We start from the raw sequence: 144,179 nt of genomic DNA, 5'->3' as shown, positions 1-144,179 counted from the left end.
CTGCCACCTTAAAATAAGTTGCTGTATTACTATAACTGTAATGATTTAGAATGTTTCTGATGCAATTACCGTAATATACAGTGGGGCAAAAAAGTATTTAGTCAGCCACCAATTGTGCAAGTTCTCCCACTTAAAAAGATGAGAGAGGCCTGTAATTTTCATCATAGGTACACTTCAACTATGAGAGACAGAATGGGGGAAAGAATCCAGGAAATCACATTGTAGGATTTTTAATGAATTAACTGGTAAATTCCTCGGTAAAATAAATATTTGGTCACCTACAAACAAGCAAGATTTCTGGCTCTCACAGACCTGTAACAACTTCTTTAAGAGGCTCCCCTGTCCTCCACTCGTTACCTGTATTAATGGCACCTGTTTGAACTCGTTATCAGTATAAAAGACACCTGTCCACAACCTCAAACAGTCACACTCCAAACTCCACTATGGCCAAGACCAAAGAGCTGTCAAAGGGCACCAGAAACAAAATTGTAGACCTTCACCAGGCTGGGAAGACTGAATCTGCAATAGGTAAGCAGCTTGGTGTGAAGAAATCAACTGTGGGAGCAATTATTAGAAAATGGAAGACATACAATGCCACTGATAATCTCCCTCGATCTGGGGCTCCACGCAAGATCTCACCCCATGGGGTCAAAATGATCACAAGAACGGTGAGCAAAAATCCCAGAACCACACGGGGGGACCTCGTGAATGACCTGCAGAGAGCTGGGACCAAAGTAACAAAGGCTACCATCAGTAACACACTACACCGCCAGGGACTCAAATCCTGCAGTGCTAGACGTGTCCCCCTGCTTAAGCCAGTACATGTCCAGGCCCGTCTGAAGTTTGCTAGAGAGCATCTGGATGATCCAGAAGAGGATTGGGAGAATGTCATATGGTCAGATGAAACCAAAATAGAACTTTTTGGTAAAAACTCAACTTGTCGTGGTTGGAGGAGAAAGAATGCTGAGTTGCATCCAAAGAAAAGAACACCATACCTACTGTGAAGCATGGGGGTAGAAACATCATGTTTTGGGGCTGTTTTTCTGCAAAGGGACCAGGACAACTGATCCGTGTAAAGGAAAGAATGAATGGGGCCATGTATCGTGAGATTTTGAGTGAAAACCTCCTTCCATCAGCAAGGGCATTGAAGATGAAACGTGGCTGGGTCTTTCAGCATGACAATGATCCCAAACACACCGCCCGGGCAACGAAGGAGTGGCTTCGTAAGAAGCATTTCAAGGTCCTGGAGTGGCCTAGCCAGTCTCCAGATCTCAACCCCATAGAAAATCTTTGGAGGGATTTGAAAGTCCGTGTTGCCCAGTGACAGCCCCAAAACATCACTGCTCTAGAGGAGATCTGCATGGAGGAATGGGCCAAAATACCAGCAACAGTGTGTGAAAACCTTGTGAAGACTTACAGAAAACATTTGACCTCTGTCATTGCCAACAAAGGGTATATAGCAAAGTATTGAGATGAACTTTTGTTATTGACCAAATACTTATTTTCCACCATAATTTGCAAATAAATTCTTTAAAAATCAGACAATGTGATTTTCTGGATTTTTTTTCTCATTTTGTCTCTCATAGTTGAGGTGTACCTATGATGAAAATTACAGGCCTCTCTCATCTTTTTGAGTGGGAGAACTTGCACAATTGGTGACTGACTAAATACTTTTTTGCCCCACTGTATGTATAACTAAGATACACTGAAAAGAAAAGTGAGGCAACTGCATATTATAAAGTTTAAATTTTGGCACTTTATTAAATGGACTAGATTAAGATTAAAACATATTTAAAGGAAAAGAAAACTTAATTCATACATTTAAGTTTGCAGAAAGATTATGTATCTATAAACACATTCATGAAGAGAATTTGTTAATAAGTGTCAAATGTAGCATAATTTCGAATAATAATGATAAGCGTATTTGGCAGTGTGATGTCACTGTGAGCCTTTAACAAAAGAATAATCCGGAGCCTTCTTTCGTTAAATGGATCCCAGTGACATCACACTGCCAAAAATGCTTCTGATTATTATTTGAAATTATGCTATATTTGACACATTTGGACAACTTCACTTCGTGAGAGTGTTTATAAAGTACATAATCTTTCTGCAAACCCCAAACTAATGAATTAAGTTTTCTCCTCCTTTAAAGCAGATTAATTCTCCTTAGCTTTTGCTTGGCCCAATGTTGGGCAACCCTCTCATGATCCATTTCGCTGTCATCCATGCTGATGTGGATCAAATTGTCCAGCGAGTGCTTTTTGAGCCAGTCGCTGTGATCAAAATTGACGACGTTTTCGTTGTCGTGACAGTTGTCTGGTTTTGTGCGCCATCACTCACGTGGGTTTGTTGCCGTTTAGTCAACCAATCTTTGATCGAACCCATAATGATAATAGACTAGGTCAAACTTTTGTGATTAAAATCAATCGGCTTTGTCCGTCTGGTGGGGGTCAACATTGGCAGCCAAGGAGATCGCTTATAATGAATCGGAAAATTCCAGGATGTCTGACGTTTTCTTTCGATATTTTTATTGAACGGTTTGAACACATGATCTTGACATAGCCAACAGATTAGTTTGTTTCCATCATACCACGCGGACATATTACTTTGACAGAATCAACACAAACATTGGAAAAAAAGGCCGCTTGTTTAACACAAATATCAATCAATATGTAAATGGATCTGTTATTTGCTCTCCTATGTATCTAGTTACTTGTGGGTAGGAAATTTAACGTATCGGTATAAATCTAAGTGTTTCGGATTTTAACTAAAGCGACTAAGCGTATCGGCAGGCAGAGCAAGCGTATCGGGCACAATACGCTAAAACGCTTTGGGGAAAACAATAATAATAATAATGGCTTTTTTCGTGGTATATCAGATATATTCCATTCAGCTAGCATGATAGTGAACTCGTCTTCGATATACCATTATTATATAGACACAGTCACAAACAAAGACTATGCAAGTTAATCAAAATAATTCATCGATTTCCTCACAAGTGAAGATATTGGAAAATATGTTACTCAATGTCCCCGATGTAGTAGTTCATATGAAATATACAAGTGGTGTATTTTCCAGTAAAACGCTCGTTTCTCTCTCTCTCTCTCTCTCTCTCTCTCTCTTTTACTTACTATTGCCATCCTATCTCCCTGCATGCTGTCAAAATAATGAAAGGAGCACATTCATAATAGTTTTTAGACACTTTACCAGAACATGCCTGTGAGAAGCTATAATTCTCAGTCTCTCGTTGTCTAGGGTTTGAAGCCTATGGATTTCAACGGCTTGGCAGATCCATATGTTAAGATTCATCTCCTGCCTGGAGCAAGTAAGGTGGGCCAATTTAAAGCACAGTACTGGCACTGAATCTTCACATTCATTATTCATGTCTTATGTATATTTTCTCCACACATACCAAACAATTAAGTAGAAGCTTTGTATGCCCTTGACACAAAACTAAGATGGGAGAAATTCACAGGTATTCTTTGCAAAAGTCAATGTAATTATTATTAATATTGTGATTGGTTTTAGGCGTTTATTTTCCTCATGATTTAAATGGCTACCATTCGTCTGAATGTTTGGAGTTTTTTTTTTTTTTTATGTTGGAATTTTTGGATTGTTAACCAGAATAGAGCCACATTTAATTTTGGACATTTTGGAACTCTATTTTTCTATGTCGAAAATGTAAAATTAAGATTAATTTTGTTTTTATCCATGAGAATGCCTTTTGTGCTCGATTATATTTTTAGTCATCGTATTGGCTTTACTAAATTAGCCCCTTCACTGTCTCTCATCAGGCTAATAAGTTGAAAACCAAAACGATACGGAATTCTCTAAATCCAGTCTGGAATGAGACTCTAACATATATTGGAATCACGGAAGAAGACATGCACAGAAAGACCCTGAGGTAATGTGTGTGTGTGTGTGTGTGTGTGTGTGTGTGTGTGTGTGTGTGTGTGTGTGTGTGTGTACTTGTACTTGCCATATACAGTATTGAGGACCGGTATATGGTTTTGTTTTGTTTTTACCAACAGGGTTAGGACATTTTTGAGAAGTGAGGACATTTTGACTTTGGTCCTCTGTTCTTCAAAGGGCTGTTTGAGGGTTAAGACTAATTTTTAGGGTTCAGGTTAGAATTAGGTTTTGGTTAGGGTTAGAGTAAGGGTTGAGATTAGCAGAGATGTCCGCAAGTGCTGGCAACAGGCGGTTTTCTCTGCCTACAAAGACGGTTTGTGCCGGCTACTTGATACCAGAAAAAAAAAACAAAAAAAACTTGCCTTTCAATATTCAAGCAATTTATATCGGCTCACCTGTCCATAATTTGCTGCAAATCCAATTATTCCACCACAAAATTGTCTTCGATTCTGGAAGCGACACCATATTTGTTGATTGATTCTCGTGCTCTGATTGGCTGAGACCGCATGACCACACCGTAGCGTATATAGTTATGTTACACCAAGTAGTTATGTTACAGAACCAGGCAGCGTACTACAGAGGGTAACTGAGAAAGCCAAGCACACATCTGGAGGGAAATTTCATACATATTTTGCAAGTATTTTACAGGGAAATGGTTAGTAATTTATTAGACAAGAATGCATAAGAAGCCACCAGAAGGCATGCCAATTTCAACATTTTCTGGGTGGTGCATGCCCCTGGACCCCCTTAGCATTAGTATTAGCATTAGCCACTTACTACTTTTTTTTAGCCGGCTACTTCAGATTTTCTGGAGAACCATGGATTGGGCGTTAAGGTTAGGGTAAGAGGCTAGGGAATGCATTACATCAATGAGTGTCCCCACAAAGATAGAAGTACAAGAATGCATGTGTGTGTGTGTGTGTGTGTGTGTGTGTGTGTGTGTGTGTGTGTGTGTGTGTGTGTGTGTGTGTTTGTGTGAGGTAGATGTAGGTGTGTGTGGGTTTGTGAATTAAGCAGCCTACATAAGTCAATTCTAAAAATCCTTCAGGGAGTGTCTTTTCTGCCATGAATACATGTATGCCAGACGCCCACACAACCTTCCCTGGGTACATCTCTGTGACAGCAATATTTCAGCCTTTTCTCAGAGAATGCTGTGCACTTCTCAGTGTTTAGGGTAGGTGTCTGTGTTTGTGCATGTGTCTGCCGCTTAAATCTCAGAAGACACCGTATTTTTTTGTCATAAGTTATTTATGACGGTGCATACGTAACTCACTATATTTAATATTAATATTTCCTGTGCTTTTAAAGCATCAGGAAATAAGACAATTCTCATTCGTAATGCACGAGTTTCAACTTATATTAAGAAGGCACTGTAAAAACAGTATAACTTCTAGCTCAAATAAATACAACTTTATTGACTGTAAAAAAAACCATGGACAACGTAACGTGTCGAAAATGTGAAGCCACCAGAGGTCTCGTGCCCCTGCTGGCTGACTGCAAAATTTAGTACCGCCCATGTTTCAAAGCAATTTTTACACAGATTCTGTAATATTGGCATAATGAAGGCACTTCAATATTCTGGTTTTAGTCATTTACAATGAAAGAAATAAAGCTGGCAGGAAGCCACTTCAGTGTGTGTTTTTACATTGCAAACCAGCGTTCTGTAACCAGAGGCGTGACGGGTCACAATGGCGTGTTGGCGTCTAGGGTGACATATCTAAGCATCAGAAATACAAAAACAACAACAGATAAACTGAGTGCTGAGGTACTTTTGCTAGCCGTGCACATTTATACCACTCTCCAAACACAAGCTAAGTTACTGAGCATCATATGCAACATGTGATCACTTCCATTTTCCATCACAACCCATGTTTAAGGGACGTAATAGCCACAATATAGATAACATTTTTGTGTCCTTTAGAGCACAAACCGAGCTGGGTTTTTTGGGAAAAAAGTCTATCGCAGAAATTGTGTTCCCAAATGGAGAAGAGAGAGAGAGAGAGATTAGGAGGAAGAGAGGAGTGAAAAGACTCATGCAAGCAACATGTTTGTGGATCAGAAATATGTTGGAGGAGAAAGTGAAGAGAAATAGGAAGTGATTTAAAACAGAAAGGCATGGAAACCTTTGAAGCCATAGACTGAGATGTTTGAATTCACGCTGGTCTTGGGAAGAAGAATGTCAGTGTCAAAAACGTCACACCCCTGTCCCATTGTTCCAGCTGTGCCTTTTACGCGGACGTTGATTTCGGCTCTGTTGCTACCAATCATTCTGGGTCAGAGGCGGAACAACACAGACCCCCTGTTCCACAATCAGACGTTTTATTCAGAATACGAGGCGGAATAGAGGCATAAGATTCCTGCATGGAACAGGCTGTGTAAAAGAGGCTATAAACAAAACAACCTATATTCCATGTCACTTTTCTCATTTAAACTGTCTGTTCATGTACAGTGTCTAATTTGAACAGCCACTTTTCTCTGTGCTGATGTCTTCTTCTTTTTTTTTATTTTCACCCAGAAATTAGTTTTTAAAACATTATTCTACTATATCATAAGTGATTGACAGCCTTGGCTGGAAGAGACCAGCTGCAGCATTCACATCACACCCTGTCTGTTCATTACATACACTCACTGGCCAGTTTATTAGGAACACCCATCCAGCTGCTATTTTATGCAGTTCTCTAATCAGCCAATCACCTTGACAGCAGCACAATGCATAAAATCATGCAGATGCAAATCAAGAGCTTCAGATACAGTAATGTTCACTTCAAACATCGGAATGGGAAAAATTGTGATCTCAAAGTGTGACTTTCTTTCACTGTGGCATGGGTGTTGGTTTGAGCCAGATGGACTGCTTTGAGTATTTCAGAAACTGCAGATCTCCTCTGGGGTTTTCACACACAACAGTCTCTCAAGTTTACAGAGAATGGTGCGAAAAACAAAAAACATAGAGTGAGCGACTGTTCTGTGGGTGGAAACAAACACCTTGTAGATAAGAGAGGTCAGAGCAGGGGCGTGTTTAGCCTATTTTTGGGGGTGCTCAGCACCCCCAAAAACGAGCTCAGCACCCTCAAAAACGTAATTGGATGTAATTTTCAGAAATAAGTGCCCTTGCACACTGAGCAATGAATGTGTGCGCGGGCGTGTGTGTGTTCTTGAATTCACCTGTTACGTGATAGTTCTATGACCAGTAAAATACCTCTCCTCCTTGCGTCCCCTCTGATTGGGTTGCCTGTCCGCGCGAGTGCTTGCTACGATATGGTGTTTTTTTTAACTGGATTCCACGCCGATGAGGAACTCGAAGTAGCACCTGAGTATTACTGGCATAGCGAGATGTGAAGGTACGGACTGGAGTTACAATTGTTAAACACAACACAATAATATGCATAATGCAATATTGATGTTCCCTGGTCTATGAACAGAATGATAAAAACGACATTTATCATCCATATCGAGATACTTTTGTGCACAGCTGTACAAATGCTACGGTGCTAGACCACCGTGTGTTAGTCAGTTTTATTTAATGTAACATAGCGTTTACGTTTGCTTATCATTCTTATCATGCTTATCATGCTTATCAACAAAAAATATAAACTAATGTAAACTAATGTAAAATCATAATAATACACACTATTATTACACAATACACAATAACACATTAATTAACAATTACCACTGTTCAAAATGAATAGCTCCAACATTACAAATGCAGTAGTAGGTCTTGTTTAGTTAAAAATATAATGTAAATATTTGTGTCAGTGGTTGTAAATGTGTAGATATCATAGTTTATTGGGTCAGCTTCTGTTAAAACATTGCATAAGTCTAGTCTTGTCTAGTCTAGTCTTCTTGTCTAGTTAAGTCTAGTCTAAATGCAGAATAAACGTGGAAACACTGTCATTCAAGCCAGGTGCCTCTGTCAGCTCTGGGGGCTAAGCACCCCCAAAGATCAGATGCTAGAATCGCCCCTGGGTCAGAGGAAAACGGCCAGATTGGTTCGAGCTTCCAGGAAGGTTATAGCAACTCACAGGAACACTTTAAAGCAGAAAAGCATCTCAGCATGCAACAGCAGAAGACCACATTGGGTTCCAGTCCTGCCAGCCAAGAACAGGAATCTTACAATCAAGAACAAGTTTATTATAAGGTTAGCTTAATTGATGGCTCTAAATTGACCATAGGTGTGAATGTGAGTGTGAATGGTTGTTTGTCTCTGTGTCAGTCCTGCGATGATCTGGCGACTTGTCCAGGGTGTACCCCGCCTCTCACCCATAGTCAGCTGGGATAGGCTCCAGCTTGCCCGTGACCCTGCACAGGATATGGATATTGGATGGATGGATGGATTTTTAACAGTCACTGGTCTTCACAACAAAAACACAAGGAACAGCTGGCTTGTGGGTGGGATTATCCAGTGACTGAATTGGGGAGATAATGGGGGGGGGGGGGAATGTAAAAAGTTGACAAATATGCAGGTCTGAGCATGTAAAGGAATAGATGTGTACATGACTAGGATTGAATACCCTAAACAGAACAAATGTATGTTTAATCCCGTAAAAGGATATTACAGTTAGAATAGCAAATAAATAAAAAATACTTCATATAGAGCAAAGCAGCAGGTAATTATTTATATGTTGTTGCTTTCTAACAAAGAGTCATCCTCTATTACCAATAGCACAATTTCTCACATACACTCAAGCTTTTCTTTCCAGCTGCCACTTTGTGCTGCTGGCAAAAATATTCCTTTTTTCATTTAAGGAATGAGTATGTATCATACAATGATGCATACGCCTCCCTCGCCACTCATCATAGGCTCTCCTCGGCTGAAGAGAAAGCGCAGACTTATCATTGGTTTATATGCCGTCTGGCAAAGTGCACTCTGAGTAACATTAGTGCTGCATTTACAATAACAATAAAACAGAAACGATCCAAAAAATAGTTTCTGAACCCTCTTGTTCTTTTGTTTTTTTGTTTTGGCCTGACTGTGGAGTTTCATATGCATCTCACAAATCTACTGCTATAATTTTAGCTGATGCATGGTTAGTAGCCCGCCATTTTCGCCCACCCTTTTAGACAGCCCTGCCTCTCACAGATATAGCACATAACCCAGGAGGATAAGCTACTTAATGGAATTAATTTACGAGTTAATAAACAAGATTTCTCAGGGTTATGAATCTTTCTTGCACTAATATACAGAACTGGTACTATTCTTATACTAACTGGGTGTGTGTGTGTGTTTGGTTTCTAGTTATAGATCCATCCATCTATCCATTATCTGTAGCCGCTTATCCTGTTCCACAGGGTCGCAGGCAAGCTGGAGCCTTAGTTATAGATCCATTATAATTAAATTATTGTATTGTCATGGATGTTTTGGGGCATTCTGAAATGCTTTTCTGTCCACCATGGTTGTAAAGAGTTGTTATTTGAATTCCTGTAGATTTCCCGTCTGTGTTAACCAGTCTGGCCAGTCTCCTCTGACGCAAAATTGCTGCTCAGTGGATGTTTTTTGTTTTTCACACCATTAGGGATAAACTGTGCATATTTTTATGCTTCCTTGAAGGACAAACCAAAGAGAATTACAACCCCGATTCCAAAAAAGTTGGGACAAAGTACAAATTGTAAATAAAAACGGAATGTAATAATTTACAAATCTCAAAAACTGATATTGTATTCACAATAGAACATAGACAACATATCAAATGTTGAACGTGAGACATTTTGAAATTTCATGCCAAATATTGTCTCATTTGAAATCTCATGACAGCAACACATCTCAAAAAAGTTGGGAAGGGGCAATAAGAGACTGGAAAAGTTAAAGGTACAAAAAAGGAACAGCTGGAGGACCAAATTGCAACTCATTAGGTCAATTGGCAATAGGTCATTAACATGACTGGGTATAAAAAGAGCATCTTGGAGTGGCAGCGGCTCTCAGAAGTAAAGATGGGAAGAGGATCACCAATCCCCCTAATTCTGCGCCGACAAATAGTGGAGCAATATCAGAAAGGAGTTCGACAGTGTAAAATTGCAAAGAGTTTGAACATATCATCATCTACAGTGCATAATATCATCAAAAGATTCAGAGAATCTGGAAGAATCTCTGTGCGTAAGGGTCAAGGCCGGAAAACCATACTGGGTGCCCGTGATCTTCGGGCCCTTAGACGGCACTGCATCACATACAGGCATGCTTCTGTATTGGAAATCACAAAATGGGCTCAGGAATATTTCCAGAGAACATTATCTGTGAACACAATTCACCGTGCCATCCACTGTTGCCAGCTAAAACTCTATAGTTCAAAGAAGAAGCCGTATCTAAACATGATCCAGAAGCGCAGACGTCTTCTCTGGGCCAAGGCTCACTTAAAATGGACTGTTGCAATGTGGAACACTGTTCTGTGGTCAGATGAATCAAAATTTGAAGTTCTTTATGGAAATCAGGGATGCCGTGTCATTCGGACTAAAGAGGAGAAGGACGACCCAAGTTGTTATCAGCGCTCAGTTCAGAAGCCTGCATCTCTGATGGTATGGGGTTGCATTAGTGCACGTGGCATGGGCAGCTTACACATCTTGAAAGACACCATCAATGCTGAAAGGTATATCCAGGTTCTAGAGCAACATATGCTCCCATCCAGACGACGTCTCTTTCAGGGAAGACCTTGCATTTTCCAACATGACAATGCCAAACCACATACTGCATCAATTACAGCATCATGGCTGCGTAGAAGAAGGGTCCGGGTACTGAACTGGCCAGCCTGCAGTCCAGATCTTTCACCCATAGAAAACATTTGGTGCATCATAAAATGGAAGATACAACAAAAAAGACCTAAGACAGTTGAGCAACTAGAATCCTACATTAGACAAGAATGGGTTAACATTCCTATCCCTAAACTTGAGCAACTTGTCTCCTCAGTCCCCAGACGTTTACAGACTGCTGTAAAGAGAAAAGGGGATGTCTCACAGTGGTAAACATGGCCTTGTCCCAACTTTTTTGAGATGTGTTGTTGTCATGAAATTTAAAATCACCTAATTTTTCTCTTTAAATGATACATTTTCTCAGTTTAAACATTTGATATGTCATCTATGTTCTATTCTGAATAAAATATGGAATTTTGAAACTTCCACATCATTGCATTCCGTTTTTATTTACAATTTGTACTTTGTCCCAACTATTTTGGAATCGGGGTTGTATCTTTCCAGATGCAAATATTACAAAAGAAGTTAAAAACAAACAAACAAACAAAATCCCATCATATCACCATTAGAAACTACCAGACTCCTGTAAGATCCCATGAAACAAAGACATTTAGAACCAATCACAGGTTGCCTGTTAAATCATTAGGGTCCATTAAATTACATTGCACTGCACTGCGAGTTGGCCTAGTGGTTAGCGTGTCTGCCTCTTGACCAGGAGATTGTGAATTCTACTCGCGGTTGAGTCATACCAAAGACCATCATAAAATTAGTACCTTCTGGCAAGGCATGCTGCAATAGAGATGTGAGAGAGTAGTCAATCTCTCACGGTTACCAGAGGACTAGCTCCCAGCTGTATAGGTGAGAGGCTGAGGGCTATGGAAATGGAAATTGGTGTTGCTCAATGGCCTGGTTAGTACTGGGAGAGGAGACTGCCTGGGAAGACCACGGCACGGGAAGGACTTTAGACATTACATTGCAAGATCAATTAAAAGAACAACAGAAAATAATTTTTTCAGGGTGAAGGCCAGAAGTTTTGCTCATGCTGCACGTCACTGAATGTGAAAGACTCAGCAGGATGGTATATAACCTATAACCTCTCCCAGAAGTAACCTGATAACTGAAAACCTGTTATTTAAAATCACAATATACTTTACTTTCCAATAAGACCTGGACGTGCTCTGTGCAAATTACCCATATACCCAAATCTTATGTCTGTGAATGTGTTTTATCTTTTCCTTTTCTCTGGTTTCTTTTCTAAAAAAAAAAAGTGGCACAAAAGCACACAAAAAAAGCACAAAGGAGTCGTTTAGCTGTTTATCTTTGAGACTAAAGAGCTGTGCCTGAGTCTAAGCTCCACTCATGCGCACAGTCCTTTGAACGTGAGGTGCGAGTGCAGGAGTGTAGGATTTGAAAAGAAAAAAAAAAGAAAAAGCTATCAACACTGTGAATAGCATTTTAATCCCAGTCGTATATATAAATTTCTGTCAGAAGCAATTCCATCAGACCTTACTTTCAGCTCTCACTGTTCTGCTAATCTCAAACTTCTCTAAAATTTGGTAATGTCTTTTTACGTAAAAATAAGCTCTGCCCACCTCTTTTAGACTCATACAAACACTTTCTCTCTTCTGCCTCACTTTATCTCTCCCGTAATCTTGTTCAGGTTATCAGTGTGTGATGAGGACAAGCTGACTCATAATGAATTTATTGGTGAGTCGCGGGTGGCTTTAAGGCGTGTGAAACCAGACCAGACAAAACGCTTCTACACCTGCCTAGAGCATCCACCCCCTGTAAGCACGCGCGCACACACACACACACACACACACACACAGAGGGAGGTACTTTGAAACTACTCCTGGAAAATTTGTGATAAACATTTCAAGGAGTGTTTCTAACCTCCTGTTCTAACTCTTTCTATCTTTCTTTCAGCTTCCCTCCCCAACGGCAATGGGAGCGGCACTGAGAGGGATCTCCTGTTATCTCAGAGAGGTACTCAACCTCTACCTTCTCTCTTCCTTTTTTCTATTTCCCTATATTCTCTCTCTCTCTCTCTCTCTCTCTCTCTCTCACACACACACACACACACACACCCTCTTATGTGAACATTACATCCATCTGTTTCCAGCACTGACATTTCAGAGCGTGAATACATATCAGGCTTAAATAAACCAATTATTGCCTGCATATTTAATGCATTCATCATCGCTCTTCAGTGTTTTCACATTGGGATCAAAGCGAATTAGCACTTTGAATAAGAACGTTGTGTACACTGTAATATGTGGGAAGAAGAATAAAATCCATTTCTCATCATCTTATTTCCTAAAGTGCTTTGGAAGTCAAATGTGTCACTAAAAGAAATCGCAATTTCTAGACAACTCAATGAACTGGGTGATTAAAAACCTTAATACACATAATACTGTTGAGAGAAATATTAGGAGTGAGAATCTCCCTGTTTCAGGCGAAACAATACACATCTCAGTATGTACACTACCTAAGGTATTAGGCAGAGACCCGTCCACCCGTAAATTTGACGGGCAATTGCCGATTTCAACGGGCAAGTATACACACAGACGGATACTGAAACGGACGATAATGCCGAAAATTTTCGCACATGAATACTCCCACATGTCATCCGATAAATCCAGTTATGTTCCGCCCACACACGGACTGGCCATCGGGAGTAGCGGGAGTTTTCCCGGTGGGTGGGCCGGCGGAGAAAAAAAAAAAAAAACAGTTGCGCGCTGGCCTTTAATATGATAAGCAATGTTAACAGTTTCTTTAACAAACTGTTAACATTGCTTATTACAGTTGCGCGCTGGCCTTTAATATGATAAGCAATGTTAACAGTTTGTTAAAGAAACTGTTAACATTGCTTATCATATTAAAGGCCAGCGCGCAACTGTTTATTTTTTTTTCTCCGCCGGCCCACACTGAACCACCGGCCCACTGGGAAAACTCCCGCTACTCCCGATGGCCAGTCCGTGTGTGGTTCCGCCATCATTTACAAATCGTAAGAAACACAGTTTAATACGAAAAATACTGAAAACTTGAAATGAAAAATCAGAATATTTCATCGTTTCCGCCATTTTGGCCCGCACTGAATCTTGTAACATGCGGACTGAATAAATCGCGAATTCTGATTGGTCGAAAATTGCCAAACACCCTGCGTTGTAGTTTCCTCTTTCTTGGCGGGAGAACCGCATTTTTTTTGCTGACTCACTCTTCTGGATCAAGATGAATCCCAACAAACGCCCCAAATTGAATGTGACAAAAACTGATTCGTTTTTCCACAAAAAGACAGAAAAGGTATGTGTGATACATTGATTAACAAGGGGGTTTCATTGGGGTATGGTAAAATAGAATACTGTTGGGTTTTTTTTTTTTATTAAATACTGTAACTAGATCAAAAGATTATATACAATTCATTGTTGTTTATTTTCTTTTCACTTTTGTTACCAAATCAAACACCATACATACATCTGATACATTCAGGAGTGAAACTGAAAAAAATACAAAGTAAAAATATGCAATATTTCTGATCAAAAATTACACGCCATTTCACCCTGAAAATGTCCTAGAATGCAGGAAATGAAGTCTAAATTTCAAAAATTTTCTGGGGGGGCATGCCCCCAGACCCCCCTAGAGGGACTTCGCGCCTGCGGCGCTCGTCTTCGCACCTGCGGCGCTTATCAGGATTATATAAAATATTATTTTTGACTGGTAAATTTCTTTTTCTGCCTAATACCCTAACACTACCGTTCAAAAGTTTGGGGTCACCCAGACAATTTTGTGTTTTCCATGAAAAGTCACACTTTTATTTACCACCATAAGTTGTAAAATGAATAGAAAATATAGTCAAGACATTTTTCTGGCCATTTTGAGCATTTACCGTAATCGACTCCACAAATGTGATGCTCCAGAAACTCAATCTGCTCAAAGGAAGGTCAGTTTTATAGCTTCTCTAAAGAGCTAAACTGTTTTCAGCTGGGCGGCACGGTGGTGTAGTGGTTAGCGCTGTCGCCTCACAGCAAGAAGGTCCTGGGTTCGAGCCCCGGGGCCGGCGAGGGCCTTTCTGTGTGGAGTTTGCATGTTCTCCCCGTGTCCGCGTGGGTTTCCTCCGGGTGCTCCGGTTTCCCCCACAGTCCAAAGACATGCAGGTTAGGTTAACTGGTGACTCTAAATTGACCGTAGGTGTGAATGTGAGTGTGAATGGTTGTCTGTGTCTATGTGTCAGCCCTGTGATGACCTGGCGACTTGTCCAGGGTGTACCCCGCCTTTCGCCCGTAGTCAGCTGGGATAGGCTCCAGCTTGCCTGCGACCCTGTAGAAGGATAAAGCGGCTAGAGATAATGTGATGTGATGTGATGTGTTTTCAGCTGTGCTAACATGATTGTACAAGGGTTTTCTAATCATCCATTAGCCTTCTGAGGCAATGAGCAAACACATTGTACCATTAGAACACTGGAGTGAGAGTTGCTGGAAATGGGCCTCTATACACCTATGTAGATATTGCACCAAAAACCAGACATTTTGTAGAATTTAGCTAGAATAGTCATTTACCACATTAGCAATGTATAGAGTGTATTTCTGATTAGTTTAAAGTGATCTTCATTGAAAAGAACAGTGCTTTTCTTTCAAAAATAAGAAAATTTCAAAGTGACCCCAAACTCTTGAACAGTAGTGTAGTACATGATCCGATACACACACCATACTGTAAAACTAGTAAAGCTCCAATATACTTTAATTTACTACTGATCCAATTTCGAACCAATAAGATTCAATCCAATGGTGGGTTTTCCAAAAGCCTCTGAATGCTAAGAGCATCTTAACTAGAAGAGAGAGTGTTCATTGTGCTGCTTGCTCTACCATTTAACAATGATCTTTGTGCTACGATGCTTTTGGGAAACTCGGCACAGCTCAGTTAACTGACATGGAAGAGTCTTCAGGACAGAGGACTTTGCTCTTTCCAGTTTCTCAGTTACATGACGAATGTGTTTTTGGTTTTATTAACGGGGAAGCCATGGCTTAATGGTTAGAGAAGCAGCTTTGGCACCAAAAGGTTGCTGGCTTGATTGCCTGAACCAGCAGGAATGGCTGAAGTGTCCTTGAGCAAGGACAACCCCAGGCTGCTCTGGGTAGAGTGCCTTGAAAAAGTATTCATACCCCGTGAACTTTTTCACATTTTTCCACCTTTCAACCACGAACTTAAAAGTTTTTATTTAGATTTTATGTGATAGACCAACACAGAGTAGCACATAATTGTGAAGTGAAACAAAAATGATAAATGGTCTTCAAAATTTTAAACAAATAAAAATCTGAAAAATGTCGTGTGCATTAGTATTCAGCCCCCCTGCGTCAATACTTTGTAGAGCCACCTTTTGCTGCAATTACAGCTGCAAGTCTTTCTGTGGTATGTCTCTACCAGCTTTGCACATCTACACACTGAAATTTTTGCCCATTCTTCTTTGCAAAATAACTCAAGCTCAGCCAGATTGGATGGAGATCGTCTGTGAACAGCAATTTTCAAGTCTTGCCACAGATGCTCAATGGGATTTAGGTCTGGACTTTGACCGGGCCATTCTAACACATGAATATTCTTTGATCTAAACCATTCCATTGTAGCTCTGGCTGTATGTTTAGGGTCATTGTCTTGCTGGAAGGTGAATCTTCTTCCCAATCTCAAGTCTTTTGCAGCCTCCAACAGGTTTTCTTTCCGGATTGCCCTGTATTTAGCTCCATCCATCTTCCCATCAACTCTGACCAGCTTCCCTGTCCCTGCTGAAGAAAAGCATCCCCATAGCATGATGCTGCCACCACCATGTTTCACAGTGGGGATGGTGTGTGCAGGGTGATGAGCAGTGTTAGTTTTCCGCCACACATAGCGCTTTACATTTAGGCCAAAAAGTTCAACTTTGGTCTCATCTGACCAAAGCACCTTCTTCCACATGTTTGCTGTGTCCCCTACATGGCTTCTGGCAAACTGCAAACAGGACTTCTTATGCCTGTCTTTCAACAATGGCTTTCTTCTTGCCACTCTTCCAAAAAGGCCAGATTTGTGGAGTGTACGACTTATAGTTGTCCTGTGCACAGATTCTCCCACCTGAGCTGTGGATTTCTGCAGCTCCTCCAGAGTGATCATGGGCCTCTTGGCTGCTTCTCTGACCAGTGCTCTCCTTGCTCACTCTGTCAGTTTAGGTGGACGGCCATGTCTTGGTAGGTTTGCAGTTGTGCCATACTTTTTCCATTTTTGAATGATGGATTGAACAGTGCTTCTTGAGATGTTCAGAGTTTGGGATATTTTTTTATAACCTAACCCTGCTTTAAACTTCTCCAGAACTTTATCCCTGATCTGTCTGGTGAGTTCTTTGGTCTTCATGATGCTGCTTGTTCTTCAGTGTTCTCTAACAAACCACTGAGGTCTTCACAGAACAAGTGTTTTTATGCTGAGAGTAAATTACACACAGTACGACTCTATTAACTAATATAGGAATGAGAGCGGGTGGGTGGAGCACAGAAGTACGGCAGGCCAGAACTGAGTTCCAGAAACTCTTTATTTGCACTTTTCAGTGACTACTTTTCACTCTCCCAGCCACACACGCACGCATGCACACAAGTCGTCTGGTTGGGGAGAGAGCTCCCTTCCTCTGCTCTCTCTCTCTCCTTTTATAGGGCGCGGTCACTGGGGAAGACACACAAACACAGGCTAACTAACATCAGGTGTAGTGATTCTGCCACTTACCTTCCCTGACTCTGCCCTCCGTTCACAGACCGACGCTTGACCACGCCCCCGCTGCCACATACCCCCACCGCCCGAATCAGGCCGGGGGTCCGGCCTGCAGCCGACTCCCTCCCCCCCATGACGGGAGAGGAAATCCGCCATGACCATCTGCACCCCCGGCCTTTGGATCACCTTGAACTTAAATGGCCGGAGTGCCAGATACCAACAAGTGATCTGCGTGTTGACATCCTTCATGCGGTGGAGCCACTGGAGGGGCGCGTGGTCCGAGCAGAGGGTGAAAGGGCGTCCCAGTAGGTAGTAGCGGAGGCCGAGGACCGCCCACTTGATGGCAAGGCACTCCTCTATAGTGCTGTAGCAACCCTCACGCACCGACAGCTTCCTGCTGATGTACAGCACTGGGCGATCCTCCCCCTCCACCTCCTGGGACAGAACAGCCCCCTGTCCGATGCGTCCGTTTGCAAAACAAAGGGGAGAGTGAAGTCAGGGGAGTGTAACAGTGGCCCCCCACACAGTGCAGCCTTTACCTCAGAGAAAGCCCGCTGGCATTGCTCCATCCACTGGACCGGATCTGGTGCCCCCTTTTTAGTGAGATCAGTCAGCAGGCTGGTGACGTCTGAATAATTATGTATAAACCTACGATAGTAGCCAGCCCCAGGAACTGTCTCAGCCCCTTGTTGGTCTTGGGCCTTGGGCAGGCCGCAATCGCTGCTGTCTTATTAATTTGGGGACGCACCTGCCCATTGCCCAAGTGGAAGCCCAGATACCATACTTCCACCCGCCCAATCGCACATTTCTTTAGGTTGGCTGTGAGACCCGCTTGCCTCAGCGACCTAGTGATGGCCCTCAGGTGTTGTAAATGCCGCGGCCAGTCATTACTATAGATTATAATATCGTCCAGGTATGCAGCTGCATAGGTGGTGTGGGGACGGAGGACCCTATCCATAAGCCACTGGAACATAGTGGGCGCCCCAAACAGCCCAAAAGGAAGTGTGACAAATTAGTGTAAGCCAAATGGTGTGGAAAAGGCCATTTTCTCTCAGGATAATGGAGTCAAGGGGATCTGCCAATATCCCTTTGTCAAATCCAGTGTCGAATAAAAACGAGCCGTGCCTAGTCGATCAAGCAACTCGTCAATATGAGGCATTGGGTACGCATTGAATTTAGACACCGCGTTGACTTTTCTATAGTCCACACAGAACCGGCCCGACCCGCCGGCCTTGGGAACCAAGACCATCGGGCTGCTCCAGTCACTGTGGGACTCCTCGACGATGCCCATGTCGAGCATGGCCTCAAGTTCTTCCCGAACCACCTTTTTCTTGTGTTCGGGCAGCCTGTAAGGGCAGCTGTGCACTACCACTTCCCTGGGGGCGTCTCACTGTGGTGTTCTATGAGGCGGGTGCGGCCGGGCAGGGGAGAGAACATGTCTGAAATTTCGGCTTGCAATTGGGCAACCTCCGTGAGTTGGGTCGAGGAGAGGTGGTCTCCACAGGAGACTGGAGTGGTAAGCGATGCCAATGTTCCCCTTTGAACCTCCGGCCCCAGCTCCGCCTTCTCTGGAACCAACGACACCAACGCCACGGGGACCTCCTCGTTCCAAAGTTTTAACAGATTGAGGTGGTAAATCTGTAACGCCCCGCCCCTGTTCGTTCGGCTCACCTCATAGTCAACGTCCCCAACTCGCCGTGTGACCTCAAAGGGTCCTTGCCACTTGGCGATCAATTTGGAGCTCGACATGGGCAACAGCACGAGCACTTTATCTCCCGGTGCGAACTCCCTAAGGCGTGTGCCCCTGTTGTACAGGCGGATTTGCCGTTCTTGGGCCTGCCGCAAATTCTCCTGGGTTAGGTGTGTGTGTGGAGTTTTGCACGCAGGTCGATAACATATTGAATTTCATTTTTACTTGTTGAAGGTCCTTCCTCCCAATTTTCCTGCAGCACATCTAGGATGCCACACGGCTTACGCCCATATAATAATTCGAATGGGGAGAACCCCGTGGAGGCTTGTGGGACCTCTCACACTGCGAATAGCAGGGGCTCAAGCCATTTATCCCAGTTACGTGCATCCTCGCTTACACATTTTTTAATTATGGTTTTGAGGGTGCGATTAAACCATTCGACTAAGCCGTCCGTTTGTGGGTGATAAACGCTGGTGCGGATCGGCTTAATTCCCAGTAACCCATACAGTTCGCGCAGTGTGCGTGACATAAACGTAGTACCTTGATCAGTCAGAATCTCTTTGGGGATTCCAACTCAGGAGATGACGTGGAAGGGTGCTGCTGCAATACTACATGCTGAGATATTGCGAAGCGGCACTGCTTCCGGATATCGTGTTGCATAGTCCACCAGAACTAAAATAAAGCAATATCCTCATGTTGACTGCTCTAATGGCCCAACGAGATCCATCCTAATTCTTTCGAATGGGGTCTTGATTAATGGCAGAGGGCACAAAGGGGCTTTTGGAATGGCTGCTGGATTTACTAACTGGCATTCACGGCACGCCGTACACCACCTACAGACATCACCACAAATCCCTGGCCAAAAGAACCGGGCCATTATTCGGACTAGTGTCTTATCCTGCCCCAAGTATCCAGCCATGGGATTAAAGTGAGCCACCTGGAATACCAATTCCCGGCGGCTCTTTGGGATCAAAAGCTGTGTTATCAGCTCCTTAGTCTGAGTGTCCTGCGTCACTCGGTATAATCTATCCTTCATAATGGAAAAATAGGGGAAGGATGGGGTGGCATTTGGCTGGAGCGCTTGATCATTGATTACTCTCACTTGGTCAAACGCATGCTGCAGAGTCTCGTCTCGCGACTGCTCTAACGGGAAATCCACAAGGGATTCCCCGAGAGAGGGAGGAGGAGCCTGCTGCTCCTCACTCTGACATGGTGATGATGTAGACAGCTCTGTGACAGCTGCTCCCGCCAATGCCACACCGGGACCTCCCCCTGCTGAACTATGGCAGGCCCCACTCTTCACTAAATGAGTCATTAATTCCCGAAATCCCAGCCAATCAGTCCGCAAAATTATCGAGTGGGTAAGGAGAGGATTAACCGCCGCCTTTACACTAAATTTCTCCCCTCGGAATAGAATGTGGACCGACACTTAAGGGTAATTGTGAACATCCCCGTGCACACACAACACCTTCACCAATAGTAATCTCCCCAATGCCTCATCTTGCACCAGGCTTTGGTGGATTGAGGTCTGATTATAGCTGGAGTCCACCAAAGCCTGATACGTATCCCCTTGGATACTCACCGGTATGCGATACGCTCCGGCCCAATCGAGGGCAGTCCCTGGTGCGTCGGGGCTCCGGACCACCGCGCCCACCTCCATTGCCAAGCACTGACGCTGGAGGTGCCCCGGCTCCCCGCAGCGCCAGCAAACCAGCCTGGGCTCTCTCTCTGCACCGGCGTTCTGGAGCTCACTCACCTGAGGGGGGGAGAGACAGACACAGAAGTGGGAAACGGGAGGGCACCGCGAGTGCGGCGAGCCGGTTGGGGTGGAGCCCGCCCCCGCCTCCATGGTGGGGGAATGGGGCAAGGATGAGGAACAGAAGGGGAGGGGGAGAGAGAGAGGAGAGGGAATAAGAGGAGACATGCTGTCCTGCCATCAGAACAGCCACCAAATGGTCCTCCGCCAGCTCAATGGCCTGATCCAGCAACGCTGGGCGATGGCACTGAACCCACTCCGCGGTTCCTTCAGGAAGTTGGGTGATGAACTGTTCCAGTACCACCAGATCAATGATTCCCTCGGCATCGCGGTTGTCAGCCCTCAGCCACTGCCGGCAGGCATCCCGGAGTTGCTGACCAAACGCGAACGGCCGGCCGACCTCCTCTAGGCGCAGAGCGCGGAAGCGCTGTCGTTGTTGTTCCGGGGTGCGCCCCACACGCTAGAGGATGGCCCGGCAGAGGTCTGCGTAGTCCAGCTGGCTGTTGGCGGGGAGCTGTAGCGCGGCCAGCTGCGCCTTGCCCGTTAGCAGGGGGAGGAGGAGCGCCGCACGCTGTTCCACCGGCCAGCCCCAGGCCTCTGCTGCCTGCTCAAAGAGTGCGAGGGCCTCGAGGTCGTCGTGCGGGCCCATCTTCATTAGGGTGAGGTGGGGAAGCCCCGCGGCAGTGGAGGTGGTGGACCCCACCGACGCGAGGAGGTGCCAGAACACCTGACGATCTTCCTGCTGTGCCAGCACCAGGGCTTCGAACCTTTGCTCCTGTTCCTTCTGGAGGGTGACCAGCGCCTGGTGCTGGCTCTGTTGGGCTGTGGTGAGGGCATGGATCAGGTCTTTGAAGGGGGAGGACTCCATGGGGCTGTTCTCCTCTGTGCTCCGGTCCTGGGTTTTGCCACCACTGTAGGAATGAGAGTGGGTGGAGCACAGAAGTACGGCAGGCCAGAACTGAGTTCCAAAAACTCTTTATTTGCACTTTTCAGTGACTACTTTTCACTCTCCCAGTCACACACGCATGCACGCACACAAGTCGTCTGGTTGGGGAGACAGCTCCCTTCCTCTGCTCTCTCTCTCCTTTTATAGGGCGCGGTCACTGGGGAAGACACACAAACACAGGTTAACTAACATCAGGTGTAGTGATTCTGCCACTTACCTTCCCTGACTCCACCCTCCGTTCACAGACCGACGCTTGACCATGCCCCCGCTGCCACAACTAATTAGATGACTTCTGAAGGCAATTGATTGCACTGGATTGTATTTAGAGGTATCAGAGTACAGGGGGCTGAATACTAATGCACACCACATTTTTCAGATTTTTATTTGTTTAAAATTTTGAAGACCATTTATCATTTTCATTTCACTTCACAATTATGTGCTACTCTGTGTTGGTCTATCACATAAAATCTCAATAAAAAACTTTTAAGTTCGTGGTTGTAAGGTGGAAAAATGTGAAAAAGTTCAAGGGGTATGAATACCTTTTCAAGGCACTGTATGTTGTATGTCGCTCTGGATAAGAGCGTCTGCTAAATGCTTGTAATGTATTAACTTCACTAGAGAGAAAAAATAGAGGTTGATAAGGGAATGACTATTTATAGCTGCTATAATGTAAGTGATTACTTGTTCACGGATGTTACACAATACTAAATATAACATTAACTAAGATAAAAGAACAATGTGTCATTCTTTCATCCCACCATGCCGTTCCCATAGGAAACATGAATAGTCCTGAAACAATTCTCAGGGTTGTCTATTAGCTTCCAGCTCTGAAAGAAATTTGAGCTCTCTTTCTCTCTCTCTCTCTCTCTCTTTCATGAGCATGCATTGATTTTCAATACCAGCATTAGTTTTTAGCTGCTTTTCTTTTTGATTCTATCCCCTTGGCTTGTAAATCACTGAAGATGTATTGTAGACTGCTTGATGAAAAAGATCCAGTTGCAGACTAGGATGATGATGATGGTGCAAGAAAAAAAATAAAGGACAAGTTTTGGGATTGTTCCTTGAAAGACACTGAATGAAGAACAGAAACAGCAATATCAAAGGAGGAAAAAGGGTGAAATGATATATACTATAATTACCTCGCCCATGACGGAGTAAGCGGGACGAGGTATTATAATCAGTATGGTTTGTTTTTTATTGTTTGTTTGTTTGTGTGTGTGTCTGTCTGTCAACAATCTAGCATCTAGACAGTCGCACCGATTGACTTCAATTTTTCAGGGTAGGTTGGCAATGGTCCGTAGATTACCTGATTAAATTTTGGGGGTAATCAGGTCAAGATGAAGGTGAAGGTCACTGGAAAGGTCAACTTTTTGGTCAAAATAACGTTTTCCATTGTAACTCAAAAACGGTTGCCGATAGACAAATGTTTACTATTATGAGTATATAGGAACTCCCATATGGCCTTTCATTTGGCACCATGATCTTTGACCTTGAGTGTCCTTGAAAGGTCAAACTCAAGAGCACGGATTTTCAGTAACTTGAAAACAATAGATAGATATTTACCATTATCAACTTACAGGAAGTGCCATATGGGCTTTCATTTGGCACCATGATCTTTGACCTCGAGTGTCCTTGAAAGGTCAAACTCAAGGTCATGGATTTTCATAGGACTATAACCTGACAGCTGATGATTGAGAAATATGACCATTATCGACATATAGGTATAAAATAAGTGCTGCCGGGCGAGGTTTGTTTTGCCTGGCAACACTTGTGTCCTCTTTTCTGTACCTCGAATATAATGATAAACACTGCTGATAAGAGGAAAACCTTATGACCTTGCTCAAAGATTTGAAATTACACTGCAGATGGACAGAAAAATAACATCAAAGACCACAGAGGGATCAGAGGGCAAAATGAGGGGGAAGGGGGAAATGGAGGATTGGCTATTCTCTCAGACAGAGAGTCAGAAAGAGGACTTAAAAAAATTCAAATATTTGCCATCTTTAAATGAATTTCTTAAAAGCAGGCAAAAGAACATACTACAAATTTCTCATCAATTTATGAATAGTCTGAAATGGAGTTCACAGAAAGATGTAATGAGATTATAGTTATAGTTAGCTTGCAATGAATTTGCAATGAAAGATGAATGCTAATTTGATCAAAATTTGGTGGCGCAGTGGTTAATGCTGTTGCCTCATAGCAAGAAGGTTCTGGGTTTGAACCTCGTGGTTGACAGGGGCCTTTCTGTGTGGAGTTTGCATGTTCTCCCCATGTCTGTGTGGGTTTCCTCTGGGTGCTCTGGTTTTCTCTACAGTCCAAAGACATGCAGATTCATTCAAAAGGGGTTGAAAATTAATTGGGGCTTTGCCCTGTATTCCTCCCCTGTTGCGAACAATGTGATGAATAAAAAAAATGTTTGTCCCTACCTGGTATTTCCCTCTTAGACCCCCAAGAGTACTCAGCAGACTTTATTATTTTGCACTTGAAATTGTAACATTTTTGCTTGGGTCATCTTATCTGTTCCCATCTCTTGATTCTGAGAGAGAGAGAGAGAGAGAGAGAGAGAGCGAGAGAGAGAGAGGCAGACAGAGAGAGATACAGTCAGAGAGACAGACAGAGAGATAAGCAGAGTCATATGGACAGTCAGAGAAAAGATGGACGGATAAAGATAGGTGAGTAAGAGACAGACAGAGAGAGACAGAACGACAGAGAAAGAGATGTAGACAGACAGGCAGACACTACAGAGGTGAACAGAGAGAGAGAGAGAATGGCAGACAGAGAGAGATACAGTCAGACAGACAGACAGAAAGGTAAGCAGTCATATAGACAGATAGAGACAGATGGACTGATAAAGACAGGTGAGTAAGAGAGAGAGACAGAACAACAGAGAAAGAGATGTAGACAGACAGGCAGACACGACAGAGGTAAACAGAGAGAAAGGTGTTGGATGGTAGGCAGGAACAAATGAAGAAGATGTGAATGTAGAAAGATCACCATCGGACAACTCATTCTCGGGAAGATGAAAAAATGGATGTGCGAAGAACAAAGTTACACCACTCCGAGGAAGAAGAAAACAAGTGAGAGTGACACTGAGGGAGAGTGAGGGTGGGATGAATATCTAAAGCAGAGACAGAGAATGGCAGAGAAATTTGGCAGCATTAAGTAATTAGAGAGAGCAAACTTGTCAGTAAATACGGAAAAGAAAACTAAGAGGAGAACAGACTTGGAGGCGAGGAGGTAGTAGGAGGATGTTTCACATGGCTACAGGAGAAGATTATAGCTGAGCAGCGTTGGTATTTATTTAAAAATCTTGATTTGGCTCCTGGTACACACTCAGACTCTAATAGGGACTGATGACTGATCCTGTGCCATCTGTGTGCTAATCACATACATCTGAATATGCAAGATACGTCTCTCTCTCTCCGTGTGTGTGTCCTCACACCTGTTTACCAGCTCGATACACCTCCTCATTATCATTAGCGATCTGAAGGTCATTAGTCCTTTGCAAAAAGTCAAAATTTATCTTGACAGTATAACGAGACATTTAATGAAATATTTAGAGTCCGACAGCGAGAAGCTGTAGTAGTAGTGTAGCTGTAGTAATGCAGTAAAGCTGTCGTAGTGAAGTAAAATAGCTTATTTTGTTTGCTAATTTCAGATTCAGAAGGAATTTGACGATACAGTAAAAATTTAAGGCTATGCTACATGGCCAAAAGTTTGTGTACACTTGACCATCACGCCCATATGTGGCTCTTCCCCAAAGTGCTGCCACAAAGTTGGAAGCACACAATTGTAAAAAGATGTCTTTGTATGCTTCACTTGAACTAAAGCACTCATGGCTGAAAGGGAAAATTGTTACAGCCAAGCTCCAAAATCTTGTGCAAAGCCTTCACAGAAGACTAGAGATTATTATAAGAGCAAAAGGGGAAGAAATCTGGACTGGGATGTTCACATATGGGTGAAATGATCACTCATACATCAGAAGACTTGCTGGAAAATAAGGAGAAATATTGGTGTTCTTATTTGAGATAAAAGATTTTTTGATGAGGTTGGTGCAGTGGTTAGCACTGTCGCTTCACAGCAAGAAGATTCTGGGTTTGAACCTCATAGATGACTGGAGCTTTTCTGTGTGGAGTTTGCATGTTCTACCTGTGTGGCTTTCCTCCCAAAGACATGTGGATTAGGTCAACTTGCTACTCTAAATTGCCTATTGAGGTATTTCACCTGACGTCACAGGGTCACGTGACGCCCCGGTGTCCGCCATTTTGAACGTCAAGCTAGCTAATGTCAACAACAGTAGCTAGTATGTTACTGTAGCAATGTTTACGTTCAGTCATTTGGATGACTGTTAAAACCTTTCAGCCTCAAGTTTTTCCTTTACTGGATTTACTAGTTTACTGAGCTAGCGCGCATGCTGGCCGGCCGGCTGGCAGGCTAGCGCACTCGCCGGCCGGCTGGCAGGCTAGCGCGCGCGCTAGCTCCCAGCTTGCCCGAGTGCGCTAGCTCAGTAAACTAGTAAATCCAGTAAAGGAAAAACTTGAGACTGAAAGGTTTTAACAGTCATCCAAATGACTGAACGTAAACATTGCTACAGTAACATACTAGCTATGATGTTGTTGACATTAGCTAGTGCTAACAGCTAGTTGCTAATACACTGCTACAACTACACCGACCCTAATAATACAGTTCTTCATCATTGCCTGGTAACAGCAAATTTATAACGGGCCATGTCTCAACAGACTAAGAAGTTATTTCAATGACATTAATAACATTTTGTTTATCCTGAGGACCGAAAGTAAATGAAAATGTGAACAAACCTTAGCTGTAATAAGATGGCGACCACCGGCTCCAGGGACGACCTGCTGATGTAGGCATGTTACCCAGCCTGACACAAAATATTTGTAGGCATCCAAACTCTTATACGCTTTCAGATCAATACCTGTGTATGGCGATGGGTTTTTAACGACATAGGTATACAGATCATGTGGGCCGAAGTCAGGTAAAGACGAGGGCTTCGTGTACTTCCGTACATCAGTGAACAATCCTGGTGGAAGCAGGTAAACGTCGTTCTCTAAGCCTGCTAACCTCAATTTTTGCAAATGCCTCTCCCTCTGCTCGCCCTGTAAATGCCCTACATCGCTGGATAGTGAAGGTGTTTTCTGCATCTCGCTCCTTTTTCTTTTATGTTTTTCGTTTGTCGCCTTCCTCGCATTCAAACTGATTCGAGCCGTGACGTCCAAAATGGCAGCATCACATGACTTGGTCACGTGAGTGAAATACCTCAATAGATGGGAGTGTGAATGGTTGTTCATCTCGTTGATAGACTGCCCAGGGTGTACCCTGCCTCTTACCTGATGTCAACTGGGATTGGTGCCAACTTCCCCTGTGACCCAGATGGATAAGCGGTATAGATGATGGGTTTTTTGTTTTGTTTTACTATTCCTTTAGGTGATCAGCCAGCAGCCAGCTAGGTGATCTGATGTTTGCTTCTTAAGTTTTGCATACTGTATAGATACAAGACTAATGAAGTTAACAAGTAATGGATATATATCTCACCTAAAACATTTTATGTACATATCTTCTTTAAACCACATTGAATCTGCTGATGTGGTTTAAGATTCAACTTTATTGAATCTATAAATGTAAAGAAAACTTCACTGTGTAGCTTAATGCTGTAATGTTATGGAGGCAGCCATCTTGAATAATTGGAATCAGAATAGATGGGGTTGTTTAAATTCAAAACAGAGACAGACAATAAGCCAAAACAGGGGGCTTTCCCACCTATTAATCAGTTTGCTGAACCCAAGTTGACAAAAGTCCAGAAAGGCCATGAATTATTAGCTCATCCGGCTGACAGGTACGGCTCATCCGGCTGAGAGGCCCTTCATATAATCCTTTTTTTTTATTCACCTTGTTATCCCGAGATAACGACATAATTAATTCAGGATCTCGAGAAAACAACACAACTAATTCAAGATCTCGAGAAAACAAAACCATTATTCCGAGATAACGACATAATTAATTCAGGATCTCGAGAAAACAACACAACTAATTCGAGATCTCAAGAAAACAAAACCGTTATTTCGAGATCTCGAGAAAACAAAACAATTATTCCGTGATCTCAAGTAAATAAAACCGTTATTTCATGATCTCGAGTAAACAGCTGAGAAATGGTTCATTCAGGTGCGCCAAGAGACTTGTGATATGCTGACTTTGGGGCTATTTCTCATTCTGTATAGACGCAACTTTGGTCATTAGAATGTCTGGAATAATCAATCACCTAATAAGGCAATATTTTGATCAGGGGTTGACACAGGGAGAGATTGCATTAAGTCTTTTAATAAGGGATAATTTCAAAATTAGTCCGCGGCACCTCCGCAGAAGACTGGCCCGGCTTCGTCTCTACACAGCAAAATCCCCAGTGTTGAATTAACACCCAGAGTGTTGATTTAACACCCTACTGTGTTTATATAGGTCCAATTGGACACAAATTAACTCTGAAAGTGTTAATTCAACACTGAGGAATTTGCTGTGTACTGACGGAGATACAGTGATCCAGCTGAGATCATGAAATAATTGTTTTGTTTTCTCGAGATCACGGAATAATTGTTTTGTTTTCTCGAGATCTCGAAATAACGGTTTTGTTTTCTCAAGATCTCAAATTAGTTGTGTTGTTTTCTCGAGATCCTGAATTAATTATGTCGTTATCTCGGGATAACAAGGTGAATAAAAAAAGATTATATGAAGGGCCTCTCTCGGCTTCCATAGACAGGTGATGAGTTTATGCCATCATGTGTTGTCCGTCATCTGTCGTCCATCTGGCGTCGTCCACATTTCACGAAAATCATTTCTTCTCTCTCAGTTCTTCACCGATTTTTATTCTTTTTGGCAGGAAGGTAGGCCTGCCTGGGGTACATATAGCTTCTACCCAAATTTGCGTAATGACAATTAATAATGAGGATATGGAGTAATTAAGCCCTAACGAGCAGTTTCCACATAAATCACTTCTTCTCCCTCAGTTCTTCACTGATTTTGATTCTTTCTGGCATGAAGGTAAGGGTACCTAGGGTGCATATAACTTCTACCCAGATTTGCTTAATTACAATTATTAATGAAGGTATGGACTAATTAAGCCTTAATGAGCAGTTCAACAAAAATCGCTTCTTCTGGGTCAATTCCTCGCCATTTTGGATTCTTTCTGACAAATAGGTCGGTATTCCTAGGGTGTATACAGCTTCTATATATAGCTTGTATATAGTGTATATAGCTTGCAACATTTATTGCACAAGGTGGCCCACTTTAGATCATTCCTTCTGGACTAGACAGGGCTACGTTGTCATTGACAGTCTCGGGGTTTTTTTTCCTTGTGATCTCAAGATAAAAAAAAGGTTGCTATTTTTCTCATGGTGTCAAAATGCATGATTAGGCATCCATGCTGTATATTATGAATAAGTGCATTCGTTTTCTTTATTCAGAGACTCACACAAGCATAAATACATGATGAAGTGCTAATGTTACCATCATGAGTTTGGGTAACTGTTATCCCTTTTCCACCAAGCCAGTTCAAGGGCCAGTTTGGAGCTGGTGCCTAAACTCATACCAGTTCTTTACATTTTCACAGCCAAAGAACCGGCTCTCGGCCAGGAAAACTGGTTCCAAAGCGTCACCAACACTTCGCTTATGTTTGGGGCTGGTGATGGGATTATCATGACCAACAAGACAAATTAAAACTTTGTAAGCACTATTTTTAAAAAAAATCAGAGCTACTTTAACGTCTAAGCTGCCTGATCCAGTAGTCCACCATTGTCGCTGTTGTGCTTGGCACTAGCATGGCTGGGAAAATGGAGACATATACAGATGACATAATGACATAATGATGTGGCTCTCTAGCCTGTAGAAAAGCAAACCAGTTCTTAGAAGGGTTGCAGGTTGAACCAAGTCCAAACTGGCACTAGCCCCAGCCCAGTACTAGCACCTAGTGTGCGTTGGTGGAAGACTGTATGAATTTATTTTGAGCTTGAGCTCAGGTTATTGTGAGTGAGTTACTGTAAATGAGTGTGTGAATGTGTGAGTGCATGGTCCAGTGGAATCCTGTCTCATCCTAAGCGTTCCCAGAGCAGGATAAAGAGAAGATGAATGAATTTTAATGATGGAGGTAAATTTACAATGTTGTTTTAGCTACATTAGTTGAGCAGATTAAGTGCAAAACTGCAAACCAAATATTAGAAATCAAACATCTCTAAGGTAACCAATTACATTTGGACTAGGTGGAAAATTGTGTAAATTTGATTTTTCTGCAATAACTCCTTTAACTGTGTGCACACAGCTGGGATTATATGTCATGGATTTTACCCAATATTCCATAAAATATGGAATGCCAATATTCCGGTGATATTCTTATAAACTACCAGATGACTAACAATCAGTGCAGGTACACCTTTATTACTGTAGCCGAATGAGATTAATGGATATATTGCAATAAGCTATGATATATCATACATTGAAGTTATTTTATTTTACCATTCATCATCAAATATTTTTAACTGACTCTTGGCTGTGTTTGTGTGTGATTTTTTTTTTTTTATTTCAATGAAAGGTGTGCATGAGAGGGCGACTCTGTCTGTCATTATTTGGCTAGTTATTTGTGTCTGTCCCTAGTCTGTAACATTAACGAAGCTTCTAGACAGGTCTGGCAGAGACCAGTTCTCTCACACACACACACACACACACACACACACACACACACACACACACAGACATATGAAAGATCTAACAGGGATGTTGGACTGCAGTATTCATGAATGACAGATGGGTGAAGTCAGCATCAACTATGTCATCTGCTAAGACCTGCCGTCTATAATTAAACAAATCATTGTGTGACAAAATGATTAAAAGGAGAAAATAATGAGCTACGACAAGTCAGCAAGAGCCAGTGAGTGTTGTGGGGGATGTTAGAATTATTCATTTTCTCTCTCTCTCCCTCTCTCCCTCTCTCTTTGTCTTTCTCCTTGGACCTCTGTGTGCACAGAGCTAACGACAGATTTTTTTAAAGCAACGGCAAAATAACAAGACAGGAACAGACAGGGTAAAAAAAAAAAAAAGACAGCCTCAAGATAGAACCTTCTTAAGCCGGGTCCTTAACTCTTCAGTTTTCACGATCGACAGCTGTACCCCTGAGTTCCTTAAAAAAAAAATCTAGTGCTAAAATCAGTGCAAAGAGAAATAGCAGAGCTGGAAATGTGTGTTCAAATTAACAACCCACTACTATGTGGGATCAATCAAATATCTCCACCCCCTCTCACCCCCAACCCCTTTGGTTTGTTGGATGAGTCCCTCTCAGACACAGGGCTAATTAAGGAGAACACAGAGGTTTTAAACTCTGTGTACAGATGGGCTTCTGAATAGAGGTCGGTCAAGCTTTAATGAAGCGTGTGTGTGTGTGTGTGTGTGTTAAAGCATTACTGTGTTCAAAATTACAGTTTGCAGAGGTCCCAGTTTTAGAGACTAGACTACAGCCAGTGGTCACATCCACATTTGAATCAATAATCCATTTAGTCCAATTTAACTGGCGTGCAGGTGTTATCTGGCAAATTTACATGTTTGTAGCCTAAATGAAAATGTTAACAGTGAAGAGGGAAATACTTAATGCAGGTTAAGTGGTACTTATTAGTGTGGTTAAAAATACTCCAGAGACATCCATATTAACATCAACAGGTCAGAAATGAGCAAAATAACTCTGAATACAGTATTTTCAGCCAATTCTTCAGATCTGTTGAAACTGGAAAGCTGGGAAACAGAATCCCTTATGGAGAATCATTCATTCATTCTTTCTTTCATTCATTTTTGATACCACTTATCCATCGTGGGTCACGGATGAGCTGGAGGCAATCCCAGCTGACAATGAGCGAGAGGTGGGTTACACCCTGGACAAGTCGCCAATCTATCATGGGGCTAATACAGAGACAGACAATCATTCACACTAACATTCACACCTATGGGAAATTTAGAGCTGACCAAATCCACATGTCTTTGGACTGTGGGAAGAAACCGGAGCACCTGGAGGAAACCCATACAGGCACATGGAGAACATGCAAACTCCAAACAGAAAGGCCCCAGTCGACCAGCACTGGCAGGTCTGAACCCAGAACCTGCTTGCTGTGAGGCAATAGTGCTAACCACTGCACCATTGTGACACCATCCATCCATCATCTGTAGCCGCTTATCCTGTTCTACAGGGTCACAGGCAAGCTGAAGCCTATCCCAGCTGACTATGGGCGAGAGGTGGGGTACACCCTGGACAAGTCGCCAGGTCATCACAGGGCTGACACAGAGACAAACAACCATTCACACTCACATTCACACCTACGGTCAATTTAGAGCCACCAATTAGCCTAACCTGCATGTCTTTGGACTGTGGGAAGAAACCGGAGCACCTGGAGGAAACCCACAGAGGCACATGGAGAACATACAAACTCCACACAGAAAGGCCCCAGTCAACTGGCGCTGGCAGGTCTGAACCCAGAACCTGCTTGCTGTGAGGCAATAGCATTAACCACTGCACCATTGTGACACCCTTATGGAGAATCATGCAATGCCAAACTGCCAGTAGATATAATTATACATATTGCAGAATGCATACAAACCATTGTTAATATCAGAGCACATGTAGAACAAGAAACCTCTAATGCAATTCCTCAGTTATCTAGCTTCATCTTGAATTAGAGGAAATCTCTATACCTTTGGGTAACATTTTATTTTATCATTCTTCACACATTCTTCTGGGAGGTCATTCAAGCGTGGGTAGTTATAACTTGTCATAGTTTACCAGCAAAAACACACTGTTGTTAAATTTTTATGTGTTTGTATCAAATCTACGGAATCTACATACTTTGCCGAACTGAAATAGGTGTCATATTTCAAGATACCTCAACCAGAAGTAAAGTTAAAGCACAGTATCTCATCTCATCTCATCTCATCTCATCTCATCTCATTATCTCTAGCCGCTTTATCCTTCTACAGGGTCGCAGGCAAGCTGGAGCCTATCCCAGCTGACTACGGGCGAAAGGTGGGGTACACCCTGGACAAGTCGCCAGGTCATCACAGGGCTGACACATAGACACAGACAACCATTCTGGCTCGAACCCAGAACCTTCTTGCTGTGAGGCGATAGTGCTAACCACTACATCACTGTGCCGCCCCCCAGAAAACAGAACAGTAGTCAAAATCAGAATAGGTTGTCTTCAGTCACATGACTTTTGCTTGCAAGTTTCCTTCCGGTGAATGAAATGGTGGTCAGACAAACCAATTTGGCTGGTGTTATGCAGAGAGTTATTGAAACCGTCTCTGACTATTTTCACAGTTTAGAGGTCAATGCACGGTCAAGATACCTTCAGAAAGTTGCTTTTTGTCACAGGATAGATCCTTAAGGCCCGGTCCCACTGGCCGATGGACACAAAACGTATGCAAAAAGGACACAGCGGACGAGCAAAATTTCAGGGGTGGCGCTATCCGTTTTCATCCGCTCCAGAAATGGACAAAATTGGCGAAAATTTGCGAAAACAGAACGGAAAAGAACGGACGTGGGTAGTATATAGCGGGGATGTTAAACGCATGTTCATAGGAAGCCGAGCAGATGAAAGCGGATGGAAGTGGATGACAGCTCCGAAGGGGTTACCGGTGATAACTGAGAAGCGGACGCATAGCAGAAAGAGCGGATGCATAGCGGATGAAGGGGATGCATCACGTACGCCTAACGGAAACAAAGGGGATGTTGCGCGGATGTATATCGGATGCAGACTGTTCACTGCGCATGCGGGGGGTATGAATTGCGTCTGCTCCGCGGATATAAAGGGATGCAGCACGCACACCGTCAGCATAAAGCGGAAAGACGTGCTGGCGGCTACATCGATACATCTCTACTACTAGATGATTTTCTCTCCCTTTTTATACAAAATATCAATTGTCCGCTAGGTGTCCTTCTACATACTCTAGACATACTCCAGACATCCTAAATATACGAGATACATCCCAGATATAAACGCTTTGTCCGTTTTGAATACTTTATATACGAGATGCATACGCTTACATCCTTTCTATTTCCGTGCTACTAATGATGACTAGACGTTTCATGTACCTTATCTTTCCTCCCTCTTTCCGTTTTCAGCTGCAGCGGATGTGAGTTGCGAGGATGCCCAGAGGATGCAGAGAGGATACAGCAGACGTTTAACGGATGATAACGGACATAGAACATTTGTTGCTCGTATATGTCGCGGATTTACATCGTACACGGCGGAAAGTTCATCCGTTCTAAAAGTTTTGTGCAGCTCAAAACTTTTTGCGCGGATGAAATCACAGTGGACGGATGCTCGATGGATAGAGCGTATGAAGCACGTATGCAATGAGTACACAACGGATGCATAGCGTTTTCCAATGGATGGCAAAGATTTTTTTACGTTTTACATCCTCTTTGCATCCGTAAGTGCAGTGGGACCGGGCCTTTAAGTGCTAGGAAAGAAGGATGTTTCCTATGAGTTGGAAAATTATCCATCCATTGACATACATGTCAACCTATACGGAATGTCCGTATTTTATACGGATTTGATTCAATAAACATAGTATACGGGCGTATAAATAAAGTTATACGGATTCTTTAAAAAAACTTCAATATTTATTTAGAGCTATAATCAATTCCCACCATGATAAAAGAGCGCATAATATTTACAAACCGTACTGTACACCACAGACAGCCAGTAAAGAGTCTTATGAAATCGCGCGTTATCTTGTGGTAGCGAGACTTCGTTCCACTTTTGATCATGCGCACACCGCATTGCGAGAATCCCACCAACCATGAAGTCATAGACATATAAACATATACGCCGCCTTCTGCGTAGAATCATACGTCATCCTCGCTGCCATATTGGATGTGGCAAAGTGGAGATTCTTCAACCGTCTCTGGTATAGCGTCTAGACAGTAACCGAGAATAAAGATGCCTCATTCATGTGCTGCGTTTAACTATACCAACAGGTTTACCGTCCAAACGAGATCACATGGGATTACCTTTCACAGGTGAGACTGGAAAAATACTTTTCATTGTATTTGGTCATTATAACATAATTTTACGAACAGATTTTCCTGACTTTGTGGCTAATATGAAGTCTCGTGCATAATAGCCGCTCGGTGAAACCTGTCTCCAAACAACGAAGTATTTCCTTCGTAGCTACGCTGATAACACTTTGTGTTTTTGTCGAACATTGGAGCTTTGTATTCATTCTGAAGGTTTATTGTTATTAATATTGAATAAAAAGTAACCGGGATATATCATTGTTAATTATCATTCAAATTTTAGGTAAATTATTTTAATTTGCATCTTCTACGGATTTTATAAGGGAAATACGGATTTTGGAGGTTGGTTATACAGGTTTGATTGACCAAAGGTTGACATGTATGCATTGAGTTCCCTGGCATCTCAAACTACCTGGTGCTGCAGACATCGTTCTACTGTACATAGATAAACGGATGAAAACCTGTTGCCACCTGTTGAAACACCACCGTGCCACCTGTTGAAACACCACCGTGCCACCTTTGAAACAAATCACAAAATAAAAACATTTTCATGTAATTTTGAAAAAAAACAAACAAACCCCAAAACAAAACACAGTTATATGTTTTCTTAAGGTATAGGTTTCTGAGTGTAATACTGACCAAAAACATCCTGTAAAACTGTTGGGTCGAATTCAGCCTCAGTCACATCTTTTGGATTTTCTGAGACTGTCAGACATACAGTGAAACAGTCTTCACTTAAAATAATTAACGGTTATTCCATGAAATCGAGTCGCGCATGAGCTGACAGCCAACGAGACACGTGTTGAGTGGAATAATTGTTTTATTATATGCACATTCACTGGATTTTGAGAAACAGAACATTTTTATTTCGAGAAACAAAAACTTTATACAAAACATCCGACAAAATCATTTCTGCTTAGAATGTAAACAAACCAGCGAAATGACAGGAGCCATTTGTGAAAAACATGATAATTCTTGAAAAATAAAAAAAGATATGTTCTTCCCATCAAATACTTTTCTCATCTCATCTCATTATCTCTAGCCGCTTTATCCTTCTACAGGGTCGCAGGCAAGCTGGAGCCTATCCCAGCTGACTACGGGCGAAAGGCGGGGTACACCCTGGACAAGTCGCCAGGTCATCACAGGGCTGACACATAGACACAGACAACCATTCACACTCACATCTACGGTCAATTTAGAGTCACCAGTTAACCTAACCTGCATGTCTTTGGACTGTGGGAGAAACTGGAGCACCCGGAGGAAACCCACGCGGACACGGGGAGAACATGCAAACTCCACACAGAAAGGCCCTCGCCGGCTACGGGGCTCGAACCCAGGACCTTCTTGCTGTGAGGCGACAGCGCTAACCACTACACCACCGTGCCGCCCTTCAAATACTTTTATTCCATATTTTGTTGCTTTTTTGTATTTTTTTCAAGTAGAGTTTTTATTTCATCCTCGGTTGGTTCAGCAACCCGCTCCGCCATTTTGTTTTTTTTTACTCACGGTAGCCTAGTAGTAGAGTAGCCAATCAGAGCGTGCGATTCACTTATATCCAGTGAATGTGGATAGAATAAGTTCTTGTTGTTAATATTCTTCGGTCCTTGTCTAGATTTATTTATCTCCTCACCCACCCTGATTTTAATCTCTAGGGTCTCTCTCTGGGCTGGTGAACTATAGATTTTGTTATATTGAGGACATTAATGCTGTGCAGCTTTTTTTTTTTCAGCTTTGTTTTAGTGCTGTGTTGAATGTACTGTATTGAGTCATATCCAATAAATCTGCGCCTGTTGCTCAGCTCTTTGAAGATAATACCTTTAATTTCCTATTTCTCACACAGTCTTGGCTTGATGGTTTTAGTAATATCGATTCCCAAGACGCATGGCAGGGCTGGATGTGTGTGAAAAGAATTTATATTCAGTCGAAGTTCCCCTCCCCGTTCACGAGACCAGTGTGTATTATGCGTGGTTCACACATTGCATGCGTATGTACGGTGTATCAGGATACATGGCAGTAAGAAAGGAACGTCACAGCATCGGCAGCTTACGTAGCTAATACTCTAGGATGCGTAACACGATCTCCTTGTATGCCAGGGTGCGGCGTATTTTTAAGTCCAGACTTAAAAATCTGTAGCACATACGTAGCAGCTTTGATATGTCACACATACATCATGTGTATGCCGTAAAAACAAAAGCTACGCAGCAGTGACGCAGTGGGAACGTTGCTCGAACACCTATTACGCTATGCGAATGCTTTAGTTGACACGTGTCTGATGAAGGTGGCTCTGGGGCTGGCTGGGTGGATGCAGCTGATGTCTTCCCTCTTCCCTTGGGTCCTGACTTCTTCGCTGGCATGATGCTTTCTTGACTGTGACGAATGACAATGAACGCAGCGTGGGGCCCCCTTTTATACCCACCTGTGAACGCCGCAGATATGCCGCAGGTACACAGCAGCAACGTCACACGTAAGAATGAAACACCACACCAACGAAACAGTTACGCCACGACAGTGCATCATACACCACACATACACCTCAGTACGGCATAACTTTATGTCCCTTGAACCCCATACAAACCCCAGATATGCCACAGAAACACCACACATACACCATGTACATTACAGAACTTTAATTTTGGACAAAATACGCCTCATTTCTTGGGGTTTGACCCACATGCTGCTTACGTGGCAAGATACGAGACAGTGTGATAGCAGCCTTAGGCACAGGGATAATTATGAATAAAGGTCAAATAACCAGGAATTTTAACAATCACATGGATGCAAGCTCTAACTATTTAACAGTTATTCCACGAAATCGAGTCGTACATGAGCTGATAACCGACGAGACACATAGCGCCGAGTCGGCTATAAGCCATGTATTATGAGATTGAGTGGAATAACTGTCTTATTCTACCCACATTCATTGGATTTTGAGAAACTGAGCATTTTTATTGTTATTTTTTGCAAATTCGATAAATAAAAACTTGATACAAAACATCTGACAAAATAATTTCAAATCATAAAAATGCTATCATAATAATTCTTGAAGGGTGGCACAGTGGTGTAGTGGTTAGCACTGTCATTTCACAGCAAGAAGGTCCTGGGTTTGAGCCCAGCGGCCGACAAGGGCCTTTCTGTGTGGAGTTTGCATGTTCTCCCCGTGTCAGTGTGGGTTTCCACCGGGTGCTCCGGTTTCCCAGGTGGAGGTTAGGCTAATTGGTGGCTTGAAATTGACCGTAGGTGTGAATGATTGTTTGTGTCTATGTGTCAGCCCTGCGATGACCTGGCAACTTGTCCAGGGTGTACCCCACCTCTTGCCCATAGTCAGCTGGGATAGGCTCCAGCTTGCCCGTGACCCTGTAGAACAGGATAAACGGCTACAGATAATAGATGGATGGCATAATTCGTGAAAAGTAATAAAAAAGTTTCATTCTTAGCATCAAATACTTTTATTCCATATGTTGTTGGGTTTTTTTGGGGGGGTTTCATTTTTGAGTTGAGTTTTTATTTCATCCTCGGTTGGTTCAGCAACACTCATCTCATCTCATTATCTCTAGACGCTTTATCCTGTTCTACAGGGTCGCAGGCAAGCTGGAGCCTATCCCAGCTGACTACGGGCGAGAGGCGGGGTACACCCTGGACAAGTCACCAGGTCATCACAGGGCTGACACATAGACACAGACAACCATTCACACTCACATCTATGGTCAATTTAGAGTCACCAGCTAACCTAACCTGCATGTCTTTGGACTGTGGGGGAAACCGGAGCACCTGGAGGAAACCCACATGGAGAACATGCAAACTTCACACAGAAAGGCCCTCGCCGGCCACGGGGCTCGGACCCAGACCTTCTTGCTGTGAGGCGACAGCGCTAACCACTACACCACCATGCCACCCCAGTTCAGCAATACATGCCACCATTTTGTTTTTCTCTACTCACGGTATATGAGCTGAAAGCCTAGTAGTAGAGTAGCCAATCAGCGCACACGATTGCTCATATCCAGTGAATGTGAATAGAATAAAACCCCATAACTACTGAGTTTACAATGTTGCTGAATTCCTTTTGCCTTTCAGCCCCTCATACACCAGATTTAGTCATGGGAACCTGAAACACACATCAAGACAGCATTTACAGCACATGTTGCAATATAACAATTTCTGTATCTTCTTTGCTGTCTCCACTTGGTGTTCCAAAACTAAGCCTGTTAGAAGGACAAGCATCTGGTGCTATCTCAAGGCTGACTGCCCTGTTCTTTATTAATGCTGTTTACGCACATTCTTGTTCTACGATGCCAGTGGATTTCAGAAGTTGTATAACACTCTTGTAGAACTGAAAACTAAAACCGTATCAGGCAAATTCAGTGTTCTCGGGAAAAACTCTACTGTCATTGTATAGTTGAAAAAGAATGCAGAAAAGCAGAAAGGATTTGGAGACATACACAACTAACTGCTGCCTAGAAGAGTCACATAAATGATTAAATCAAGCATGAAAAGAAATCATATTTCTCCAACTTGATCAAGGACCACAGTATTAATTAGAATTTCAACTGGCAGATTAAATAACCTTCAATATATATGTTATTTACCAGCTGGGAGGTCCGTATTGTGAAATACCATGACCGAGGTCTTGAAAGTACTGACCGAGGCGCTCTGGGCCAAGGTCAGTATTTAAGGTCGAGGTCACGGTATTTCACCATATGGACCGACCTTAAGCTGGTAAATAATATATTTATTCTTTTCTTTAACAAATTCTAACAGAAAACGAGAGCGCCCAAAAGGGAAAACCGAGCCAGGCCGTCATTTTGAATCCTCATTCACGGCTGTAATGCAAATGGCTTCCTCCTCGGTATGCAAGTGCACTTCCATGGCAGGAAAAAAACTACATTTTTCCACCTCTGTAGTCCCCTATTTATACAAAATTGAGTCATTCAGGATTCAGCCATGTTTTTGCTCGGTGTTAACAAGTTAGGTTTTTAGCTTTCTCCTGGAATGTTTTCTTTTATTTCTTCTTCCTCATGGTAGTAAAACTCGCTTTCGCTGTGAACACTGTTGTTATCGCTATCCATGCTGTAAAATTAATGCTATTCTCCTGAGAAATGCGAAAATAAATGTTGACAAAAAATTGCGACTATGTTTGTTGTTGTTGTGAACCAGCGAGTCGCCAGAGGTCCGTAACCGGGGTCCGTATCGTAGGATACAGACCCGCTCGCCAGCCAATCAGAGCACAGGATTTGATGGAAACCGGACCACGAAAAAAATAATATACATTATTATACATACAGGACACTTTTTCGATGGAATAAAAACGTGTTCTATTCCCTTCTAGCGGGTTTCATTCATTTGGTTTGATAGCATGCAATATTGTTAGCGTATTGCTTATCCTACATGTATTACGTCACTCTACCCAATGGAGACTCAGCGTTGAATATGGTTTACGATATTGCGTGGTTGTCAAGAGAACATGATGCCACATCTCGGAGATGTTAAACGTCCGTACTAGCGAGCGACTGTGACAATTTGTAAACAAACATCGCCGCCAGGTTTGTTTCGTTAAATACGGAAGATTTTGAGAGAATTTTGAAAGTGAAAGACATGTTGAACACCTGAAAGGAATGTGTATGTATAATAATAGCAGGAAGGTTGTGGGTTCGAGCCCAGTGGCTGACGGGGGCCTTTCTGTGTGGAGTTTGCATGTTCTCCCTGTGTCTGTGTGGGTTTCCTCCAGGTGCTCCGGTTTCCCCCACAGTCCAAAGACATGCAGTTAGGTTAACATGGGGCAGCCATGGGCTGAAGGTTGGGCCGAAGTGCCCTTGAACAAGGCACCTAAACCCCAACTGCTCCCCGGGCACTGTAGCATAGCTGCCCACTGTTCTGGGTATGTGTGTGTGCTCAATGCTCACTTGTGTGTACACATGCGTGTGTTCACTGCTTCAGATGTGTTAAATGCAGAGTATGAACTTCACTGTGCTTGAGTGTGTGACAAATAAAGGCTTCTTCTTCTTCATATCGGCTGGCTTTTTTGTGGTCTATCAGATACATTCCATTCAGCTAGCATGATATTTAACTTCTCTTCGACTCATTCAGTATCATGCTAGCTGAATGGAATATATCTGATGTACCACTCAAAGCCAGCCAATATTATTTAAATATTGGACATTATACTGTATTCGACATCTCTTACCTCACCAATGCAGTAAGTTTATCATGTTCTGCCACATTCTTTTTCTGCCTCAGTAGTAAAGACTGAGAAGTCTTGTTTGAAAAGATTTGTGGTTTCAGCAACAAGTTTAAACAATTAAATCCAATGTTGCAATGGTTAAAATTGAAGCACATCATTTTGCTATTGTCTTCTCCCACTCATGCCAGTCATGACCTTTGATTTTCAACCTTGTTCAAGACAACTTAAGTCAATTCATCACTGTAATAAGGCATTTATTCCCACTGCTATAAATCAGCTTTCATCAGGCTCCTGTTAAAGAAAATCAATTTGGATTCCACTGTAACTATTGTCTACAATTATCAAAAAAAGAGGCTGAAATGGATGCAGTTTTAATGAAAAGACTAGCAAACAGACCCAAAATAATTTTCTCAATCGTAATCCAAAAACAAATAGAAGTTAGGCGATCAGCAAACAAAAATGAAACAGAATCTAAAAACTCATGACCCAGAAATCATCCATCCATCCATCCATCCATCCATTATCTGTAGCCACTTATCCTGTTCTACAGGGTCACAGGCAAGCTGGAGCCTATCAGAGATGACTATGGGCGAGAGGTGGGGTACACCCTGGACAAGTCACCAGGTCATCGCAGGGCTGACACATAGAGACAAACAACGGTCAATTTATAGCCACCAATTAGCCTAACCTGCATGTCCTTGGACTGTGGGGGAAACCGAAGCACCCAGAGGAAACCCATGCAGACACGGGGAGAACATGCAGACTCCACACAGAAAGGCCCTCGCCAGCCGCTGGGCTCAAACCCAGGACCTTCTTGCTGTGAGGCGACAGTGCTAACCACTACACCACCATGCCGCCCTCCAGAAAACAGACCAATAGTCAAAATCAGAATAGGTTGTCTTCAGTCACATGACTTTTGCTTGCAAGTTTCCTTCCGGTGAATGAAATGGTGGTCAGACAAACCAATTTGGCTGGTGTTATGCAGAGAGTTATTGAAACCGTCTCCGACTATTTTCGCAGTTTAGAGGTCAATGCACGGTCAAGATACCTTCAGAAAGTTGCTCTTTGTCGTGGGATAGATCCTTAAATGCAAGGAAAGAAGGATGTTTCCTATAAGTTGGAAAATTATCCATCCGTTGAGTTCCCTGGCATCTCAAACTACCTGGTGCTGCAGACATCGTTCTACACAGACAAATGGATGAAAACCTGGAAGAGCATAGAGGAGTACAACTTTTTATATGTGGCTGGGTTAAAGATCTGCAGATCAAGACACTATAAGATAAATCCAGTATCGTTTATGCCCAAGTAAGTTGGCATTTTTGGGCTTTTTGTACACGCCTTTGCGATGATTGCTAGGACGCTACAAGTTTGAGTATCAGATGTAAACAAATCAGAGCCGCTCGATTCTCAATCCTCCCTGCTCTTCTCTTCCAGGTAAATAATTCATAAAGGTCCACAGAAACCTCTTTAAAGACCTGGATATTGGTGAAACAAGATGGAGAAGTTATCACGGCTCACTGTAACTGCATGGCCAGGGAAGCAGTTTCGTGCTGTTAACTCGTGAGCTCTGCTTTTGTGTTTATGTGGATCGTCTCAATTATCTTATCTCTCTAGTTCAGTGTAGGAGCCCAAAGTACATCATCATCCTTGTAAAAATTGCTAGGACTTCCTGATAAATAAAGTGAAATCATACGTGTTACAGTAGTTTACAATATGGCGATCACGATCAAACGATAAACAAAAACACATCTGAGGACTGAAGCATCTCCTGAACTTCAAAAATAATGGAACATGGTGAGAAAAGTGATTTGTGAATCCAAACAAAATAAATCAGAAGAATTTACAAACCCGGGGTGGCATGGTGGTGTAGTGGTTAGCGCTGTCGCCTCACAGCAAGAAGGTCCAGGTTCGAGCCCCGTGGCTGGCAAGGGCCTTTCTGTGCGGAGTTTGCATGTTCACCCCGTGTCTGCATGGGTTTCCTCCGGGTGCTCCGGTTTCCCCCACAGTCCAAAGACATGCAGGTTAGGTTAACTGGTGACTCTAAATTGACCGTAGGTGTGAATGTGAATGGTTGTCTGTGTCTATGTGTCAGCCCTGTGATGACCTGGCGACTTGTCCAGGGTGTACCCCGCCTTTCGCCCGTAGTCAGCTGGGATAGGCTCCAGCTTGCCTGCGACCCTGTAGAACAGGATAAAGCGGCTAGAGATGATGAGATGAGAATTTACAAACCTTTTACGAAGTGATCACTGCAAACTCGAGCATTCTTCGACTCTGCTCCCTTCCGTCCCAGCGAAAGGTTCAAGAGCCACCTTTCTCATCGTCTTTGGGTAAAATCCATTGCTCTTTCCTCCTTTTATCACTTCACTGGGAACCCGGAAGAACATTTTATCAGTTTCACAGTTTGTTTGATTCAAACAATGCAAAACAACACAAGTCTAGGGCATTTTAATGACTAGCAAGACACTCCAGTGATAGCAACGCTAGTTGTAGGTTAAGTGCCCTTGCTCAAGGGCACTTCAGCCCAACCTCAGGCCATGGCTGCCTCATGTTAATCTAACTGCATGTCTTTGAACTGTGGGGGAAACCAGAGCACCCGGAGGAAACCCACACAGACATGGAGAGAACATGCAAACTCCACACCCCCGTCGGCCGCTGGGCTCAAACCCAGAACCTTCTTGCTGTGAGGTGACAGTGCTATCCACTATGCCACCATATATTATTAAATATTATGCTGAGTGATGGCACGGTGGTGTAGTGGTTAGCGCTGTCGCCTCACAGCAAGAAGGTCCTGGGTTCGAGCCCCGGGGCCGGCGAGGGCCTTTCTGTGTGGAGTTTGCATGTTCTCCCCGTGTCCACGTGGGTTTCCTCCGGGTGCTCCGGTTTCCCCCACAGTCCAAAGACATGCAGGTTAGGTTAACTGGTGACTCTAAATTGACCGTAGGTGTGAATGTGAGTGTGAATGGTTGTCTATGTGTCAGCCCTGTGATGACCTGGCGACTTGTCCAGGGTGTACCCCGCCTTCCGGCCGTAGTCAGCTGGGATAGGCTCCAGCTTGCCTGCGACCCTGTAGAAGGATAAAGCGGCTAGAGATAATGAGATGAGATGAGATGCTGAGTGATTGTGAACAGGTGAGTGTGATCAGAAGTCTGGTGACTATGAACATGACATTGCCTGTGTGTGTTGAGAATTATAGTCCATGGTGGCCATATTTGTAGGCAGTGGTGTGTTTTGGGAAGTGGAGTTCCTTGTCGATTCTGGTGTTGCCATTATACTTAACAAGAATAATCTTACTTAAACATTTCAGTCAACTGTTAAATGCAAACATTTAACTGTTAAGAAACAGTTAAATGCTTGCCTGTTTTTATTTTTATATTATTCTATTTCTTGTTTAACATTTTTTTTGTGGTATTTAGCTTTGTGTGTGTGTGTGTGTGTGTGTGTGTGTGTGTGTGTTTTAATAATTTCTGAGGCCTTGCATTCTCCTTTGACAAAAACCAGAGCTACAATTCTTTAAAAACACTTGGGACTGCTGGTCTATTGCACCAACTTGTTTAATTCACTCTCGAGCTCATTATCAGTCACCTCTGGTTTCATGGCTTTCTGAACTCCCCAACTTTTCTTTTTCTTATTGCACTTGAACCAAAAAAACAAGGCCACGTGGCAAGAAAAGTTGCATGTATTCTGGGAATAAAATTAATTCAATTTAATTTAATTTAATTTGCTCCATGGGTGTCCTTGATGGGTCACGATTTCTTTTATAGCTAATTATTCTCAGAGACCTGGGGCGACACAACTGACACGAATGACTAATTGGTGCCCTTTTTTGGCTGCACTGTCTCTCACCACTCTGAATATTCTACCTTTAAAGTGCATCCTTTCCACTTTCCACCTCCTTTTGCTTTCTCTGCAGTGGGAGCAGGAGCAGTTGCACAGTCTGGAGGAGCGAGGCCGTCTGTTACTGTCGCTCCAGTTCCTGCCTCCGTCTGTAGAGGGCGATGGAAAGGCTCGGCGGGGAGGTCTGTGTGTCGGTGTTCAGCGCTGTGCTCACCTCGCTGCCATGGATGTCAATGGCTTCTCTGATCCCTATGTAAAAACGTGAGAGGACAGTGTGTTGGTGTAAGATATGTCTGGTGTGGGTGGATGATTCAATCTGTATTGCATTTTACTGAGCAGCAAGCAAACATTTCAGCTCAGGTACTTCAGCTCATGTGAAAAGATAACAACAGACAACAGTAAGAGACATAAGTAACGATTGGGAGCCAGGTGAAATTGAACCATAATTCCTCGGTTCATGCACCCATGTTTTCCTTACATATTGCTAATCGCTCTATTTCTCTCCCACATCATGTTTTAAAATAAATATACCTTCCTCGGGCAAAATGGCAAAAGAATCATCAAACCTCCCACCCACACATGTCCAAGTCATTTTATCTTTGTCTCTCTTCCAAACACACACACACACACACACACACACACACACACACACACACACACACACAAAACACAAGAAGCTTGGCTTTGATCATGATAGGGATTGTGGGAATGTGTGGCTGTGTTGTTTGGGGGAAGGGCGTGAGCGTTAACAGCACTGTATAAAGCAAATCAAATTTTTATGGAAGTCAGTGGGACACAGTCGGAAAAGCAGAAAAGCAAATAGCTATGTGTGCATCAATCGATATTTGTGTGTGTGTGTGTGTTAGTGAGATGCAACTATCCTTTCTCACTTTGTTTTTGTCTGTTTATCTCCATCATTCTCCCTCTTTTTTTTTTTTTTTTTTTACTACTGCAGATATCTGAAGCCTGATGTGCAAAAGAAATCAAAACATAAAACGGCCGTGATTAAAAAGACCCTTAACCCAGAATTTAACGAGGTACCGACCTTATGTTATCGATTGCAGATTCTTCACGTATATACCGTACAAGCGTATGTGGGCATGTTTCTCCATTATAACCTCTATAAGCCTGAAAGTTAAGTGTCAATGAAAAACTAGTCTGCCATTTCTCATCAGTTCGCTCATCCTGTTTGCCTGGTGTGTGTAGGCGCTGAGTATCATCAAGCGCACTGAGTGGCACTTTTCCATTCTCATAATAGCCCCCGACATTAGACTTCTCCATTGTATAATCTGGAACTAGTACTCTCAGTTTCCATTTACTCTCTTGTCAAGAGTGCAGATCCTGCAGGCCGACACGACGGTGCTCAGTGATACCAAAAGCCACTGATTCCACAGCACGCTGCCACTGAATTTCTGACTGTGTTCGGTATCCGAGGCTTTACATTCTCAGTTTCATCATTTCCCTCCTGCTTTTCCCTTACAGGAGTTCTTTTATGAGATCTCTTTCACAGAGCTAGTCAGTAAGACGCTGGAAGTCACCGTATGGGACTATGACCTGGGTCGATCCAATGATTTTATAGGTGAGACCAAAGACAGACTGGGGCATATGGTATTCATCTGATAAGACATGCCACTGTGTTGGTTATTCAGATTTTAATCCTGAATCCACACTATCTCATGGTGGGTGACTGACTATAACACAGTATGCCTCCATTACTGCAATTATGAACATTCCTTTCAAATGAGGAATTGCCTTGATATCTGTCATGACTAAAGGCATATAAAGACAAACCATGCGTGTACACTCTAATGAAAATCACTCCGTGTGGTGGCAGGTGGAGTGTGCCTGGGCTGTCACTCACAGGGAGATGCTCTACGCCATTGGATGGACTGTCTGAGGAATAAGGGACAGAGGGTGGAGCGATGGCATGTCCTGACCAATGAACTCCCTCAGAGCTCCTGCCAGGACTGAGGATCTTATAGGGGACGCCAGTGATAACCTAATGCTGCATGGAGTTAAAGATGAACACTCAGTGTGCATCTGAGCACCTTTTTTTGAGACTGCACACTATAGGCTGTATGCGCTCATCATATTCCTAGTCAATGCATGATTGATATTCATGACCGGCGCAAATACTGTATTACTTGAACACCCCTTGCTTGTTACCAGGAGAGTTTGAGGGATGGACTGTCAGTCAGATGCCTTTTGATTCCATGTTACTTGCTGGACTTTTCCTGTCGGTCTCTCTCTATCATTGCTGCACGTTTTATACACATTTTTGTAACAATAAACTGAATCCTAATCCTCTCCGAATCCATTGTAGCATATCCTTCTGATTGGTTAGAGTAGAAAACGTATTTTCCTCTCAACACAGCAGTAATATGTACCCAGGACAGACATGCACTACTGTAAGGAAATAAGCAAGGTGCCTGCAGTAAATTTAATATCTTCTCAATTACACAGGAAGCTTATCAAGGGTCAAGTTTTTCACTAATGCTTTTGGACACTGAATGTATCAATTGGACATCAGGACTGTTACTCATAAACCATCTCAGAACTGATAAGAACTGGAGTGGAATCCAGTCCTAAATTAGCCTTCCTTCTTTCAGAACCCCTGTAAATACTGGCGCTCTCATATAAACACGACTAACCATCTGTTTTGTAGCATGAAGAAATGTTTACAGCATTATAAAGCATGCCCCAACAATGTTTTTCCAGGGCTGTAATTCTTGTAATTTTGAAGTCCCGTTTGCTAATATTTACATCCTCTGATCTTCACATCTATTAATTTCTAAAGTTTTGTATTGGACTGATGTGTGCGTTGTTCTGGTCTGCATGCCCAATGGTGTGAGTGTGAGTTTATATTACTGTGTTATTTGGATATTTATTGAGTGTTGTACTTTTGAGGAATTGTGATTACTACATTTGTATGAAGTGTTTATGTACAATTTGGAAATACAAACGAATGCATTGCTCTAAGGGTGTGCATCATTTCTCTGCATCGCCAAAGAATATCACTTTGTACTGTTCCATTGACAGTGGAAATTAAGTGAACATAGCTCCTATTACCATTTGTGTTTCCATTTAGAACTGTGCTATCAACACAGTCTACAGTATGTCGTAAAACACACAGACTTAGCAGTAATCACTGAGATTAGGTTTGTAGAGATTAGGTCTTTTTTTTTTTCTTCTTCACGTATCAGATGTTTATTTTTATATGAAGAAACACATAATATATAATGTAGCTCTAACAATATCAGAGCACTATCATACTTGATATATTGGATCATAAAATCCATAAAATCCAGTGCAGGAGAAATGGTGTCCAACACAGTTTGGTAATTTCCCTGCTATAACCACCTTCACAACTTGGTAACACACTTGTGAATTGAATCAAGTGTCTATGAGGCAAGAAATCATCAAACCATCCTGAACTCCAGTCCAGAAATTATGCACCTCAGATGTACGGTAAAATGTCTTATGCTTGTCGGTTTTAATATAACCAAGTGAAGAAAAAGGAATGCAAACAATTTGGTCTGATTGAGCTTCTCACTCTACATATACATCAAAAAATGTCCACACACTTCTGTTTATATGACTGTAACACACCCAAGCTGTGCTAGAAGGCCCTTCTCGTTCATCTCTGAATATATTCTACAGCACTGCCACCTAGTGTATGTAAACATTCAAATTTATACCTAAAAGTGCATGTTGGAGTATAACGGGAAAACAACTACATGTAAACCACATCTTTTTCATAAAATGGTTCTATTACAAACTTTCAGGTTCTACATACAAATTTGAAGGGTTTCCCCAGAGGAACCTGCAAAGAATCCTTAAGAATTCTTGACAGTTCCCAAAGCCAGTTTCCATTGCATTTATCTAGTCCATTTAAGACTAAACATGTCTATCACATATCTGATGTCTGACTGGCATTGCACATGACCCATCCTTCACCCTGCATATAGTCAGCACGTAAGCTGGCTCCATGACACCATTTTGGGTTATGTGATTGGTTCAGTTACCAGCTGCCTGGCTGTGGACACCACCTGGCTCCCTAATCCGGACAAGGTACACTTATACCCCTTATCCACCAAGACCGATTCAGAGCTGGTGCCTCATCTCAAACCAGTTCTTCAAGTTTTGACAGCCAAAGTACTGGTTGTTAGAAAACTGGTTCCAGAGCAGCACCAACTCTTTGCTGGTCTAGAACCAAGAATCACTTAGGTCAGGGGTTAGGGGTGAGATTATTGTTACCAACAAGACTAGCTAAACTTTGTAATCGCTATTTAAAAAAAACAGAGCTAGTGAAATGTCTAGTCTAACTAACCTGAAGAAGAAGAGATGATGTAGTCTGCCATTGTTGTTGGGCTTGGCACTAATGGTGCTAGAGTGGCGGGCTAGCAGCACTGGTGGGACTGGGCAAGTGGAGATGTATACAGCGATGTAATGACATGGCTCAGTGGTGACTCACTAGACCATGGAAAAGCAAACCAGTTCTTAGAAGGTTCGCAAGTTGAACCAGCTCCAAAGCAGCACTAGTACCAGTCCAGAACTAGCACCTGGTTCATGTTAGTGGAAAGGGGGTATTAGTCTTTTTTCTACCTTATCTCTGATTTGTTCATCAAAGGTGGCCTTACTGGGAGCTCCTCGTGACATAGCGCTGAGGCTCACTGAAGTACACAAACCCCCTAGGGGGCTAATTCTATCTTGGGACTGATTACATTTGTTTTCTACCTTGCTCAAAAGCATATCTGGCTTTATATGTAAAATCTGTAAAAGTGTCCTTTGACGCTAGATAATAATATCTGACCTCAAGTAAAATATACTTAGCTGACAATATTCATGCAACAAAATTTATTAGCCACACCACATATGTACCAAGTCTTGGCCAAATGAAACAGACCTGTTGCTGTTGCCAGAATAGCTGACTCCAAATTATTGAACTGAAGCAGTGGATTCCAGATGGTACCAGAACTGGAGGTTTGTGCTTAAGTACTTTCACTGGGCTCAATTAGATATTTGTTATCATTGACATTAGATAAATAAAGGTTAGGCTTGCCATCTGTACTGGTGTAGTGGCGAAGCAGAGGGTCCCACAGGTCCAAACACACTTTCTATGCTTGGCCCAAACAAGAAGAATGCAAAAAAGAATTCTACTCGGTGCTTTGGTTATCACACTGAACAGTCAGTAACTTCGCATTAGCTAAATAACGTACAAACCCCATTTCCAGAAAAGTTTTAATATTGTCCAAAATGCAATAAAAACAAAAATCTGTTTGTGATGTGTTAATTCATGTGAAACTTTATTTAACTGACAAAAGTACAACGAAAAGATTTTCAATAGTTTTACTGGTCAACTTAATTGGATTTTGTAAATATAAATGACGTTGGAATTTCATGCCTGCAACATACTCAAAAAAAAAAAAAAGTTGGGACAGAGGCATTATTACCATTGTGTTACATCATCTTTCCTGTTAATAACACTTTTTAATCATATGGAAACTGAGGATTTAATTGCCTACAACTAATTGTTGCAGTTTTGCAATTGGAATATTTGTCCATCTCACCCTTAGTCAGCTGGGATAATAATAATAATAATAATAATAATAATAATAATAATAATAATAATAATAATATGTTCAATTTATATAGCGCCTTTCTCAAAACCCAAGGTTGCTTTACAATAATAGGCAGAGAAAAGAAAAGAAAAAAGTCCACCAAATAGAGGTCAGGATATCATTCCAGTGGTGTAGCAGCCACAGTCCCACCAAAAGGCGCACAAAAACAAGTCCCACATCTCCAGCACAGCCGCCATTACGCCGCCAGCAACATCGCTCGAACACCACGCCATGGATCCACAAAGCGAGCACAGGAGCACCGCCACACAGAGCGCTGGTATGTCCCAAACCACCTGCACAGCTGCGGCGACGCCACCGAGCAACATTGCTTGGAACATCACACCAAGCATTAAAGCACAGAGCGCTGGACAACCACGATGTTAAAATGAGCAATGAGCTCACTGCAGTCCATAGCTGGGAGCACAGGCATCACCCACAGCAAACCAAGGCCTGGAGGGAACCGAGGCTTAAAACTGGGTCCAGAGCTAGACCACAACCGGCAGACAAAAACACTCAAACAAACATCAAACACAGAAAAAAGAAAAAAAAATTAAAATAAAAAAGGAGAGAAAATAAAATAAAATAAAAAAGCTCCGGTGAGAAGCGGCAGCCAGAATGCGCACGACGTACTCTCAATCGGAAAACGGATAGGCTCCAGCTTGCCTGTGACCCTGCACAGGATAAGCAGTTATGGATAATGGATGGATGGATGGATATTTGTCCATTCTTGCTTGATATAAGACTTCAGCTGCTCAATAGTCCATGGTCAACAGGCCATTATCTGATTCTCTTCTTCATGACGTCACATACATTCTCAATAGAAGACAGATCTGGACTGACAGCAGGCCAGTCAAGCACATGCACTCTGTGTTTATGAAGCCACGCTGTTGTAGCCTGTGCAGAATGAGGCCTGGCATTGTCCTGCTCAAATAAGCATGGACTTCCCAGGAAGAGATGTCACCTTGATGGAAACATATATCTCTCTAAAATCCCAATATACGCCTCTGCTTCAAAGGTACCTTCACACACTTGCACCTCACCCATTCCATAGGCACTGAAGCACCCCCATACCATCACAGATGCTGGCTTTTGCACCTTTATCTGATAAAAAACTGGATGGACGTGTTCACCTTTGGCACTGAGAACTCGACGTCTGCTTTTTTACTGAAAACAAGCTGAAATGTGGACTCATCTGACCACAGCACACGTTTCCACTGTCTTTTGGTCCATCTAAGATGAGTTCTGGCCCAGAGAAATCAGCAGTATTTCTGCATAGAATTAATGAATGACTTCCTCCTTGCCGTAATACGGTTTCAGTTTGCATTTCTGGAAGCAGCAACAGACTGTGTTAAGTGACAACAGTTTTCCGAAGCACTCCCAAGCCCATGTGGCTATATTTGTCGCCTTAGCATGACGGTTTCTTAGGTAGTGCTGCCTGAGGGCTCAAAAGTCACACACATTCAACAGTGGTTTCTGACCTTTCCCTTTACGCACTGAGATGTCTCTGAATTCCCTGAATCTTTTCACAACATTATGTTCTGTAGATTTTGAAAGACCTGAATTCTCTGCAATCTTGCATTGAGAAATGTTCTTTTTGAACTGACTAAATATTCTGTCATGAGTTTTGGCACAAAAGAGCGAGCCACGATCCATCCTTGCTTGCAAAGACTGAGCCTTTGGTGTTGCTCCTTTTATACCCAATCATGATACACTTACCTGTTACCAGTTAACCTGCTTATTAAGGAATCCTCCAAAATGGCGTTACTTGAATATCCTATAAACTTTTCAGTCTTATTTTGTCTCTGTCCCAACTTTTTTTGAGTGTGTTGCAGGTATCAAATTCTAACTTTGTTACATTTGACAACTACAATTAATTTGGTGGGCGGCACGGTGGTGTAGTGGTTAGCACTGTCGCCTCACAGCAAGAAGGTCCTGGGTTCGAGCCCTGGGGCCGGCGAGGGCCTTTCTGTGTGGCGCTTGCATGCTCTCCCTGTGTCCGCGTGGGTTTCCTCCGGGTGCTCCGGTTTCCCCCACAGTCCACCAGTAGGTGTGAATGGTTGTCTATGTGTCAGCCCTGTGATGACCTGGCGACTTGTCCAGGGTGTACCCTGCCTTTCGCCTGTAGTCAGCTGGGATAGGCTCCAGCTTGCCTGTGACCCTGTAGAAGGATAAAGCAGCTAGAGATAATGAGATGAGATGAATTAATTTGGTCAGTAAAACTATCGAAAAATTGTTTTTTGTACTTTTATCAGTTAAATAAAATTTCATGTAAATAAACAAATCACAGATTTTTGTTTTTATTGCATTTTGGAAAATATGCGAATATGCAAATATTCTCCAAGCTTTGCGAGTTGATTTTTGGTGTGTTTCCGTCTCGTGAGTAGCCAAAAACATCACAGAAATTTTCAATGCATGCAGTGAAATTTGGTGGCGATGTTTTCGCTGGCAAACTAAGCAGCGAATACTCGCAGATGGATTTGGAGATACTTCCCGAAGCTCGGGGAAGCATTGCCACCAAAATGCCTCATTTTCATCAATAACCCATCGTAAAGCATCGCGAGCTGTAGCGTGACTGTAGCCTTAATGATCTCACTTCCACTAAGTTGGACCTAAGCACCATGAGGAACCTGTTCCCTTGTATTAATAAGTTGTGGTCATATAGTGTAGTAGCAGTGTCCAGGTAGCATTTCATGGCATGCTAAATTTCGTTATCATGCATGTCACTTGAATTAAAAAAAAATACTTAGACACTAACAAGCTCTTTGAGGTGCAGTGCTGATCTCCGTTTCGATAGCCCTTGGCCTCTTGCCTATACAGCTAGGGTTACAGTGGGGGGCTGGTCCTCTGGTAACTGCAAGAGTTTGACTTCCCTACTCGCATCTGTGTTGCAGCGTGCCTTGCCAGATGGCAGTAAGACACCGTTTTTATGATGGTCTTTGGTATGACCTGACCGCAAGTAGAACTCACGATCTCCTGGTCGAGTGGTGGACATGCTAACCTCTAGGCCAGCTTACCATATAGAAAATACAGCTTTAACTGTTCAAATGCTTCTTAAAGGGGAACAGAGGGCAATATATAGAGTAAATATAACACACATTAACGAACCTTATTCAAGACTTACAAAAGTTTTTTGTTCTAAGGTTGGAAATTTATAGTGTTTTGAAAGTAGCTCGAGCAAACTATTTCCACAGTTTGAACAGCCCGCCATGATATTAATTTTATCCAATCAGAATGCACGTTCATTTTCTCTGCGTAACACTCATGACGTATGTATGTGCCCAGTTGTGTTGGCTCATTGAGGTTGGGAATAGCACGTGTGAATCGGAAAGTAGGATGAATTGTAAGTGATCGGCTACACAATGCCACAGTGTGTTGCTTTCGGGTGTAATAACAGGACCGATGGAAAGCATAACGATCCTCCAGACGTGTCTTTTGCGGGATCTCTTCGTATGATTCGACAGAGCTGTCACTTTCACTTGATGCGCCCGACGCCATGATTACACGCTTCTCTCCTAGTGCAGTGGGTAGGGCTGACGTCACGATCTTTTAAAAATGGCGACTCTTGTGCCGTTTAGCGTACCGACTATTATATTTACAATTACCAAGATATTTCGTTGTTTTCTAGTATATAAATTTGATAGAATATTTAAGAATACGTTACTTTGTCACATCAGCAACTGTATATATTATATTTGGTACCCCTTTAAAGTGTCTATATTGTAGAAAATACGCTCCTTGCTTTTTTGACATGGAAAATTTTATGTACTATATAAGGAGGTTTCAATGTACCATTCCCGTTCCCAGACTGTTCACGTCATATATGGAAACGCAATGTCTCAGGGAGTTTTTCCTCAATGCTGACACCTCTGGCTTGCTCTAAATACACCTGGATTTCCCTAAAGCGCAATATAAATAGGATTTAAATGAACTTGAAGGAAAGTTTTGGGCATGTAGCTGTACATACTGATGTTATTATTAGCAACCTGAAAAATTGCTTAACCTGGATGTGAGGGCGGCGGCACGGTGGTGTAGTGGTTAGCACTGTTGCCTCACAGCAAGAAAGTCCTGGGTTCGAGCCCAGCGGCCGGCGAGGGCCTTTCTGTGTGGAGTTTGCATGTTCTCCATGTGTCTACGTGGGTTTCCTCCGGGTGCTCCAGTTTCCCCCACAGTCCAAAGACATGCAGGTTAGGTTAATTGGTGACTCTAAATTGACCGTAGATGTGAATAGTTGTTTCTCTGTGTGTCAGCCCTGTGATGACCTGGTGACTTGTCCAGGGTGTACCCCGCCTCTCACCCATAGTCAGCTGGGATAGGATCCAGCTTGCCTGCGACCCTGTAGAACAGGATAAGCGGCTACAGATAATGGATGAATGTAAGGGACTGGTAGCAATTTAGTCTTCCCTCTTTTTGCCTTTATTGTAAAGCATCCTTGAAACCCAAGCATCCTTGAGTTAGTGAAAGCTGGTTTATAAATTAAACATGTTGTTGTTGTTGTTGTTGAGTGATGACAGGTTGCTGCAAATGATCTTGTCTGCTGACCGGATGGTGGACTGTAGTTTCAGCTTTTCTTTTGTTGTGGCCAAACCAGACATTTAATGAGGCTGTCTGGAGCGACGGTAGCATTTGTAATAAGTTTGAAAATATTCAGCTGCTGTGGGAAGTACACTCTCTGCTGCACTTGTTATAGATAAAATTAGTGTTGCGCTCTGTGATAATTATGGTTCCAAGTAAAATCAATGACCTGTATTACCACATTTCTGGTAATAATTGGGTAACTGATGCAATTTTAATTGTAACCAGAGTATTTCATTCATACACTCTCCTGGGAACACTGATTGTGAGGACGGGATGATACCCTGGATGGGATGCCAGTTCATCACATGGCATCACCATGAAATTTAACCTAGCCCATCCACCTACTGGCATGTTACTGGGAGATAACCAGAGAACCCAGAGGAAACCCATGTGACCTGGACCTGAGCTCAGGATTAGACCTGGGAAGCATGGAGCTGTAAGATGGCACAACCGTACAGCCACCATTGTTTTGTTTTTGTTTTCTTAAAATTATTAATTTGTGCAGAAAAACAGGTGCTTAGAAGGTAAAATTGTGCATTAGTTTGCATCCCACATGACTGCAGTTTATTCCTGGAATAACAAATTACAAAGTCCAAAGCATGTTAAAATAATAAAAAAAAATCCAAAACAAAACACACAAAGCTTAAATCCACATATCATGGGTCAAGATTCAAGCATGGTCATTTTCGTAGTTTTATAATCAGCTTAGCTTAAAGCGAGACGGCCTTTCGGTTTCATAAAATCAGTGAAATTTAGTTCCCTCTGAAATTTGGTCATTGTGAAATATTTATTTCTGTAATATCTAAAAAAAAAAAAACAGGCCATTCTGTGGCTGGGAAGTTATTTAATTTGAGGGGATTCCCGAGCAAATAATGTGCATGAAACCACTCGCTTCACGCGGTCAAGCAGACAGAGGAAGTCCGTGTGCGCATGCGCAGGTTTGTATTCTTTTTCTTCTTCTTTTGGGTTTTACGGCAGCTGGCATCCACAGTGTTGCATTACTGCCATCTACAGGTTTACCTTTGACCGTGCACTGACAGTTCCATCATTCTGTCGCTAAATAAACAGCTGATCACACCGAGGTGCTCGCTGACCGCTGATATTTATTAGTTTGATCCTGCGTTTTCTTTCCTTCACAACGTCTTTTCTTCTCACTTTCCGTTACTGCAGTCGGTCTTTCGTGTTTCATTTGCATCCTCCATTTTTCTCTCCTGTTTCAAATTTGTATCCCACAATGCCTTGCATGAACGGGGAAAACCCACCACGTGATGCATGATGTAGTATCTTGTATTGGGTCATGGTGAAGCAGGAACAAATAGTGGAGAATTTAGGGCCATGTAGCCCTAAATTCATTAATTGTTCTATTTAAAAAAAAAACATAATAAAATTGGAAGTCTGTGATTCGAATTCAGTAGCTTTCAGTCCACTAAACAAGAATAAGTTTTTTTTTATTTTTCAGTGGGTGTCAGGGAAAATTCTTTTTACGACCTACACTTGAAAAATCGGAAAGGCAGCGTTACCTTTAAACAACTTTAAAAACAAATTACAGTGCAGCAATCATTTTCACTTTTAGGTTCTGAATATGATTTGGATATGAATTAATTGTATCAGTACCGATATCGACCTCTCGTGATCCAAGTAACAATATTGACCAGAGTACTGAAAATACAGTGCCCTCCACAATTATTGGCACTCCTTGTAAAGATTAGTGAAAAGGGTTAGGACAAATCCACCTTTTGGTGAAGTAGCTTCATCTCACACTGGAGAAAACGTGAAAAATCCAACCTTTAATTGAAATAAATTCATTCAGAGAAAAACAAATCCCTCATCAAGAAATAATTATTATTTCAAAATAAACTTGGGTCCTCTTCCAGGCAAGTTTGTCACAGTTCTAGTTGGTGTTCACTTTTTTATTATTGCCTTGACAGTCGAACAGGGCATTTTCAGGCAAGTAGCTATTTTTTTTTTTTTAAATACCAATCCCTGACTTATGAAGGTCAACACACTTCTCCCTCATTTGTTTTGTGTGTTCTATTATCTTTCCCATGCTGATGAATGACTAGGTGGCACGGTGGTGTAGTGATTAGCGCTGTCGCCTCACAGCAAGAAGGTCCGGGTTCGAGCCCCGTGGCCCTTTCTGTGTGGAGTTTGCATGTTGTCCGCGTGGGTTTCCTCCGGGTGCTCCGGTTTCCCTCACAGTCCAAAGACATGCAGGTTAGGTTAACTGGTGACTCTAAATTGACCGTAGGTGTGAGTGGTTGTCTGTGTCTATGTGTCAGCCCTGTGATGACCTGGCGACTTGTCCAGGGTGTACCCCGCCTTTTGCCCGGAGTCAGCTGGGATAGGCTCCAGCTTGCCTACGACCCTGTAGAACAGGATAAAGCAGCTAGAGATGATGAGATGAGATGAATGATTAAGGGAATTTGGCCTCTGTGTCACCTCACATTTATATCCTAGTTAATCAGGAAGTCATGGATTACAGCTTGAAAGTTCCTACACACTCCAACTCAAACATGTACAATTTAAATGGGAAACACGCTTCAGGTACATTGTGTTCAGTATAATTTCACGTTTTTGTTGAAAATAATTATTTCTTGATGAGGGATTTGTTTTTCTCTGAATAAATTTATTCCAATTAAAGGTTGGATTTTTCTTTTTTTTCAGTGTTAGAGGAAGCGACTTCACCAAAAGGTGGATTTTTTTTTACCCTTTTTTAATTAACCTTTACAAGGGTGCCAATAATTGTAGAGTAAATTGTCGATTCTAGATCACTTGTGCAATGCGAACTTTTCTAAGCATCACCTCAGATACCCAAGTTGGAACTCTGAACTGGTGACAAATTAAAGGAAAAAATAATAAAGTGTCTTAGTAAGGTCTTGACTCCCATGAATCACTAGAACAGCTTCAGTGTACCTTGGCATGGATTCTATACGTCTCTGGAACTGTACTGGAGGGATGAACACCACTCTTCCAAAAGATTTTCTCAACTGGTGTTTTCATGATGATGGTGAAGAGCGCTGTTTAACACGTCTCTCCAAAAATCCCCCAGAAGTGCTCAGGTGGGATGAAAATGTTGCCTGTGAAGGCCATGGCATATGATTTACTTTATTTTCGTACCCATCGTACCATTCATTGAGCCCTTGTGCTCTGTGGGTCGGGGCGGGGCCGTCTTAGAAGAGACCGCTCCTTGAGGCTTTGTACCATCATGTGACCCCATAGCAACGGTAACTAAGCTGCCATGACAGGGCGCACGCTTGTATATGCAAATCGTTCTGAACGAAGCAAAGACATGAGATTTTTTTTGTTTACCAAAAGTAATTCATCATCGGGGGGAAAAAGTAAAGAGATTTTTAAACGTAGAAGGGAAAAATGAGGAAAAAAAACATTCAGCGGGACTCGGTGTCGAACGGAGAGGTCAAATGCTCACTTCATTTCCATGCAGGTAAGAATAAAAAATTTCACAGCTGCAGCGTGGTGCTCATTCTTATACAGTGAAATGAACATGAGCAACACCACACAGCAGCTCTGCACAGCCTCACCTTCAACGAGACTTAAAAAGTGTGTTTACATTCAGGGATCCTTCAGAGCGCATTGTGTGCACATGTGGGACCCAGTCATTATGGGAAACACATAATGATGATTTGAGTGCAGTCAGCACATGCGTATAAGGACACATACACTACCGTTCAAAAGTTTGGGGTCACCCAGACAATTTTGTGCTTTCCATGAAAAGTCACACTTTTATTTACCACCATAAGTTGTAAAATGAATAGAAAATATAGTCAAGACATTTTTCTGGCCATTTTGAGCATTTAATCGACCCCACAAATGTGATGCTCCAGACACTCAATCTGCTCAAAGGAAGGTCAGTTTTATAGCTTCTCTAAAGAGCTCAACTGTTTTCAGCTGTGCTAACATGATTGTACAAGGGTTTTCTAATCATCCATTAGCCTTCTGAGGCAATGAGCAAACACATTGTACCATTAGAACACTGGAGTGATAGTTGCTGGAAATGGGCCTCTATACACCTATGGAGATATTGCACCAAAAACCAGACATTTGCAGCTAGAATAGTCATTTACCACATTAGCAATGTATAGAGTGGATTTCTGATTAGTTTAAAGTGATCTTCATTGAAAAGAACAGTGCTTTTCTTTCAAAAATAAGGACATTTCAAAGTGACCCCAAACTTTTGAACGGTAGTGTAAGCTTTGCGAAGTATTATCATCATCACTGTCACGTTTGTTTCTAGTCATGTTTATGACTCTGCTTTCGGTTTCGTTTGTGTTTTGTTTTTGTAAATATCACGCCTGCTAATAAACACTCTTCCTGCACTTAAACTTGTCTACCGCCGCATACCTGACACAATACTTTACAAAGTCTCTGTGAAAACAGTGTCCTTATATGCGCATGCTGATTGTGCTCAAATCAGTATCAGGTGTTTCCCATAACGACTGGGTCCCAAGCGCGTACACACCGCGCGCGCCGAAGGATCCCTGAATGTAAATGCGCTTTAAGTCTCAGTGAAGGTTAGATTCTTCCGAGCCGCTGTTTTGATGCTCAGGTTCACTGTATAAGAATGAGCACCCTGCTGCAGTTGTGAAAATTTTTTTTTTGGAATTCTTGCCTTCGTGGAAATGAAGTGAGTATACCATATGGTTTTTGACCTCTCCGTTCGACACCGAGTCCCGCTGAATGTCTCTCATCTCATCATCCTTCTACAGGGTCGCAGGCAAGCTGGAGCCTATCCCAGCTGACTACGGGCGGAAGGCGGGGTACACCCTGGACAAGTCGCCAGGTCATCGCAGGGCTGACACATAGACACAGACAACCATTCACACTCACATTCACACCTACGGTCAATTTAGAGTCACCAGTTAACCTAACCTGCATGTCTTTGGACTGTGGGAGAAACCGGAGCACCCGGAGGAAACCCACGCGGACACGGGGAGAACATGCAAACTCCACACAGAAAGGCCCTCGCCGGCTACGGGGCTCAAACCCAGGACCTTCTTGCTGTGAGGCGACAGCGCTAACCACTACACCACCGTGCCGCCCTTCAAATACTTTTATTCCATATTTTGTTGCTTTTTTGTATTTTTTTCAAGTAGAGTTTTTATTTCATCCTCGGTTGGTTCAGCAACCCGCTCCGCCATTTTGTTTTTCTTGACTCACGGTAGCCTAGTAGTAGAGTAGCCAATCAGAGCGTGCGATTCACTTATATCCAGTGAATGTGGATAGAATAAGTTCTTGTTGTTAATATTCTTCGGTCCTTGTCTAGATTTATTTATCTCCTCACCCACCCTGATTTTAATCTCTAGGGTCTCTCTCTGGGCTGGTGAACCTCGCCGGCCACTGGGCTCGAACCCGGAGCTTCTTGCTGTGAGGCAACAGCGCTAACCACTACACCACCGTGCCGCCCCCCGCTGAATGTTTTTCCTCCATTTTCCCCTTCTGTGTTTAAAAATGTCTCTAGTTTTTCCCCCTGATGATGAATTACTTTTGGTAAATTAAAAAATCTGATGCCTTTGTTTCATTCAAAACGATTTACACATCCAAAAACGCAGCAAAACCTTCCGATCGCGATCAATAACAACTCACTCAGCTGAACAAAGCACTACAAGCGTGTCCCCTGTCATGGCGGTGTAGTTAATTTTGCTATGGAGTCACGTGACGGTGCAAAGCCTCGACTGAATCACCGAAACCATGCAAACAAAATGCTTTTCAAACATAACAGTCAAAGCCAAATGTTTTTCCTTTAATTTTCAGCTATCTGTATATAACCACTGATGCAAACGTTTAAAAATGTGTGCATATTTAGGTTGTTTTTAAGATAAAAAACAAACAAATAGACAAAAAAAACAACCACCAAACATCTGCTGTAGTATCTGCTCTCTCAGTAAAACCATGGGACGGTATTGAGCCAGCTCAGATCTGCATCATCAATCAAAACAAAGTGAATGTGGTACTGCAAATTAAACGAACTACATTTGTTCAGTACTTTTTGCATTTGCTACATTAGAGACTGGTATCTTTCACGCATATATAGATAATGTCCTATTTGTTTCTTTGTCATCATAAACCCAATTACTGACTCAAGAGTACAAAAGTACAAAAGCGAAATAGATCAACATTTGCCATGTTTCATCCGGAGGTGTTTTAACAGCGCTGATGTCGTGTACTCTTTAACACCACGAGATATTACCGCTTTACACATCAGACACACCGCCTTACTACAATCCCCCTCTTTCAGCGAGAAGTACTGCCACACAGGACTCGACTTAGACGTGGTCCTTTTCTGAAGTTCACAGTGTCTGCTGGTACAGTGCAGCCTGTTATTGCATATGGTCCGGTTTGTGTAGCTGAACGCCGCCTGGAACTCGACAGGGTGGTTTTGCATTGTAGTTTCTGCAGAACGACAGCCATCGGTGCTGTACGGGTGCAGACCAGCTCCTTGTTGCAGTCTGTTCTGATAACTTCTTTCTGAAAACAGATCCCAGTTCTGTGAAGACCAGCTCTGGTTACTGGCATCCATATTGTCTGTGGTATCACCTGAATGTGGCTCTATGTTCGTTGACTCGACTTTGACTTTTATGGGAAAATCGAAGTCTATCACGTCTTGATCAACAGTGTGTGAGTTTAACAGAGAGGTGCACTGGGGAGGTTCCACGGTGTCGTCTGTCGGCCTGGTTTCAGACTCAGAGTCCGAATGTGCTGGGTACTGAGGGGTGGGATGTTCTGATTTTATGCTTGTGTTTTCTTTATTTGATGCTCGGGGTTGACTCAGGCTCTCCTGGGGCTCTGATTCCTGTTGTAAGCTTGAGATGACGTCTTGGGTTCCAAAAGACACAGAAGGGACCCCACCTGTGAATGACAGAAAAGCCCACATCAGAGGAGTTGAGCTGTGACCATGAAGCACTACAGCCTGGTACAAGTTAGTGATTTCACTGTTGAAACAATGCTAGAGATTGAACAATTCTTATCCTTATCATTTTTTTTTTTAAAGATATTTTTTTGGGCTTTTTTTCACCTTTATTGGATAGGAGAGTGTAGAGACAGGAAATGAGTGGGAGAGAGAAACGGGGAGGGATCGGGAAATGACCTCGGGTCGGAATCGAACCCGGGTCCCCGGATATATGGTATGGCACCTTAAACTGGGCATACACTGTGTGATTTTTTCAATCGCGGTATTCAGCTGCTGCTCACACTGTACGAGTGAATCGCAGGGTTAAAAAAGCACGCAGCTTACGATTCCTGTTCTCACACTATACGATCCGATGCTCGGATGCGATGCTCAGATCCGATGCCCAGGATTTCAAACAGGTTTGATTTTCATCCGATCGATCGGGAGGAGGTCGTGAGGTGTTAATCGCTTGTCGTTACCCCATGTATACTACACGATCCGAGACGCACGATTGAGCCAAAACTCGGCCCGATCTCCAAAATAGTCGCACGAGTGAAAATCGTGTCAAAATCGGGCCAAAAATCGCACAGTGTATGCCCAGCTTTAGCCACCTAAGCCACGACACCTCTCCTTATCCTTCTTATTTATCTGTAGTCGCGTGTGGCTGTGCCGTGTCCATTTTTTTTTTTTTTAATTTCCAATGAGAAGCGGAATTAACAGAAAATGCTTCTCAAGCTAACTAAACACAAAAATAAAAATAAAAAATAGCACACCATCAGTGAAAATTGATAGTTTAATTTAATTAATATGTTACATGCTTGGCTTCGTACTTGCTTCAATGGAAGATTAGCAAAGCGAGTTAACTGTACTAAATATGTACACGGCTCGACATTACTGGTAGTCTGACTGTCCGGGACAACCAAATGTTTGGTCTGGACAAATCAAATCCGCAGCTGCCTGTCCGACAGGACAAGCTGAATATTTGTTGAAAATCACCATATTTATAGTAATCATTCAAGAGTTACAATAAAGTACTTCCAACAAATCTACTTCAATCATCTCGGTCCAAGCCGTGTTATTGTTTACGAAATTGCAGGGAAGCCGAGTACAGCGGGTGCGTGTGTGTAAAAATAACCACGTTGTCATATCTAATTATAGATTATCTCATCTCATTATCTCTAGCCGCTTTTATCATGTTCTACAGGGTCGCAGGCAAGCTGGAGCCTATCCCAGCTGACTACGGGCGAAAGGCGGGGTACACCCTGGACAAGTCGCCAGGTCATCACAGGGCTAATTATAGGATTATTTGACTTTGAATTCATTGGAATTGGAGAAATGGCGATCAAACATCCCAATAAAATAAATATCTGTGGTGAAGCTTCATTTCATTCGGACGTTCGTTGTATTTTTCTTTTCTATGGTTCCCATTAACCATCATGATGTAATATGGTAAAATATTTCACGGAAATTTTGCGACAGTGCCGAACTCACGGTTTGTTTTCATTCACAACGTGATCCTGTCACCCTTTTCATGTCCAACTTGTTTTCTTTTTGTTTCATTTCGTCAAAACAAAGTGAAAAAGACAACAATCCCAAAAAGAGAAAAAGGACGAACAGAAACCAAACAGTCATAGGAAAAGAAAAGGAAATGCGAGTTCCTTCCAAAGTGGCTAAAAAAAGGAGTCTCCTAATTCATTTATACTTCAAGTTTTACTGGATTAATCAAGAAGCAACTTTATTTCCTCCAGAAGTTTTGAATTTCAGTGAGTCTAACTCTTAAAACTGCAGATCAGGTAATGGATTATAACAACACACGCACCAGAATGGGGCAATGGATAGTTTTTGTTGATTGTTACAGTCAAAGTTTGAGTTTTATTGAGAAATTAGAAATCATTAAAGCTAGACTGCCTTTTAGATTTTTCAAGTTTAAGTCATAAAAAGAATTTTCCCTGACACCCGATTATTTTTCTTTAGTGGACCGAAAGCTACTGAATTCGAATCACAGACTTCCAATTTTATTAGTGTTTTAAAAATAGAACAATTAATGAATTTAGGGCCACGTGGCCCTAAATTCTCCACTATTTTTTCCTGCTTCACCATGACCCAATTCAAGATACTACATCATGCATCACGTGGTGGGCTTTCCCCGTTCGCGCAAGGCATTGTGGGATACAAATTCGAAACAGGAGAGAAAAATGGAGGACGCGAGTGTGTGAATGAAATGTGAAAGACCGACTACAGTAACAGAACGCGAGGAGAAAAGACGTTATGTTGTGAAGGAAAGGAAACGCAGGACCAAACTAATAAATGTTGGCGGTCAGCAAGCACCTCGGTGTGATCAGCTGTTCATTTAGTGACAGAATGATGGAACTGTCAGGTCAGTACACATTCAAAGGTAAACCTGTAGATGGCAGTAATGCAACACTGTGGATGCCATAAAACCCAAAAGAAGAAGAAGAAGAAGGTGGTGAACCTGTGCGTGCACACACTGGACTTCCTCTGTCTGCTTGACTGAGCGAAGCGAGCGATTTCATGCACATTATTTGCTAGGGGAATCCCGTCAAATTAAATAACTTCCCAGCCACAGAATGGCCTGATATTTTATTTATTTATTTATTTAGATATTACAGAAATTAAAATACATTACAGTGACCAAATTTCCGAGGGAACTAAATTTCACCGATTTTATGAAATCAGAAAGACCGTCTCACTTTTAAAGCACAATGATTATCAGAACTGTACCTGTTTTTTGATAAACTTTGTTAACCACGTTCCTTTCAATGAACTAGCAAATACATAGTAATAAAAGGTCAGGACAAGTGAAAACTCTTGCTGCTTATCCGACTGGATTAAAAAGTTCATGTCGAGCCCTGGTACACTCACTGGAGGCACAGACAAACTCTGCGACTTTCTGCCAAGCTTTACAAACTTTTAATGAGACATTTATAAACACGAAAGAATAAGAGGAAACCATGGTTATTATTCAAAATTTACTTGAATCATTCAAGCCAACTGAATTTCTTGCTTTACATTACAGGCATTTAGCAGACACTCTGCCAGAAAACACTGGAGCAGAGAGGGTTAAAGGCTTTGCTCAAGAGCGGTAGCTTATCAGTGCTGGGAACTGAACCCATGACCTTCAGATTAGTAACCCAGAGCCTTAACCAATGAGCCACCACTCCTTCGCAACGGCACATGTCATTTGCATAGAGCTGAGAATAACTCATCTCATCTCATTATCTCTAGCCGCTTTATCCTGTTCTACAGGGTCGCAGGCAAGCTGGAGCCTATCCCAGCTGACTACGGGCGAAAGGCGGGGTACACCCTGGACAAGTCGCCAGGTCATCACAGGGCTGACACTTGGCCCATGTTTACATTAGACCGTATCAGCGGATCATCAGATTAACGTTTTTAAAACGATTAGTGTGCACACAGCAACACCAATACACGATTTGCCTGCACACAGCAACGCCAATACACGGATACGCTCGGCTCCGCAGGCATCCTGCGCTCCAAATCACTCCGCCCTGAACAGCGAGTGCCCTCTGGAGGGTGCGCACTCCGGCCCTGCGCAGCTCACAGAGCGCACGAGTGAAGTGCACGAGCCACGATTCGGGACTGAGCCGCTGTGTGTGAGATCCCAGCGCAGATCACTTACCACTTGCAAGTGGAAGGATGGCAAGCCTAAAGACAATCATAACTACACAATGGGCAGTATTTGCATCAGTATTTGCAGTATTTTCATACTTTTATACTCTTTAATGAAAGGTGATACAAGGCGGAAGTCCGCGCCGTTTTTCAGCAGTCGCGTCACATGACCAACGCCAGCGAATCAGGAAGGTGGATGTCACATTGACGTTGTCCAATGACGACGCCAGCTAGAGCTCAGCACAGCGTATCCGCGTATTCTGAATGTTTACACAGCACCGGAGCTGACACAATCTGGATTGAATACGTGGACGCTGGCGGATTCCCGTTTCCCGGTGTTTTAATGTAAACGGACAGTGCATCCGCGAAGAAAACGAGACAGATACAGTCTAATGTAAACTTGGCCAGAGACACAGACAACCACTCACACTCACGATCAATTTAGAGTCACCAGTTAGCCTAACCTGCATGTCTTTGGACTGTGGGGGAAACCGGAGCACCCGGAGGAACCCACGCGGACATGGGAGAACATGCAAACTCCACACGGAAAGGCCCTCGCCGGCCACGGGGCTTGAACCCGGACCTTCTTGCTGTGAGGCGACAGCACTAACCACTACACTGCTGTGCTGCCCGAGCTGAGAATATATTAATTGAAATGCTGCTTGTTGCCGACATTGCGGCTTTCTGTCATGCAAATATATAGAAAATGAACGGCTTTCTGTCACACTGTTGCTCGTTCATGTGAGTATACGGTTACTTTCAGGTTTTTCCAGCTTTCAGTACACCTGCTCCAGCTCCGAAGTTCATTTGAAGATGAACCGTGTGCACTGGAGACACGGACTGTTCGAACCTGTTCTATAACACACATACTAACCCTTCAGGTAGAAATAACTCGTCATGCCACTCTATTCTTAAACCATAAAACTAAAAAAAAAGTGAATATACAGCAGTACTGAGTAGGGGTGGCACGGTATTTGTACTCGTATTGGACCGTCACGGTACGGGGGTCACGGTCCGGTACATGCATTGTCACGGAGAATACACGGTACTCTTTTTTTTTTTTAATAAGAACTAAACGCGGAACTGCTGTGTCGCGTGAGGATTCATTCAGGGCATATTAACCATTTGCACCTGGAAACTCTTGATTGGTCTAGCTTTTCCAACCCCGCCCAAATGCCTTCAAAATACAACCGCTGCTTGGTATGGCTCCTTATTTTTCTTTGCGGCTGCAAGTTTGAAGAGAAGTATGCACGAATGCAAGAATGGCGAGTGACAGCACACCGGAGTTAGAAGACCCGCCTGCATCGTTTAAATCAACGGTGTGGGATAATTTTGGGTTCCTTGTGACTTACAATAAAGGTGAGCGAGAAGTAGACAAAACGAAGACTGTCTGTCGGCGTTGTTCGACAGTGGTTGGTTATGCGAATGGAAACACTTCGAACATGCTAAAGCACATCCGACGACATCACCCAGGCATCCCCATAACTGGAACAAGACTGAAAAAAAAAAAAGTGTCCAGTCACTTCTCCCCACCGTGTTTCACCAACCACTAGACACAAACTCTACTAGAGTGAAAAAAAATTACCGACGCAATTGGGATTTATATTGCATCCGCAATGCGCCCATACTCCACTGTGGAAGAGGAAGGCTTCAAATATTTGTTACATGTGCTAGAACCACGTTTCACGGAGCCATCCCGCAGCCATATTAAACAAACGGTAGTACCAGACATTTACAAAAGAACAAGGCACGTAGTGGAATTGGAGTTGTCAGCGGCTCCTTCTATTGCTCTCACAACTGATTCGTGGACGTCTCGAGCTACCGAAAGCTTTCTCGCAGTAACGGCGCATTTTATCAGCTCTTCGTGGGAGATGAGAACGGTAGTCCTACAAACGCGCCCCTTGTACGAGCAGCACACAAGTAGCCAGAGAAGTGCTGGGAAGTAGCCTGGCAAGCCAGACTAAATGTGAATATTTAGTCTGGCCTCAATCCGTAGACATTTCCGAAGCGGGTAGGAGGAACAACCCGCTGTCTTTCAAACTGTCTCTGTGCGTATACGCCAGCGCTCTGACCAATCAGCGCAACAGTGACTGTGACGTAGTCAGAGCGACAGAAAGCAGTGGCGGAGGCCTTGAAATAAATAATTTTTTAAAATGCGTATTAATTAATAAACAGGTTCTAGATATTAAGAAGTTTGGAGATAATGACCACAAGTTTGGAGTCTGTACCACATACTTAACTCTTATTTTTTTTCAAGTGTTTTTCAAGGGTTTGCTTAAACTGTTTTTGAGTTTTTGTTTTTATTTTTATTTAGTGGTGTTTGGTGAAGGCAAGGCAAGGCAAGTTTATTTATATAGCACATTTCATACACAATGGCAGTTCAATGTGCTTTACAGAAGTAAAAACAAAAACAGTAAACAATAGAGAAATAAAATTACATAAAATAATTTTATTTTTATTCTAAATTAATTAAAAGAAAATAATAGGAATTTAAACAATAGTAGAAATAAAATAATAAAATAAAGTAGAAATAGGAGAAAAAAACCCAAGCAGAATAGAATAAAGAATAAAATAGAATAAAGTTAAAATTAAAGTAAATTTCAAACATGCAGAGAAAATAAAAATTATAAAAAAAGAAGACAATATTAAATTATTTAATAGAAAGCATCTGAAAACAGCTTGGTCTTTAACCTAGATTTAAAACTGCCAACAGCACGAGCATTTTTAATGTCCTCTGGCAGTTGGTTCCATAGCTGAAATAATTTCCCTTAAATTTAAAATTATGGGAAAATAAGAAACAATCAAAAAGTAATGTTTCAAAGCTGTTTATTAATTCTTCGTACTGCACAAACTAGCCCCATCCTTTTGGCTACGAGCGGAGCCAGCTGGTAGATCAGACTTTTGCCATAGCCGGTCGGCAAAACAGCGAAAACGTCCTTCTTGAAAAGGAATGAGCGGAGAGCCTCTTCCTGCTCATGTTTCAACGAAAACTCCAAGTCTAATTCTTCTAAAACTGATTCCAAAGCGGAGTCAAACGCGCGCTGTTCTCTAGCCGTAGCCATCTTTCCTGCTGTGCTTTTTCCAGCGTCGTGCAGCCTTGTCATCACTCCTGCAAAAGCCCGCCCAAAGAATCCAAACAAAAACCTTGCGTTGTGATTGGCGGGCACGATTTGATGCCCGGGGTGTTTTGTTGATATGGTGCGAGGCTAGACCCACTCGTAGGCAAAAATATTTTTGGCCGCTAGGCGGGTGGGTCTAGTTTACTAAGCTAGCTGGGAAGAGCACAACAGGTATGCATTTAAGAAAATAATAATAATAATAATAATAATATATAAAATGTTATTTCTTAAGTGACTAATCTACTGTTACACCATAATGCTCAATTTATTGTTTTCCCCCTTTTCACATTGCAGAATGATCTGTCTCTGTCCACACAGGAGGACAGACCATCAACTTCACAGGCCACTCCTTTGCCAGTGAAGGCAGAGGAGTCAGAGGTATCCTCCTCCCCACCTCCTTCCAAGAGGTCAGCGATGGCAGAAATTTTTGGCTCCCTCTTCAGGGCTGATCAGAGGAGCCAGCCTACTTTGAATCAGAAGTTAAAGGAAGAAGTCAGTGCTTACATGGCAAAAGAATGTGCCTCAGTTGACTCTGACCCGCTTTCCTGGTGGAAATGTCACGAATCTCTGTATCCTAATTTAGCCACATTGGCAAAAAGTTACTTGGCCATACCTGCTACATCAGTGCCCAGTGAAAGGGTGATTTCAACAGGAGGTGACATATGGCCCTTTTCCACTACCCTTTTTCAGCTCACTTCAGCTCACTTCAGCCCGACACGGCTCGCGTTTCGACTACCAAAAAACAGCACAACTCGGCTCGCTTCAGCCCTGCTTAGCCCCTAAAACTCGCACCGTTTTGGAGTGGGGCTGAAGCGAGCCAAAGCGAGCCGAGTGAGGCTGGGGGCGTGAGCAGACACTCCCCTGTGCACTGATTGGTGAGGAGGAGTGTCCTCACATGCCCACACACGCCCCGCGAGCGCGCTGGGATCTGTAAACACCGCAAACCCGGAAGAAGAAGAATTACGAATTACGAGAATTTCTGAAGCCTTATGCGCCTCGCCTCATCTATACGCTCTTGCCAGTATCTGTCCGCGTTGTCGGTGACAACAAGCCACAGCACCAAGACCAGCAACACTAACGACTCCATGTCCTCCATGTTTATTGTTTACTATTCGGGTTGTGAGACTACCGCTTAAAAGATCACTGATGTCACTGTTTGCGCCGCCTAATGACATCACATGACGTCCACCCACTTTCGCTAACTCCACCCAATGTGTCCACCCACTTCCAGCCAGCACGGTTCAGCGCGGTTGTAGTCGAAATGCAACTCCAACAGCCCCGCTCAGCCCGACTCAGCACGGCACGGCTCAGCCCGACTCAGCCGCGTTTGTAGTGGAAAAGCGGCAATAGTTACTGCCACTAGATCTACACTCAGCACTGATAGTGTGGACAAACTAGTTTTTTTGAAGAAAAACTTAAAAATTGAATGAAGGTGTAATACATTAAGATGTACATACTGTAGTTTATAATTGCAAAAATGGATTGAAGTTTATTACTGTTAAAACATTGTACCTCAGTATTATGTTGTGATCTGTGGCCTTGCCTTGCCTTCATTGTTCCATTTTTCATTTTGATTCAGAATATTTCAGCTAGGGCGGCACGGTGGTGTAGTGGGGGCGGCACGGTAGTGGGGGCGGCACGGTGGTGTAGTGGTTAGCGCTGTCGCCTCACAGCAAGAAGGTCCTGGGTTCGAGCCCCATGGCTGGCGAGGGCCTTTCTGTGCGGAGTTTGCATGTTCTTCCCGTGTCCGCGTGGGTTTCCTCCGGGTGCTCCGGTTTCCCCCACAGTCCAAAGACATGCAGGTTAGGTTAACTGGTGACTCTAAGGTGGGGTTTACATTAGACCGTATCAGTGGATCATCAGATTAACGGTTTTAAAACAATTAGTGTGCACACAGCAACACCAATACACGATTCGCGTGCATACAGCAACACCAATACATGGATACGCTCGGCTCTGCAGGCATCCTGCGCTCCAAATCACTCCGCCCTGAACAGCGAGTGCCCTCCGGAGGGTGCGCACTCCGGCCCTGCGCAGCTCACAGAGCGCGCGAGTGAAGTGAACAAGCTGTGATTCGGGACTGAGCCGCTGTGTGTGTGATCCCAGCGCATATCACTTACCACTTGCAAGTGGAAGGATGGCAAGCCTAAAGACAATCATAACTACACAATGGGCAGTATTTGCATCAGTATTTGCAGTATTTTCATACTTTTATACTCTTTAATGAAAGGTGATACAAGGCGGAAGTCCGCGCCGTTTTTCAGCAGTCGCGTCACATGACCAACGCCAGCGAATCAGGAAGGTGGATGTCACAGTGACGTTGTCCAATGAGACGCCAGCTAGAGCTCAGCACAGCGTATCCGCGTATTCTCAATGTTTACACAGCACCGGACCAGACACGATCTAGATTGAATACGTGGACCCTGGCGGATTCCCGTTTCCCGACGTTTCCAGGTGGTTTAATGTAAATGGACAGTGCATCCGCGAAGAAAACGAGACAGATACGGTCTAATGTAAACTTGGCCTAAATTGAGCGTAGGTGTGAATGTGAGTGTGAATGGTTGTCTGTGTCTATGTGTCAGCCTTGTGATGACCTGGCGACTTGTCCAGGGTGTACCCCGCCTTTCGCCCGTAGTCAGCTGGGATAGGCTCCAGCTTGCCTGCGACCCTGTAGAAGGATAAAGCGGCTAGAGATAATGAGATGAGATGAGATATTTCAGCTACCTATTTTTGAACAATAAATACCCTTAAGGACAACCTTTTTGGTTGTTTTTTTTTCCCCCCTGCACCGTACCGAAAATGTACCGTACCCGTGGGGTCTGGACCGAGGTACGTACCGGACCGTCACTTTTGTGTACCGTGCCACCCCTAGTACTGAGTAAATTATGTTAAAGCTCCACCCACATGACCTCATCACGTCACGCCGTACTGCCCTGAAAAACTTGTTTTTGTTGTTTTGTGTTTGCATGTGTCAATTTCCTTTAGAAACCAGACGACTTACAGTGGAAGCACATTAATTCATGCTTGCTTTAAATCTTTTTTGTTCCGAACCAGAAGCATTTACACCATTTTACATTTATTATTCACTGAAAGGATGTTTTCTTATGAATTAAACATCTTTTCATTTCAAGTCTAGATTTTTGGGTTTTATCAAGTATACACTTTTTCTACTCCTACATGTGCTTTGTCCCCAAACCGATGCCACAAAGTGAGAAGCACACAGTTGTATAGGATGTATTTGCTTGAAGATTTGCCTTCACTGGAACCAACAGGCTCAAACATGTTCCAACATGATACTGTCCCTGTACACAAAGTGAGCTCTGTGAGGACCAAAGTCGGTGTGGAAGAACTCAAGCGGCCTACAGAGCTCTGAACTCAACCCCAGTGAACACTTTTGAGATGAACTCGAACAGTGATCAGGGTTCTCCAGAAAATCTCAAGCAGCCGGCTAAAAAAAAGTACTAGGGGGGCTCTGGAATTTTTTTGCCACCGTGGCACGCTAATGCTAGGGGGGTCTGGGGGCATGGCCCCCTAGAAAATTTGGAAATTTACATGCCTTCTGGTGCATTCTCAGCTAATAAACTACTACCATTTCCCTGTAAAATATTTGCAAAATCTATGAAATTTCCCTCCAGATGTGTGTGTGCTTGGCTTTCTCAGTTCCCCTCTGTAGTACGCTTCCTGGCTCTGTAACATAACTACATGCTTAGCTTATCTGGTGTATGTGTAAATTACATTATAATATATTTTGTGAAAACCGAGTGAAATCGTCTGCAACAACCATCTGCATCTTTACCATCGTCTGCTACGGCATGGTCAGGTGATCCGGCTCAGCCAATCAGAGCGCGAGAACTGATCAACAAATATGGTTATGCTGAACATCTGGTCATGCCAAACCTGAATCGAAGAGAATTCTTTGGTGAAATAATTGGATTTGCAGCAAATTATGGCCAGCGGAAACGATATAAAATCGCTTGAACATTGAAAGGCAAGTTTTAATTTTTTTCTAGGCTTGAGTAGCCGGCACAGATTATCGCTGCCGCTTGTGGACATCTCTAAGTGATATCTGTACCTGACCTCACTAATGCACTAGTGCCTAAATGAGCAAATCCCCACAGCCACGCCCCAAAATCTAGCAGAAAGCTGAGAAGAATGGAGGTTATAACAACAGTAAAGTGGTGACTAAATCTGGAATGGGATGTTCAAAAAGCACACATGGGTGTGATGGTCAGTCGGCTTTGGCGGTGGCTAGTTTTTGATACCTTGATCCTGAGATTTCACCAGGGTATAGTGTACATCAGGGGTGGGCAATTATTTTTTCCATGGGGCCACATGAGAAACAGAAAATTTTGTGGAGGGCCGGACCAAAAGGCTGAACTAAATTCTGCATAATATTAATTGTATTTCTTTATATAAAGCAATAAATATCATTGTTTTTACAAGCTGCTAAGACTGGTAAGAGTATGGAAAAAACGAGGTTTGACTGAAGAACCTTTTATAGCTATTATTTAAATAATTTAATAATTTAATTTGGATATTTTGTCAAAATGCTGATGGTTAATGTTGTACATCTTACTTAAAGGTGTGGTCAGTAATTTTAAATGTAGAAATAATTGTGATATTTAGCCAAGTTTCCCTTAGGTTTTAGGCAGCTGTCTAGTAAATATCATCTCCGAGGAGAAATTCCTGTCTCTGTGGTGCCTCGAGCTCTGAAATGGAAGAAAAAATAAAACCGTATGGACACTGGGCAATCGGAACAACAGAGGTGTTTCGACTTGTCTGTCAAACCTGAAGGCTGCTTTATCACACTTTGGATTCAAAACGGATACCTTCAGCTACTTTTCTTTTAAAATTGCTTACTACACCTTTAAAGTAATATTTCACGGATAGATGCCGTCTGGGCCTCTGTAGTTTTTGCTGTAATGAGGTGCTTTGTAAGCACCAGCTTTGTCCACTAGATGGCATTTTATTGAGCAGCATTGGATGCTTATGAGTGGCCGTACAGGGCCGTTGGACACATCATTGCAGTTCCCCTAAACGTACTACTGGCGTTCCACACACAGTCCTTGTCTCCAGCTGTAATGATATGATGGTGTATGTACATGTGTGCATGTTTCTGTCTAAAGCAGCATCTCGGCCACCTGCTGAGTCTACCGGTTTTGTACAGCATAACCAGGTAACTCTGTTGCCTGGAAATCGAGGCTTAACCTGTGTGCAAGGGAGCTAGGCGTTATGGGAGTGATGAGATTTTCCTTTTCATTACATCTGTACAGACCTTTCTAACCTGCACTACCCTTTCTGGGGCTGACTACTTCTACATGACTTAAGAGCGCATATGGCTTTACAAGGTTCTTTTCTTGTAACGTTTTCCTTGTACATATTTTTAAAGACATGTATTTATAATTTTGTCTAAAGATATACTGTAGGTGAACAGTGTTTTCTAGGAACAGGCAAAAGGGGACTACTACCGTACATGGATGTTTTATTGGAACACCGTGCTAGAGCAGAAAGCATCATTAACGCCACCCTTCTGGAAGTAATGAGTAAAGCGTTCATCGCTGTGAATATGGGACCAGTTTAGAGTTTCACTTAAAATGTTTAAGTGGAGAATCTGACTGCCAGGTAACTCGTCCCAGATAAGTGGGAAAGACTTGAACAGGGTGCTTGTTCTTGAAGCGTCTTGTCCATTTACACTACTGAGAGAAGCGATAGTTAATATTTGAAGTGCGCAGCTCCTGAACCTACTTGGTAAAATGTGTGGATGGAATGCCACCATGAATGGTCACAAAACTGAGCCAGTCTGTTTTGATACAGTTTACCATCATTTACCTTTATCCAAAAACATTTTTTTCCTTTTTTTTTTTTAAATATAAATGAGACCGTTCTTTGAGAGGGCCTCATCTGCATTCCACTTTCAGCCACGGTAAGGTTTCAAAAGCTCTCACCTGTAAATTTAACCGAGTTTCAGAGGTTGTATTGTAAATGGCAGACTCGTGACCTGTATGCTAATCAGTGTGGCGTGTTCATAGTCACAATTTAAACAAAAATGTTTGAACAGTCTGTCCAAATGTCGGCTCTTTGATTTATTCTTGAGAATGTAAATAAAAGTTGTTTTGTAGCATAAAAAAAAAAAACGAGGTTGCCTTACAAAAAAATGTCATTTATTCAATCAAATTTCCCAAAACAATGGTTAACAAAATGTGAACGTTTGTACCATTTTTTTTCAGTCACATTCACCCCAAAACACAACTAGACAGGGACACTCTAACGAGTGCAAACCCCGCCTTTTCCCTATTAAAATACACTGGGCGAAAATTTCGAAGTTCTGCCATGACCTTGACCTTTGACCTCCAAAATTTAATGGTTTCCTTCCTGGGTGATTGGCAACACATGTACAAAATTTGGTCCAAATCGATCCATTGGTTCTTGAGATATCTTGCAGACACACAGACAGACAGACAGACAGACAGACAGACACACACACACACACACAGACTGACGCAGGTGAAAATAATAACCCCTCCGACTACTGTCGGCGGGGTTAATAAAAGACATCACAATATTGTCTTTCTACTCCAAATATCAAGCAAGATACATCATATTATAATAATGATGCCCACATTTGTAGTCTAATCACCTCATTTGGTGCTTTTCACCGGAAATCGGCTCCGGCGTCTGCTGGTGACGTCACACGATGTGATTGGCTGGACCGTTTGAAGGATGACGTACAAGTTTGTGGTTGGTCTGGACAAATTACGGAAGTAGTTATTGCGGGATTAGGTTTCGTGGGATTTCATGTCATTTTCATGTCGCGCGCATTGCGTTTTTGTTGAACACAACTTCAAAATAAAAGCAATGCACATTCAGTCCATGCATGAGGTAAAATTATAAAATACGTTTATTTTGTCATTTCTCATTAACCTTACGCGGGCCGGTCAGAATGAACCAAAGGGCCGGATGCGGCCCGCGGGCCGTAAAATGCCCAGGTCTGGTGTACATGGTGGTATTTGGGTTAAAAAAACATGTTGTTCGTGTTAGCTAGGGTTGGGCTGATTACCAAAAAAAAAAAACATCTGTTCTATATAGACAAATATTTACAAACAAATATATATATGTTGTTATTTCCCAGCTGGGAGGTCCGTATGGTGAAATACCGTGACCGAGGTCTTGAAAGTACTGAGCGAGGCCCTCTGGGCCGAGGTCAGTATTTAAGGCCGAGGTCACGGTATTTCACCATACGGACCGACCTTAAGCTGGTAAATAATATATTTATTTTTTCTTTACCAAATTTTAACAGAAAACGAGAGCGCCCGAAAGGGAAAACCGAGGTGAGCCGAGCCGCCATTTTGAATCCTCATTCACGGCTGTAATGCAAATGGCTTCCTCCTCGGTATACAAGTGCACTTCCATGGCAGGAAAAAAAACCTACATTTTGCTGCCTATGTAGTCCCCGATTTATACAAAATTGAGTCATTCAGGATTCAGCCATGTTTTTGTTCGGAGTTAGCAACAGTTAGAGGTTTTTAGCTTTCTCCTGAAATGTTTTCTTTTATTTCGTCTTGCTTAGGGTAGTAAAACTCGCTTTCGCTGTGAACACTGTCGTTATCGCTATCCATGCTGTAAAATTAATGCTATTCTCCTGAGAAATGCGAAAATAAATGTTGACAAAAACTGCGACTATGTTTGTTGTTGTTGTGAACGAGCGAGTCGCCAGAGGTCCGTAACCGGGGTCCGTAACTGGGGTCCATATTGTAGGATACAGACCCGCTCGCCAGCCAACCAGAGCGCAGGATTTGATGGAAACCGGACCGCGAAAAAAATAATTATTACTTATTTGCAGGGATTTCCCTGGAAATTAAGTTGAGCCCTAGAACTGACGAACGTGTACTTTCAGGAAGCAAGTGCAAAAACTGAAGGATGGGTTTATTCTAATTATTATAATAGCTCCTTACGTCTGATTCACTAACGGAAAAACAGCTTATTTAATCACACTATTTATTTATCGACCAGTAAAGTATGCTGGGCAGCAGGGTGGTGTGGTGTGGTCAGCACTGTTGTTTCATAGCGAGGAGTTTCTGGGTTCAAACCTTGTAACCGACTGGGGTGGAGTTTGCATGTTCTCCCCGTACCTGCACGGGTTTCCTCTGAATCAGTGGTTGCGTTAGACTTTTTCATTGTCCGTCATTTTGACGGACAGGGTCGTAAAAATTCCGTCATTGTCCATTATTATCTGTCATTTTATTTTAACTTTTAAATGACAATGTATATAGGCTATAAACGCTATATATTTAATAACTTGTGTTTTCATGGACTCATTTTCATTTAAAAATTAATTCACAGAACAAGCTTGTATTATTTAATCATTTATTTATGTATTTATGATGCAAAAAGATGAACAGAGATTCTGACGTTCGGTCACTTGTGAACCCATTTTCCCTCCGCTAAAAACATTGCAGCTGTTGTGCCTTAACGGGCATATGAACAATGTTATTTTACAACGTAGCAAGACAATTGCAGTTAAAATATGAACAGTCCACGACAACGATTTAACTGACAATCTAATTTGACCTGTCTGCGTGAGCTCAAACCTTCCTTCTGGCCCGCATGGATTTAAATTGGGAGCTCGCTTGTGCATAATCAAAGTCGTCAATGGAGACTGCTGCCGAGGCAACTGTCATTAAATTTTGCGTCTTTGCCTCGGACAGACGACTTCTCATTGACGTTTTAATTTTATTCTGAAGGCTGAACCCGCGCTCTGCTGCGACACTGGAGACTGGAATAACCAGCGCCACTTCAACCAGAGTTCTGAAGTCGGGAAACATTTCTCCCAGGGAAGTGATCAGAAGCCTCTGAAAGTTGGATTTCCCGACCCTGCTAGTAATCAAATCAAATCAAGTTTATTTGTATAGCGCTTTTAACAATAAACATTGTCGCAAAGCAGCTTTACAGAATTTGAACGACTTAAAACATGAGCTAATTTTATCCCTAATCTATCCCCAATGAGCAAGCCTGTGGCGACGGTGGCAAGGAAAAACTCCCTCAGACGACATGAGGAAGAAACCTCGAGAGGAACCAGACTCAAAAGGGAACCCATCCTCATTTGGGCAACAACAGACAGCCTGACTATAATATCAACAGTTTTAACAGGTATAACCCTCAACTGTCCTCATGGGGCCGTCCTTCACAGGAGTGGGGCAATAAAACTCCGACCAGACACAGGGCACCAGGATGGATCAAGCAGGTCCGAGGGGCAGAAGAGGCCAGCATCTCAATCCCAGGATCAACATGTACTCTCTTCATAGGGAGGAAATCCTGCAGCGTGCGGTCTTTCTGCACCAGTGGTGCAGCTGCACCCCGCGTCTCGGCTCGGCGGAGCCTGGAACCTGACACGGAAGGTCTTAAATAAAACGAAGTTATGTTTAAATGTTAGTTTGTCTACCCGTGCTCTCATTAAAATGATAGTTTAGCAGATATTCGAGCAGTGATGTTCCTAAGCTTCCTAAGCTTGCTGGGGAAGAATACAATAAATCGACATTTGTTTCATTTTAAAAACAAGAAAACAACTAGCCTAAATGAGCGCTATTGTACAGGCAGGGAAACGACACAAACAACCCAATGCATCTCTTTTTTTAATAGCAAAAATGACGTGTCTTCTGCAGAGAAGGGAAACATTAATACATCTCACTGTGCTAGTGGTGGAAAAGTCAGAGCGCGGTCAGGAGCGCGATGGGCGGAACAGCCTTGCGCAGTGGCTACAGTGTCTACACGAGTAGCCTATGCACTGAACATCAAGACTGCCGCAACGTCGGCTCAGACTGAAAGTGACGGCAGTGAAGACTATGTATACTGTATGTAAGAAAACTCTGCCACAACTTGCCAATCATTTCAATTGTGTGTTTCATTATGTTTTATTATTGTTATTATTAGGCTATTATTGTTATTGGTAATGGTAACGGTAAATATTCGTCAAAATGACCGACGGCCTTCAGATTTTTCCGTCATAGCTAAAAAAAATCCGTCAATGACGGACAATTGTCGGTTAACGCGACCTATGCTCTGAATGCTCCATTTCCCTCTCACAGTCCAAAAACATGTGGCTTCGGAAAACCAGCTACTCTAAATTGTCTGGCGGTGTGAATGTGAGTGCACAAGGAGCTATGAGAATAAAACCATGCTTCAGTTTATGCTCTCTCTAACTGACAGTCCTTCAAATAGATACTCATCAGTTCTACAGCTCAACTTGAAAGGCTGTTCGTCTCGGTGTTAGCCCTGTGATAGATTGGTGACCTGGCCAGCCTGTCGCTTGTCTTAAGTCATTTGGGACTAAAATTAGTTTTAAATCTACCTGGTTTGCACCTGCAGTAGTAAATCTGGGAGTGCTTCAGCTGGGAAATGCTTTCTTAAAGGAGAACTGAAGGCAAATTTTTTTATTGTCAAAATTCTATTTATCTCATTTTATTAAATATAGGAATGCATTTTTGATCGCTATTTTGTCACCGCTATAGCAAGTTATGAGTGTTTGAAATACGCTATGTAATATATCGGTCCATATGTCAAAGCAAAGGCTGCAAATGAGATTTGCTGAGACCTGTGCGAGACATCGTAGGACGGAAGTAAAACGTACAGCGGAAATCAAACCCTGTGTCAGAAATCACTCACTCGTTCACTACTCCCTATACAGGGAATTACTATATAGAGGACTATACAGTGAGCTCATTGGTAAAATGAAAAAACGCTTTCGGACACTAGTCCGTCACGCTGGTATTTATGTCATTACTGTCGCACAATTAAAACGTGCCAGATCAGTCGGCTGGTGGATTTTCAAAATAATAAATACATGCATGGATTTCTGCGATAAATGCATACTATGCTGAGCGTATTTCCCACATTAATCAATACAAAGTACCTGCATCTTTCAGTTTTGTTTTAAATCAAGGCTGAATACTTTCTTCTTTGCCGCTGCCTTTTATTAAATCAAATTTGAGACTTTTAGGCGGCACGGTGGTGTAGTGGTTAGCGCTGTTGCCTCACAGCAAGAAGGTCCGGGTTCGAGCCCCGTGGCCGGCGAGGGCCTTTCTGTGTGGAGTTTGCATGTTCTCCCCGTGTCCGCGTGGGTTTCCTCCGGGTGCTCCGGTTTCCCCCACAGTCCAAAGACATGCAGGTTAGGTTAACTGGTGACTCTAAATTGACCGTAGGTGTGAATGTGAGTGTGAATGGTTGTCTGTGTCTGTGTGTCAGCCCTGTGATGACCTGGCGACTTGTCCAGGGTGTACCCCGCCTTTCGCCCGTAGTCAGCTGGGATAGGCTCCAGCTTGCCTGTAGAACAGGATAAAGCGGCTAGAGATGATGAATGAGAAATTTGAGACTTTTAATTTGATTTCTTTCAGCACGACCGCAATGCATGATGGGATATATTGCTTTGGTTAGTGACCATCGGTTGTACACTACTTTTTGTGATGCATTGTGGGATACTTTGAGTGCACTATATAGGGTGTAAATAATCCTCACTACGGTTTCGGACAGCACTACAAAATGGCGTCCCCACTATATAGTGCCCTATATAGTGAGTAGGGAGCGATTTCAGACACAGGGAACGTGACCAACATCTGCCAACGTTGTCAAAAGATGTGTGCGCCTTCTTTCAAATGCTGACGTAACCAAGCCGGAAGTTTTTCAAAATGGCGGCACTGACACCTGGCTGACACTTCACGTTTCGAAGTCTCGCACAAGTCTTGTGAAGACCGCGCGGATAAGCGACGCCTGCCGTGGACCAAATGAACTAAATTCAACATGGCTAAAAACCGAATAGGCCGATAAGTATAATATTTAATTGCTATTAGTTGCCCATATGAGTCACGATATAAGGTTACTAAAACCAAAAACGTAATTGAATAACATGTTAATTAAGAAATAAAGCAAGTTTAAAAATGACTTCAGTTCTCCTTAGACCAGGGGTGGGCAATTATTTTTTCCATGGGGCCACATGAAAAACAGAAAATTTTGTGGAGGGCCGGACCAAAAGGCTGAACTAAATTCTGCATAATATTAATTGTATTTCTTTATATAAAGCAGTAAATAACATTGTTTTTACAAGCTGCTAAGACTGGTAAGAGTACGGAAAAAACGAGGTTGCCTTAAAAAAAATGTCATTTATTCAATCAAATTTCCCAAAACAATGGTTAACAAAATGTGAACGTTTGTACCATTTTTTTCAGTCACATTCACCCCAAAACACAATAAAAGACATCACAATATTGTCTTTCTACTCCAAATATCAAGCAAGATACATCATATTATAATAATGATGCCCACATTTGTAGTCTAATCACCTCATTTGGTGCTTTTCATTTGGTAATGCCGACTCAAATTGTAGTCTTTGAACACTGCGATCTGCTCTCCGCAAACTAAACACACGGCTTCATCTCTGACTTCAGTAAATAAATACTTAGCAGTCCATGTTTTGTTGAAAGCCCTGCATTCAGCATCTACCTTTCTTCTTTTTGCGGACATTTTGGGGACTAAAGTCTTCTTGTGACCTGCTCGCAACAACTTCGATTCGGTGTAGGTATCAGATCGGCTCGGGCTCCGGCGCCTGCTGGTGACGTCACACTATGTGATTGGCTGGACCGTTTGAAGGATGACGTACAAGTTTGTGGTTGGTCTGGACAAATTACGGAAGTAGTTATCGCGGGATTAGGTTTCGTGGGATTTCGTGTCATGCTCATGTCGCGCGCATTGCGTTTTTGTTGAACACAACTTCAAAATAAAAGCAATGCACATTCAGTCCATGCATAAGGTAAAATTAGAAAATACGTTTATTTTGTAATTTCTAATTAACCTTACGTGGGCCGGTCAGAATGAACCAAAGGGCCGGATGCGGCCCACGGGCCGTAAAATGCCCAGGTCTGCCTTAGACACTGACCAGTATGCTAGTATGCTTGCATCTCAGCTCGTGAAAACAGTGTGCTTCAGTGAAAGCGTTTTAGCCTTTTTTGCATGGATTCCATCAGAACAAAAAAGTATGGAAAGACCAGGTGAGTAGGTGAGGATGGGATTTAAATGGGCTCAAATGTGCAAAAAAATATAAACAACAATAAATAATAGTAGGCCTAATTAATGTAAAAGTACAAATTAAAGTGTCTAAAAAAATTACGGTAGCTCACGAGACGGGATTTCAGAATACCCTGGGATACGGTGATACCGCCCAAGCTGAATGGTCAGTGTAGTTTTATGCCCCTGCCACTAGGCATTGTATTTGATTGAGTAAAATAACATACAAAAAAATTAAAAATCAACATTAAAAAATATGAATAACACCGGAAAGGAAAAAAACCCACTTAGGCCCTATTTACACTTGGTTTTAAAATGCGTCTTGGGCGATCGGATCACAAGTGGACCGCCGAGACACGTCACTGTTTACATCTCTATCATGTGTCTCTAAGGTGACCACTGGTGTTCAGATTACGTTACCGCCTTTGTCATTTCCACAAGAAGGTGTTGCTGACAGCTATGGTTGTAGCCATTTTCTTACCTTTTCCAAACAATATCCTCGTAAAAACATCCTGGTTATGATAGGAGTCGTCTAGTTTTCTTTGTGCTGAATCTTCTGCCCAGATGGAAATTAGGCATCTGGTTGCACTTGCACTCCAACCATGTACAAAAGTGCTCCTCTCTATTTTTTTTTTTTTAGAGTTTTGCCGCACTGTAAACAAAATAACCACCACATCCTGCACTGATGACATGTTTTCTTGCTACTTCCTTACCAGGGATGCATCAGGACACATTAGCGTTTGCACTACAAAAGATATGCGATCAAACGCGTCCCAGAAAAACCTCAGCAAATGGTTCGAGTGATTGGATTACATTGCATCTTGGTGGTCATTTACACTTGTATTTAGTACACTTGTGATCCCGTTGATGAAGATCAACCATTTTAAAACCAAGTGTAAACAGGGTTTTATTTCCATATTGTTACGTAACCAGTACATGAACTGATTAGATTTGGAAATAATCCAAACAAAAGTCACAGTAAGACTAAATGGCTGAATTAGTTTTTCTGTTTCAGTGTGAAGTATAAAAGGGTATGTCAGACATACAAATGTATTTATTTAAGGTTATTCCAAGTGTACAAATTAGTAATAAGAAGGATTAGACTTGGTAGTGGCAGAGGGATCCCCACTCACTTCTAGTTATTTTTACACAAGCTCCAAAGCAATCAACAAAAACACGAAAAATATCAGGAAAAAAACTGCCAAAAATTAGTTATTTTTTATAATACCCCATTTTTCTGAAATGTCCTGCCTTAACATAGCTATGCATTGGAGCAGGTGTATTAGACTGAGGAAGCCATCCCACTGTGATCTCATAATAACGAGTTAATTTCTCATAATTATGATTTTTTAAAAATCTCATAATTATGACTTGTTCTCTCATAATGAGAAGACCCTATCTCATAATGACTTTGCATCTCATACAACTTGCTATCTCATAATAATGTGATCTTATCTCATGATTTTAAATTTCATTATAATTACGTCCCATCTCATAACTTAATATCTCATAATTATGACTTGCTAGGTCATAATAAGGTTGTATTTCAGGATTTCCAATCTCATCATAATGAAATCCTATTTCATGAAATAAAAACTTCTAATTATGAGATACTCTCTCATAATGACGACTTAGTATCTTACAATACAATAATGAGATCCTGTTTCATGTTTTTCAATCTCATAATTATATCTCATAATAATGACTTAGTATCACGTAATTCTGACTTGCTATCTCATAATAATGACCTAGTATCTCAGAATTATGACATGCTATTTCATAATAACGAGACCTCTCAATGACTTTGTATCTCGTATAACTTGCTCTCATAATAATGTGATCCCATCTCATGATTTTCAATCTCAGAATAATGAGGTTCTATCTCATAATGACTTAGCATCCCATAATTATGACTTGCTATCTCATTATGACTTAGTATCTCATAATTATGACTTTCTATGTCATAATAATGAGATCGCATCTCATGATTTTCAATCTCATAAGAATGAAATCCTCTCATAATTCTGACTTGCTATCTCATAATAATGAGCTCTCATAATACAGTAATGAGATCCTGCTTCATGTTTTTCAGTCTCATAATTCTGACTTGCTATCTCATAATAATGAGCCATCTCATAATATAGTTACGAGATCCTGTTTCATATTTTTCAGTCTTATAAGAATGAAATCCTCTCTCATAACTCTGACTTGCTATCTCATAATACAGTAACAAGATCCTATTTCATGATTTTCAAATCTCATAATTCTGACTTGCTATCTCATAATAATGAGCCATCTCATGATACAGTAATGAGATCCTGTTTCATGTTTTTCAGTCTCATAAGAATGAAATCCTCTTTCATAACTCTGACTTGCTATCTCATAATACAGTAACAAGATCCTGTTTCATGATTTTCAAATCTCATAATAATGAGCTGGGCGGCACGGTGGTGTAGTGGTTAGCGCTGTCGCCTCACAGCAAGAAGGTCCTGGGTTCGAGCCCCGGGGCCGGCGAGGGCCTTTCCGTGTGGAGTTTGCATGTTCTCCCCGTATCCGCGTGGGTTTCCTCCGGGTGCTCCGGTTTCCCCCACAGTCCAAAGACATGCAGGTTAGGTTAACTGGTGACTCTAAATTGACCGTAGGTGTGAATGTGAGTGTGAATGGTTGTCTGTGTCTATGTGTCAGCCCTGTGATGACCTGGCGACTTGTCCAGGGTGTACCCCGCCTTTCGCCCGTAGTCAGCTGGGATAGGCTCCAGCTTGCCTGCGACCCTGTAGAAGGATAAAGCGGCTAGAGATAATGAGATGAGATGAGAATGAGATAATAATGAGCTATCTCATGATACAGTAATGAGATCCTGTTTCATGTTTTTCAGTCTCATAAGAATGAAATCCTCTTTCATAACTCTGACTTGCTATCTCATAATACAGTAACGAGATCCTGTTTCATGATTTTCAAATCTCATAATTCTGACTTGCTATCTCATAATAATGAGATCCTGTTTCATGTTTTTCAGTCTCATAATTCTGACTTGCTATCTCATAATAATGAGCTATCTCATGATACAATTACGAGATCCTGTTTCATGTTTTTCAGTCTCATAAGAATGAAATCCTCTCTCATAACTCTGACTTGCTATCTCATAATACAGTAACGAGATCCCGTTTCATGATTTTCAAATCTCATAATTCTGACTTGCTATCTCATAATACAGTAACGAGATCCTGTTACATGTTTTTCAAATCTCATAATTCTGACTTGCTATCTCATAACTCTGACTTGCTATCTCATAATACAGTAACGAGATCCTGTTTCATGTTTTTCAGTCTCATAATTCTGACTTGCTATCTCATAATAATGAGCTATCTCATAATACAGTAATGAGATCCTGTTTCATGTTTTTCAGTCTCATAAGAATGAAATCCTCTCTCATAACCCTGACTTGCTATCTCATAATACAGTAACGAGATCCTGTTTCATGATTTTCAAATCTCATAATTCTGACTTGCTATCTCATAACTCTGACTTGCTATCTCATAATACAGTAACGAGACCCTGTTTCATGTTTTTCAGTCTCATAATTCTGACTTGCTATCTCATAATAATGAGCTATCTCATAATACAGTAATGAGATCCTGTTTCATGTTTTTCAGTCTCATAAGAATGAAATCCTCTCTCATAACTCTGACTTGCTATCTCATAATACAGTAACGAGATCCTGTTTCATGTTTTTCGGTCTCATAATTCTGACTTGCTATCTCATAATAATGAGCTCTCATGATACAGTAACGAGATCCTGTTTCATGTTTTTCAGTCTCATAATTCTGACTTGCTATCTCATAATAATGAGCTATCTCATAATACAGTAATGAGATCCTGTTTCATGTTTTTCAGTCTCATAAGAATGAAATCCTCTCTCATAACTCTGACTTGCTATCTCATAATACAGTAACGAGATCCTGTTTCATGTTTTTCAGTCTCATAATTCTGACTTACTATCTCATAATAATGAGCTATCTCATGATACAGTAACGAGATCCTGTTTCATGTTTTTCAGTCTCATAAGAATGAAATCCTCTCTCATAACTCTGACTTGCTATCTCATAATACAGTAACGAGATCCTGTTTCATGATTTTCAAATCTCATAATTCTGACTTGCTATCTCATAACTCTGACTTGCTATCTCATAATACAGTAACGAGACCCTGTTTCATGTTTTTCAGTCTCATAATTCTGACTTGCTATCTCATAATAATGAGCTATCTCATGATACAGTAACGAGATCCTGTTTCATGTTTTTCAGTCTCATAATTCTGACTTACTATCTCATAATAATGAGCTATCTCATAATACAGTAACGAGACCCTGTTTCATGTTTTTCAGTCTCATAATTCTGACTTGCTATCTCATAATAATGAGCTATCTCATGATACAGTAACGAGATCCTGTTTCATGTTTTTCAGTCTCATAAGAATGAAATCCTCTCATAACTCTGACTTGCTATCTCATAATACAGTAACGAGATCCTGTTTCATGATTTTCAAATCTCATAATTCTGACTTGCTATCTCATAACTCTGACTTGCTATCTCATAATACAGTAACGAGACCCTGTTTCATGTTTTTCAATCTCATAATTCTGACTTACTATCTCATAATAATGAGCTATCTCATGATACAGTAATGAGATCCTGTTTCATGTTTTTCAGTCTGATAAGAATGAAATCCTCTTTCATAACTCTGACTTGCTATCTCATAATACAGTAACGAGATCCTGTTTCATGTTTTTCAGTCTCATAATTCTGACTTGCTATCTCATAATAATGAGCTATCTCATGATACAGTAACGAGATCCTGTTTCATGTTTTTCAGTCTCATAATTCTGACTTACTATCTCATAATAATGAGCTATCTCATGATACAGTAACGAGATCCTGTTTCATGTTTTTCAGTCTCATAAGAATGAAATCCTATCTCATAACTCTGACTTGCTATCTCATAATACAGTAACGAGATCCTGTTTCATGTTTTTCAGTCTCATAATTCTGACTTACTATCTCATAATAATGAGCTCTCTCATGATACAGTAACGAGATCCTGTTTCATGTTTTTCAGTCTCATAAGAATGAAATCCTCTCTCATAACTCTGACTTGCTATCTCATAATACAGTAACGAGATCCTGTTTTATGTTTTTCAGTCTCATAATTCTGACTTGCTATCTCATAATAATGAGCTATCTCATAATACAGTAATGAGATCCTGTTTCATGTTTTTCAGTCTCATAAGAATGAAATCCTCTCTCATAACTCTGACTTGCTATCTCATAATACAGTAACGAGATCCTGTTTCATGATTTTCAAATCTCATAATTCTGACTTGCTATCTCATAACTCTGACTTGCTATCTCATAATACAGTAACGAGATCCTGTTTCATGTTTTTCAATCTCATAATTCTGACTTACTATCTCATAATAATGAGCTATCTCATGATACAGTAATGAGATCCTGTTTCATGTTTTTCAGTCTGATAAGAATGAAATCCTCTTTCATAACTCTGACTTGCTATCTCATAATACAGTAACGAGATCCTGTTTCATGTTTTTCAGTCTCATAATTCTGACTTGCTATCTCATAATAATGAGCTATCTCATGATACAGTAACGAGATCCTGTTTCATGTTTTTCAGTCTCATAATTCTGACTTACTATCTCATAATAATGAGCTATCTCATGATACAGTAACGAGATCCTGTTTCATGTTTTTCAGTCTCATAAGAATGAAATCCTATCTCATAACTCTGACTTGCTATCTCATAATACAGTAACGAGATCCTGTTTCATGTTTTTCAGTCTCATAATTCTGACTTACTATCTCATAATAATGAGCTATCTCATGATACAGTAACGAGATCCTGTTTCATGTTTTTCAGTCTCATAAGAATGAAATCCTCTCTCATAACTCTGACTTGCTATCTCATAATACAGTAACGAGATCCTGTTTTATGTTTTTCAGTCTCATAATTCTGACTTGCTATCTCATAATAATGAGCTATCTCATAATACAGTAATGAGATCCTGTTTCATGTTTTTCAGTCTCATAAGAATGAAATCCTCTCTCATAACTCTGACTTGCTATCTCATAATACAGTAACGAGATCCTGTTTCATGATTTTCAAATCTCATAATTCTGACTTGCTATCTCATAACTCTGACTTGCTATCTCATAATACAGTAACGAGATCCTGTTTCATGTTTTTCAATCTCATAATTCTGACTTACTATCTCATAATAATGAGCTATCTCATGATACAGTAATGAGATCCTGTTTCATGTTTTTCAGTCTGATAAGAATGAAATCCTCTTTCATAACTCTGACTTGCTATCTCATAATACAGTAACGAGATCCTGTTTCATGTTTTTCAGTCTCATAATTCTGACTTGCTATCTCATAATAATGAGCTATCTCATGATACAGTAACGAGATCCTGTTTCATGTTTTTCAGTCTCATAAGAATGAAATCCTATCTCATAACTCTGACTTGCTATCTCATAATACAGTAATGAGATCCTGTTTCATGTTTTTCAGTCTCATAATTCTGACTTACTATCTCATAATAATGAGCTATCTCATGATACAGTAACGAGATCCTGTTTCATGTTTTTCAGTCTCATAAGAATGAAATCCTATCTCATAACTCTGACTTGCTATCTCATAATACAGTAACGAGATCCTGTTTCATGTTTTTCAGTCTCATAATTCTGACTTACTATCTCATAATAATGAGCTCTCTCATGATACAGTAACGAGATCCTGTTTCATGTTTTTCAGTCTCATAAGAATGAAATCCTCTCTCATAACTCTGACTTGCTATCTCATAATACAGTAACGAGATCCTGTTTTATGTTTTTCAGTCTCATAATTCTGACTTGCTATCTCATAATAATGAGCTATCTCATAATACAGTAATGAGATCCTGTTTCACGTTTTTCAGTCTCATAAGAATGAAATCCTCTCTCATAACTCTGACTTGCTATCTCATAATACAGTAACGAGATCCTGTTTCATGATTTTCAAATCTCATAATTCTGACTTGCTATCTCATAACTCTGACTTGCTATCTCATAATACAGTAACGAGATCCTGTTTCATGTTTTTCAATCTCATAATTCTGACTTACTATCTCATAATAATGAGCTATCTCATGATACAGTAATGAGATCCTGTTTCATGTTTTTCAGTCTGATAAGAATGAAATCCTCTTTCATAACTCTGACTTGCTATCTCATAATACAGTAACGAGATCCTGTTTCATGCTTTTCAGTCTCATAATTCTGACTTGCTATCTCATAATAATGAGCTATCTCATGATACAGTAACGAGATCCTGTTTCATGTTTTTCAGTCTCATAATTCTGACTTACTATCTCATAATAATGAGCTATCTCATGATACAGTAACGAGATCCTGTTTCATGTTTTTCAGTCTCATAAGAATGAAATCCTATCTCATAACTCTGACTTGCTATCTCATAATACAGTAACGAGATCCTGTTTCATGTTTTTCAGTCTCATAATTCTGACTTACTATCTCATAATAATGAGCTATCTCATGATACAGTAACGAGATCCTGTTTCATGTTTTTCAGTCTCATAAGAATGAAATCCTCTCTCATAACTCTGACTTGCTATCTCATAATACAGTAACGAGATCCTGTTTTATGTTTTTCAGTCTCATAATTCTGACTTGCTATCTCATAATAATGAGCTATCTCATAATACAGTAATGAGATCCTGTTTCATGTTTTTCAGTCTCATAAGAATGAAATCCTCTCTCATAACTCTGACTTGCTATCTCATAATACAGTAACGAGATCCTGTTTCATGATTTTCAAATCTCATAATTCTGACTTGCTATCTCATAACTCTGACTTGCTATCTCATAATACAGTAACGAGATCCTGTTTCATGTTTTTCAATCTCATAATTCTGACTTACTATCTCATAATAATGAGCTATCTCATGATACAGTAATGAGATCCTGTTTCATGTTTTTCAGTCTGATAAGAATGAAATCCTCTTTCATAACTCTGACTTGCTATCTCATAATACAGTAACGAGATCCTGTTTCATGTTTTTCAGTCTCATAATTCTGACTTGCTATCTCATAATAATGAGCTATCTCATGATACAGTAACGAGATCCTGTTTCATGTTTTTCAGTCTCATAAGAATGAAATCCTATCTCATAACTCTGACTTGCTATCTCATAATACAGTAATGAGATCCTGTTTCATGTTTTTCAGTCTCATAATTCTGACTTACTATCTCATAATAATGAGCTATCTCATGATACAGTAACGAGATCCTGTTTCATGTTTTTCAGTCTCATAAGAATGAAATCCTCTCTCATAACTCTGACTTGCTATCTCATAATACAGTAACGAGATCCTGTTTTATGTTTTTCAGTCTCATAATTCTGACTTGCTATCTCATAATAATGAGCTATCTCATAATACAGTAATGAGATCCTGTTTCATGTTTTTCAGTCTCATAAGAATGAAATCCTCTCTCATAACTCTGACTTGCTATCTCATAATACAGTAACGAGATCCTGTTTCATGATTTTCAAATCTCATAATTCTGACTTGCTATCTCATAACTCTGACTTGCTATCTCATAATACAGTAACGAGATCCTGTTTCATGTTTTTCAATCTCATAATTCTGACTTACTATCTCATAATAATGAGCTATCTCATGATACAGTAATGAGATCCTGTTTCATGTTTTTCAGTCTGATAAGAATGAAATCCTCTTTCATAACTCTGACTTGCTATCTCATAATACAGTAACGAGATCCAGTTTCATGTTTTTCAGTCTCATAATTCTGACTTGCTATCTCATAATAATGAGCTATCTCATGATACAGTAACGAGATCCTGTTTCATGTTTTTCAGTCTCATAAGAATGAAATCCTCTTTCATAACTCTGACTTGCTATCTCATAATACAGTAACGAGATCCTGTTTCATGTTTTTCAATCTCATAAGTCTGACTTACTATCTCATAATAATGAGCTATCTCATGATACAGTAATGAGATCCTGTTTCATGTTTTTCAGTCTGATAAGAATGAAATCCTCTTTCATAACTCTGACTTGCTATCTCATAATACAGTAACGAGATCCTGTTTCATGTTTTTCAGTCTCATAATTCTGACTTGCTATCTCATAATAATGAGCTCTCTCATGATACAGTAACGAGATCCTGTTTCATGTTTTTCGGTCTCATAATTCTGACTTGCTATCTCATAATAATGAGCTATCTCATGATACAGTAACGAGATCCTGTTTCATGTTTTTCAGTCTCATAATTCTGACTTGCTATCTCATAATAATGAGCTATCTCATGATACAGTAACGAGATCCTGTTTCATGTTTTTCAGTCTCATAATTCTGACTTGCTATCTCATAATAATGAGCTCTCATGATACAGTAACGAGATCCTGTTTCATGTTTTTCAGTCTCATAATTCTGACTTACTATCTCATAATAATGAGCTATCTCATGATACAGTAACGAGATCCTGTTTCATGTTTTTCAGTCTCATAAGAATGAAATCCTATCTTATAACATAGCATCTCATAATAATGACTTACTGTCTCATTAAAATGAGATATTAAGTCGTAATTTTGAGAAAAGGTTCTCATTATTATGAAGTAGAAGGTCATTATGACACAGTACCTCATAACTACTGATACATTCTCATTATTATGGCACACTCTGTGACGTCATTTTTTTTCCCCTTCTTCTTCTTCCGAGTGGTGGAACAGGGCTCCATATCTAACAGTAATTAAACATGGCTCTCTGTTTCAGCACCTCAGGACTTCTTACTGACTTATTTCCCCTGTACAGTTACTTTCCAGACAGACTGGATGAAGGAATCTCTTTTCACCGTCCGACAGAACATTTACTTCAACCTCGAGGAGTATAAAATCAATCCTACCCGGGTTTATCTCTGTAAAACTGGATCCTGTAACCTTTAACATTTCCTTCAGATACTCGTTCTCTTTGCGGATCCGAGCCGTTTCCTCCTCATACTCCCTCATCATCCTGCTCACTGTGTCCAGGATCTCATTCACCGCCGCTGACAGTCTCTCACTCAGGAACACGTTTAGCTGCTCCAGTTTGGTCATTTTACTGGTTTTGTTTCCACCAAAACGCTCCCTTTCTCGAGTAAAATACGACCTGGTGTGTCACGTCTCCTGCCCTCTCGCTCGCCGTGACGCCGAAGACGTTAATCCAGACTCGGGTTGAGTCCCAAAAACACATCACCAGTCGCCTTTAAGGGCACTACATGGGCCATACACTAATGGCTTGTGCACCCTATATATCTCGCCTAGAAAGTCATTTAGGATTCAACCGAGATAGAACCGAAATAAAGCAACATAGAAAACATGCTCTACTGCCCCCTACAAGACAGGATCTTATCTTGCCTCACACTACAGCAGCAAAGAGTATGGAGCTAGAACGCTGCCAGAAATGCCAGTCACACTGAAAGTGTTTCACAATCGCACCACGATTTGCAAACAGAATGTTATAAAAAGGGGCGGCACGGTGGTGTAGTGGTTAGCACTGTCGCCTCACAGCAAGAAGGTCCGGGTTCGAGCCCCGGGGCCGGCGAGGGCCTTTCTGTGTGGAGTTTGCATGTTCTCCCCGTGTCCGTGTGGGTTTCCTCCGGGTGCTCCGGTTTCCCCCACAGTCCAAAGACGTGCAGGTTAGGTTAACTGGCGACTCTAAATTGACCGTGAGTGTGAATGGTTGTGTGTCTATGTGTCAGCCCTGTGATGACCTGGCGGCTTGTCCAGGGACGGACATTTTGGAGGAGACCAAAATAGAACTTTTTAGTTTAAACGAGAAGCGTTATTTAGTCAGCTGGGATAGGCTCCAGCTTGCCTGCGACCCTGTAGAACAGGATAAAGCGGCTAGAGATAATCTCATCTCATCTCATTATCTCTAGCCGCTTTATCCTTCTACAGCAGGGGTCTTCAATCCTATCCGCAAAGGGCCGGTGTAGCTGCAGGCTTTCATTACAGCCAAATTGGAGGCTCACTTGATTGTTGACTGAAGACGAGGGTGAAATGATTAAACAAGTGAAATCAGGTGTAGCTCCTGCTTGGTTGGAATGAAAGCCTGCAGCCACACTGGCCCTTTGTGGATAGGATTGAAGACCCCTGTTCTACAGGGTCGCAGGCAAGCTGGAGCCTATCCCAGCTGACTACGGGCGAAAGGCGGGGTACACCCTGGACAAGTCGCCAGGTCATCACAGGGCTGACACATAGACACAGACAACCATTCACACTCACATTCACACCTACGGTCAATTTAGAGTCACCAGTTAACCTAACCTGCATGTCTTTGGACTGTGGGGGAAACCGGAGCACCCGGAGGAAACCCACACGGACACGGGGAGAACATGCAAACTCCGCACAGAAAGGCCCTCGCCGGCCACGGGGCTCGAACCCGGACCTTCTTGCTGTGAGGTGACAGCACTAACCACTACACCACCGTGCCGCCCGCTAGAGATAATGAGATGAGAAAAAGCAAAAAAGTCATGTGACTGAAGACAACCTATTCTGATTCTATTGTTCTGATTCCTAGAGGGTGGTGTAGTGGTTAGAACCTGGACCTTCTTGCTGTGTCACCTCACAGCAAGAAGGTCCCCGTGGACGACGAGGGCCCTTCTATGCGGAGTTTGCATGTTCTCATGGCCGTAGCCAACTATGAGGTCCGGACCTCGGTCATTTTTCTCGTCTCTCATCTCATTATCTCTAGCTGGTTTATCCTGTTCTACAGGGTCGCAGGCAAGCTGGAGCCTATCCCAGCTGACTAAATAACACTTCTCATTTAAACTAAAAAGTTCTATTTTGGTCTCCTCCGTCCACAAAACATTTTTCCAATAGCCTTCTGGCTTGTCCACGTGATCTTTAGCAAACTGCAGACAAGCAGCAATGTTCTTTTTGGAGAGCAGTAGCTTTCTCCTTGCAACCCTGCCATGCACACCATTGTTGTTCAGTGTTCTCCTGATGGTGGACTCATTAACATTAGCCAATGTGAGAGAGGTGCTTAGAAGTTACCCTGGGGTCCTTTGTGACCTCGCTGACTATTACACGCCTTGCTCTTGGAGTGATCTTTGTTGGTCGACCACTCCTGGGGAGGGTAACAATGGTCTTGAATTTCCTCCATTTGTACACAATCTGTCTGACTGTGGATTGGTGGAGTCCAAACGCTTTAGAGATGGTTTTGTAACCTTTTCCAGCCTGATGAGCATCAACAACGCTTTTTCTGAGGTCCTCAGAAATCTCCTTTGTTCATGCCATGATACATTTCCACAAACGTGTTGTGAAGATCAGACTTTGATAGATCCCTGCTCTTTAAATAAAACAGGGTGCCCCACTCACACCTGATTGTCATCCCATTGATTGAAAACACCTGACTCTAATTTCACCTTCAAATTAACTGCTAATCCTAGAGGTTCACATACTTTTGCCACTCACAGATATGTAATATTGGATCATTTTCCTCAATAAATAAATGACCAAGTATAATATTTTTGTCTCATTTGTTTAACTGGGTTCTCTTTATCTACTTTTAGGACTTGTGTGAAAATCTAACGATGTTTTCGGTCATATTTATGCAGAAATATAGAAAATTCTAAAGGGTTCACAAACTTTCAAGCACCACTGTAAGCCCATGCAGCTACATATTCATAACTTAAAAATACATAGTGTATGACAAAATATATTTTGTAGCGACCTACATCAACTATCCCTAACAGAGGCTAAATAAGTATTTTCAGTTTGTTTGCAATTAACCAAGTTAACATTTTTTGGCGCAAGATTAATTTCTCTTTCATTTTGTGATAGTGTACTTGTCAGGCAAGGCTGCTGGTGACATAATTTCAAGCAATTAAAAGCAATAGGTAGGCTAACTGATGTGCAGCATGATAGGTTAGATGCTTATTCAGTCATTTAAACTGCCTGTCATCAAATCTCAGCAATAGCACATCTGGCTCTGTTTGAAGACCTCTATAAGATGCAAAGAAGGTTTCTCAGGAGTGCAGGGATTTCTTATGGAGAGTCACGAGTGATTATTAAGGCCAAGTTTACATTAGACTGTATCTGTCTCGTTTTCTTCGCGGATGCACTGTCCGTTTACATTAAAACGCCGGGAAACGGGAATCCGCCAGGGTCCACGTATTCAATCCAGATCGTGTCTGGTCCGGTGCTGTGTAAACATTGAGAATACGCGGATACGCTGTGCTGAGCTCTAGCTGGAGTCGTCATTGGACAACGTCACTGTGACATCCACCTTCCTGATTCGCTGGCGTTGGTCATGTGACGTGACTGCTGAAAAACGGCGCGGACTTCCGCCTTGTATCACCTTTCATTAAAGAGTATAAAAGTATGAAAATACTGCAAATACTGATGCAAATACTGCCCATTGTGTAGTTATGATTGTCTTTAGGCTTGCCATCCTTCCACTTGCAAGTGGTAAGTGACGCGCATGCCCGACATGCACTGGGATCACACACACAGCGGCTCAGTCCCGAATCACTGCTCGTGCGCTTCACTCGCGTGCTCTGTGAGCTGCGCAGGGCCGGAGTGCGCACCCTCCAGAGGGCACTCGCTGTTCAGGGCGGAGTGATTTGGAGCGCAGGATGCCTGCGGAGCCGAGCGTATCCGTGTATTGGCGTTGCTGTGTGCACGGTAATCGTTTTAAAAACGTTAATCTGATGATCCGCTGATATGGTCTAATGTAAACCCCACCTCAGTCACTTTTGTCTTTCAAAGCATCCACGGTGGTGGTGTGGCAGCACGGGGATAGAAGGCATGCTCTTTCTTTCTTTCTTTCTCTACTCTGTGGCACTCCAAGCCAGTTTGTCTAGCTGAAAGCTGACCACCACTGTTGCCTGGCTCTGACTGATCCGAAACAGCATTAAAATGAGGAAATACTGTGTAGTTTTTGGTGGAGAGTTTGGGACCTGATCAATTTTTCCTTCACTTATATGTAAAGATTTGTGATTGTGGCAGTGGGGGCGTGGTCAAGCGTCGGTCTGTGACAGGAGGGCGGAGTCAGGGAAGGTAAGTGGCAGAATCACTACACCTGATGTTAGTTAACCTGTGTTTGTGTCTCTTCCCCAGTGACCGCGTCCTATATAAGGAGAGAGAGAGCAGAGGAAGAGAGCTCTCTCCCCAACCAGATGACTTATGTGTATGTGTATGCATGTGGCAGAGTGTGTGTTTGCGACTGAAAAGTGCAAATAAAAAGAGTTTTTGGAACTCAGTTCTGGCCTGCCGTACTTCTGTGCTCCACCCACCCGCCCTGATTCTCACAGAGGTGCCAAAACCCGAGACGGAGCACAGAGAACAGCCCCATGGAGTCTTCCCCCTTCGCAGACCTGATCCATGCCCTCACCACGGCCCAACAGAGCCAGCACCAGGCACTGCTCGCCCTCCAAAAGGAGCAAGAACAATGGTTCGAGGCCCTGGTGCTGGCGCAACAGGAAGATCGTCAGGCGTTCCGGCACCTCCTTGCGTCGGCAGGGTCCACCATCTCCACCGCTGCAGGCTCACTCCACCTCACCCTAATGAAGATGGGCCTGCACGACGACCCTGAGGCCTTCCTCACGCTGTTTGAACAAGCAGCAGAGGCCTCGGGGTGGCCGGTGGAACAGTGCGCGGCATGCCTCTTCCCCCTGCTAATGGGTGAGGCACAGCTGGCCGCGCTACAGCTCTCCGCCGACAGCCGGCTGGGCTACGCGGACCTGCGCCGGGCCGTCCTCCAGCGTGTGGGGTGCATCCCCGAACATCATCATCAGCACTTCCGCGCTCTGTGCCTAGAGGAGGTCGGCCGCCCGTTCGTGTTTGGCCAGCAACTCTGGGACGCCTGCAGGTGGTGGCTGAGGGCTGACAACCGCGACGCCGAGGGAGTCGTCAACCTGGTGGCACTGGAGCAGTTCATCGCGCAACTTCCCAAAGGAACGGTGGAGTGGGTCCAGTGCCATCGCCTGGCGTCGCTGGATCAGGCCATCGAGTTGGCGGACGATCATTTGGCGGCTGTTCCCATGGCAGGATCACAGATCCCCTCTTCGCTTCTCTCTCTCTCTCTCTCTCTCTCTCCCCCTCCCCTTCTGTGTCTCGTCCTTGCCCCGTTCCCCCACCGCAGAGGCGGGGGCCGGCTCCCTCACAGCCGGTCCGCCGCACCCGTGGTGCCCTCCTGTTTCCCGCTTCCGTGTCTGTCTCTCCCCCCCGGTGCAGAGAGAAAGCCCGGGCTGGTTTGCTGGCGCTACGGGGAGCCGGGGCACCTCCAGCATCAATGCTCGGCAAAGGAGGTGGGCGCGGTGGTCCGGATTCCCGATGCGCCAGGAGCCGCCCTCAATCGGGCCGGAGCGTATCGCATACCGGTGAGTATCCAAGGGGATACGTATCAGGCTTTGGTGGACTCCGGCTGTAATCAGACCTCAATCCACCAAAGCCTGGTGCAAGACAAGGCATTGGGGGGGGAGCAAAATTGGTGAAGGTGTTGTGTGTGCACGGGGATGTTCACAACTACCCTTTAGTGTCGGTCCACATTCTATTTCGAGGGGAAAAATTTAGTGTAAAGGCGGCAGTTAATCCTTGCCTTACCCACTCGATAATTTTGGGGACTGATTGGCCGGGATTTGGGGAGTTAATGAGTCATTTACTCAAGAGTGGGTCTTGCCGTAGTTCAGCAGGGGGAGGTCCCGGTGTCGTATTGGTGGGAGCAGCGGTCACAGAGCCGTCTACGTCATCTCCATGTCAGAACGAGGAGCAGCAGGCTCCTCCTCCCTCTCTCAGGGAATCCCTAGAGGATTTCCCATTAGAGCAGTCACAAGACGAGACTCTGCGGCATGCATTTGACCAAGTGAAAGTAATCGATGGTCAAACACTCCAGCCAAACGCCACCCTGTCCTTCCCCTATTTCTCTGTTATGAAAGATAGATTATACCGAGTGACGCAGGACACTCAGACTAAAGAGCAGATCACGCAGCTTTTGATTCCAAAGAGAATTAGTATTCCAGGCGGCTCACTTTAATCCCATGGCTGGACACTTGGGGCAGGATAAGACACTAGCCCGAATAATGGCCCGGTTCTACTGGCCAGGGATTCACGCCGATGTCCGTAGGTGGTGTACGGCGTGCCGCGAATGCCAGTTAGTAAATCCAGCAGCCATTCCAAAAGCACCTTTGCGCCCTCTACCATTAATCGAGACCCCGTTCGAAAGAATTGGGATGGATCTCGTTGGGCCATTAGATCGGTCAACACGAGGGTACCGCTTTATTTTAGTCCTGGTGGACTATGCAACGTGATACCCGGAAGCAGTGCCTCTGAGCAATATCTCAGCACGCAGTATTGCGGAAGCGCTCTTCCATGTCATCTCCCGAGTTGGAATCCCCAAAGAGATTCTGACTGATCAAGGCACCTCGTTTATGTCACGCACACTGAGCGAATTGTATGGGTTATTGGGAATCAAGCCGATCCGCACCAGCGTTTATCACCCACAAATGGACGGTTTAGTCGAATGGTTTATCACACCCTCAAAAACATAATTAAAAAATTTGTAAGAGAGGACGCATGTAATTGGGATAAATGGCTCAAACCCCTGCTTTTCACAGTGCGAGAGGTCCCACAAGCCTCCACGGGGTTCTCCCCAGTTGAATTATTACATGGGCATAAGCTGCGTGGCATCCTAGATGTGCTGCGGGAAAATTGGGAGGAGGGACCTTCAATCAGCAAAAATACAATTCAATACGTTCTCGACCTGCGCGCGAAACTCCACACCCTCACGCACCTAACCCAGGAGAATTGGCAGCAGGCCCAAGAACGGCAAATCCGCCTGTACGACAGGGGCACGCGCCTTAGGGAGTTCGCACCGGGAGATAAAGTGCTCATGCTGTTGCCCACGTCGAGCTCCAAATTGGTCACCAAGTGGCAAGGACCCTTTGAGGTCACACGGCGAGTCGGGGACATCGACTATGAGGTGAGGCGAACGGACAGGGGCGGGGCATTACAGATTTACCACCTCAATCTGTTAAAACTCTGGAACGAGGAGGTCCCCGTGGCGTTGGTGTTGCTGGTTCCAGAGAAGGCGGAGCTGGGGCCGGAAGTTCAAAAGGGAACATTGACTATCACTCCGGTCCCCTGTGGAGACCACCTCTCCTCGACCCAACTCTTGGAGGTTGCCCAGTTGCAAGCCGAATTTTCGGACGTGTTCTCACCCCTGCCCGGCGCACCTGCCTCATAGAACACCACATTGAGACGCCCCCGGGGGTGGTAGTGCGCAGCCGCCCTTACAGGCTGCCCGAACACAAAAAAAAAAGGTGGTTCGGGAAGAACTCGAGGCCATGCTCGACATGGGCATCATCAAGGAGTCCCACAGTGACTGGAACAGCCCGGTGGTCTTGGTTCCCAAGGCCGACGGGTCGGTCCGGTTCTGTGTGGACTATAGAAAAGTCAATGCGGTGTCTAAATTTGACGCGTACCCAATGCCTCGTATTGATGAGTTGCTTGATCGACTAGGCACAGCTCATTTTTATTCGACACTGGATTTGACAAAGGGATATAGGCAGATCCCCTTGACTCCATTATCCTGAGAAAAAACAGCCTTTTTCACACCGCTTGGCTTACACCAGTTTGTCACACTTCCTTTTGGGCTGTTTGGGGCGCCCGCTACGTTCCAGCGGCTGATGGATAGGGTCCTCCGTCCCCACACCACCTATGCAGCCGCATACCTCAATGATATTATCTATAGTAATGACTGGCTGCGGCACCTGCAACATCTAAGGGCTGTCCTTAGGTCGCTGAGGCGAGCGGGTCTCACAGCCAACCCGAAGAAGTGTGCGATTGGGCGGGTGGAAGTACGGTATCTGGGCTTCCACTTGGGCAATGGGCAGGTGCGTCCCCAAATTAACAAGACAGCAGCAATTGCGGCCTGCCTGAGGCCCAAGACCAAAAAGGGGGTGAGACAGTTCCTGGGGCTGGCTGGCTACTATCGTAGGTTTATACCTAATTATTCGGACGTCACCAGCCCGCTGACTGATCTCACTACAAAGGGGGCACCAGATGCGGTCCAGTGGACGGAGCAATGCCAGCGGGCTTTTTCTGAGGTAAAGGCTGCACTGTGTGGGGGGCCAGTGTTACACTCCCCTGACTTTTCTCTCCCCTTTATATTGCAGACGGATGCGTCAGACAGAGGGCTGGGGGCTGTTTTGTCCCAGGAGGCGGAGGGGGAGGATCGCCCAGTGCTGTAGATAAGCCGGAAGCTGTCAGTGCATGAGGGGCGCTACAGCACCATAGAGAAGGAGTGCCTGGCCATCAAGTGGGCGGTCCTCGCCCTCCGTTACTACCTGCTGGGCCGCCCTTTCACCCTCTGTTCGGACCATGCGCCCCTCCAGTGGCTCCACCGCATGAAGGAGGCCAACGCGCGGATCACCCGTTGGTATCTGGCACTCCAACCCTTTAACTTCAAGGTGGTCCACAGGCCGGGGGTGCAGATGGTCGTAGCAGACTTCCTCTCCCGTTTGGGGGGGGGGTTTGGCTGCGGGCCGGATGGCTGCCTGGCCTGAGTCGGGTGGTGGGGGTCTGTGACAGGAGGGCGGAGTCAGAGAAGGTAAGTGGCAGAATCACTACACCTGATGTTAGTTAACCTGTGTTTGTGTGTCTTCCCCAGTGACCACGCCCTATATAAGGAGAGAGAGAGCAGAGGAAGAGAGCTCTCTCCCCAACCAGATGACTTATGTGTGTGTGTGTGTATGCGTGTGGCTGGGAGTGTGTGTTTGCAACTGAAAAGTGCAAACTGCCGTACTTCTGTGCTCCACCCACCCGCCCTGATTCCCACAGTGATATTTAAGAGTTATTCCACGAAAGCGAATCGTACATGAGCTGATAGCCCACAAGGTGCGTAGCGCTGAGATGGTTATAAGCCTTGTACGACAAGATTGAGTGGAATAACTTTTATTCTATCCACATTCACTGGATTTTGAGAATTGGAGCATTTTTATTTTTTGCAAATTCGATAAATAAAAGCTTTATACAAAACATTCGACAAAATCATTTCCGCTTAGAATGTAAACAAACCTGCAAAATGACGGTAGCAATTTGTGAAAAATGCTATAATAATAATTCTTGAAAATTAAAAAGATATCTGTTCTTACCATCAAATACTTTTATTCCATATTTTGTTGCTTTTTTGGGGGGTTTTGTTTTCGAGTAGAATTTTTATTTTGTCCTTGTTTGGTTAAGCAACATGCTCTGCCATTTTGTTTTTCTCTACTCACGGTATACGAGCTGATATCCTAGTAGTAGAGTAGGCAAACAGAGCACGTGATTGCTCATATCCAGTGAATATGGATAGAATAAAAGTTTTCATATTACTATTATATATAGTATATAGACTATCACAGATGTATAAAAATTAAATATTCAATCATGAGCTGAAGTTATCATTGATGCCAGCGCTGTTGACCTCAGCAGTGATTTCTTTCCATACTGCATTTTCATGACATCCTATTATGCTACTTTTCAGGCTGCCAAATAGAAATAATTAGTACTTGATGTTAGAGCTTCTATTTCAAGGGTGGACAAGTTTCTGTTCTTGGCTGTATTATGCCTCCAAGCGTGGTAAAATCTTGAGGCCTGGACTTTAACTCAAAGGTCCACGATATTTAAATAACAATGGTTTAAAGCCACCACATTTACCAGTGCCTGATCATTCTTACGCTGTGAATGGAGAGATATGAACACTTCATGTATCACACATAGCCCTTTTTTTTGGCAAGTAAACAGCAACACACGTCATTTGTATATCACAAGACTGTTGGCACTGTTATTCCGCTTGTACAAATTGCAAATGCCCTGATTTTCTCACACATGGGATGAGCACCAAAACAGCAGGTGGCACCACAGGCCTTCCATTCAGCTCATCTCAGCAGGAAATATACTTCTGCTGACACAGTGTGCATGACGCAAATTTCTTCATCAGCACAGGAGGCCTGGTGTGCAGGCAGCGTTCCAGTTCCCCCCAGGTATTCAGTGTGGTTGAGATCAGGGCTCTGTGCAGGCTACTCCTGTGCTTTCAAACCTCAGGTTGTGTGATGCCTGGATGAGATAATGACATTTTCATGACATTCTTGAGATTGTGGCAGTTCTCTTGCTTGAACGCCCTTGAACATTTAGGCTGGTATTAGGGTATTTTGTAAATCGACCTCCTGTATTACAGATTTCCCCACTCAGAACCTCTTCCTGCCAGCCTCTAACACCAACCCAGGCCTGCAATATTTCCTAAAAAGCTTAATAGGTTCAATTTCCCAAAATTTAAATCACTGTGACCCTCACCAGGGTTACTGAAGATGAGTAAAAGAACATGTAAATGTATTGTGAAACACCACATGAGCACATATTAAGAAACATGACCTTTATTTCGTTGTCTCTGACCACCCATTACTGCTTGCATGAAAATTAAAACAACCCACTTCCATGACCTTTTTTGTAAATTCAAAATGGGCCGATTTTGCAACTTAATTTCTAACTTGGTTCTCTTCTTATTTGGTTTGAACTCTTCCAATACTCAGACACATCATCTTCCATGCCAAAAAATCTGTTGCTCCACTCCAGGTCTTCTTGCATTTTCAATTCTTAGAAATGAGTAGCATTTGTTTACACACACACACACACACACACACACACACACACACACACACACACACACACACAATAAAAGTCTGCTACTAGAAGACTCACACACTTAAATTCCCAGTACAGTTTTATTTTGAACTTGCACGTATTTATGCACAGTAATAACCATTTGGATGACAAAACAGTAACTGTACTTACTTTAAGTGTTTTTTTTCTCCACAAATTATTATATTCAGCAAGATATAAAATCCAATAAAACAAAAATGTACCTAAAGGGTAATATGAAATATTACAATTTGTATATAAAAAAAAAAGAACTAAAATTCATAATAAAACATCATTCACCGTTTCTCTCTCTTCTTTGCAGTCAGTCATTTCCTCATTGTGAAACTTCGTTATGTCTCCTGTATTTGAAACAAAGGCAGCTTAAAAAAAAAAAAAAATTCTTATTAAAAAAAAAAAACTGAAGGCCTGATAATACACCACTGAGCTGATCGATATAGAAGATCGTATTCTAAAGCAATGGTTCTCAATTTTTTCTCATCTGTGGACCTCCACATAATATGTGCAGTATATATTAATATACAATAATAATGGATAATACTAATAATCTATACAGTTGTGTTCAGAAGTTTACATCCACAGACATGAATTGCAAGGCAATATTGGGCTTTCAATTATTTATTTGAACTGTTCTTTTTCAATGGCAGAATGATTGTACAACATATCTTTTATTAAAACAAACAAACAAACTGCAGATTCCAAGAACATCAGTTTAAACAATTGCGCATGAGTACAAGTTACTGGGAGGTGTAGCCACTTTGCTGGAAGACGACCCAAACTGTCCCCCTCAGCTGAGAGGAAACTGGTTCGGATGGTCAGGAACAACCCAGGAACCATCAAGGCACAATCCTGCCATGAAGTGGAAGCTGCTGGAACATTGTCCACAGTCAAGCAAGTTTTATTTCACCGTGGACATCACCATGGACAGGCTACAGTCAAAGAAAAAAAAAAAAACCCTGCTCCATAATGGACACGTCAAGCTCAACTAAAGTTTGCAGTTGACCACATGGACAAGGAAAGAAAGCCTTCTGGTGAAATGTTTTATGGTCAGATAAGACAAAGGTTGAGTTGTTTGGCCACAATGACCAGAGGTACAGAGGAACACTGTACCAACTGTTGAGCAGTGTGGTGGTAGCATCATGCTCTAGGGATGTATTGCTTCCAGTGCAACTGGTTCATTGCACCAAGTGGATAGAATCATGAAGAACCTCAGAAAAATCAGCTAGACAGTTGAAACTTGGACACAATTGGGTTTTCCAACAATACAACAAATGGAAAACATTAAGCTTAAAACAAGACCTTATTTGGACTGTGCTTAAAAGCCGGGTCTGTGCCAGGAAAAGCACAAATTTAATTGAACTCCACCAAATCTGTAAAGAACAGTGGTCAAATATCCAAATAGAATTCTACCAGAAGCTTGCTGATGGCTACCAAAAGCATTGTCAATGTGAAACTTGCTTAGGAAAACTTACTAATAGATCCAAATATTAGGTGTGCTGTATGTAAGTTTTTGACCCTATATGTCATATTTTTACCCTGCGTTGATTTCAGAAAACACTAAATAATTTAAAAATTGTGCACTAAATCCTTGTTTGTTTTTTTTTCCAATTAAAGATGTTGTACAATCATTCTACCACAGGAAAGGAACAGGTCAAAGAAATCATTGAAAGCCCAATCCTGCCATGTCCATGATCACATTCATGTCCGTGTATGTAAACATCGAACTGCAAATGTAAAATGTACACATTTCCATAATCCGAGATCTGTCAGATTCAATACGTTTTCAGTTAAATATTAGATCTGATACACTGTATGCTATTCACAGTGACACTTTCATACTGTAAACTGACATTATTTCACATTACATGCGGACACATTTTATTTTATCCAACAATCTTATTTTTATTGCTAACATTACACTTTGAATTATCATTTGGTTATTTAACCCATCAGTGTTGGACACAAGACATTCCTTGTGCTAATAATGAGACAAGGCAGTCCAGAATGAGCAGGCTAAGCTACAGTTAGGTCCATAAATATTTGGACAGAGGCAACATTTTTCTAATTTTGGTTCTGTACATTACCACAATGAATTGTGAACAAAGCAATTCAGATGCAGTTGAAGTTCAGACTTTCAGCTTTAATTCAGTGGGTTGAACAAAATGATTGCATAAAAATGTGAGGAACTAAAGCATTTTTTAAAACACAATCCCTTCATTTCAGGGGCTCAAAAGTAATTGGACAAATTAAATAACTGTAAATAAAATGTTCATTTCTAATACTTGGTTGAAAACCCTTTGTTGGCAATGACTGCCTGAAGTCTTGAACTCATGGGCATCACCAGACGCTGTGGTTCCTCCTTTTTAATGCTCTGCCAGGCCTTTACTGCAGCGGTTTTCAGTTGCTGTCTGTTTGTGGGCCTTTCTGTCTGAAGTTTAGTCTTTAACAAGTGAAACGCATGCTCAATTGGGTTGAGATCAGGTGACTGACTTGGCCATTCAAGAATATTCCACTTCTTTGCTTTAATAAACTCCTGGGTTGCTTTGGCTTTATGTTTTGGGTCATTGTCCATCTGTATTATGAAACGCCGACCAATCAGTTTGGCTGGATTTGAGCACACAGTATGGCCCAATCCCAATTTTAATTTCTACCCCTACCCCTTCCCCTCCCCCTTCCCCTTGAAACTGAGCTACAAGGGATAGGGCTTGAAATTCAACCCTTACGTATTGGGATAGCCCTTCAACGATCGCATACGTCATCGCGTACCTCCGTCAGCGTTTACGTTAGCAAAACGCGACCAAATGCGTCATTGGCTGCGACCAGCCGCTACAGTCAGAGCCAGAGGCAGAACCAGAAATCTCTGCTGGCAGGGTGTGATTTGTTAACTAACACCACTGAATGGGATATCTTTGGCGCTTCGTGCACCACATCCGACAGAATGAGGTGTCAGAACACTCATGTAAACAATAAAAGCGAGAATAACAGAACAAAACGTACGCAGTCAAGCAACCGAAAACAATACTCACTCCCAAAGCTTTTTAGCAGCAGCTTGGATTTCAGAAATCGCTGCTCATTCTCAGCTCGAAAGCGAATCAAGTGGCGTGTTTCCTCTGGATAACAACTTAAAACACGTAAATAATGGAGAAAATACATTTATGACAATCTTTCGCCGCGGGAACCGCCATCTTTCTGAAATCCGCATGAAATCTCGCTGAAATCCGCATGGCATTGTGGGAAATCACTCAAACCCCTTCGTTCGGAGTCAGCTCCAGGAAAATCTCCGTTTGGAGGGGTACAGAAGCCCTACCCCTTCCCCTACCCCTCCGCGTTAACTGGGATTGGGATACCCCTACCCCTTCACGTGAACGCGCAAAATGGAGGGGAAGGGCCAAGGGGTTGGTCCAAGGGGTGAAATGGGATTCGGCCTATGTCTCTGAATACCTCAGAATTCATCCGGCTGCTTCTGTCCTGTGTCACATCATCAATAAACACTAGTGACCCAGTGCCACTGGCAGCCATGCATGCCCAAGCCATCACACTGCCTCCGCTGTGTTTTACAGATGATGTGGTATGCTTTGAATTATGAGCTGTACCACGCCTTCGCCATACTTTTTTCTTTCCATCATTCTGGTAGAGGTTGATCTTGGTTTCATCTGTCCAAAGAATATTCTTCTAGAACTGTGCTGGCTTTTTTAGATGTTTTTTAGCAAAGTCCAATCTAGCCTTTTTATTCTTGAGGCTTATGAGTGTCTTGCACCGTGCAGTGAACCCTCTGTATTTACTTTCATGCAGTCTTCTCTTTATGGTAGATTTGGATATTGATGCGCCTACCTCCTGGAGAGTGTTGTTCACTTGGTTGGCTGTTGTGAAGGGGTTTCTCTTCACCATGGAAATTATTCTGCGATCATCCACCACTGTTGTCTTCTGTGAGTGTCCAGGTCTTTTTGCATTGATGAGTTCACCAGTGCTTTCTTTCTTTCTCAGGAATGTACCAAACTGTAGATTTTGCCACTCCTAATATTGTAGCAATTTCTCGGATGGGTTTTTTCTGTTTTCGCAGCTTAAGGATGGCTTGTTTCACCTGCATGGAGAGCTCCTTTGACCACATGTTTTCTTCACAGCAAAATCTTCCAAATGCAAGCACCACACCTCAAATTAACTCCAGGCCTTTTATCTGCTTAATTGAGAATGACATAACGAAGGAATTGCGCACACCTGCCCATGAAATAGCCTTTGAGTCAATTGTCCAATTACTTTTGGTCCCTTTAAAAACAGGGTGGCACATGTTAAGGAGCTGAAACTCCTAAACCCTTCATCCAATTTTAATGTGGATACCCTCAAATGAAAGCTGAAAGTCTGGACTTTATGTCCATGTCCATTATATAACTATAACTTGAATATGTTTCAGTAAACAGGTAAAAAAAAACAAAATTTGTGTCAGTGTCCAAATACATATGGACCTAACTGTATGTTAATGAGAGAGATGTGAATATGCATGACTAAACATATAGGTTTAAAAAAAAAAAAAAAATAATAATAATAAAAGCATGCAGCTTTTCTGAAATTTAATGGGCCTAAAATGTCTTTAAAATATATTTTAAAATATTTAACAAAACACATTTAAAATTTTTTTTTTTTAAGAAAAACAATTCCATGAACCCCCAGTAATTATGCCACAGACCTCTGGTTAAGAAACACTGTTCTAAAAATACCCATTTCCTAACTATAAAATATGAGATTGTAGTGTTTCATGTTTAATAAATCTTATTCGTGACAAAACACTAGTGCTATTTCTTTACCTGTTTGCTGAGTCCAACTCTTTTCCCCGGAATCGTTGGAAGGCTCAGATGTACCACCTGCAGTGCTCTCAGCCAACTGCTGCATACAAAATAAATAAAATGGTACATTTTCCCAGCTACTTTCTCATCATATGACAATAACATACAAACGAAGTAGCTTCTAGGGCAACCTGTTGAGGGTGCTCACTCTCTTCTGGCTTCTCTCCACTGGAAAATCGTTTTTTGCGTCTTCTTGATTGATCCTTGTTACCAATTAAATGTCTCTCTTCTGAAGAATAAACAAGCACTGTAAAACACTAAAATATTGCCTGAACATATCAGGAACGGTACCTTGGACTCACCATGATGGGTCATTCTGTGGTTTCGGTAGCGATATTTTTGAATGAACCCCGTATTACACTCACTACACCAGTAAGGCCTTTCACCTACAAAAGCAAAAGAAAACTGGAGCTAAGCAACCATGAATTAAACAAACAATTTCCTGTCTTCAGGCATGGAAATATTTCATTGCTGTTAATATACTTACTGACCTGTATGAGTGTATTCGTGTCTGCGTAGGTGGTATGGGCTGCAGAAGATGGCACTGCAGTGCTGACAGATGTGCAGTTGTGTGTTCTGTGCAAAACTCTCCTCGTCTGAAGCGTTGTCAATCCCCCTTAACTTTGTATGGAAACAGACACAAACTATAACAATGTTTGCATATGAGGACTTTATTAAAAGCTGCTTTAAATGTTGTTTAAAACCTAATTTGCAGTGGTGATGTACAACATGTGTAAACACTTGTAATAAATAACACACAAGAAAAAGTGTCCATTCTAGAGAAAAAAAAAATTATTACATCTTTCATATATTGTAATTCTCACCACTGGCATAGTACCTTAGTTTACTCAGCTTATTACTCTGTTATTCATCCTATATTGTGCTACTCAGTACTAAATATTATTCTGTAATTACAGTGAAAAAAAAAAAAGTTATGTTGTGTGAGAATAGAAAACTCTGGATATTTCAGGGTTAAAAGCAAGCCCTATCTCGTAAGTGACCCCAAAGTACACAGGTCATGAAAACCAGATTTTCAAAATAAGCACCAGATTAAACCTGGTTAATAGCTTAACCTTTAAATCTAAGACCATCCAAATTTGACAGTGTAATAGTTATTAAAGGTCTTACATTTCTGCCAATTTGAGATATTAGTGCAACAGCCTGCACAAATACATTCATGGCAAAAAGAAAGTACACCCTCCTATGTTTTTATTTATCAGGATCTAACAATTGGGTGGTCCTCACCAACTTCTACAGACAGACAAATAACACCGGGTGACCCCCAAAAAACAACCCACAATACATTCAGAAACCAGGTAGGACTTGTGTGGTCATATTCTTTTTGGAGAGAAGGTTTTTTTTTTCTTTGCCAGGCTTTTATGAAAGTCATACTTGTTCAGTCTTTTTCCGACTGTGCTGTAACGAACACAAATATTTCATGTGCTTACAGAAGCCTGTAGGTCACATGATGTAGCTCTAGGATTTTTCTTTATATCTCTGAGCATTAAAAACTCTGAACTTTGCTTGAATTTGCTGGGACACTCACTCCTGGGAGGACTGGCAACTGTCTTGAAGGACCTCCATTTGTAAACAATTCTTCTCACTGTAGAATGATGAATTTCAAATAATTAGGAGATGGCCTTATAACCCTTCGAAGCACTTTATTATTGGCATAATGTAGACACGTGGAGCACGGTGGCGTAGCGGTTAGCACTGTCGCCTCACAGCAAGAAGGTCAGGGTTCGAGCCCAGCAGCCGGCGAGGGCCTTTCTGTGCGGAGTCTGCATGTTCTCCCCATGTCCGCATGCATTTCCTCCGGGTGCTCCGGTTTCCCCCACAGTCCAAAGACATGCAGGTTAGGTTAACTGGTGGCTCTAAATTGACCGTAGGTGTGAATGTGAGTGTGAATGGTTGTTTGTCTCTGTGTCAGCCCTGCGATGACCTGGCGACTTGTCCAGGGTGTACCCCGCCTCTCGCCCGTAGTCAGCTGGGATAGGCTCCAGCTTGCCTGCGACCCTGTAGAACAGGATAAGCAGCTACAGATAATGGATGGATGATGTAGACACACCTGAGTGCTCCAGAACACCAAACTGCCAGAAGTTCTGCTTGTATAAAGGCAGTCAAACTTTCTGATAATTAATTAATCTTGTGAATTTCCTTAGTCACACCCGAGTACTAATTAGTCCCTTAAAGTGTATATTCTGGACCAATTTCCTTTTTTTTTTTTTTTTAAATATGAAAGTATGTCCCTTTACACACTCATCCAGAAGGGTAATTTTGCACAAGGCCATCTGTCTACAGCAGAAAAAAATAAAATAAAGTGCGTCTGGAAAAATCCCAAGGGAGTCTGGAGCCAGATGCGTGACGTTACCTGCGGAAGCACCAGCAGCTGCGCGAGCTTGGACGGTTTCAGTGCACAGCCTGTGTACACCAAGCGCTCCCGTTTCTCTCTCATTGTCCGGTCTTTTGGGAAACGATGAGTACTAATCCCATCAAGATTGGTGTTGCTATACCCTCCTACGATACATCTGTTAACCATTTTAATAATTACGCGATAACGTTGAAGAAATTTGCAGAAAACCACCAGGTCGTTTTCTCATAAACAAACCAGAGCTGATGTAGGATTCAGAGGGAGGCGTCCCGCACGCGACGTCACGAAAATCAACATTTGCCAGGAAATCCAAATGCACAGTTTTTCAGAGGCGGACAAATTCGCCTCAAATGGCTTGATTTCAACTGAATTTTTCTGGTATTGCGCAAGGTCAAAAAATTGCAGAGAATGCAGAATGTTACAGATATTTGACCAAAGTTTAATATAAAGTAGGAGAATTACACTGATCTTGCTCCTGAATTTACCCGCGAGATGCACTTTAATGATCGTGGAAGTAGGATGGATGTACTTGTTTTATCCCACCGGGTTTCTGAATTTTTTTTTTTTTTGGGGGGGGGGGGGGGGGCATATTGAACTTATTCTGTGATTGTTGTTAACTGTTTGTTTACAGATGTTGGTAAGGACCACAAAATTGTTACTTAGGCCTTGATAAACAAAATAATTGAACTGAAAGAGGATTTATTTTCTTTGTATCACGACTGTAGTTTGCATTAAATGCCTGAAGGTGAAACCCCTGATCTTATTGAAGAATAAAGATATTACTTGATATCTTACTTGAGTTTCAACACAAGAGCTCCTCCTCCTATTCTCTACCATGTGTCCATTCTGGCTGCTCTGCTCAGTGTCAGTTTTCTTGTCCTCAATCTTGCTCGTTTCAGTGTGATTGTCGGCTGGAGAGCTGCAGGCTGGATTTGTGTGCATATGGTCGTTTCTGACCAAGGTGGTGTCTGGAGTGAGATCACTTTCTGATTCAAGATCAGCAAGTAGTTGTTCACCAACTAACCCCAAGTCTTCACTTGGAGATTCTGTGTCAGCATAAAGCTGTGCTGCACTGTGTTGAGTGTCTGAAACAGGGGTGCTAACAGATTCAGGATCAGGAGTTTCCTGTTTGGCACTACATGATATAGCGGAGTTAGGTGAACTGAACTGAACAGCTGTTTGTGTTTTTTCACTTACAGAAGTATCTGGTGGAAAGGTGATGGTACTGGACATGGGACTAGCAGTACAAGCTTCAGCTCTACATGGATATTTAAGCTTGCATCTCTTTACATGATTAGCAATGCTCTTACGCTTATATAATCCAAGACAATGAATGCACTGTATGTAATCCTTATTAATTCCAGCTGTGGCATATTGTTCAGACGGCACTAAGGATCGACGCATACCCACATCTTTGTGCAAGAGGTTTCCTTTGCTCTGCAGAAGATCCAGCAACTGTTTCCTTTCCTTTGACTTCTTGTCATAACTAAGGGCCTTTGCCACCTCTGGTTCTTTAGCATGTGCTGATAAGAGATGCTGTGCCATTCGGAGGGAAGGTTTCTTACAATATAAGCAGAAGTGTTTTTTCTTCAGCTTTAATTTAGCTTTTCCTTTGCGGTTTTTCAAACTTTCGCAGACATCAGATATTGGTGAGCCTGCCTCCAGATCAGGAATTGGCTGTAGGGGAAAGTTATACTCGTTAGCAAGTATAAGTTTCGAGTTTAAACTGAGAAAAGATGACGACGTTCAACAAGCAAGTTAGTGTTAATTGGTAATATATACACACACATGCAAAGGATGAAGTGGCTCTATAAATCACCCTGAATAAGAGCATCTGCCAGAAATGTAACTGGAGAACAATATCTGCTTCCAAGACATGTGGTTAGGTTAACATAAGGCAGCCATGGCCTGAAGGTTGGGCTGAAGTGCTCTTGAGCAAGGCAGCTAACCCCCAAGGCCGCTAACCCCCAAGGCCATCCATAAAAAAAAAACCCGTTTCCTGTCCACCGCGTGAGCAAAAAAATTTTCAGTCGGGAGGGAGGGATTTTTTTTATTATTATTATATATGGATGGATAAGAAATCGCAATGCTGTGTTTGCTTTTTCTTTCAGTAGTTTTTTATTACAAAAGCAGACATTTAATAAAATGACAGTTTAATCAACTGAAACTTGCACAAAAACTTTAAGTTAGCATTTTAAATGCTGACTGCAACATTTGCAAAACTTTTATGAAGGTACTTAAAAGGATAGTTCGGGATTTTTGACATGAATCTGTATGGCATCCCCATCAATAGTGTCGTGCAAACACACTGACTTACCCCGACAGCATCCTGTGAGTCCAGTTCTTGTCCAGTTTTGGTCCAGACGAAAGTAGTCCGGCAAGTTTGTTGGGGTCACGAAAGTAAAACGTTTTTCATCTCAAAACAGTATGTGCTCAAAAGAGTGATATATTTGCATCACAAAACCGTTGCCAAATAAAAAGTCAGACCTCGAAATCGCTTGGCACTATTTTGTCTCCCTCGGTATCACTGCGCGCTGCCGCCAGGTGACAGCCACGGCTGTTTCATTCATTGTTTACTAGTGATGGGAATTTCGGCTCTTTTGGCTCTTCTTACTATAAGGAGCCGGCTCTTTCGGCTCCCAAACGGCTCCTGAGATTTTTTGATTTAAAGGAATACGCCACCCCCAGATGAAATTGAGTCAGTCCCTGCAGTCCCTAGAGTTGGATGAGTGAGCCAAAGCGTTTTGTAGCCGACCCAGCCATTGTCCTGATCTAGAAACGCCCCGGTTAGCTTTAGCTTAGCGTAGTCGCTGTAATCCGGCGTGTCCAGCTAGCATTGTCATTGCAAAAGTGAATTAAATAACTCAAGATTTTTTATAATTATTTCTCATGACTTGTACATTCACATCGAGTACACATATCAATGCAAATTAACACGAAGGGATTTACTAGACCAATTTATATCTGGAACTATTTTCAGCCACAGCACAGGCAAAGCACCGCTGCAGGCGCAAAGACACCGCGCAGCGCCTGAAAACGGGTGCGCAGCGCCTGAAAACCCATTTTCAGGCGCTGCGCGGTGTCTTTGCGCCTTCCTTTTCCTACCTATTCCTTTAATTGCTGCAATTAACTAGTTAATTCTGATTCTATTTCTCCTCTCAGTTATAATCTGTCCTGCTTTTGAAAAGATCCTCTCTGGGGGGGACAGATGCTGCCACTATACACATCCTCCGTGCCATCACGTGTGTAAGCCGTGGATAGAGTGCAGCCTTGGTCTCCCACCAGCTTAGTGGGTCTGCGTTTCGCTGTCACCTGGCGGCAGCGCGCAGTGATAAGAAGGGAGAGAAAATAGTGCCAAGTATTGGTGGGACATGGCGATTCATTTCTGCCAGTTCGTTCATGTCGGTCAGTTCAGCAAAGAAATTCGTTCGTTCAGTTCGTTCACTTTGATGACGTCACACCAAAGCGGCACAACAATGGCTGTCGTCCGAAGTTTAGTTCATCTTGAGTGAACGAGAGGCGGCAGAGGTGCCATCCACAATAGATTTTCATACATTACAATGTGCTTGAGAAAAAGATGGAAGAAAAACATTATCCTAGCATTATCTGAAAAAGACTACATAAACAAAGCTCTGAAAGTTAATTAAATGTAGATGAGAATAAAGCTGTTTTTATATTTATTATATTTATTTTAGTAGAGCCATGGTCTGCCGGCTATGCAGTTGTTCTCTCAAACCCATTAAGCAAAAAAAAAAAATTGCTTATTTAACAGCAACACTCATTTCAGAGAATAAACAACTTTACAAGTCATCGTATTCAGCGAACAGCAGGCAGGCTGGCTGTTGGCTGTTCGTTCGTTCGCGAACTGCTGAGCTCGTTCGCTGTGAACTGAAATGTATTGCTGAGTGAGAGCTCTAAATTGTAAACTAAAGACCTGGCATGTGTCAACGCTCTGATAATAGGGCTCAGATAGCCCTTAAAGAAGTAAAGTGGCGCTGCTCTGCACAGATCAAAATGCAAGTTGGACGCCCTTCTGCTACTGAACAGATCCTGCTGATTCGCCAACGACCGAGATTCAGCGACCGCCCTGCTGCCAGCGAGCAGAGACTGCTGATTCGCGAACGACCGAGAACGAGAGGCAGCGCGAACTAGTTCTAGTCGTTCACTTCGAAGACTCGTTCAAAAAGAACGGTTCGTTCGTGAACGACACACCACTAGTGCCAAGCGATTTCGAGGTCTGACTTTTTATTTGGCAACGGTTTTGTGATGCAAATATATCACTCTTTTGAGCACATACTGTTTTGAGACGAAAAACGTTTTACTTTCGTGACCCCAACAAACTTGCCGGACTACTTTCGTCTGGACCAAAACTGGACAAGAACTGGACTCTCAGGATGCTGTCAGGGGTAAGTCAGTGTGTTTGCACGACACTATTGATGGGGATGCCATACAGATTCACGTCAAAAATCCCGAACTATCCCTTTAAAATGTCCGACACACGGACTTTCTGTAGTTCTAAATCGACCGTTAGGCCTAGTTCGGATGAAATTACACTATTAAAATGATCATTGAATGATTTGTTTTTCTGAATCTTTACTATTTTGTTGTTCGCTAGAATACCATTTTGCGATTTCACACTTAAGCAAATGTTTGAAAACTCCGGATCTCCTTCCTTCATGGTGGCTGCCATTTTTTTGTGCCGCACGGCGCATGCGCAGAGCTGATTCGACAGGGCTTTCCACAAGCGCCGGCTGCCGGCCATACAGCCGACTACACAATTAAGTCCAGCCGGCTACTTTAATGACTATTATTTTTGTAGCCCACAGGCTCTAAATATTAATTTTCGATTTTAATAAAATTAAATGTTTATCTAACGGACTGATAATAATGTCAAACTGAACCGCACTCATTTAAGTTGTGATTCGCGCTGTTTGTACCGATAATAACCACAAATTCCCCGCCGACTTCGTTGATCAAGGGAGAGTAACTCATCCGCGGCCCCGACATGCGGTGTGTGCGCGCGCACTCGGTGGAGGCAGTAGTGTGTCGGTAGCCTGGGCCCACCCATCCTAAGCGTGACGCAACACGAGGGCCTGTTGCGAGCTTAGTCTGGCCAGGCAAGCTATCTACATCTCTTCCAAGCTCCCGAAAAATCGGGAACCAATCAACTTTGAGCATCTCCAACGGCCCTGGGTAGAGGCGTGTTCAAGGCACTGACGTAGTAGAACTGCGACCGGAAGCCATAGATTGTTTACAGAATCTATGCCGGAAGCGCTTCATTCACGCTTCCGCATCTATTACGCATAGATGCTGTATTGAAAGCATTCAACGGGAAGTTCTCATTGAAAGCAGAGCAAAGAGCAGCCCTGGAGGTATTTATTGAAAGGAAGGACGTTTTCGCCTTGCTCCCGACCGGCTTCGGTAAGAGTTTAATCTACCAGTTAGCCCCGTCGCGTCGCATACGTCAGAGGAAAGAGTGATGTGATTGGTTTAAGCTTCGTCACAGCCTTTTCTGGCTTCGACCAGTAGCAAACTGAGGCATTTCAGGGAGGCGGGTCAACCACGGGCTCTGGGAAACGGTTGGGCTTAATATCTTGGCCAGACCAATAGCTCGTAGAGCTTTGAAGTCGCGTTAGCCAGGCTAGTGTGTCGGGGCTGTCTGAGGCGACATCGGAGGGAACAGAAGCAGAGATGACGCTTATTTTGTCTCCGGTAAACCAGTCTTCTCTCGTTCAATTACGTGCTGGCATCAAAAGACACCGTTGGTTGTAAATGAAACCAAACTGAGTGGTTGGAGTGTATTTTCATACACAAATGGAGAAATGTTCGCCGAGTGTTTAATTGTGTAGCCCCACTGCAGACCGTTGTCGTTGTTAATTCATAGCATGCTCAGCTGCGTGAATGTGTCATGCACCGAAAATAAGAGATTTACAAGCCAGGAACGCCTCATGATGCAATACGCAAGAAAAGAAAGAAGATTTACTGCCATTTTACTTTGTATTTGAGTAAAGTGAATAAATAAATGGTCTGTGGAAAATACATTTAATCCTGGGAACTGCATGCACAGGAGTTTATTTTGTGTTTACTCCCCCCTGGCTGGCTACTTATTTGTCATGGCTGGCTAGTATGAACCTTAGTGGAAAGCCCTGGGAATGCAGAAATGTCAAGTTCGATTTTAGATTTACGAACCCGAAAAAAATGTAAAAAAACCGGCGTTGAAAAAAAAAAAATTCAACCGCACAAACGGCACTCACCAGGCCGGTGGACCGGAAACAGAACATTTTTTAATAATGGCCCAACTGCTCCCTGGGTGCTGTAGTATAGCTGCCCACTGCTCTGGGTATGTGCGTATACTCATTGCTCACTTGTGCGTGTTCACTGCTTCAGATGGGTTAAATGCAGAGGACGAATTTCACTGTGCTCAAGTCTGTGCTTGAGTGTACGTGTGATAAAGGCTTCTTGTCTTGTCTTCTAATTTGCTACCTTATTAACAATTATTAAAACATTCTGGTGTTATACTCTAATACAGCTGGGTGCATCGAGCAATAGGTTCAGCCACAAGTGGAGGCAGAGGAAATACAATCTCCAAATGCATTCCACGGCATTTAGGTTTCAGATGTACTGCGTAAATAAGTTATAAATAACCTTGGACTACATACACACTTATCTGTATGCTCAGAGTCGAGATGTGCAGGGTATGGTGGGTCAGGCTGCTCTATTTTGATGCTTGTGCTTTCTTCCTTTAGCTCTGGGTTTTGATACCAGCTCTCAATGGTCTCGTATTCGTACTGCAGGTTTGACAGATCATCTGGTCTTCCAGGGGACAGACCTGTGAGGGATTGAAAAGCCCACATCAGGGGAACTCTAGTGCAGACCTGAAGCACCAGAGTCTAGCACAGTTTGGCGATTTCCCTGCTGAAACAAAGTCGTCATCAACTCCAGGTCATGTTCAACCACTGTTCTGGTCACTTTCTAGTTGTCCTAGCTCCCAACAGACCAGATCCAGCTCTTCAGCTTATTATAAAGCTTTCAGTAAGGTGATTCATGAACGAGTATTGGAAAACCAGAGCGCAGAACCCTAAATTTAACCCATCTATTAAACTAGGTCTTAAGTTGGATCAGGTTAGTTAGAACAAGGAAATAATCAAACTGTGCTGGACCCCATACATACAAGACACGCGCATTTTATATTATATATACAGGGCTCGACATCAAGTATCACTTGTCCCGGACAAGCAGACAACTGTTAATGTCCGACAAGTTCATCGTCTCAGTTACTTGTCCGATCGGACAAGTGCCAAAATACGCCGATATTCGGGTTACGTATCAAATTTATCAGTTTATTCACGATTTCCGAAGCATCTCACTCGACATATTGTTTTGATGAATCACCAGATGTTTCTATTCGGACAGAGCGATGTGCGCATGCGCAATATTCCACTTGCGAAACCGGCCAAAACCGCTCCGTGTATTTGAGCTGAAAAGTAAACGGTCGTTTATGATTGGTTTTAATCGTGTCATACACGTGGATTTGTTGACATTTCTGTTGGCGGGATCATTATTCAACTGTATATTTACATTGATTGTGTGGTAATTTCCAAATCTGTGAATTGTTGTTGACGGTGTTCATTATATAGCCGAGCGTGTGCTGGTGGGGAACGTGCACCTGCATGCGTGTGGATTGACAGGGAGCGAGGTAGGAGTGGGGAAAGTTATCTATGAAATACCAAGCTGTCAAATGGCTGCTAATTAGGTTACCGGCTGTATTAATTAACTAATTAGTAATGGGAGTTTAGGGATTTGAAACATAGGGCTCTATAATTTAGATATAATTATGGATTATTTGAAATTATCTTTTTTTGACCATTAAATACCATACAGGAGCCACACTGAATAATTAGACAACAATTAATCAGTGGAAGATATATATTCAAAATTAATAATTTAAAAATGAAAATATATACAATTTTAATTTTCTGGTTTTCAATTTCTCATAAATAAATTAATGATCGATGGAGTCCAATTAATGGAGCAGAACTCAAGGGTTGATAGATGAAGATGAATAGAAACTTTATTTGTATCCATTCATCTGTGAGTCAATAGAGGTGTGGAGGTTTTCATAAGATATATTATCTTGTCATTTGATAACTAGATTTCAGTGTATAATAAAAAGTGATTTGCAGTATTAATCAATCAATTTTGTTAGCAGTTGTTTTTATTTGTAGCATTGTTGTTATTTGTTTCTCTTGTCCAAACTAGTGATATCTCATCAAGTCGTAAATTTTATGATAATGTTAATTTTTGTGATATTTGTTACTGAACTGCAGAGTACTGATCTGTGTATGTATAACGGTTAGTGTTTCTGGATCTCATAGTATAGTTATTTTGTTCTTAAAATTTTAAGTTCATAATTTCTACTCTATTGGAATATATTGCTTCTGAACTTCAGCAGGGCGGCTGAAATAATTAGGAGATGGCCTTATAACCCTTCGAAGCTTGATGAGCACTTTATTATTGGCATGATGTAGACACGTGGAGCACGGTGGAGTAGTGGTTAGCGCTGTCGCCTCACAGCAAGAAGGTCCGGGTTCGAGCCCCGGGGCCGGCGAGGGCCTTTCTGTGCGGAGTTTGCATGTTCTCCCCGTGTCTGCATGGGTTTCCTCCGGGTGCTCCGGTTTCCCCCACAGTCCAAAGACATGCAGGTTAGGTTTAGCCTGGCAAGCCAGACTAAATGTGAATATTTAGTCTGGTCTCGGTCGTAGACATTTCCGAAGGGTGTGGGTAGGAACAACTCGTTGTCTTTCAAACTGTCTCTGTGCGTATAGGCCAACGCTCTGAGCCCATGTTTACATTAGACCGTATCAGCGGATCATCAGATTAACGTTTTTAAAACGATTAGTGTGCACACAGCAACACCAATACACGATTCGCGTGCACACAGCAACACCAATACACGGATACGCTCGGCTCCGCAGGCATCCTGCGCTCCAAATCACTCCGCCCTGAACAGCGAGTGCCCTCTGGAGGGTGCGCACTCCGGCCTTGCGCAGCTCACAGAGCACGCGAGTGAAGTGAACAAGCTGTGATTCGGGACTGAGCCGCTGTGTGTGTGATCCCAGTGCATATCACTTACCACTTGCAAGTGGAAGGATGGCAAGCCTAAAGACAATCATAACTACACAATGGGCAGTATTTGCATCAGTATTTGCAGTATTTTCATACTTTTATACTCTTTAATGAAAGGTGATACAAGGCGGAAGTCCGCGCCGTTTTTCAGCAGTCGCGTCACATGACCAACGCCAGCGAATCAGGAAGGTGGATGTCACAGTGACGTTGTCCAATGAGACGCCAGCTAGAGCTCAGCACAGCGTATCTGCGTATTCTGAATGTTTACACAGCACCGGAGCTGACACAATCTGGATTGAATACGTGGGCCCTGGCGGATTCCCGTTTCCCCGCTTTTTCAGGGGGGTTAATGTAAACGGACAGTGCATCCGCGAAGAAAACGAGACAGATACGGTCTAATGTAAACGCAGCCTGACCAATCAGCGCAACAGTGACTGTGACGTAGTCAGAGCGACAGAAAGCAGTGGGGGAGGGTAAACAAACAGCATGTGGAGAGGGACACCATTGGAGCGTCGAGTGTTTTGGTGAAGATTCAGCGATCATAGAATGAGCGGAGAGCCTCTTCCTGCTCATGTTTCAACGAAAACTCCAAGTCTAATTCTTCTAAAACTGATTCCAAAGCGGAGTCAAACGCGCGCTGTTCAATAGTGCTTTCTCCAGCGTCGCGCAGCCTTGTGGTCACTCCTGCAAAAGCCCGCCCAAAGAATCCAAACAAAAACCTTGCGTTGTGATTGGCGGGCACGATTTGATGCCCGGGGTGTGTTGTTGATATGGTCCGAGGCTAGACCCACTCGTAGGCAAAAATATTTTTGGCCGCTATGCGGGTGGGTCTAGTTTACTAGGCTGTTAGGTTAACTGGCAACTCTAAATTGACCGTAGGTGTGAATGGTTGTCTGTGTCTATGTGTCAGCCCTGTGATGACCTGGCGACTTGTCCAGGGTGTACCCCGCCTTTCGCCCGTAGTCAGCTGGGATAGGCTCCAGTTTGCCTGCGACCCTGTAGAACAGGATAAAGCGGCTACAGATAATGAGATGAGATGAGCTTCAGCATAATAACTGGTGAATTATGGTATCAATCGGTCTGTTTTACTATATTTTTGAACTTTTGCCTCAGTCTATCAAGTATTGATTACTTTTGATTCATAGATATTATGCACATGTTGTGAATTCTGAAACAAATGCAATAAAGACTGTTGGGTTACAAATAGTTTGTGGGGTTTTTTTTTTTCAAATATTTCTTCGGACAAGTCAACTTCACATTCGGACAAGTAAATTTCCTTTCAACTTGCCCGACAGGACAAGTGGTTTCAAAAGTTAATGTAGAGCCCTGATATATGATAAGGGTCAGTCCATGAAATGGGGTTACCAAAATGTGACATAGAGGGAGTCACTTAAAACAATTTACAACTGAAAACAACTTTTATTTCCATGAAGCATTGGCCATATAAGAAAATATAACATAGTTGTTAAGATAACTCCTGCTCTACAATGTATGATAAAATCCATAAATATTTACCCGGTTGCTAATGTAACAAGTAGGGATGTCCCGATCCGATCACGTGATCGGAAATCGGGCCCGATCACATGGTTTCAGACTCGATCGGAATCGGGCACTGCCTTCCGATCAGGGATCGGATATATATCTATATAATATATTCTCATTTTTAACACATCAATAGCTATGCGTTGGCACAGAGTGAGACCAGACCTCTTGTCTCAACACAGCAACATCAACACGTGCGGCATGACATCACTTTGTAGCGGAGACGCTATTGGTTATTGGCTGCCTGTTGCCGGCAAATTTGAACATGGAAGCAGTTCGAAGCGGAAAGCAAAGCACGAGATCATTTTTTTTTCGTTGGATGACAAAAGAAACGGACTCAAACCTGAAAGGGTAGAAATGCTTATTTTCAACAAGAAAAACGTTCATTTCCTTAATTGAAATTACTGTACACCACTGTGAGATGCGTTCTTAAAAGCAAATTACCGGCACTGTGGTACTTTATTTTTTTTATTTGTTTACATTCCTGCCAGGTATTTTAAGGTTATTTTTTTAATTTGTTATTTATTGTTCAAACTGCCTCACGTAAGTGCACGGTTTGCTAACGGAGTTGTTGGATGTTAAAATAAGGTATTAAATAAAAAATGAGGAACATCCTGGATCCGTTTCTTTCCTCGTCTTTATTTTTTATGGATTATAAGAAGTATCGGATCGGGACTCGGTATCGGCAGATACTCAAAATCAAATGATTGGTATCGGATCGGAGGGCAAAAAACCTGATCGGGACATCCCTAGTAACAAGGACACGAACAAGCTTTTAAAAATAAAAGGAAAAATATTGATAAAATCAATTTTTTGCTTTTATTTGCTTACTTTAAACATTAACACTGAATAAGAATTCATTAGAAATATTAGTTCAGCATCATAAACACTGAAAATATGAAATACCAGTATTTCACAAACTTCATAAAATCTCTAAGATTTGAACAATTACAACAGTCATTAGGCGGCACGGTGGTGTAGTGGTTAGCGCTGTCGCCTCACAGCAAGAAGGTCCTGGGTTCGAGCCCCGGGGCCGGCGAGGGCCTTTCTGTGCGGAGTTTGCATGTTCTCCCCGTGTCCGCGTGGGTTTCCTCCGGGTGCTCCGGTTTCCCCCACAGTCCAAAGACATGCAGGTTAGGTTAACTGGTGGCTCTAAATTGACCGTAGGTGTGAATGTGAGTGTGAATGGTTGTCTGTGTCTATGTGTCAGCCCTGTGATGACCTGGCGACTTGTCCAGGGTGTACCCCGCCTTTCGCCCGTAGTCAGCTGGGATAGGCTCCAGCTTGCCTGCGACCCTGTAGAAGGATAAAGCGGCTAGAGATAATGAGATGAGATGAGACAACAGTCATTAACAGGAAACAGTTTCATCCTATATGGGGTAAATGATATTATTGAATTCATTACTTTACTTAGTCACACTTATATCTGCGCTTCTCTCGAGCACGTGTTGTGGTGTGTGAGATCCCGCGAGAAGTTATCTTGCGTCAGTTCAGCTGACCTAGATTGAGTAAATAGGTCTCGCAGGTTGTGAACGAACCAGGAAGTGAGTGGACGCCAAGTTAGGATGTGAGAAAAAACATCGATAATTTCTTTTATTGCCGTTTGTTTAAATTTCTTTCTACCTACATCGTTTTATAGTATATTCTTCTTTATATTAAAAACATCAATCATGATTTCAACTCGTTTTATCATTTTTTATAAGCCTGGTTTCTAACGTAACACGGTAGGACACCACAATGTTACGTTCACAACTTATTTTTAGTTTATGAATTCGAAGCCAAATAGTTTATAGAACCTTCTTAACTTTATTATGTGAGTGTAAAACTAAATTGCAAGTACCATGAAACTAATTTTATTGAAATTCTCAGAAAGTAATGAAGGTTTATTTAAGCTCAAAGTCAGCAAATATTCCATGTCACAAAAAACGTGTCATCCGTGTCCAGTCACAGGGGAAGAAAATGTTTCACATTTCTTTATTTCAAAAGAAAACTTTATTTTTTTATTTATTTTATTTCTTCAAACAATATTTATGGATAATCTGCTAAATATTTCTTTAAATCATGGAAATTAAAGATGAAATGATTATGTAAACCCGGACCAATGAAAAGTAACATCATTTCATGGACTGACCCATAAACCAAACAAGTCAATAATCAGCTAACAGTAATAAACACGACTTCAAAAGCAGGTTTAGCATTAGTCCAAATTGAAATTTCTCTATATACACACGCACAACTGAACAGTTACTGTTCTATAACTATAGATAACTGATGATATACAGCTAGGATACTCCACCCACAAAGCATAAAAACATCATTTTGAAAAATTAAGCAGATTTCAGAATAAACATCCCCTTGTTGTTGATGGGACAAAACCAAATGAGTGCTTGCTGCTGTTCCTAACCCTCAGCCATCCAGAAATTCCTTCTAGCAACCAAATATACCATGCACGGAGAGGCTCCGGTTGAAATTATGGATTCTCTGAGGTGACTGGCATAGTACTATTTTCTGAGGGGTGCAGCCATGAAGAAAATACTACTATGCCAGTCACCGAAGAGAATCTATAATTTCAACCGGAGCCTCTCAGTGCATGGTATATCTGATTTATACACCTCATCAAAAAAGTGCAACCTAAAAAAAAAAAGTGTTGAATCTGGAATCTTGGTACAAACTCACCAGAGGCAGCCATGTTTGTCGTTTATGGCCCTTTTCCACTACCCTTTTTCAGCTCACTTCAGCCCGACACGGCTCGCATTTCGACTACCAAAAACCAGCACGACTCAGCTCGCTTCAGCCCTGCTTAGCCCCTAAAACTAGCACCGTTTTGGAGTGGGGCTGAAGCGAGCCAAAGCGAGCCGAGTGAGGCTGGGGGCGTGAGCAGACACTCCCCTGTGCACTGATTGGTGAGGAGGAGTGTCCTCACATGCCCACACACGCCCCGCGAGCACGCTGGGATCTGTAAACACCGTAAACCCGGAAGGAGAAGAATTACGAATTACGAGAATTTCTGAAGCCTTATGCGCCTCGCCTCATCTACACGCTCTTGCCAGTATCTGTCCGCGTTGTCGGTGACAACAAGCCACAGCACCAAGACCAGCAACACTAACGACTCCATGTCCTCCATGTTTATTGTTTACTATCCGGGTCGTGAGACTACCGCTTAAAAGCTCACTGATGTCACTGTTTGCGCTGCTTAACGACATCACCTGACGTCCACCCACTTTCGCTAACTCCACCCAATGTGTCCACCCACTTCCAGCCAGCACGGTTCAGCGCGGTTGTAGTCGAAATGCAACTCCAACAGCCCCGCTCAGCCCGACTCAGCACGGCACGGCTCAGCCGCGTTTGTAGTGGAAAAGCGGCATTACATCGGCGCGACTTTCGACCTGCATGTGTGCAATGTACCATGCTATCGCCTGCCTTGCTAGGCATGATCACGATACATAGATCTACACACTGAGAAACGCTCGCGGAGCCACAACTGTGACTCGAGTCAGCCGTATAGCTTGAAACTGTGACGTCAGTTCGTGGTATATCCAGGATGTACCATGACTGATTCACACCATATCCATTTTGTTTAATGTTATGAGATACATTGCTTAATCAATGGTGGAACTATTTTATGTCACATGAGCCATCCTTGGCCAATCCCTGCACGGGCGTTTTCTGATGAGGGATATAAAACGCACTATAAGGGGTTTTGGCTACCGGCTGGTGAGGACGTGCTGGGATACAATACCAGTCACACAAATACTATCTGGCTATTAGGGTTATAACAACCAGATGGTCCAGATCAATGCATCAATTTAAAAGGCAACAACTGAAATGAATTCAGGCAAAAATTATAAATTGATCCTCAATTAAAACCGATGAAAAAAGGACAGGATGGGCAAAAACTCATTGATATTTTCAAACTGACAGGCTGTACAAAGGCTAAAAAGGTTACCTTCCTGTAATTCTGATACTGAAAATACTCTTTCTCTACATCATCATTCACAAATGAGCAGTAGACATCTGAACAAAGTTCACCACATAGTGACCGGAGGCTAAAATCAGTGGTATTGGCAAATACTGAATCTTTACCTTAAGAATAGAAATGATATAATATGAAATCCTGAGGTTTACATCCCTAGTGGCTAAGCTCCAGGCCATGCCTACAAATGGTATGCTCATAAAATGCTTTTGAGCCTATTCACTTAACCTACAGTGGTGCTTGAAAGTTTGCGAACCCTTTAAAATTTTCAACGTTTCTGCATAAATATGACCTAAAACACCATCGGATTTTCACACAAGTCCTAAAAGTAGATAAAGAGAACCCAGTTAAACAAATGAGACAAAAATATTATACTTGGTCATTTATTTATTGAGGAAAATGATCCAATATTACATATCTGTGAGTGGCAAAAGTATGTGAACCTTTGCTTTCAGTATCTGGTGTGACCCCCTTGTGCAGCAATAACTGCAACTAAACGTTTCCGGTAACTGTTGATCAGTCCTGCACACCGGCTTGGAGGAATTTTAGCCCGTTCCTCCGTACAGAACAGCTTCAACTCTGGGATGTTGGTGGGTTTCCTCACATGAACTGCTCGCTTCAGGTCCTTCCACAACATTTCAGTTGGATTAAGGTCAGGACTTTGACTTGGCCATTCCAAAACATTAACTTTATTCTTCTTTAACCATTCTTTGGTAGAACGACTTGTGTGCTTAGGGTCGTTGTATTGCTGTATGACCCACCTTCTCTTGAGATTCAGTTCATGGACAGATGTCCTGACATTTTCCTTTAGAATTCGCTGGTATAATTCAGAATTCATTGTCCCACCAATGATGGCAAACCGTCCTGGTCCAGATGCAGCAAAACAGGCCCAAACAATGATACTACCACCACCATGTTTCACAGATGGGAAAAGGTTCTTATGCTGGAACGCAGTGTTTTCCTTTCTCCAAACATAACGCTTCTCATTTAAACCAAAAAAAAGTTATATTTTGGTCTCCTCCGTCCACAAAACATTTTTCCAATAGCCTTCTGGCTTGTCCACGTAATCTTTAGCAAACTGCAGACGAACAGCAATGTTCTTTTTGGAGAGCAGTGGCTTTCTCCTTACAACCCTGCGATGCACACCATTGTTGTTCAGTGTTCTCCTGATGGTGGACTCATGAACATTAGCCAATGTGAGAGAGGCCTTCAGTTGCTTAGAAGTTACCCTGGGGTCCTTTGTGACCTCGCCGACTATTACACGCCTTGCTCTTGGAGTGATCTTTGTTGGTCGACCACTCCTGGGGAGGGTAACAATGGTCTTGAATTTCCTCCATTTGTACACAATCTGTCTGACTGTGGATTGGTGGAGTCCAAACTCTTTAGAGATGGTTTTGTAACCTTTTCCAGCCTGATGAGCATCAACAACGCTTTTTCTGAGGTCCTCAGAAATCTCCTTTGTTCGTGCCATGATACACTTCCACAAACATGTGTTGTGAAGATCAGACTTTGATAGATCCCTGCTCTTTAAATAAAACAGGGTGCCCACTCACACCTGATTGTCATCCCATTGATTGAAAACACCTGACTCTAATTTCACCTTCAAATTAACTGCTAATCCTAGAGGTTCACATACTTTTGCCACTCACAGATATGTAATATTGGATTATTTTCCTCAATAAATAAACGACCAAGTACAATATTTTTGTCTCATTTGTTTAACTGGGTTCTCTTGTGGGTGGCATGGTGGTGTAAGTGACGGTCGCCTCACAGCAAGAAGGTCCTGGGTTTGAGCCCAGCAGCTGGCGGAGGCCTCTCTGTGTGGAGTTTGCATGTTCTCCCCGTGTCTGCGTGGGTTTCCTCTAGGTGCTCCAGTTGCCCCCACAGTCCAAAGACATGCGGTTAGGTTAATATGGGACGGCCTTGGGCTGAGGTGCCCAACTCCCAACTGCTCCCCGGGCGCTGTTAGCATGGCTGCCCACTGCTTCAGATGGGTTAAATGCAGAGAGGAACTTCACAAGTGTGTGATGAATAAAGTTGTGCTTTCCTTTCTTTCTTTCTTTCTTTATCCACTTTTAGGACTTGTCTGAAAACCTGATGTTTTAGGTCATATTTATGCAGAAATATAGAAAATTCTGAAGGGTTCACAAACTTTCAAGCACCACTGTAGATGACAAGTCATCATTTTAAATCACATTAACATTTCTACCATGTTTTAGGAGAATGTGACTATAGGACAGACTTTTCCAACCAAGGCTCACTTTCCAGCTTTTGGAGAAGCAGCCTGAACAGGACAGCAAAGCACACGGTGGTGTAGTGGTTAGCACTGTCACCTCACAGCAAGAAGGTTTTGGGTTCGAAGCCGGCGAGGGCCTTTGTGTGTGGAGTTTGCATGTTCTCCCCGTGTCTGCGTGGGTTTCCTCCGGGTGCTCCGGTTTCCCCCACAGTCCAAAGACATGCAGGTTAGGTTAACATGGGGTGGCCTTGGGCTGAGGTGCCCTTGAGCAAGGTACCGAACCCCTGACTGCTCCCTGGGCGCTCTGGTGTGGCTGCCCACTGCTCTGGGTGTGTGTGCGCGTGTGCTCACTGCTTCAGATGGGTTAAATGCAGAGGATGAATTTCACTGTGCTTGAAGTGTGCATGTGACAAATAAAGGTTTCTTCTTCTTCTTCTAAACACCTCAATACCTCTGCTATATGACCATCAAGATCATCAGCTGCCTTTGCCTTCAATATTTCCCATAATTACCATGCATTCTAACTGCTCTTTCCTAATCACATGTTCAATGAAGTTACACTGCCATTTCTTGATGTCATACATTATTACCTCTGCCAAGGAGGTTACATTTTCGGTGTAGTGTCTTTGTCTGACTGTAAGCAGAATTGAGCAAAACCTACCAACCCAAGTTGCGTGAAATGATGGAAGGGCATGGGACAAAGAAGAACCCATTAGATTTTGGAGCAGAGCCAGGAATTTTGTTTCACTTTCACTAGCTTTGGGAGATATGGCATTTGACCTTGGTGGAAATCTGCACTCAACGATGCCATACATGTTAAAATCCAGCAGATGGCAGTAAAGTTCAACAGTGACGAAACATAGCCAATGTCGAAACACGAATTCATATCACATCACAATTTACATTCACGGGTACCAGTAATCTTCTGGGATACATGTGTAGGCACAATTCTAATCGTTTTGGAAATCTGTCCAGCCACACAAAGTGGTTGTGGTTGCAGATTTGCTCATCATAGAAGTGTCAGCTATAGTCCTTGGTATAGATCTGCGCTCTCTGAGTGCCCTTCTAGTTTCCCTTTTTGTGCTTGCCCTCTTCATGATATCCTCATTAGATATTCATTTTGTCGATGATGTTCTTTGCAACCTCCTCAAAAACCACACATCTCCTGCTTCAATTCGTTTCTTCATGTTACTAGATATTGTCCAGCATTCTGAGTTGTAAGGGCTGGAACATACTTGAGGCTCAGAACGCTTCCGTGCATGCATCATGGTTCCCAGTGCTCTTTCGATGCGTCCTCTGAGCACGTTGTCAGAAATTAACGTGACGCATGCGCAAGTTGCAGTACCAGCAAAAACTGGGGTGGCAGTGTGTTCATGTTTTGTTATGTGAACTTAGCATCATTGTTTACTAGTCTGAAATTATGAACATGGCTGAAAGCTTCAAGAAAGATAAAATTTATCCTTAACTTTGAATAATGGTGGCACGGTGGTGTAGTGGTTAGCGCTGTCGCCTCACAGCAAGAAGGTCCTGGGTTCGAGCCCCGTGGCCGGCGAGGGCCTTTCTGCGTGGAGTTTGCATGTTCTCCCCGTGTCCGCGTGGGTTTCCTCCGGGTGCTCCGGTTTCCCCCACAGTCCAAAGACATGCAGGTTAGGTTAACTGGTGACTCTAAATTGACCGTAGGTGTGAATGTGAGTGTGAATGGTTGTCTGTGTCTATGTGTCAGCCCTGTGATGACCTGGCGACTTGTCCAGGGTGTACCCCGCCTTTCGCCCGTAGTCAGCTGGGATAGGCTCCAGCTTGCCTGCGACCCTGTAGAACAGGATAAAGCGGCTAGAGATAATGAGATGAGATGAGATCTTTCTTCCCTCGACTCACAACACAGCGAAACTGGACGTTGTTTTCTCACTGTGGTGATTTCTCACACACTGCCACCTGATGGAATCCTCCAGATTTACATAAAGTACGCATGCAAGTATAGTCAGTACACTGCTTGCAGAGCAGCAGCATCCACAAGCGTACAAAGTCACATAGTGTCACGTATATCCTGGCCCTTAAAGGAGAACTGAAGGCAATTTTTTTTTATCATCAAAATTCTCTCTCTCTCTCATTTTATTAAATATAGGAATGCATTTTTGATCGCCATTTTGTCACTGCTATAACAAGTTATGAGTGTTTGAAATATACAATGTAATATATCAGTCCATATGTCAAAGCAACGGCCGTAAATGAGATTCGTTGAGACCTGCGCGAGACATCGTAGGACGGAAGTAAAACGTACAACGGAAATCAAAGTGACAGACATCTGCCAACGTTGTCAAAAGACGCGCACGTCTTCTTTCGAATGCTGATGTAATAAAGACAGAAGTTTTGTTTGTTTGTTTTCATAGCAATCAGGAAAGTTTGACAAAAGTAGGCAGTAATCGTCATTTAAACTCGTTTTTGTGCAATTTTTTTTTTCCAAACAAAAGGAGTATTCAAAATGGCGGCGCTGACACTTCACATTTCGAAGTCTCGCACAAGTTTCGTGAAGATCCCGTGGATAAGCGACGCCTACCGTGGACCAAACGAACTAAATTCAACATGGCTAAAAACCGAATAGGTCAATAAGTATAATATTTAATTGCAATTAGTTGCCAATACGAGTCACGATATAAGGTTATTAAAACCGAAAACGTAATTGAATAACACGTTAAAAAATAAAGCCAGTTTAAAAATGACTTCAGTTCTCCTTTAATCAGATAAACGTGACATTTCAGTACTCTGAGGTGCGTCATCATGCCCAGATTAGTGTTGGTCAGTCTGCTGTTCATTCTCACAAAGGTGTATTTGGCATGAATGAATATCAGTGGGAGTTTGCATGTTCTCTGTGTGTCTGCTTCGGTTTCCCCACCTTCCAAAGACATGCGGTTAGGTTAACTGGCTAACTAAATTATCCAGAGGCATGAATGTGTGTGAATGGTTAAGAGGAGAAAACCTCAGTGGATATTAATAGAGTAGAAGGCAACAGGAAACCACGACTGTGATTCTTCCCTAGAAGTCTGATGGCTGGAGATGTCAGAGCGGCCACGTCACTGCAGTGATATGCCAAATATAGAGAGAAAGAAACAAAATCAATCAATCAATGAGCAATGTCTGCTTTGGTTTCCCCCACCGTCCAAAGACATGAAAACTATCCTATAACTGAACACATTTCTGAGGTAAATGTGACGACCCAAAACAGGAGTGTGTGGGGGTCATGGCAGTCGAAGCTCAAACTAGAGATGGCACCTGATGATGATGAAAACGACGACGATCATCAGGAAAAGGGGGGGGGGAGAAGCCACATACAATCAAGCTACGGGATCATCACTTCCAAAACACACAACAACTGTGTGTATACTTATGGCTTATCGGACCTGCCTGATCCATCCTGGTGCCCTGTGTCTGGTTGGAGTCTCATTGCATCGCTCCTGTGGAGAGCGGCCCCATGTGGACAGTTGGGGGTCGCGCCTGGAGGACGCTCTGGACTCTTGAAGTGGTGCTTTTGTGGCTGGGGACTGCAAACAGCTTGCTGGCTTTAGCGCTTCGGTTGTCGTGAATGATTTTGCGCTCGGGTTTCCGTCGGTGGGGGGTTTATGGCATCAACGAAGCTGACTTTATGTTAGCACGGCTCGAAATTCGCGGTGGTCCGGTCGCCCGAGGCGACTTAATTTAGCCCGGCTGGCTAGTTGAAAATAAAAAATATATATGAAGCGAAGATTCAGATACACCATCAACTAAAGCCGCCACATATTAAGCACGTGCCGTGTCTCTATTAATCGATGTGCTTATCGGCAGGACGGAAAATACCGAAGAATTCCGAATCATATCGTGTACGAGTCAGGCTGTCGGTTTTTTCACTACTGCGCATGCATATAACGCATCTCGTTGAATATCGCGGTAATCACGTTATCAAATTCAATAGATGTGGCCACATCATCGCCCATTTAAACGCGTGTTTTTGTTGCTGTTTACATCTACATCTGCCAAAGCTACGTTGCGATGTGGAATTTTCTGAAAGGTGTACAGAAACCGCCAGAGACGGGGACAAAGCGACCTCGGTCTGAAGAGGAGAAAAAGGCCGCCGATAAAGCGTACGAGAAGGAGAAACGATAAAGGACTTATAAGCAAACGTGGGAGCAGGGTAAGCCTTGGCTGCGATACGATTTTTATGGAATAATTCAGTTTTTTCAAGTTGATTCCTAGTCAATATGAAGCTCCTAATGCTTTCTCTCTCATAAATGGTTAAATACAGAAAGCATGTTGGACATATTTTGGGTGCTGTAGTCAGGATAGTAAGTATATTTGTTTTCAATACTCATACACCAAGTTGCCAAGTTTTCCAATATATTATTATTTGTTGATATTATATTATGGTGCTCTGTGTTGTTCTCATTTATGTATTTAACAACAGTATCAAAATAGTCGGGTCTTGAAATAAATGCACATTAGTCATGAACAATGGTAACTACTCTCTTTTGCGTTATTTTTGACAGAAGTAAAATTCATACATGAACAAATTTTGGCTAGTTGAGTTTCTGTTTGGCGAGTTACTTTGGAAGGCTGGCTGGTGGAAAAAAATATATGAATTTCTAGGCCAGGTTAGGACTGTTAATGTTATAGTCATGTTGTCGCCCAAAATGAGGATGGGTTCCCTTTCGAGTCTGGTTCCTCTCGAGGTTTCTCGTCTGAGGGAGTTTTTCCTCGCCACCATCGCCACAGGCTGCTCATCGGGGATAGATTAGGAGTAAAATTAGCTCATATTTTAAGTCGTTCAAATTCTATAAAGCTGCTTTGCGACAATGTTTATTGCTAAAAGCACTATAGAAATAAACTTGACTTGGCTTGCACAACATTACTCAGGAATAGGCAGAATGAAAGTTAATGAACAACCAATGCAAACTTTGAAGACCTGTCTACACTACCATTCAAAAGTTCGGGGTCACCCAGACAATTTTGTGTTTTCCATGAAAAGTCACACTTTTATTTACCACCATAAGTTGTAAAATGAATAGAAAATATAGTCAAGACATTTTTCTGGCCATTTTGAGCATTTAATCGACCCCACAAATGTGATGCTCCAGAAACTCAATCTGCTCAAAGGAAGGTCAGTTTTATAGCTTCTCTAAAGAGCTCAACTGTTTTCAGCTGTGCTAACATGATTGTACAAGGGTTTTCTAATCATCCATTAGCCTTCTGAGGCAATGAGCAAACACATTCAGTGCGTTTACATGCACATAGAGAGAATTGAATTTCTGCTGTTGCTCGACTGAAATCGAAGTTCAAAATGCCATGTATATGCCTTAATTCGGCTGAAATTGAACCGAACTTTATTTCTCGGAATCGAGCTACACAACCTAGATTATGCGATTTCTGCCGAGCTACTTAGTGCATGTATACCCTATCGAGCTAGTTGTCGAGCTACTTACTGCCCCTTCCGGAAGTGACGAGTGACGAGACCACAAGCGGGAAACACAACAGCCTCGGTCGGCATGACAACAGTAGTAGCGAGCAGCAGAAGAGGTCAGGAGGAACAAACGAAGAAGAGAAAATGGCGAGCAGAAACGTGCACTTCTGGAGCAATGAGGAGACAGAGTTCATGCTCATTCAGCTTAAGGAGATGAATATATTAAAATTCATGGACGGGAGAAAAACGCGCAATGGAGAACACGGAACTGATAACTTTGTTTACACTCTTGAATAGCTCTTCTTCATGACGACAACTGGAAGTGTACCAACACGATGGGGCGTGTAGCGCCACCTGTGGCTCGGGTGCACAATGCACCTCACACAATAGCTCGATTTCATTGTGTGCATGTAGGATTGGATTTCTCTGGGACCCTGCTGGGACCTTCAGCTCGATTACCGACAGCAGCTCGATTTGGATGTGCATGTAAACGTAGTCACTGTACCATCAGAACACTGGAGTGATAGTTGCTGGAAATGGGCCTCTATACACCTATGTAGATATTGCACCAAAAACCAGACATTTAGTAGAATTTAGCTAGAATAGTCATTTACCACATTAGCAATGTATAGAGCAGGGCTATTCAAATACATTTGCAGGGGGGCCAAACTAGAAAATTACAAAATTTGTGAGGGCTGGACAAACAATTGACATAAAATTTATATCAGCTAAAGGCAATTAAAATATACTATACTAAGGTACATAATATATGAAATAAAATAAGGTACATTATTCTTTTCCTTCATTATGAAATATAATGTGGGTTTCCTCCGGGTGCTCCGGTTTCCCCCACAGTCCAAAGACATGCAGGTTAGGTTAACTGGTGACTCTAAGCCCATGTTTACATTAGACCGTATCAGCGGATCATCAGATTAACGTTTTTAAAACGATTAGTGTGCACACAGCAACACCAATACACGGATACGCTCGGCTCCGCAGGCATCCTGCGCTCCAAATCACTCCGCCCTGAACAGCGAGTGCCCTCTGGAGGGTGCGCACTCCGGCCCTGAGCAGCTCACAGAGCGCCCAAGTGAAGTGCACAAGCAGTGATTCGGGACTGAGCCGCTGTGTGTGTGATCCCAGCGCATATCACTTACCACTTGCAAGTGGAAGGATGGCAAGCCTAAAGACAATCATAACTACACAATGGGCAGTATTTGCATCAGTATTTGCAGTATTTTCATACTTTTATACTCTTTAATGAAAGGTGATACAAGGCGGAAGTCCGCGCCGTTTTTCAGCAGTCACGTCACATGACCAACGCCAGCGAATCAGGAAGGTGGATGTCACAGTGACGTTGTCCAATGACGACGCCAGCTAGAGCTCAGCACAGCGTATCCGCGTATTCTGAATGTTTACACAGCACCGGAGCTGACACGATCTGGATTGAATACGTGGACCCTGGCGGATTCCCGTTTCCCAGCGTTTCCAGGCGGTTTAATGTAAACGGACAGTGCATCCGCGAAGAAAACGAGACAGATACGGTCTAATGTAAACTTGGCCTAAATTGACCGTAGGTGTGAATGGTTGTCTGTGTCTATGTGTCGGCCCTGTGATGACCTGGCGACTTGTCCAGGGTGTACCCCGCCTTTCGCCCGTAGTCAGCTGGGATAGGCTCCAGCTTGCCTGCGACCCTGTAGAACAGGATAAAGCAGCTACAGATAATGAGATGAGATGAAATATAATGAAAAATGTTACTTTTTTTAATAGAAGACGACACGTTGTCTTTCATTTTATGGTCAACAATCAATCATTTTGTCAACAACCGCCAGCATGCAGTCTTTAATAGTTTCCGACTCGGTGAAGGGTCTCCTTTTTTTTTTTCTTGTCAGTATCCACGCCACTCGTAGAGATGCAATAAAAGCTCTCTCTTGTTCTGTGCAAAAGCCACCAATTGCACGCTGACTTTGTTCAAAAGAAGTTACCAGTCTGTCTATTCTCCTTCGTCTCTCCTCGGAGCCCTCTCGGTATTGCTCATGTAACAGATTTTAGCTGTTGATTCCACTTGACACAGTGACAAGCAATCAGATTTGCTGTTACATACAATGGACACTCACTGGTTGCCATGGCTCCCCTCAGCATATAAATACTGGCTGTGACGTTACCTCAGTACCAGTACATGAGGATTGAGCCCATGGTAGGTTACTCAAAGCACAGCACTGTACTGAAACTGTGAAAATAACGTAATGCAATAACACAGCTAAAATTATATTATACTTAAGAAGGTGGCGAACACATTGCACTTAACAGAATGAGTCAAATTGGTTGTGTATTGCTGTTACATATTGATACGGTAGTTAGCTACCTTAGCTCAAAGGCTAAGCTAATATTTGCTAACTTCTTCCCATGAAGCTGTGCCGAGAAACTGCTGTATATGAACGTGACCAACCAGTGGGTTTCCTTGCTGTCTTACAGGCAATAAAATTGCATTCAAACACTGAGAAAAAGTGTCGGCCTTTGTCACAGAAACACAACACAACGCAGACAGCGGTTACACTCAGAAAATGAAGCATGTTTTGTTGTAAAATGTCTCTTCACGTTGTACTCTTTGGCCACAGCTACAGATTCGCTGCACAATAAACACACAGGCAAGAGTGCAGATGGCACTGGGGACGGGGGGGAACATGTCCCCCCCCAGATTTATAGTGACCCCTATCTGTCCCCCCCCACCGTCCCTACGTAAGGCGCCAAACATAGGTAGAAAAAGTGAGGATTAATGTTCTGTTTGTTAGGCTAACTTCCATTGCAGCACAAAATTGAAATGGCAGCAGCAGTAGCCTTGTCTGTGATCAATCCACATTACACCGATTCAAGAAGGGGAAAGGCTGGAGCAGATCCTTGCAGAGTTGCGAAAGCAAGGTGTTCAATTTTCCACGTAATTCTCGGTTAATAACACTGCACAGCTCATCCATTTGATCGCCAGGGTTTTTTCTAGAAAAATTTAGTATGAGGGCGCTCACCATGGCGAGGGAGCGAAGCGGGGGGGGGTGCCGGTTGTCCCCCCCGCCGTGCAAAGCCTTTGAAAAATGCTCCAATGGGACATTCTGAGGCTATCTAAGAGGGAAATTGTAACAAATTGTCTGTCAACATTGAAAAAGAAAAGAAGTAATCATCTTCTGCCCCGGACAGTCTTTGGCTTTCTTCCGCTTCGTGCCGCGGGATGACATCTTTAAATGCCCAAGTGCCAACAAAAACAACTCGCGAACTACTTCTGTCAAAAGCTCCCGCGCCGGTGGGTGAAAGGTCATTCAGTCTCGAGAAATCTCGCGCTACAAGTCAGCTGACCTTGTATGTAACCCATGTCAAATCTCGCGAGAGCAGCCGTGACAAGTAAACAACTAAACAACATGGCGCCTCAGTCTGGAAAACGCCAATTCGGATTGTTTTTGCACCGTCTGGCGGTGTATCTACTATGATTGGAATATTTTTGGAGCAATTATAACATATTCGATGATCAGACACATTGTCACGTAGTGTTGCTGGGATGTTTTCACGGAGACGGTAAGGGGGCGCACGCCGAGAGTAAGAGGGCGCAGCGCCCCTGTTCCCCCGTTTAGATGAAAGCCTGATCGCAACGGTGTTTCTGCTACGACTAATGGTGCGTTCAGTTGTACTCGTAAGTTGGAAGTTTGAAGTCGGAAAAGCATTGAAATCTAGCATCTCCCAGCATAAACGTTGGGGTTTTCGTTTCATTTCATTAACTGTCAATTTTTTTCGAATTCCATGTTCCATGATGTCCCAGTTTTTAAACTGGGAAGCGGCGGAGAGATGTTTTTGGGACCTATTGAGTCTGCTTCTAGACAGTAAATTTGTTTGGCTGCAGAGGGAAATTTTTTTTCCTATCAATTTTGTTTATTGGAAAAAACACTATTTTTATTTGTGTGAATCTGTTGTTCAAGTGTTTATACTTCTGTTTTCATACACATTTTATGTTTCTAATCATTTACATGAAGGCACGAGTGTGAATCATTTCAATTTTATTTTGTTATTAATTTTTGGACATTCGCTTTTTGGAACCAACTTCCAGAGGACATTAAAAATGCTCCTGCTGTTGGCAGCTTCAAATCTAGACTAAAGACCAAGCTGCTTTCAGATGCTTTCTGCTAACTGATTAATATTGTCATCTTTACATGTTTTAAACTTTCTTAACTTTTACAGTCCCTGCACGTTTTAAACTTAACTTTTATTCTATTTTATTCTGCTGTTTTTTTAACTGAATTTTTACTTCATTTTATTATTTTATTTCTACTATTGTTTAATTATTTTTCTTCCCCATTTGTTTTATGTAATTTTATTTTCTATTGTTTACTGTTTTGCTTTTACTTCTGTAAAGCACATTGAACTGCCACTGTGTATAAAATGCGCTATATAAATAAACTTGCCTTGCCTTTTTGTTAGAAGTTACAGTTAAAGTTTCTGTGATGAGATTCTTCATCCTGCTGAGATCAGCAAATGTTTAAATAAAACATGCAGAAGACATGAAGTTTTGGAGCGTGATTAACATACCAGACAAATAACAATTTGATCATGTATGGCTAGTGTTGACCAGGTAGGCCTTTGTCTACCAATGTTCATTCAGTTAGAAAACTCACAATTCTAATGTATATTGAAGCTTCAGTACATACATACATGGAATCATTTGCTGACAGCTCAGTCCCCCCCTGTTCAAAAATCCTATCTGCGCCCCTGCACACAGGTCTATCGCTTACCGTAGTTGGCAAAGTAAAAAAGTACTTTTCAGTCCATTCGCTTTGAAATTTACGGTTTTCTCTGTCAACTTTGCGATGTTGCTTGGACAGCGCAATAGAGGGCTACCGCATGATGTCACCTCGCCGTGAGATTTTGTTAGGCACCATATTGGAAGACCAAGTACATGCACTCACAATATAAAACAAAGTAAGAGCGAGAGTAAAGTGACACGATGGCTGATAATTCTGGTTATGTGAGTACATTACCAGCTGCAGAAAGGGCACGGTATGTGGAGAAACTCGCTGTGATTGATGGGTTTGACCCATATGATAAGACTCAGAAAAAATTATGTGAATCCAAGCACACAGTTTAATGCAAAAGTTCGTTTATATCCCGACCTTGTCAGCTGTCAGATTTATGTTAATGGACCCGGTAAGCTGGTAAATAATATATATATATATATATATATATATATATATATATATATATATTTTTTTTTTCTTTACCAAATTCTAACAGAAAACGAGAGCGCCCGAAAGGGAAAACCGAGCCGAGCCACCTCACGGCTGTAATGCAAATTGCTTTCCTCCTCGGTATGGGCAATTCCATGTAAATGTCAACCTCACCATGCAAAAATAAAGCAACATGTAATACATCAAAACCACTCCCAGAGATATCACCTAGGCCTGTATTTTACAGATGTGAATAAGTTGAACCAATTTGTAACCAACCTAATATGTCACTGTCAGTCTTTCTTTCTTATAATGTAAACCCCAAGCTAAAATCAACTTTGATCATGTACAATTCTATATTATTCCCACTTTTCCTTCCGAAACTCTGCATGAAATACAAAATATTTTAAACAAAGATTTTTTAATATTCACCTTGGACCCCTCTATCAAATGGATATCTCCATTTCGACATTAGGTTTACAATTTCAGAGAGTTTGATAAAAATGTACAGTCACCCAAGAAAAGTGATACTTTTTCTGTCACATCCATAACGCATCTTTTATTGGCGTTTTCTGGCATGCCCTAGATGTACTATGGGAATTGTTCTTGTTCTATCACTTCTCCAGTATGGTACAGCCTTAAAATATGCAACACCTGTTTAAATACTGGGAGACAATAAAACATGCACTGGGTCATTTGTTGCCATTTTGAGTTCAAGTGTCACGTCCATAACGCTGGAATTGCTCTAATGCCGCTTTTCCACTACAAACGCGGCTGAGTCGGGCTGAGCCGTGCCGTGCTGAGCGGGGCTGTTGGAGTTGCATTTCGACTACAACCGCGCTGAACCGTGCTGGCTGGAAGTGGGTGGACACATTGGGTGGAGTTAGCGAAAGTGGGTGGACGTCACGTGATGTCGTTAAGCAGCGCAAACAGTGACATCAGTGATCTTTTAAGCGGTAGTCTCACGACCCGGATAGTAAACAATAAACATGGAGGACATGGAGTCGTTAGTGTTCCTGGTCTTGGTGCTGTGGCTTGTTGTCACCGACAACGCCAACAGATACTGGCAAGAGCGTATAGATGAGGCGAGGCGCATAAGGCTTCAGAAATTCTCGTAATTTGTAATTCTTCTCCTTCTTCCGGGTTTGCGGTGTTTACAGATCCCAGCGCGCTCGTGGGGCGTGTGTGGGCGTGTGAGGACACTCCTCCTCACCAATCAGTGCACAGGGGAGTGTCTGCTCACGCCCCCAGCCTCACTCGGCACAGTTTGGCTCGCTTCAGCCCCACTCCAAAACGGTGTGAGTTTTAGGGGCTAAGCAGGGCTGAAGCGAGCTGAGTCGTGCTGGTTTTTGGTAGTCGAAACGCGAGCCGTGTCGGGCTGAAGCGAGCTGAAAAAGGGTAGTGGAAAAGGGCCATAAAGGTCACTGTTTTTTATCACTGATTTCTTATAACAGTTAGGGTGTCTGTCAGGGTCCCGTGGCAGCCTATGAAACTTTCTTCCCGATTTCTGACCTCTCCTGTTGTGGCATTTATATGCCATACAACTGTCCGGCATTGTGGCACGGTAATATTTGAAGATTTCGGCGAAAAATACCGAAAGTCAGTGTCGGTAAGACGGCAGAAATATAGCATTTTACCGACAAGATGGCGTCCGTCTACAATCTGGAGCGGATGTGACGTCACATGCAAGTGCTCCATAGGCGAGAATGAGTGTTTGTCACCATGGAGACGACCTGTATTCTGGTCTGTGCCAGAGCGGCAGATATGTTTTTTGTTTTTAAAAACCTGCCGCGGGCTGGATTAAATTTCAATCGGGCCAATTTCGCCCCCGGGCCGCTATTTGAATAGGCCTGAAATACACAGAGTGTATTTCTGATTAGTTTAAAGTGATCTTCATTGAAAAGAACAGTGCTTTTCTTTCAAAAATAAGGACATTTCAAAGTGACCCCAAACTTTTGAACGGTAGTGTATATTTTATTCTAATTCATTCCACTGGACCATTCTGAACAGTGTGTCTGTAGAAATCTTGGTGCATGTTTACAGAGCAACCTCTCGAATAAACAAATGACTGAACATTTGGAGACGCTATGTGAATGATTCTATGAATTCGGTGCCCTTTCAGAAGACTCAGTGTCCCAAGATAAAATGCTGATATATTTCTTCAGAACATTGACAAAATTACATTTAAACTGCACTATTTCAAAATATTGGGTGTTTTTAGTATATTAAACTGAAAAGAAGGACATAATAACTATTATTTTCATTTTTATTAGTTTTAATATGTGAGGAGCACAGCAATTCTGCATGTCCCCATCACCAATTACAGTAACAATGTGGCCAATTTTATGTTTACATTCTTTAATTTTTTTTATTTATTTTTTGTTAAATGCATCACTGCTACTCCAGTTTCACATACAATGTGTTTTTTGGGGAAAAGTAATTATATTTTAGAAGAAATTTAGGCATTTTCCTTTGTCCCTATGTATAATTCAACTCCGTCACGCAACCGCCTCCGCCCCCTATTTGTATACATAAATGGTTTGACCCTGTGACATCATTTAAGGAAGTAGATTTAGCAGAGTCTCCAGAACAGCATGGTGCAACCAGTGGTAAGTGTTAACTCTCATTTCTTGAAATATTGTAAGACTTTTATAAACATATAGGTTCCGTCAAGCATAAGTACTCAACACTGTTGAGTGAAAAAGTCATAGTAGAGAAGTTTTTTATCGAGAAATGATTATATATTTATGAATTAGAAGAAGATCTAAACTGAATCACGCCATGTGCCACAGTCCTAGCATTTAGCATGAACAGTTAACAACAGATTAGCATAAAATCTTCAACCCCATCACATTCAACCCCGTCACACATTCTGTTGTTATGGGGTTGAATGACTGTTACAGGGTTGGTATGGTGCAGAGGTCCAGTCCGTCCACTTCGGCTCATCTCATGAGCAGGCTGTCCTGCACACTGGCGTCCTCTATGTTGGAGAGCAGGACCAGCCAACCTGCTTCACTAGCATCTCCCCATCACGCCACAAGGCTCCTCCAGCTATATGGGCGCACCTCAGCCCTGTGCTGGACTACATTAAAAACGAACACCCAAACATAAAAACAGTCCACTTTTTTAGTGACAGTCCGTGCACACAATACAGGCAAAAGGGCAATTTTTTCCTTTTTTGCACGGAACTGGAGAAGAGGGGCTTCAGGGCGGGGTCCTGGAATTATTTTGAAGCAGGGCATGGGAAAGGAGCACCAGACGGGGTAGGTGCAACTCTGAAAAGGACCGCGGATCGAATCATCAGCCAAGGTCACGACATTGTGGATGCATTGACCCTCTACACGGTCCTAAAAGATAATTTGACTTCCATCAAATTGTTCTTTGTAGAGGAAGAAACTATTGAGGAGGCATTGAAGCGCATGCCAGCCAATCTGCCTGTCATCCAGTCGCCGATGAGAATCCATCCAATTTGTGGTTTACATTTCTCCGGGAAAGTTTGCATACAGAGATGTAAGCTGCATGTGTTTAGTTCACAAGAAGACAGTGGACTGTCAGTGCTTCAATGCCCAACAGTTTACATTTCACAATGTTGCAGCCAATGTACCACAGACAGAGATCGACTGGGGTGAACAAAATCTGTGTGGGAAATGGTGCGTAATAAAATATGACCAGGAACTATACCCCGGAATCATTCTCGCCACAGATGAAAGCCATGCACAAGTGAAATGCATGAGCTGTGCTGGACCAAACCGTTACTTCTGGTCTCTGCATGACGACATCCTGTGGTATCCCTTTGAGGATGTCCTCGAAAAAATTGAAGCCCCTACTCATGTCACCTCTCGGCATATGGAGATAAAGAAGGAAGTGTGGACAAGGCTTCATGAACTATTGTGAACATGAATTGAAGAATACAACATTTTTGAAGCATTCCCATGATTTTTTAAGTTGAATACATGTTCTTGTAGTTCACTGTTGCCAAATGAGAATTCTTCTGAGAAATTTTTACTTCAGACCAAAGTGGACACGCGCGCGCGCACACACACACACACGCGCGCACACACACACACACGCACGGAGGCACGCACTCACACACACACACACACACACACACACACAGTCTCCTCCAGCCAAAATTCAAAACCACCAACACACACAGAACACGCCCAAACACAAGCATTCTCTGGCTGGCATGAACATTACCTCTCCTCACTCATGTTCAACACTAAACCTGACAGGGTATGACAACCACAGCAGAGGAGAGGAACAGGTTGGAGAGGAGATGAGACAAAAGAAGAGAAAAAGAGAAGCAAGGAAAGAAGTTAGGGTAGAGGAGAACAGGACAAGAACAGAGCCAAATGAGACTTCTGAGAAATGAGTTTTACCTGAGACCAAAGTGGACACACACACACACACACACACACACACACTATCTTCACCCACAATCAACACTTAACATGACAGGATACGCCATTCTCAGCGGAGGAGAGCAGAACTGTGGTTGAAGAGATGAGACAAAAGGAGAGGTGGAAAGAAAGTGACCAAAGTGGACACACACACACACGCACACACACAGTAACTATCTTCACCCACAATCAACACTATACATGACAGGATGGCATGCTCACCGGAGGAGAGCAGAACTGTGGTTGAGACAAAAGGAGAGGTAGAAAGAAGTTAGGGTAGAGGAGAACAGGACCAGAGAAGAGCCAAATGAGAATTCTGGGAAATGAGTTTCACCTCAGACCAAACAAGGCTTTGTTAATTATTGTTTTCCAGGTTTCAAGCATTTGAAAATGGATGTTGTTGACATTCATAGTTCATTTACTTCTGAGTAAATGCATTTTTTTGTTTTACCACATAGGGAAAAGTTCAAAGTTTTTCAAACGGACAAACTGAAAATATGATGTAATTGCTGATCCACGAATTTTAAATATAAAATATGTTCAATACCAAAAAAGTTGTTGCGTTTTTACTAATGATTTCATTTTTTGGTACATTAAAAGGCAACTTGCACAGTATTGTACAGAAATGCTTTTCAGGACCCATGTCTTCTGAGAGGTTTCCTCCTTCTCCTACACTTCACCAAGCGATTTTCTATTCCCTCAAAGACTTTTTTAACTGGTAAATTTTCTAAGTAGCTGCCTAACACTAGGAATGCCCTATTGACCCTACCATGGGGTTTTAGATCAGATTATATGTTTTTATAATGGATAAAAAGCATATATAATTTGATATATAATCCTTGCTTAGTCAACCCTGTTACAACAGGTCAACCCTGTTATGACCAATTCAACCCTGTTATGAGACACAATTTATAATTTTTAAAAATGTTCTCAACAGAAAACCTTCTAAGGTTACATATGGTTTGTATATTAGATTGTGATAAACATACCAATGTAAAGTTTGTACATATTACATGACGTTATTGCATATTTTGAGCAATTTACAGAGTAAAATAATGAATACTTGTCATTTTTTTCAGAATTGTGATAGAATATCAGTTTCCCCTTATGTTTTGTTTGGTATCAAAATGTTATAGTAAATAAAGGGACAGCTAAATTATTTAGTCATGCTAGTGCCTTCTCACTACCCTATTATAATAATCAGTAATGGCAATAAAAAATAACCGTGACGGGGTTGAATTAAATATCGACTTGTGTCTAATAAAAGCTCATAAATATTACTTAAAATATCATGTTAAGGTGGGAAATTATGTTTTTTGTACAGTAGACAAATGACAAAATCACATGAAATTTAAAAAAACACATTTTGGTTAAAAAATTCCTCTCACCCTCTTCAATCCAAAAGGGCACCGTTTCTGTAGAATCACCCATAAACTCCTGGAGCGAATGCTCACAGGATTGAACAGTTTCATAACAATATGGGCCGTTTACCTCAGAAATGTGTTCAGTTATAGAATAGTTTGTGTCATATTAACAGAAGACTGCTGGCTTTGAGAAGATTAACCAACAAAACCTCAGTCCCCCCTTCTCCTCCTCCTCCTCCTTCCCACCCAATATGGCGGCGTCTGCCTCTCATACCTTTTTTTCTGTGGCATTAAAAAAAAAAACTTTTGTTAGATTTGACGCATCCTGCTCATCTTCCTGACAACAAAAAGCGCTACAGTCGCATTTTATTAATCCTACCCGGGTTTAATTCTGTAAAACTCCATCCTGTGAGCTTCAACATTTCCTTCAGATACTCGTTCTCTTTGCGTATCCGAGCCGTTTCCTCCTCGTTCTCCCTCATCATCCTGCTCACTGTGTCCAGGATCTCATTCAGTCTCTCGCTCAGGAACACGTTTAACTCTTCTAATTTAGTCATTTTACTGTCTCACTCTCTCAACAACATTAGCGAGATCTCGGCTAGTACACTCGCTTGTTGTGACGTTCTCTACAGTACGGCTGAATCCCAAATCACTCATTGTTAGCTTTTTAGGGCACTACATAGGGTGCATACATCATTAAGTCATTCCCTTTATAGTGCGTGTATGTAGGAAGTAGGAAGCCATTTGGTATTATTCTCGAAGCTCTACTGCCATCTACTGGACAGGAAAATAATACACAAACCCAAACATGACTGACTAATCCTGAGGCTGAACATTTCTGACCCCATATACAGTATAGTGTACTCTGAACAGCATTAAAACCACTGAGAGGTGAAAAGACTTTGTTTGATAACGCTGACTTTCTCCTTAGGCAGCAAGACAAGAGTCAGTTCTCGAAGTTGATTAGGTTAGATGAGATAGAACTTTATTGAGGGGCGGCACGGTGGTGTAGTGGTTAGCGCTGTCGCCTCACAGCAAGAAGGTCCGGGTTCGAGCCCAGTGGCCGGCGAGGGCCTTTCTGTGTGGAGTTTGCATGTTCTCCCCGTGTCCGCGTGGGTTTCCTCCGGGTGCTCCGGTTTCCCCCACAGTCCAAAGGTTAGGTTAACTGGTGACACTAAATTGACCGTGAGTGTGAATGGTTGTCTGTGTCTATGTGTCAGCCCTGTGATGACCT

General features: G+C 42.6%; 2 protein-coding genes and 1 long non-coding RNA gene across 9 annotated transcripts in view; 1 reads left to right on the top strand and 2 right to left on the bottom strand.

Moving 5' to 3' along the window:
• The window catches only part of doc2a (double C2-like domains, alpha), a 51,848-nt gene extending 5,103 nt beyond the window's left edge, over nucleotides 1-46,745 (top strand). The window contains exons 3-10 of the mRNA XM_060902646.1: nucleotides 3,256-3,330; nucleotides 3,795-3,904; nucleotides 12,251-12,377; nucleotides 12,517-12,576; nucleotides 44,851-45,035; nucleotides 45,730-45,811; nucleotides 46,257-46,353; nucleotides 46,609-46,745. Of these exons, the coding sequence (XP_060758629.1) occupies nucleotides 3,256-3,330; nucleotides 3,795-3,904; nucleotides 12,251-12,377; nucleotides 12,517-12,576; nucleotides 44,851-45,035; nucleotides 45,730-45,811; nucleotides 46,257-46,353; nucleotides 46,609-46,745 (873 nt within the window). The remainder of the gene's footprint in view (nucleotides 1-3,255; nucleotides 3,331-3,794; nucleotides 3,905-12,250; nucleotides 12,378-12,516; nucleotides 12,577-44,850; nucleotides 45,036-45,729; nucleotides 45,812-46,256; nucleotides 46,354-46,608) is intronic.
• Nucleotides 38,664-44,973, bottom strand: LOC132869303 (uncharacterized). Its single transcript, XR_009650930.1, has 3 exons — nucleotides 44,801-44,973; nucleotides 43,170-43,304; nucleotides 38,664-38,867 (listed from the first exon to the last, which is right to left on the bottom strand). It is a non-coding gene; the product is annotated as an uncharacterized LOC132869303 (long non-coding RNA).
• A 13,233-nt stretch (nucleotides 46,746-59,978) lies between the features above and the next one.
• On the bottom strand, nucleotides 59,979-143,609 carry LOC132868715 (zinc finger protein 1). Of its 7 annotated transcripts, none has more exons than XM_060901824.1 (9): nucleotides 143,325-143,607; nucleotides 116,335-116,504; nucleotides 110,471-111,352; nucleotides 107,796-107,925; nucleotides 107,607-107,690; nucleotides 107,436-107,533; nucleotides 107,266-107,344; nucleotides 102,749-102,828; nucleotides 59,979-61,834 (listed from the first exon to the last, which is right to left on the bottom strand). In XM_060901824.1, exons 1-9 carry the CDS (start codon nucleotides 143,500-143,502, stop codon nucleotides 61,754-61,756), a joined length of 1,782 nt encoding a protein of 593 aa, XP_060757807.1. In that variant the 5' UTR covers nucleotides 143,503-143,607; the 3' UTR covers nucleotides 59,979-61,753. The 7 variants fall into 7 exon arrangements, with proteins under 7 accessions (XP_060757807.1, XP_060757808.1, XP_060757810.1 ...); XM_060901825.1 differs by having other exon boundaries at nucleotides 102,749-102,807; nucleotides 143,325-143,606; XM_060901827.1 differs by lacking the exon at nucleotides 59,979-61,834 and adding an exon at nucleotides 102,186-102,402 and having other exon boundaries at nucleotides 143,325-143,606.
• Between the last annotated feature and the right edge of the window lie 570 nt (nucleotides 143,610-144,179).

This window comes from Neoarius graeffei, chromosome 20 (genome assembly GCF_027579695.1).
Source record: "Neoarius graeffei isolate fNeoGra1 chromosome 20, fNeoGra1.pri, whole genome shotgun sequence".
Lineage (NCBI taxonomy): Eukaryota > Metazoa > Chordata > Actinopteri > Siluriformes > Ariidae > Neoarius > Neoarius graeffei.
This window is presented reverse-complemented; position numbering and strand designations above follow the sequence as displayed.

What these genes read in the sequence shown, in the direction of transcription:
- LOC132868715 (XM_060901822.1), bottom strand. Translation starts at nt 143,502, where the DNA reads ATGACTAAATTAGAAGAGTTAAACGTGTTCCTGAGCGAGAGACTGAAT. An exon ending in TTTTACAGAATTAAACCCGG is followed by an intron (nt 116,505 to 143,324) that starts GTAGGATTAATA and finishes AATCCCTCACAG; the next exon opens with GTCTGTCCCCTGGAAGACCA. An exon ending in GCTCTTGTGTTGAAACTCAA is followed by an intron (nt 107,926 to 110,470) that starts GTAAGATATCAA and finishes TTCCATACAAAG; the next exon opens with TTAAGGGGGATTGACAACGC.